The sequence below is a fragment of the Argentina silus genome (assembly GCF_951799395.1).
Source record: "Argentina silus genome assembly, chromosome: Y".
NCBI lineage: Eukaryota > Metazoa > Chordata > Actinopteri > Argentiniformes > Argentinidae > Argentina > Argentina silus.
The window spans coordinates 26,371,728-26,511,416 of record NC_139654.1 but is presented as its reverse complement, the minus strand read 5'-3'; the positions used below and the strand labels follow the sequence as shown (position 1 = coordinate 26,511,416).

Below are 139,689 nucleotides of genomic sequence, written 5' to 3'. Positions count from 1 at the left end.
ACGTTACACAAAAGAAGTATTCTTGCATGGTGATGAATCCAAAATTGTATACTGCACATTTACACGTTGTCTAGAAGTACCATAGGTCTAACACGGAGCTGGCCGTCAGCAAATTAAGTGTCAGATTTATTTTTGTCTGTCTTTTTTTTATTTTTTATTTCTTTTTATTTTAAGACGACAAAAGAAAAAATGTAATCCCCTTGATGGAGATATGATTGTCTGTGGGGCTTTGTTATTGGAATAATGTGTAGCTTTGTGACATCACTTCTGAAGTGTGCATACCATTTCTCTTCCATGTGGAACTAGATAATATATTAATGACAACATTTTGTTTATGCAATCTTTGGACCTTTTGGGGATAAAAAATAAAAAAAAGCTTGTCATGACGAAGCTTCCTACCTGAGTAACAAACCACCACCCTGATTTAGGTAGAATATCCTCTGAAATGAATTCTGCTTTATGTTCAAGGATCAAATTATGACATTTCTCCACTGGCTTCTGAATAGCCTGGCCAGGCTGTGCAACTAGTAGCCGTTTTCGGTAGCATTTAGGCTAAAAGTCTGTGTGGGCTATAGCGTGAGTGATGTTCTCCGCCCTGAAACGCTGCCCCCTATCTGTTTGGCTCGGGACTGGGCTTGAAAACTGCCACTGTCGAGCGCTCAGCCTTTCATTAGCACTTGGCCCTTGGTAGACATCAGAGATTACACATCTTTTCTCAAGCATTTGAAAAGGACCGTTGGTCTCTCCCTCTGTACGATGTATCAATGACGTCGCAAATCTCGTAGATTTCTATCAGACTGAACCCCTTTCCATTGTTTTAAATCCTATGACTGATCAGTTCTCAGCTGGGTTTTATTGTCTATGCTACAAGAATTATGTAAGAGATTTGACACCCAGTTGTCAGTGCTGCCTCATTGGGCTGTGGAATGGCGAGCCTTAGCCCTGGAAGAAGTAGACCAATCCTGAGTGAGTCAGACTGGGATGTGCAAGCCTCTCCTGGAAAAAAAAATGGTTCTGTATCATTAAAAAATTTAATAATAATTGAGGTTTTCTGTAAAAAGTGTGTAAACTAAGCTTGTTACTGAGTGAAGTGCCAAATCCACTGGTGAACTTCATTTAAAGTGATAAAATGCTAGCAGTAGACATGCTAACAGATGATTATGCTCTCTGTAGAAAGGTCTGTCATGATGATGGTGGTGGTGGTGGTTGTTACTGTAAAGGTATCTTCACCCTAAAGCCAGAGCACCTCCCTTGCCACAGACTGCCCATGGCTTTGGTCTTGAGGCTAGGTTGCGTTTGTGCACAGGAGCACTTGAGAAATGAAGAGCTCTCCGAGTGGCACATCTTTATCCTGTTCTGTTCATCTCCTGATGTGGTAAAATAAAGAATAGCAACAAAAAAAAAAAACAATAGAGAAAAAATTGTTCTAACCCAATTCCTCCCAAAAATGGAGACCAACCATTAATTTCCCTTTTGAAAAAAAGAACATCTTGCTTCTTACTCTGGATCAGGCAAGATATATCCAATTAACTTGCACATCCCTGCTTTTCATTAGATCTTTGGTCCTGTCCATCAATCAAAGATGTACAGAAATTGTTTTTAGTTAGCCTTTTCCATTACGATGCAATTCTGTAATGATTGATGATAAAGAATTCCACTGCTTAACCAATCTTTTTAGGTACAGCTTCTTTGCAGAGTTTCCCTCTTCCTCCCTGTGTGTATTGGGTGTAGCTGTGTGCTGCTGAACCTAGTGTGAGCCTCTGTGACCTATTGACAGCACTTCTGCATGTAAACCTGTATCTGAGGTTGAGCTGTCTGATGGGGCTCTTTGGTTAAGGTTAACAGGCTAATGTGTTAGCCACTGAGCACTCAACCGCAGGTCATCCCACTGGGATAGCCCAATTGACACATTGTACTGTTAAAAAAAACGCATCAGTAGGTGGGTGTCCCAGTGTGTATGTAAACTGTATTTGCTTATTGACTTTTCAAAGATACCGGATAAGACAGGTCAGCTGGCATACTGACTACAGACAGCTCTGTGTGTGGTTGTAGAATGACTGGTTTGTTTCACTGTTGCCGTATGAAGTAGGACAGCTCTTAACAAATTAACTGGCTCCTTCCTATTTGTATGTGATGGGATTGCGGCAGACTCGATGTTCCAAAGGGAGAAACCGTCCCTCCCTCTCTATCCTTTAGAGAAAATACCACTTATGCCTCCTCTAGAACCCTGTGTATTAGTCAGGAAGAGACTGGTTGGTACCTCTAAGCTGCTTTCTCTCTGTCCCAGTGAGAGACTTTTGGAGTTTCAGCATTCATTCTGTTGCTCTGTACACCGGCCTTCTGTAGAACAATTCGGACATTCTAGTTTAGCTTTAGCTGAAACAGTGCTGGAAAGGACAATGTGAAAGGAAAATATCCGAGCCAGCCCGGTATGGTTCGGGTCTGTTCTGTTGTGTGTGAAGTCCAAATGTTGTCCAGTTGATGTGAGGTGTAAGCCATTCTAAACCAGGCCTGTGACAGAGATTAGTCTTGACTCTTATTTATTACAGATTTCCCTTTCTAGTCAGTTAAGGAAGGTGGTTTTAAAAAACTGTAATGTATAGTTGTCATTGAATGAATACTTACCACACAGGCATTGGCTTTGGTGTTCCTGTGCCCAGTGAAAGAAATCACTTTTGCCATTTGCAGGTCCCAAGCAACCCCAAACCCCCCCAGCTTCAAGTCCATCTGTCTGCCTTGTGAATAGATTGAGGGCTTCAGACTTCACAGCTCGAACTAGATTTTTTTTTTGGCTTTCATGTTCTCCCTCTTCACTTACAGCAAATTGTTAACAATACACTCACCGGCCACTTTTTTAGGTACACCTGTTCAACTGCTCGGTAATGCAAATATCTAATCAGCCAATCACATGGCAGCAACTCAATGCATTTAGGCATGTAGACATGGTCAAGACGACCTGCTGAAGTTCAAACCGAGCATCAGAATGGGGAATTAAGTGACTTTGAACATGGCATGGTTGTTGGTGCCAGACTGAGTATTTCAGAAACTGCTGATCTACTGGGATTTTCACGCACAACCATCTCTAGGGTTTACAGAGAATGGTCCGAAAAAGAGAAAATATCCAGTGAGTGGCAGTTCTCTGGGCGAAAATGCCTTGTTGATGCCAGAGGTCAAAGGAGAATGGCCAGACTGGTTCAAGATGATAGAAAGGCAACAGTAACTCAAATAACCAATCGTTACAACCAAGGTATGCAGAAGACCATCTCTGAATGCACAACACGTCGAACCTGGAAGCAGATGGGCTACAAAAGGAGGTCCAACCCAGTACTAGCAAGGTGTACCTAATAAAGTGGCCGGTGAGTGTATATCTGGATGTCATTATTGTTTGCAACGTAATTAAAGAAAATCAGAAAATCAGGCAATGTTCCTCTTCATTGGGTGGGTTTCTATGCTTTTTCTGAATTGATAGATTGACATTACTCAGTGTTGTGAATAGAATTATTCATTTTGCTCAAGCATTGCAATTGGACAATGTCAATATGTTCTTGGTGTCTAATAGGGTGATGTTCATTTTTAATTCTACCAGTTTTCGACAGCATTAGTTGGAGCAGCTTTATAGGCAGATGGTGTGCATGGAATTTATGGTGTGCAGGAAATTAAACACGTCTCATATTTAGTCAGTTATTAAGGTAAAGTTGGGTCTATGTTCATTACACAACACATTGTTGATTGGTACATACATTTCTTAGCAGCCAGGATCGAAGAGAGATCATGTAAGAAACAGAAACATTTAGTTCAAATCAACCAGCTGCATGAGAAACTGCAAAAATGTGTTGCTGCCCATTCAGTTGTTGTTGTTATGAACCATGCACCCAATATTGTCGTCAGCTTTTCTTGGCGCTGAGTTGTTACTTTATCCACCATCCCGGAAGAAACGTTAGTAGTGCAACATGATTTCTTACCAACCAACTTGATCGCCATCTAATCAAAACATTTACGATATATAGCCTGTGAACATACAGTGGGGGAAATAATTATTTGATCCCCTGCTGATTTTGTTAGTTTGCCCGATTACAAAGAAATGAGCGGTCTATAATTTTTATGGTACTTTTAGTTTAACAAATAGAGACAGAATATCAACAAAGAAGTCCAGAAAAAACACATTATATACAGTCATGAGAAAAAGTTAGGACACCCCCCAAAATATTAAGTTATTCTCTTAAAAATATGGACATATCAATATGTTATCTTCTTTCTAACAATGTCTATAGATAAAGGGGATGTAATTGAACAAAAAACTATGAAAATGTAACTTTGTAATCATTTATTTAACGAAAAATTAACAATAATGCCAATTCCTACTGAGGAAAAAGTTAGGACACCCTATGCCCTAATAGCTAGTATTGCCCCCCTTGGCTGAAATAACCTCAATTAGACGTTTCTTATAACTGTCTACAGGTCTCTGACATCAATTGGGAGAAAGTTTTTCCCACTCCTCCTTGCAGAATTCTTTCAGCTGTGTGATGTTCGAGGGGTGTCTTGCATGCACAGCCAGTTTCAAATCAATCCACAGCATCTCAATAAAATTAAGATCCGGGCTTTGACTTGACCATTCCAGAACTCTCAATTTATTTTTCTTGAGCCATTCCTTGGTAGATTTACTGGAATGTTTTGGGTCATTGTCATGTTGCATGGTCCACATCTGCTTCAGCTTCAACTTTCGAACAGATGGTCTCACATTTTCCTCAAGCACCCTCTGATACAATACAAAATTCATAGTGGATTCTATGATGGTGAGCTGACCAGGCCCTGCTGCAGAAAAGCAGCCCCAAACCATGACATTTCCACCCCCATGCTTCACAGTTGGTATGAGGTTCTTGTTCTCAAATGCTGTCTTGGTTTTGCGCCAAACATGTCTACTCTTACTGTGCCCAAATAGTTCAACTTTGGATTCATCTGTCCAAAGCACATTGTTCCAGAAGTTCTGGTCTTTCTCTAGGTGTTCTCTGGCAAACTTTAGTCTTGCCCTGATGTTTTTTTTTGACAGCAGGGGTTTCCTCCTTGCACACCTCCCATGTAATGCAAACTTGTTCAGTCTCTTTCTTATGGTGGATGCATGTACTTTGACATCAATTGTGGCAAGAGATACCTGTAGGTCTCGTGATGACATTCTGGGATTGTTGGAGACTTCTTTAAGCATCTTTCGGTCAGCTCTTAGGCTGAACTTGCTTGGGCGGCCTGACCTGGCCATGTTGGTGGTGGTTTTAAATGTTCTCCACTTGTAAATTATTTTCCGGACAGTGGAATGGCCAATTTCGAATAGTTTGGAGATCTTTTTATATCCCTAACCAGACTCATATGCATCTACAATTTTTCTTCTGAAGGCCTCAGAGAGCTCTTTTGATCTCGCCATGGTGATGCAACTCACTTCAACAATCAAGAGCAAACCAAACTAAATATCTGAGGTTTAAATAGGACAGGCTCCTCCAAAATCCTCTGTAACGCTGTTCTAATCATTTGCACCTGATGTGGTGCTCTTTATTATAATTTTAGGCATTTTAAGTGGAACTAAATGTGGGGGTGTCCTAACTTTTTCCTCACAAGAAGATTGCATTTCTATTAATTACATTTTACCAATCATTTTTTAAATAATTTGTTTCAGTTGTATTTGTTTAGTTATATTACCTCAATTTTTCAATATTGTTCAAATGAATATCAAATGTCCATATGTTTGAATATGTTGAAGAAGACAAAGGTTTTCATAGGGTGTCCTAATTTTTTCTCATGACTGTAAAGTTATAAATTCATTTGCATTTGATCGAAGGAAATAAGTATTTGATCCCCAAGCAAAACATGACTTAGTACTTGGTGGAGAAACCCTTGCTGGCAAGCACAGAAGTCAGACGTTTCTTATAGTTGGTCACCAGGTTTGCACACATCTCAGGAGGGATTTTGGTCCACTCCTCTTTACAGATCCTTTCCAAATCCTAAAGATTTCAAGGCTTTTGCTTGGCAAGCTTCAGCTCCCTCCACAAATTTTCGATAGGATTAAGGTCTGGAGACTAGCTAGGTCACTCCATGACCTTAGTGTGCTTCTTCTTGAGCCACTCCTTTGTTGCCTTGGCTGTATGTTTTGGGTCATTGTCATGCTGGAAGACCCATCCACGACCCATCCTCAGTGCTCTGGCTGAGGGAAGGAGGTTCTCGTCCAAGATCTTACGGTACATGGCCCCGTCCATTGGCCCCTCAATGCAGTGAAGTCGTCCTGTACCCTTAGCAGAGAAACAACCCCAAAGCATAATGTTTCCACCTCTGTGTTTGACGGTGGGGATGGTGTTCTTGGGATTGTAGCATTCAGCATTTCTCTCCCTCCAAACACGAAGAGTCGAATTTATGCCAAAGAGTTCAATTTTGGTCTCATCTGACCACATCACCTTCTCCCAAGCCTTCTCTGAATCATTTAAGTGTTCATTGGCAAACTTCAGATGGGCCTGTACATGTGCCTTCTTGAGCAGGGGGACCTTGCGGGCACTGCAGGATTTCAATCCGTTACAGTGTAGTGTGTTACCAATGGTTTTCTTGGTGACTGTGGTCCCAGCTGCCTTGAGATCATTACCGAGCTCCTCCCGGGTTGTTCTGGACTGATCCCTCACCCTTCTCATGATCATCTTTACCCCACGAGGCAAGGTCTTGCATGGAGCTCCAGGCCGAGGGCGATTGATGGTTATTTTGTATTTCTTCCATTTTCTAATAATTGCACCAACAGTTGTCTCCTTCTCACCAAGCTTCTTGCTGATGGTCTTGTAGCCCATTCCAGCCTTGTGCAGGTCTACAACTCTTACCCTGATGTCTTTTGAATGTTCTTTGGTCTTGCCCATGGTGGTGGAGAGGTTGGAATGGAAGAGATTGATTCTATTGACAGGTGTCTTTTATACCCATAACAAGCAGAGATTAGGAGTACTTTTCCTAAAGTGACAGGACTAATCTGTGTGCCTCATGGGCATATAACCGGTCTGTATGAGCCAGAATTCTTGCTGGTTTGTAGGGGATCAAATACTTATTTCCTTCGATCAAATGCAAATTAATTTATAACTTTATATAATGTGTTTTTTCTGGACTTTTTTGTTGATATTCTGTCTCTATTTGTTAAACTAAAAATACCCTAAAAATTATAGACCGCCCATTTCTTTGTAATCGGGCAAAATAACAAAATCAGCAGGGGATCAAATAATTATTTCCCCCACTGTATGTTATAATTCAAGTCAACACAATATCAGCAACAGTCATTCAAGTACTCAAGCAAAAAAAAAAAAAAGTATACTTAAGTGTTATTAAAATCGATTTAATGTGTACTTAATATACCATATTATATATGCTCAAATATATTCATGTTTTTCTATACTTATTGAAAGTATACTTAATTTGTACTGATGTTGAACTTCCATATATTTATTGAGAATCTACTTGAATATATTTCCGCTTAATTGTATTTTAGGTATACTTCCAAAAAGTAAAGTAATTAAATACTGTATACTTATTGAAAGTGTACTTGGAACTATTTCCTCTCATTTGTATTTAAGTGTACTGACAAAAAGTATACTTTGAGATAAATGTCAGATTAATATAATCAAATATACTTTTTGAAAGTCGACTTGAATCTATTTTCCTCTCATTTGTAATTAAGTATATTTCCAAAAAGTATACTTGAATTGAATGTCTTACAGTTAGTTATCAAATATACTCATTAATTTAATTTCCACTCATTTGTATTTCCAAAAAGTACATATGAATTTAATGTTCTGGTATTTTCAATCCAATATACCTCTTGAAAGTATTTTTTTATTGAACATTTATTTAACCAGACAGTTGACCTGGTCAAGGGCAGCTCAGTAAAAAAAAAAAAAAAAAACAGATAGTCCTGCTGAAAAGCATAAACCAGCATGTCACTAGCAAGAACATCTTATGCTGTTTTAAGCTGTTTAAGCTGTCATTAAGCAAAATCTAGAAAGCACATGGTGACATAATTAATTGTATACATTTATTTCACTTCAGAAGAATGTCATGTTCAACTTTACATATATTTTGATCGTCTTGGGCCATGAGTAAACCATGTCAGCAACAGCTTTGAACAAAAACATTTGCAGAATATCCTGATCAATATCCAAAAATCAAGTATGTTTAGAATATAATGTTAATATACTTTTAGTGTATTTTGTGTAATTTACATATTACCCAGCATTCCTATCTCAAATGTAAGTTTTTGTTAACAACAACGCTTACAGTTTGGTTATTTATTGGATTCAATGCTAATTTTGAGATTGGATTATGTATTAACAGTGCTACCCTTCAGTTTTGTATACTTTGATTTCTGCTATCCCTCAATTATGTTTATTAAGTTGCTAACCATAACTGTAAATAATTTGAACCATAATTAGGGCCAAGATAAGGTATGCACGATGTACAATTCAGAAGCCTATGGGCCTCCTTGCTTGGAGGTTCACCTGCTGCAAGACTTACAGAGTTACATGTCATGTTCCCCTCAATGTGTTAATAAAGGTTGAATATGAAAAATAATATTCAAATACTTAATACTGTAAATACCTATGTGTTTTATCTAATTTAAATGTGTCATTGATTCCTATGCAAATCAGAGACCCTATAAAAACAAAGATATTAATTCCAAAATGACATTAACTATTATCCTTGCATTAAGATGGACTCAATTCCCCTTATTGAGTGATTTGTTGATGACATTTTTTCATTTTAGCTAATTTTATGAGTGTCATAGCAAAGGGCCTGAATACTTATGTACATGAGGTATTTCTGTATTTCAATTTTAATAAATTTACTGACATTTCTAAAAACGTGTTTTCGCTTTGTCATTCTGGGGTATTGTGTGTGGATTGATGGCAAATTCATTTTATTTGATCCATTTTAAATTGAGTCTATAACACAACAAAATGTGGAAAAAATTAAGGGGTCTGAATTACTTCCCGAAGACACTGTATTTCAAGTATACTTAATATGTTTAAAACATACATCATTTAAAATGTTAGTATATTAAATACAACTTTAGTACAATTTAAGCTGGGTCATTGTAATATCAATTAATACAATTTAGTATATTTAAACTCAAGTATACTAGAAATATAATAGTTAAGTATACTTTAAGTATATATGTTTTTTCGCTTGGGTAGGCACACACTTGCATATGGCCTCCTTGACTGTTGTCTTTCTTGTGTTCAGCTGCATGTATGTTCGTTCATCTTTCTTGCTAGCCAGCAAGTCAATGAAAGTTTGATTACACTTCACAGTACAGAATCCTAGTTAAATGGTTAACATATTCACAGTAGGGCTTTGTACTGTTCACCTCTTGAGATTGTTTTGCAGTGCGAAGTGCATGATCAAAACACAACTCAAAACAAATACTTAATTTGCATTTCAGTTGTCAAATAAAATAAAACAAATAAATATCAAATAAAATGTTTAGGCTGCAGTAGTATGGTTTACTGCAGTATTAGCAGTACGATTACCATACTAATATAATAGTATACTTCTCGTATACTAGTATAGTTACTATACACACACACACACACACACAGCCCTGCGTAAGTAATGGGACAGTGAATCATTTTTTCTTATTTTAGCTCTCCACTCCAAAAGTTTGCATTTGAAATCAAACAACTACTATGTACCCTAAAATAGGGGGACTATGCATAAAAGGTGTTGTAATTTCTGAATGGTGAAACCAATATTGACACAAATACCATCAAATAAAAGCTGACAATCCTTACTCTATCCGCATTGTAATTGTTTGATTTAAAATCCAAACTTCACAGCTTCACTGTCCCATTACTTACGCAAGTAATGTATATACTGTATAACTATACTATACAGTATAGTGCTTTAATGTTTTTATTTAGATATTCACGACAGATTTTAGATTTTCCTCTTTGAGCCTTTATGGTCTGCCATATTGTCTTCTCTTTTCTCTATGGAAGGGAGTAAGTTAAGATTTTCTTGGGGGAGGGGACGATGAGGATTTGAGGGGATGATCAATACCTCTGCAGCGCAGGTGATTGATGTTTGGCTGTGGCATCATGTGCTTTGAGGGAGGCTGTTTCTGACATACCCTGATGGAAACTGGAAATTGCACCCTATCCCATCATTACAGTACCTAAGCTGCTCATTTGACTCGTCAGCTAAAGGAAGAGGAAAAATCCTGCTGAAATGATGAATGCATCCACTGCAGACAGAATCTCCTCTCTCTGTCTGTCTCTCTCTCTCTCTCTCTCTCTCTCTCCTTCCTTCCTTCCTCTTTCTGGCAGTGCCATATCTCCTCCTGTCCTGATTTGTGATGGGGAGAAGAGAGAGGGAACCTGGGGTGGGGGGACTATAGAGAAGCAGGTGAGCAGAGGAAGCCTAAGCTACTGGACAAGGTCTGCCAGTAATTGGGACACACAGTGATATGAAATATGCAGAGAGAAAGAGGGTTGGAGGGACTGAGGGAGAGAGAGGGGGGAATTTTGCGTGGGGGATGCTCCCTGAGTGGCTTTTCAGATCACATCTCTGCTGTCACCTTCAGAGTGATTTTTTTTTCTCACGAAAATCTGAAATGAGGAACAATTTATGTTATTGTGACTCCAGTCACATCGTATGCTTTTTGTCCCATTTTCCTCTGTCCCGGTTGTGGACAAATAAGATCCTTCCACTCAGTCAGAGTAGACTCAGCCTGGCTTTATAAGCAGGTCCTGTAGTGAAAGACACACCAGGCAGGAGAACTAAGGAGACGGAAGCCTCAGGGGTGTTGTGTTTTTTTTGTTACGTCAAACGCACGGCCATCACTAAACCTGGCACTGAGGTGCAGCTAACCAGGTGCAATGAGGCAGATCTCTTTCTTTGTCTCCTCTCTGTACTTTTTCTCCATCTCACTTTCCTCTTTGTCTTAATCCATCCTTCTCTACCGCTCTGGCATAGTAAATGTATCTCCTCTTATGTCTGTCCATCCTCTCTTGCCCCTCTCTCTCTCTTTCTTTCTCTCTCTATTTCTCTCTTTCGACCATCTCCCTCTTTCCCTCCCTCTTTCTTTGGCAGTGGAGCCTCTCCCTTTGATGAAGGCCCAGACAGCCTCACACTGGCCAGTACTCCACTCCAATTAGGAGGCTATACTCACACTCTCTCCCAATGCTTCGTGTGTGTGTGTGTGTGTGTGTGTGCGTGCGTGTGTGCATGCATGTGTGCGTGCTTAGTTGTTTGTGTGCGTGCTTGTGTAGTTTTTGTGTGTGTGTGTGTGTGTGCGCCTGCGTGCGTGCGTGCACGAGAAGTGATTCTAAACATATTGCTTTGGGTATTTTCTTTTGTGTGTGTGAGAGAGAGTGTGTGTGTGAGAGAACTACAGTTTCCAGCACTGGGATGTGGGTGTTCAGTGAATGTGTGGGCGACTGGGCACACAGACTTCATGTCCCTCTGCAGCAGATGTTGAATACAGAGCAGCATTACCAAGACAGACATACAGACAAACAGGGATTTGACAAACAGGCCCCTTCTCTGCTCTGGAGCTGGCTCAGTAGCACAATGCTAACAGCTCTGACTTTTTGCATAGTTCTGTATTTCTGGTAAACTAATCTGCTGAGCTTGGTATTTGAGCAGCCATGGGAGTAATCTTGGGGAGACAGTCAATCCCAGGAGGAGACAAGTCAGGCAAGTCACTCTCACTGAGCCCTCGTAGAGGAGAAGGATAGATAGAGGGGGAGTGAGAGAGAGGATGATGATGACCGGGAGGGCTAACAGCACAGAACCATGGAGGTTTGTGATTAATGGCGTGCGAATCTCCCACAGTGGCGAGATATGGTATGAACACAGCGGTAGGGAGGATGAGAGAACAATCATGAATCTGGTCTGAAAAAAGAGTGCTTAGCGTCTTCGCCCATTAGAACTGACCCTGGATTTAGCAGCTTTTCGTAATTTCCAGAAGTAGCTTTTCTTTGTTCGAAGTTGTAGGGTTTCTGAGTCTTGATGGTGTGAAGATGCAGAGAACAAACGACAACCACTTCAATCCAATTCAAGATTTCGTAGAAATCGTAGAATCGATGATATCTGGCGTTGCTTAAGATACCCAAACATTCGGCTGGACAGTAGGGTCGTTCTGATTCTTCCAGGTGACAGTTCTTTTGATTAAACTGTGCACAGGCCTGGTATATGTGTGGGTTAGGTACAACTCGTAGCCTTTTGAGTGATGATGCACTACACATGAGGCAATCTCCTTCTGCTACCGACTGGGCTGTAAACTCTACCCATTTGTACCAATCATTTTGCCTAGCCTGCTCCCTTAATGGATTTTCCTTGCCTGCTCTGTCGTCATCTATTTCTGTATTAACCTGTGTTGGCCGTTGTTCAGATTTTTGCTGTATCAGATTCAGCACTTTCTGGTGGTTTTTCTGCATCTAGTAAAGGCACTTTCCCGGGGGACAAACACTCCCCTATTTTTCTTTCTTACAGGGATGTTTTCTGGTCGTAGTATTTCCTGACTAGGGATGATGTGTGTCTGGTTCCCAACATTGTCACACCAATGCTGTCACGCCCTCCACTTCCACCTAGCTTCTTCTAGCATTGTGACTGCCTATGGCCCCTGGTCCGACCATTGATTACTTATGATTACTTGGCCCCTGTTCCAACCATTGATTAATTATCTTATGATGACTGATGGACAGATGATTCACTTACTTAAACAAATGTATTTGTTGTAAGTCGCTTTGGATAAAGGCGTCTGCTAAATGCCATGAATGTAAATGAGTTTCTCCACCAGACCTGTGCCACCCAAGAGGCTCGCTTGGAACAGACTTCAGACCCTGTTGGACATCTCCATGAGTCTGCGGGAGCTGTTGGCTGCGCTCGTCAGTCTCTGCAACCCACCTTCACCTCCGACGCCTTCCTCCGCCGCTAGTCCGGCCCCTATTCCACTCCCGGTTAATCGGGAGCCGTCTGTCCCCGTGCCCGAGCGTTACGCTGGCAAATTGGGGTCCTGTCGGGTATTTTTGGTTCAATGCTCCTTAGTATTCGAACAGCAGGCCCACACCTATTCGTCCGACCGAGCCTGGATCGCCTTTCTGATTGGGTCTGTGACGGTCGCAGCTACACTCCGCCCGGGTCTGTGTTTGTTGTTGTGTGTGTTCTGTGTTTGTTTCCTGAATGTTGTGCAGCAGGCTCCATATGGTCCATGGTCCGAAGGCTCCGCCCACTTCCTGGTTGATCAATCCATTCCACCAATCAGCCCAAGCCACATGGACTATAAAAGCCTACTGAGTCACTGTTCTGGAGCTGTGCTAGCTCACCACCTTGTGTGTATTGTTCGATCTTGTTGAGAGTATTAGTGATTATCCATTTAGGGATACTGGTTGCTGTGTGTGTGTGTGTGATTTTGAGGAGGTTTAGCTTGAGGAACAGGTAACAGTATTTTCACTTTATTATTATTAGTCACTGATTCACACAACTTCACCTTGTCACGTAGTTTATTAATGTTTAGAAACACTAGGGCTAGGGGCGACTGTGGGTTTATGTACTTTTGTTTGAGATTGTTGTTTAGTTAGTGAGGTTTTGGTTTATTGGTGTTTACTTTTATTTTAGCTCAGATAGGAGCAGGGACTCACTCTTTTTGGAGTCCAGTTTTCTGTTGTGATTATTTGTTTCTTTGATTTCCCCTGCGCCCATAGGGAATTTGCCTCCTTTTGTTGTAGTTTTGGGGATCTAAAAGACAGTACAATTTCCCTGTTAATAAATAACTTTAATAATTACCCACACCATCGGGTTTATGTTGCTTCTCTTTTCCCTAACGAGCTAGGGTCGTAACAGGGTCACTTAACAGAAAGGCTCTCGCATGGGCCTCTGCGGTGTGGGACAAGCAATCACCGGTCTGTTTTTCTTACGCCGAATTCACACAGGAGATGCGAAAGGTGTTTGATCATCCCATCCAGGGTAAGGACGCCGTTCAGCGGCTTTTCTCTCTCCGTCAGGAGTTCCGCAGCGTGGCAGACTTGGCCATAGAATTCCAGACTCTCTCCAGGGCGCGTTCCGGAATGCGCTAAGTGACCCCATAAAAGATGAGCGAGTGTCTCGGGAAGAGCCCCAAGACCTCGATCAGCTGATCGCCCTTGCCATCCGTCTGGATAACGGAATCCATGAGCGCCGTAAGGGAGAAGTCCGTCAGATCCCAGCCGGCCATCCCGTTCCCTTCAGGGATGCAACTGGATAGGGCTCGTCTGTCCTCGGAGGAGAGGGCTCGCCGCCTCAGCGACGGGGCATGTCTGTACTGCGGCCAGGGAGGTCACTTGGTGGCCAACTGTCCCATTCGGCCCAGTCGTTCGGGAAAAGGGATGGCTCGTCCATAGTGGGAGAGATATGGACGAGCCGAGCCACCTGTTCCCCACTCTCTCGCCCCCAGGCCACCCTCGAGTGGCGTACCCAGTCCATTCCCCTCCCGGCTTTCATTGACAGTGGGGCTGATGAGAATTTTTTGGATAGAGAGGTCGCGGAACAACTGGGTATTGAGACTTGGACTGTCCTCTTGAGGCCAAGGGTCTTAATGGTATGTCCCCCGCCCTGGTCACCCACAAAACAGTTCCGGTCCCCCTGCGTCTATCAGTAAATCATCAGGAGATGATCAGCCTCCACATATTCGACTGCTCCCATTCTCCGTTGGTGCTCGGGTATCCCTGGTTATGCGAGCACAACCCACAGCTGGATTGGGCCTCGGGCCAGGTGAGTTCATGGAGCGATTTCTGCCACATTGTCTACTCTCGGCCCCTGCTCCTGCTGTGTCTCACCCACTGCTCCTGCCGGAGGTCAGTGATTTATCCCCTGTCCCACAGGAATATCACAACCTCGCGCCGGTGTTTAGTAAGCACCATCGGTGTCCGCCTCACAACATCTATATATACAACATCTCCCGTTCGGAAAGGGAGGCGATGGAGAAATACATTCGGGACTCTCTGCTGGAATCATCCGCCGGTAGGCGCGGGATTTTTCTTTGTGGGGAAGAAAGATGGTTCACTGCGTCCATGTATTGATTTCCGAGGCCTTAACATCACCATAAAAAATAAATACCCTCTACCTCTAATCAGCTCTGCTTTCGCTCCTCTCCATGGTGCCACCATCTTCACGAAGTTGGATTTGCGGAATGCCTACCATCTGGTGCGCATCCGGGAGGGGGACGAGTGGAAGACTGCTTTCAACACCACTTTGAGTATTTGGTCATGCCGTTTGGGTTAACCAACACCCTCGCAGTTTTTCAAGCCCTGGTAAACAACGTTCTCTGTGACCTGCTTAACCGGTTCGTTTTCGTTTACTTAGATGATATTTGGATTTTTTCCCAGTCCCTTGCTGAGCACAAAGAACATGTGCGCCAAGTTCTCCAGTGCCTGCTAGAGAATTAATTATTTGTGAGTTTCACATTCCCAAGGTGTCGTTCCTGGGTTACATCATCGCCCTGGGGAAAGTTCAAATGGACCCGGCTAAAGTGTCCGCCGTGGCGGAGTGGCTAGCCCCTACGAATCTGAAAGACGTTTTCTTGGCTTTTCAAATTTTTATCGGAGATTCATTAGAAACTACATGACACCCGAGGCTGAGGCAGCTCTCACAGAGTTAAAGCTCTGTTTCGTCTCCCCCAGTCCTCATCCAACCTGATCCGGCCCTGCAGTTCGTGGTGGAAACGGATGCTTCGGACACTGGGGTAGGTGCGGACCTTTCTCAGCGGTCCCCTGAGGACAATAAACTTCACCCATGTGCATTCTTTTCCCGCAAACTGTCACCCCCTGAGAAAAACTATGACGTTGGCAACCAGGAGCTGCTCGCCGTAAAGATGGCATTAGAGGAGTGGCGACATTGGCTGGAGGGAGCTGACCAGCCCTTCATTGTTTGGACTGACCACCGGAGCACGGCAAGCGAGGTGGGCATTGTTTTTTGGCCAAATTTACGCTGACTTATCGCACTGGCTCCCGCAACGGCAAACCTGACACCCTGTCCCGGCTATATTTCATGGAGGAGAGGACTACGGAACCGGTCCCATCTTACCACCCATCTGTTTCGTCGCCACCCTCACCTGGGAGATTGAGTCACAGGTCAGGCAAGCCCAGAACCCAGGTAACGGCCCCCCCAATCGCTTGTTTGTTCCTGACGCTGTCCGTTCCCAGGTTCTCCAGTGGGCTCACTCCACCCGCCTCACGTGCCATCCAGGGATTATTTGGATGATGGCATTCCTCCAGCAATGGTTTTGGTGGCCCTCCATGGGTGCGGACGTCCGATCCTTTGAAACTGCTTGTACGATCTGTGCCCGGACAAGACGTCCTCCAGACCCCGTTCTGGTGTCCTCCGTCCCCTACCTGTCCCCAGTCGACCTTGGCCTCACATCACCTTGTATTTGGTCACCGGTCTCCCTCCATCAAATGGTAAAACCACCATTCTCACCATTGTGGATAGATTCTCTAAGGCTGCCCACTTCCTCGCTCTCCCTAAACTTCCCTCCGCCCGAGAGACCACTGACATCATGGTGGATAACGTCTTTCGGCTTCATGACATCCCGGCTGATATCATGTCCGACAGAGGTTCCCAGTTCATCTCCCAGGTCTGGAGGGCGGTTTGCAAGGCGTTGGGCGCTACGGTCAGCCTGTCATCTGGGTACCAACTCCAGATGAATCAGTCAGTCTGAGCGGGCCAACCAGCAGATGGAGTGTGTGATCTCTGCCAACCCGTCCACCTGGACTTCCCAGCTGTCCTGGCTGGAGTACGCCTACAACTCACTGGTCAACTCATCCTCGGGTCTGTCCCCCTTCCTCTTTCTCTTGGCTACCAGCCTCCCTTATTCCCAGCACAAGAGGAGGCGATTGCCCCGTCCATTCAGGCCCATATGCGGCGCTGCAGGAGGACCTGGAGACGGGCTCACACCACCCTGCTCCGCGCATCCACTCGCTCCCAGACGCAGGCCAACCGTCATCGCACCCCAGCTCCTAAATACACCCCAGGCCAGCAGGTATGGCTGTTGGCCAAGGATCTGCCCCTCAGAGTGGAGGCCAGGAAGTTGGCTCCTCGTTTTGTTGGTCCGTATGTTATCGAGTCTCTTGTCAACCCCTGTGCTGTCCGTTTAAAACTCCCTGCCTCCCTTCGTGTTCACCCCACCTTCCATGTGTCACAGATTAAGCCCGTCTAGTCCAGCCCTCTGTCTCCTCCTGCGCCTGCCCCCCCTTCCCCCCGGATGGGCGTGGCTGCCGATAGTTCACGTCATCATCTACACACTTGCGGCTCGTCTCCTCATCAACCTTCTGTGTTTTATACTCTGGTTTTCCGTTCATTCCCTGCCAGTTCATTATAGTGCTTACCATTATACGTCCCAGCAATTCCTTTTGAACTGTTTTTTTGCCTAACCCCTACCAGATTATCTGCTCTTCCTAGGACTGCCTTATCACTCTTCGACCTCCGCCTGAAAACCCTCTTTCGGATGATCTGCCTGTCTCTGGACTGCCTTCTCGTGTACCGACCGCTGCCTGATCTATTCGCCTGCCTCCCCTGCTTTCCTGCCTTGTCTGCTCTGCCTGCCCTGCCCACCTGCGTACCCAGTCACCCCATTACCCTTTCCCTGTTTTGTTCCTTATTAAATATCAATATTATTTTATACCTGTGTCCCAATTCTGTGTGCTGCACTTGGGTTCACTAGTTCTGATACTTGACAAACGTAGGGCACTAAAGTCGATAGTAGGGAAATATCCTTCCTGCTGTGGGTCTGATTGCCTGTGTAATGGCAAAAAATATAATTGTACTATTTTGCTTAAGTCATATATGAAATGTATTGACCTCTCTGTGACCCAATGTACTTTGTTATTTTTAATTATGTGACTGTGGAAGAACCAAAACCGACTGCTCCTTCTCTTTGCATCAAAGATGTTATTCTGACCTTGGAACACTCCTAACTGCAGGCTGAGGTTTGAGATAGTAGCTCACAACGCCTACGCTTCTTTCCCAGCTTCTTTATCAGCAAATAGGTGCAAGATATATTTACCCCAGACCGATGACGTACAAGCATTGGAGTTAAGGACTGTCCTCTCCTCAGCCACAGCATCAGTATCTGAATCCACACTGTTGGTGAAGGAATGCTGATCCGGCCATAAGCAGAATTGTTTAAACTTTGTATATGCATTAAAACTCTCAACTGAGACCAAACATCGTTTATTGTTGTTCACTGAAAGATTTCCATCACACCTGTCACCTGTTTTTGCTCCACTTCCTGAGTCAATTCTAGCGGCAGGGCGTGTTCCACTTGGGACAGCAAATAGATTTTTACTCCTACTATGTATAGCTCTAGTCCCTTCCCCGGGATCCCCCGGGCTCCACTGCCCCTCCCATTCGGCTGAGGGCTGGGTTTCCGGCCCCGGTACAGCCTCTGTACCTGCTTCTTCATTTTCCTGGGCCTCCTGTGCGATCTCACCCGTCCCTTCATCCTCGTCCCTGGTCTGCCTGAGTGCTTGCCTCGGGACCCTGGTGCAGTGGTTCTGGTGGTACCAGGTTAGACTCCATCTGACCTGTATTGCAGTGGGGGTGGCTCGAACTACCTCCTAAGCTCTCCATGGCTCGTTCCACTTCCTCCGGAAGACTCTGATGTACACCTGGTCCCCTGGTGTTATTGGATTGGGCAAGGGTGGCTCTGGCTCGGACTGCTTGTCTTTCTCCTGTGAATATATAGCTTTGTGTATCTTAGTTAATTGTTTCATGTACTGCTTTAGTTCCATCTGGAGTTGTTCCAGTGGGGGTCCTTTGTAAGGTCCTCTTAATGTTGGCGCTGGCATGGGTCGACCCGTAAGCATTTCATGCGGTGTTAAGTGTGTGTTTCTGTTAGCCTGCAAGCTCATTAGAGAATATAGTATTCACCTTCTGTCAAAAGGTGATGACGTCACATGAATTTAATCATCAAAAATAATACTTGAAAATGATAAGTCCCGCCCCTTTGGGGCGGATGTGGTGGGTGTTGATGCTTGCACAATGAGACGTTGGTGAGAGGCCAAGGTGTTCTGCTGTTTGTGAAATTAGATTTAGGAACTTGACAGTTTTATGGGGTGGGTGTTGATGTTTGCACAATGAGACGTTGGTGAGAGGCCAAGGTGTTCTGCTGTTTGTGAAATTAGATTTAGGAACTTGACAGTTTTTTGAGGATGTGGGTCACCCCCATAGGATATAGAAGCGTTAGAATGGTTGGATTAGGGCAGTGTTTTTCAACCTTTTTTGAGCCACGGCACATTTTTTACATTGAAAGAATCTTGCGGCACACCACCAACCAAAAATGTCACTCTGTAGCCTGATACAATAATATCCGTAGACTCATCAAGTTGTAACGCAAATTTCCTACTGATGCGTATCTTTCCCAAAACATGACTTTCGATGTCTGTAGACATGTCATCAATACGCCTGGCAATTGTGTTATCTGAGAGCGGGACTTTAGCTATGTCTTTAACCGCGTCAGGGCCGAGCATCTCGTTGACAGTGGCTTTGAAGGCAGGTAGTATTAATGTCTCTGCCACAGAGTGGGACTTTTTTGATTTAGCTACGAGTTCAGCAACTAGGTAACTAGCTTTGAGGGCTTTCTCATTTACCTTTGTGGTTTTTCCTCATAAAAGTTGCCTGTTTCTCTGTGTTTTCACGCAGGCGAACAAAATAGTCCATCGGCTTGTTTTGAAGCGACGGGTGTTTCGTTTGGAGATGGCGTTTAAGGTTGCTTGGCACCATGGCGCTGTTGGACAGCTTCTCGCCACACACCAAGCATAACGGAGTCGGTGTCGTCTCATCCCCGGTGAAAGTAAATCCGAACGAAAGATAGCTTTCGCTGTATTGCCTCAAGCTCACCATCTTTGCTTTCTTTTTACCACCACTCATACTAGGGCCTTTACCAGGGTCAGAATCTTGTCCAGGGCCCAGTTCGGAGTTTGCGTTTTTCCTTTTTAAAAACTTCTCCATCACTGTCACCACGACCTGTCGCATGCGTCACTAATTCTCTTGTCTCTAAGAAGGAACGAGGCAATTAGCTACCTGCTGCCACCTGGACGAATATTACATTACTCTGCCAGTCACTATATTACAGCACAGACACTCGACAATGGCATATTATTTGCAGATAATAATTAATAAATGTTAATTAAAAAAATGTGAAATTGGATAATTTCTCACGGCACACCCAACGATCTCTCACGGCACACTAGTGTGCCACGGCACAGCGGTTGGGAAACGCTGGATTAGGGGACCTTTTCTCTTTCTAGGAACCCAGGGGCCCTGAACTGTCTGAAGACCAACCAAGGGCCAGCTAAAGTTTGTCACTGATAAGTGCTGTGTGATGTGTTGTGATGACTTCATGCTGCATACATACATCTGTCAAAATTGCATATGAGGCTTAAAATAAAAGCTCAATACAGAGGGTTAAAATGTGCAATTAAAAAAAAAAAAGGCAATTAAAAAATGGTTAGGTTGCTACTCTAGTGGTAGTAATGTGTTCAATAATGAAGAATAAAATGGGAATTGTCCCATTACTTTTGGGTACCCTAAAATAGGGGGACGATGCATAAAAAGTGTTGTAATTTCTGAATGGTGAAACTGTACACAAATACCATCAAATAAAATCTGAGAATCTCTACTTTGGATTTAAAATATTTTTAAAAGAAGAAAAAATGCTTCACTGTCCCATTACTTACGCAAAGCACTTTATTTGAAACTTGGTCAACTTAACTTAATAAACTTCTGTTTGAAGTGGCTATTTAAACAAATTTGGTTTACAAAATTCCCCTGGCTCATAGACTATCAGGGGTAAGGAACCATCTGACTAAAGGTGTACATTGCTGAACTAATCATTTAATGCGGAAACCCAGGCCTCACCTGCTGCACTTTGGTTACCATGTCTTTATAGATGGAATCCATGTTCGAGTGTGTTGTCCTGACCAGCACCTTCACTATTACCTCAGCATGCTGAGTGCTGAAGCCTGTTAATAAGAACAGAGAGTACATCATACAGTATACATTCTCATACTTTATTTGCCTTTACTTTCCTCCTTGCCCTCAAAATAAACAAACAAAAATCTTTAACCACTAAATCCTTTTGAAAAGTTAGTGAATAAACACAATTCTTTAACTTTTGCTCTAGGGCAAAGTGGAGAAGTGTGCCCCTATCTATCTGACGTCCACTCAGAAGTGCTGAGGCAAAGGTCATAGACACTTATGTGCATCTTCATACTCAAAGGGTTGGTTTAACTCACCCAGATTAAGATTGCTGAATGCCATCCTAATGGAGATCATTGATTAAACATGGTTTTAGTCTAGGAGTAGACTTAAAGGATAAATTAGTAGAATTACAGGGGTAGTTTCACTTCCTTGTGTGGCGAAAGTGCTTTCCAGGTGAAAGGTGAGGGAATCATATGTCACTCCACTTCAACCACTGGTAAAGGCAAGTCATCTCATTTTGAGAAGCGCACATCATAGCAAATGCAGTCCAAGATTTTGAATTTGAGCCAAAATTAAACATATTTCCACTCAAACGATTATTTCCTGGCTACAATAAAATCGTTGTAAAACATCATGGATAAGCACAGGACATTGTATTCCAATTTGAAAAGTTCTGGGTCAGAGAAACCAACAGAATGAGTATCAAAAACTTTCACCTGGGTCAGAGAAACCAACAGAATGAGTATCAAAACCTCCTAATGGAAGATGTGTGACGGTACTTTCATTATTTCAAATAACATAAACTTCAAACCGTTTTCTTCAAGAAGTCGAACCACTGCATGAGTATCGAAAAATAGCTTTCTGTTTCCAGACTTTGTTATATCTGTCTTCAAATCATATTGCAGGGCTTTGGTGGAGGTGCTCAGCTCTGAAATAAACATAAAAATGCAACGCTTAGAGATATATACAGATAAAAGAAAACTTCAGATGTCATGTTAAAACATAACATGGAAATAAACCTGGGGTCTCATTTATCAATGCTTTGTAAGCATAAATCTGTGCCTAAACCATGCATGCGTACGATAAACAACATTTATCAAGGTGAACTGTTGCTTGAGATGACCATGCATACGCACAATGCCAAGTGGTAGAATGAGGGAATTGCTTGTCAAACACAAACAAGGAGCAAGTGAAGTAACAAAGACTGTGTTTCAAATATGGGTGTTTTTATGTTTTTGTCTATGTATTTGTATGCAACTTGGGTGATGCAGAGTTGAGTTGCAGTTGCAGCTAATGGACTGCGCAATGCGGTTGAGGTCCGCCGAAAGTCCATTGATTTCAATGGGATGGGGTGCGCACCATTGCCCCTCAGCAGCTGCATTTTGGACTTTTAGATGCAGCCAGTGAATGACGAAGGGCAGTGCACCCCAAACCAAGGGACCGCCGTAAAAGCTATTGGCTAAAAAGACAATTCCCAATGCAATTCCAATGGCAGCGTCTGTATTGTTCCTGGCCAAATTAGCTTGATTCCAGCGTGACTTTGGTGTTCTCCAATTACTTAAAATATACAAATTCATGCATTGGCTGTCATATTTTCTTTTATACCCCAGATCGGACGAACCATGCTAGGCATCCAGAAGTGCCACAACAATTTAACACTAACACTACAGTACATAAAATCACATTCTGTGTGCAGTATAGGCCAGTACATCCATTATTCTTTAGTATATTTTCAATAATAGTTGTAACATGTAGTTATAGTGCAAAATCACGAACACCACATGACAATATAGGAGCCCAATAAAAATGTAATGATGATTTATTGATTTTAATGATTACTAGGCCTATGATGCGTAATAAATAGTTCATTTTGACAATAAATACACTGATTACACTAAATTATGAGACTCTTATGTTAGAAATTCTGAATTTGCAAAGGGCATCATTTGATGGTAATCCATTACTTGTAATAACTAACCATGTCCAACTATATAATAGTGCTGAAATATTTATGACTGTACTATATAATTTGAATCATTATTATAAAATTACTGCAATTGCTACACAGTTTGTTATTGATCTACCACATGAATTCGCGCCCCAAAAAATGTGTATAAAGCTTTGATAATGTGTGCGCCTAGTTTGAACTGATCAGGTGTGTGTCAAAATGCTGTCTTGTTGTGAAAGTATGACATTGGAATGCATTTTTATGGGACAAACTAAGCAACATAGCCTATTGAACTATGGCCTTGATACTTATAATTTCAAATTATTATAGCCATCAGAATTGGTGAGCCCATGCGAATTGTAGCCTCAGTTTCCTGTTCTTAGCTGACAGGAGTGGCACCCGGTGTGGTCTTCTGCTGCTGTAGCCCATCTGCTTCAAAGTTCGACGTGTTCAGAGATGGTCTTCTGCATACCTTGGTTGTAACGAGTGGTTATTTGAGTTACTGTTGCCTTTTTATCATCTCCAACCAGTCTGGCCATTCTCCTCTGACCTCTGGCATCAATAAGGCATTTTCGCCCAGAGAACTGCTGCTCACTGGATATTTTCTCTTTTTCGGACCATTCTCTGTAAACCCTAGAGATGGTTGTGCGTGAAAATCCCAGTAGATCAGCAGTTTCTGAAATACTCAGACCAGCCCGTCTGGCACCAACAACCATGCCACGTTCAAAGTCACTTAAATCACCTTTCTTCCCCATTCTGATGCTCAGTTTGAACTTCAGCAGGTCGTCTTGACCATGTTTACATGCCTAAATGCATTGAGTTGCTGCCATGTGATTGGCTGATTAGATATTTGCGTTAACAAGCAGTTGAACAGGTGTACCTAATAAAGTGGCCGGTGAGTGTACATGCCCAAACCTAACAAGCCCTGCACCATGTTTCACAGATGAGGTGGTATGCTGTAAATCTTGGGCAGATCCTTTTTTCTCCAAACTTTCCTCTTCCAATCACTCTGGTACATGATAGTATTCATCTTATCTGTCCACGAGACCTTTTTCCAGACCTCTGCAGGCTTTTTAGGTACTTTTTAGCAAACTGTAACCTGACCATCCTTTTTGAGGATAACTAGTGGTTTGCACCTTGCAGTGAAGTGTCTGTAGTTTGGCTGGTGACGTATTCTGCAGATGGTAGTCTCTGACACATTCACGCCTACCTCCCAGAGAGTGTTCCTGATTTGTGGAACAGTTGTTTTTTTGTTTTTGTTTTTTTGGGTTGTGCGTGAAAATCCCAGTAGATCAGCAGTTTCTGAAATACTCAGACCAGCCCGTCTGGCACCAACAACCATGCCACGTTCAAAGTCACTTAAATCACCTTTCTTCCCCATTCTGATGCTCGGTTTGAACATCAGCAGGTCGTCTTGACCATGTCTACATGCCTAAATGCATTGAGTTGCTGTGTGTGTGTGTGTGTGTGTGTGTGTGTGTGTGTGTCTGTCCATGTGCTTCAGTCAGCAGTCGTTATTCGATCATCTAGGCCTAACAGAGACCAGGGCCACATTTGACAACATAACCTGCATCAGAGGGGTCCCCCTGGAGAGTGAGATGATGAGATGGCACCCATCAGGTCAAGAAAGGCCGGGACATAAATATGCCCAATGGCTATGATGGTAAATTTCTATCGCAAATAAAGAGAGAACATAACAAGTAAGACAGGACAAAGAGGCCAAGAGTGAGTTATGGGAAATTGAGAAAAACTATTATCAACATTCCACATAGGACAGGACAAAGAGGCCAAAAGTGAGTTATGAAAAGGTAGGGTCACATGTGCAAGTCCTACGAATAACGCTGTGTTGTGTTGAGGAAGTGTATCAACATAGGGCTGAATATGGAGGCAGAAGTGTGTAATATCGCTGTGTTGTGTTGAGGAAGTGTATAATACCGATGTGTTGTGTGTGGAAGTGTAGCAACAGAGGGCTGAATAGGGAGACAGAAATCCTGTATAAAACTGCTTGTCTGGTGTTGAGGAAGATAATTAGAACCGAGGATAAGTAATGGGGACAAATGTCTAATTTAACAGAAAGACAGCAGACATTACATACGGAAGAACAAATGGTAACATTTTTAGATCAAGTGTCAACGTGCATTATTATTTATAAAATAGGAAATTTTACGATCACCCTAAAAACAATTGCTGCAAAAGGACAGTGTACAGTGTACCGATAAATAAGAGCTCCAGAAATACCCGGCTAATTCACTCACTGGGTAGAGATACGGTTGGGGCAAGAGTTAATTTGGCAAGAAAGCTAAATAAAGGGAAGGATATTTAAAGAATATGAGAAGGGGATAAGACGGCAAGTAGTATTACCGCGCCCCGCAGAATATTTTAAAAAGGTACGCAAAGCAACACAGCTGAGAGAAGTACACTCCCTACAGTTTTTAGATCAAATAATAAACTGGTTACTAGAGAGTACGTGGGAAATAGATTTTAAGCAAAAAAGAGAACAAACAGAGGAAATAAAACTGTGTGTGATAGACAAAAGAGAGCAGCACATGAGGTTGTTGTCCCATTCAATAAACATAGAAACACAGTGCCGAATTCAACTGTGGGGAATATTAATTGATGTAAACATAAAGGAAATTAAGAGTGAGTTGGTGACAGCGGAAGGATATCCACAGCCATCTTTCCCATATATGTATGTCCCTCACTTTAATATAAAACCACAGCCCAAATTAATGATAGTTGTCACAAGCACAGGGATTAAAGGAAGAAGAGCACCGTCAACACCTTGCCCTATCATAGTGGTAACCACTATGGGGTTAGGTAAATGGATGATATAGAAACACAAGGAATAAGAACACACTTTTGGCTAGAAAGAACATATAGAGATAAGGAAGGGGAGGAGTGTCTCCAAGATCAGGAACTAATAGAGCAAAAACTGTGGGGAATAACAAGGTGGATAAACCTAGCAGAAATACAATAAAGGTTCCCAGAAATACCCTGGATAAGAATACTTAAAGCTGTGTGGAAAGTGAAACAATTGGATCAAATACTCCAACAACTCTGTGATTGGTGTGGAGCAACCTCAAGCTTCCCTATACACCAATTGCTTGGGATAGAGGAGGGCTTTGTGGCCATACTTCCAGGGGGTCAGATTGAAGACCCTAAATTGACCATTTGGGTAACGCCAAGGAGAGTAAGGTGCTGTTTGTGAAATTAGATTTAGGAACTTGACAGTTTTTTGAGGATGTGGTCACCCCCATAGGATATAGAAGCGTTAGAATGGTTGGATTAGGGGACCTTTTCTCTTTCTAGGAACCCAGGGGCCCTGAACTGTCTGAAGACCAACCAAGGGCCAGCAAAAGTTTGTCACTGATAAGTGCTGTGTGATGTGTTGTGATGACTTCATGCTGCATACATACATCTATGTCAAAATTGCATATGAGGCTTAAAATAAAAGCTCAATACAGAGGGTTAAAATGTGCAATTAAAAAAAAAAAGGCAATTAAAAAATGGTTAGGTTGCTACTCTAGTGGTAGTAATGTGTTCAATAATGAAGAATAAAATGGGAATTGTCCCATTACTTTTGGGTACCCTAAAATAGGGGGACGATGCATAAAAAGTGTTGTAATTTCTGAATGGTGAAACTGTACACAAATACCATCAAATAAAATCTGAGAATCTCTACTTTGGATTTAAAATATTTTTAAAAGAAGAAAAAATGCTTCACTGTCCCATTACTTACGCAAAGCACTTTATTTGAAACTTGGTCAACTTAACTTAATAAACTTCTGTTTGAAGTGGCTATTTAAACAAATTTGGTTTACAAAATTCCCCTGGCTCATAGACTATCAGGGGTAAGGAACCATCTGACTAAAGGTGTACATTGCTGAACTAATCATTTAATGCGGAAACCCAGGCCTCACCTGCTGCACTTTGGTTACCATGTCTTTATAGATGGAATCCATGTTCGAGTGTGTTGTCCTGACCAGCACCTTCACTATTACCTCAGCATGCTGAGTGCTGAAGCCTGTTAATAAGAACAGAGAGTACATCATACAGTATACATTCTCATACTTTATTTGCCTTTACTTTCCTCCTTGCCCTCAAAATAAACAAACAAAAATCTTTAACCACTAAATCCTTTTGAAAAGTTAGTGAATAAACACAATTCTTTAACTTTTGCTCTAGGGCAAAGTGGAGAAGTGTGCCCCTATCTATCTGACGTCCACTCAGAAGTGCTGAGGCAAAGGTCATAGACACTTATGTGCATCTTCATACTCAAAGGGTTGGTTTAACTCACCCAGATTAAGATTGCTGAATGCCATCCTAATGGAGATCATTGATTAAACATGGTTTTAGTCTAGGAGTAGACTTAAAGGATAAATTAGTAGAATTACAGGGGTAGTTTCACTTCCTTGTGTGGCGAAAGTGCTTTCCAGGTGAAAGGTGAGGGAATCATATGTCACTCCACTTCAACCACTGGTAAAGGCAAGTCATCTCATTTTGAGAAGCGCACATCATAGCAAATGCAGTCCAAGATTTTGAATTTGAGCCAAAATTAAACATATTTCCACTCAAACGATTATTTCCTGGCTACAATAAAATCGTTGTAAAACATCATGGATAAGCACAGGACATTGTATTCCAATTTGAAAAGTTCTGGGTCAGAGAAACCAACAGAATGAGTATCAAAAACTTTCACCTGGGTCAGAGAAACCAACAGAATGAGTATCAAAACCTCCTAATGGAAGATGTGTGACGGTACTTTCATTATTTCAAATAACATAAACTTCAAACCGTTTTCTTCAAGAAGTCGAACCACTGCATGAGTATCGAAAAATAGCTTTCTGTTTCCAGACTTTGTTATATCTGTCTTCAAATCATATTGCAGGGCTTTGGTGGAGGTGCTCAGCTCTGAAATAAACATAAAAATGCAACGCTTAGAGATATATACAGATAAAAGAAAACTTCAGATGTCATGTTAAAACATAACATGGAAATAAACCTGGGGTCTCATTTATCAATGCTTTGTAAGCATAAATCTGTGCCTAAACCATGCATGCGTACGATAAACAACATTTATCAAGGTGAACTGTTGCTTGAGATGACCATGCATACGCACAATGCCAAGTGGTAGAATGAGGGAATTGCTTGTCAAACACAAACAAGGAGCAAGTGAAGTAACAAAGACTGTGTTTCAAATATGGGTGTTTTTATGTTTTTGTCTATGTATTTGTATGCAACTTGGGTGATGCAGAGTTGAGTTGCAGTTGCAGCTAATGGACTGCGCAATGCGGTTGAGGTCCGCCGAAAGTCCATTGATTTCAATGGGATGGGGTGCGCACCATTGCCCCTCAGCAGCTGCATTTTGGACTTTTAGATGCAGCCAGTGAATGACGAAGGGCAGTGCACCCCAAACCAAGGGACCGCCGTAAAAGCTATTGGCTAAAAAGACAATTCCCAATGCAATTCCAATGGCAGCGTCTGTATTGTTCCTGGCCAAATTAGCTTGATTCCAGCGTGACTTTGGTGTTCTCCAATTACTTAAAATATACAAATTCATGCATTGGCTGTCATATTTTCTTTTATACCCCAGATCGGACGAACCATGCTAGGCATCCAGAAGTGCCACAACAATTTAACACTAACACTACAGTACATAAAATCACATTCTGTGTGCAGTATAGGCCAGTACATCCATTATTCTTTAGTATATTTTCAATAATAGTTGTAACATGTAGTTATAGTGCAAAATCACGAACACCACATGACAATATAGGAGCCCAATAAAAATGTAATGATGATTTATTGATTTTAATGATTACTAGGCCTATGATGCGTAATAAATAGTTCATTTTGACAATAAATACACTGATTACACTAAATTATGAGACTCTTATGTTAGAAATTCTGAATTTGCAAAGGGCATCATTTGATGGTAATCCATTACTTGTAATAACTAACCATGTCCAACTATATAATAGTGCTGAAATATTTATGACTGTACTATATAATTTGAATCATTATTATAAAATTACTGCAATTGCTACACAGTTTGTTATTGATCTACCACATGAATTCGCGCCCCAAAAAATGTGTATAAAGCTTTGATAATGTGTGCGCCTAGTTTGAACTGATCAGGTGTGTGTCAAAATGCTGTCTTGTTGTGAAAGTATGACATTGGAATGCATTTTTATGGGACAAACTAAGCAACATAGCCTATTGAACTATGGCCTTGATACTTATAATTTCAAATTATTATAGCCATCAGAATTGGTGAGCCCATGCGAATTGTAGCCTCAGTTTCCTGTTCTTAGCTGACAGGAGTGGCACCCGGTGTGGTCTTCTGCTGCTGTAGCCCATCTGCTTCAAAGTTCGACGTGTTCAGAGATGGTCTTCTGCATACCTTGGTTGTAACGAGTGGTTATTTGAGTTACTGTTGCCTTTTTATCATCTCCAACCAGTCTGGCCATTCTCCTCTGACCTCTGGCATCAATAAGGCATTTTCGCCCAGAGAACTGCTGCTCACTGGATATTTTCTCTTTTTCGGACCATTCTCTGTAAACCCTAGAGATGGTTGTGCGTGAAAATCCCAGTAGATCAGCAGTTTCTGAAATACTCAGACCAGCCCGTCTGGCACCAACAACCATGCCACGTTCAAAGTCACTTAAATCACCTTTCTTCCCCATTCTGATGCTCAGTTTGAACTTCAGCAGGTCGTCTTGACCATGTTTACATGCCTAAATGCATTGAGTTGCTGCCATGTGATTGGCTGATTAGATATTTGCGTTAACAAGCAGTTGAACAGGTGTACCTAATAAAGTGGCCGGTGAGTGTACATGCCCAAACCTAACAAGCCCTGCACCATGTTTCACAGATGAGGTGGTATGCTGTAAATCTTGGGCAGATCCTTTTTTCTCCAAACTTTCCTCTTCCAATCACTCTGGTACATGATAGTATTCATCTTATCTGTCCACGAGACCTTTTTCCAGACCTCTGCAGGCTTTTTAGGTACTTTTTAGCAAACTGTAACCTGACCATCCTTTTTGAGGATAACTAGTGGTTTGCACCTTGCAGTGAAGTGTCTGTAGTTTGGCTGGTGACGTATTCTGCAGATGGTAGTCTCTGACACATTCACGCCTACCTCCCAGAGAGTGTTCCTGATTTGTGGAACAGTTGTTTTTTTGTTTTTGTTTTTTTGGGTTGTGCGTGAAAATCCCAGTAGATCAGCAGTTTCTGAAATACTCAGACCAGCCCGTCTGGCACCAACAACCATGCCACGTTCAAAGTCACTTAAATCACCTTTCTTCCCCATTCTGATGCTCGGTTTGAACATCAGCAGGTCGTCTTGACCATGTCTACATGCCTAAATGCATTGAGTTGCTGTGTGTGTGTGTGTGTGTGTGTGTGTGTGTGTGTGTGTGTGTGTCTGTCCATGTGCTTCAGTCAGCAGTCGTTATTCGATCATCTAGGCCTAACAGAGACCAGGGCCACATTTGACAACATAACCTGCATCAGAGGGGTCCCCCTGGAGAGTGAGATGATGAGATGGCACCCATCAGGTCAAGAAAGGCCGGGACATAAATATGCCCAATGGCTATGATGGTAAATTTCTATCGCAAATAAAGAGAGAACATAACAAGTAAGACAGGACAAAGAGGCCAAGAGTGAGTTATGGGAAATTGAGAAAAACTATTATCAACATTCCACATAGGACAGGACAAAGAGGCCAAAAGTGAGTTATGAAAACCAATTATAAATGTTCCATAAGAAAACAGGTTGATGTACAGAGGGAGTAAAATCAAGAGATACCCAGATGTTGATTTCTGGAGGAAGTTGTATCAAGAGGTACCTTGAAGTTGGTGCATGAAAGGAGCAGAGCCAAGAGGAACCAGGTACCCAGAGGATAAGAGCAGGAACAGTAATAAGGAGTACGGGCCCCAGTCTGTCAGGATTGGTAATAGGACTTCAGCCAGCATTATTACAAATGTTGGCACTCCACAGGGATGCGTCCTCAGCCCCATCCTCTACACCCTGTTCACCCACGACTGTGTCCCCTCCCACAAGGACAACATCATCCTAAAGTTTGCGGACGACACCGCAGTGATAGGATGCATCACTGGCGGGGACGAAGCGGCTTACAGGAGGGAAGTGGCCAGTCTGGTAGCATGGTGTGAGGACAACAACCTCACCCTCAATACGGACAAGACCAAGGAGATGATAGTGGACATGAGGAAGAAGAGGGGACCTCATCGGCCACTGTACATCCGGGAACTCGAAGTAGAGAGGGTGAGCAGCTTCAGATACCTGGGCGTCCACATCAGCGAGGACCTCACCTGGACACTTAACACCACACAGCTGGTTAAGAAGGCCCAACAGCGGCTGTACTTTCTGAGGAGGCTGAGGAAGTTTGGCATGTTCAGTTTGCACATGCATAATTGCACTGTTTTATTATTATTATTGTTGCTTTTTTATTATCACATGCTGCCTTAAATTTTGTTATCTTGTACATTTTGTTTAGTATATATTGTATATTTTTTAGTATTGTACATTTTACATTGGTTGGCATTCTGCGGACAGCAAAGCAAGAATTTCATTGTACTGAAACGTGTTTTCTACTGTGCATATGATAATAAACACTTTGAATCTTGAATCTTGAATCAATTATAAACATTCCATATAAGACAGGACAAAGAGGCCAAAAGTGAGTTATGAAAAGGTAGGGTCACATGTGCAAGTCCTACGAATAACGCTGTGTTGTGTTGAGGAAGTGTATCAACATAGGGCTGAATATGGAGGCAGAAGTGTGTAATATCGCTGTGTTGTGTTGAGGAAGTGTATAATACCGATGTGTTGTGTGTGGAAGTGTAGCAACAGAGGGCTGAATAGGGAGACAGAAATCCTGTATAAAACTGCTTGTCTGGTGTTGAGGAAGATAATTAGAACCGAGGATAAGTAATGGGGACAAATGTCTAATTTAACAGAAAGACAGCAGACATTACATACGGAAGAACAAATGGTAACATTTTTAGATCAAGTGTCAACGTGCATTATTATTTATAAAATAGGAAATTTTACGATCACCCTAAAAACAATTGCTGCAAAAGGACAGTGTACAGTGTACCGATAAATAAGAGCTCCAGAAATACCCGGCTAATTCACTCACTGGGTAGAGATACGGTTGGGGCAAGAGTTAATTTGGCAAGAAAGCTAAATAAAGGGAAGGATATTTAAAGAATATGAGAAGGGGATAAGACGGCAAGTAGTATTACCGCGCCCCGCAGAATATTTTAAAAAGGTACGCAAAGCAACACAGCTGAGAGAAGTACACTCCCTACAGTTTTTAGATCAAATAATAAACTGGTTACTAGAGAGTACGTGGGAAATAGATTTTAAGCAAAAAAGAGAACAAACAGAGGAAATAAAACTGTGTGTGATAGACAAAAGAGAGCAGCACATGAGGTTGTTGTCCCATTCAATAAACATAGAAACACAGTGCCGAATTCAACTGTGGGGAATATTAATTGATGTAAACATAAAGGAAATTAAGAGTGAGTTGGTGACAGCGGAAGGATATCCACAGCCATCTTTCCCATATATGTATGTCCCTCACTTTAATATAAAACCACAGCCCAAATTAATGATAGTTGTCACAAGCACAGGGATTAAAGGAAGAAGAGCACCGTCAACACCTTGCCCTATCATAGTGGTAACCACTATGGGGTTAGGTAAATGGATGATATAGAAACACAAGGAATAAGAACACACTTTTGGCTAGAAAGAACATATAGAGATAAGGAAGGGGAGGAGTGTCTCCAAGATCAGGAACTAATAGAGCAAAAACTGTGGGGAATAACAAGGTGGATAAACCTAGCAGAAATACAATAAAGGTTCCCAGAAATACCCTGGATAAGAATACTTAAAGCTGTGTGGAAAGTGAAACAATTGGATCAAATACTCCAACAACTCTGTGATTGGTGTGGAGCAACCTCAAGCTTCCCTATACACCAATTGCTTGGGATAGAGGAGGGCTTTGTGGCCATACTTCCAGGGGGTCAGATTGAAGACCCTAAATTGACCATTTGGGTAACGCCAAGGAGAGTAAGGTGCTGTTTGTGAAATTAGATTTAGGAACTTGACAGTTTTTTGAGGATGTGGTCACCCCCATAGGATATAGAAGCGTTAGAATGGTTGGATTAGGGGACCTTTTCTCTTTCTAGGAACCCAGGGGCCCTGAACTGTCTGAAGACCAACCAAGGGCCAGCAAAAGTTTGTCACTGATAAGTGCTGTGTGATGTGTTGTGATGACTTCATGCTGCATACATACATCTATGTCAAAATTGCATATGAGGCTTAAAATAAAAGCTCAATACAGAGGGTTAAAATGTGCAATTAAAAAAAAAAAGGCAATTAAAAAATGGTTAGGTTGCTACTCTAGTGGTAGTAATGTGTTCAATAATGAAGAATAAAATGGGAATTGTCCCATTACTTTTGGGTACCCTAAAATAGGGGGACGATGCATAAAAAGTGTTGTAATTTCTGAATGGTGAAACTGTACACAAATACCATCAAATAAAATCTGAGAATCTCTACTTTGGATTTAAAATATTTTTAAAAGAAGAAAAAATGCTTCACTGTCCCATTACTTACGCAAAGCACTTTATTTGAAACTTGGTCAACTTAACTTAATAAACTTCTGTTTGAAGTGGCTATTTAAACAAATTTGGTTTACAAAATTCCCCTGGCTCATAGACTATCAGGGGTAAGGAACCATCTGACTAAAGGTGTACATTGCTGAACTAATCATTTAATGCGGAAACCCAGGCCTCACCTGCTGCACTTTGGTTACCATGTCTTTATAGATGGAATCCATGTTCGAGTGTGTTGTCCTGACCAGCACCTTCACTATTACCTCAGCATGCTGAGTGCTGAAGCCTGTTAATAAGAACAGAGAGTACATCATACAGTATACATTCTCATACTTTATTTGCCTTTACTTTCCTCCTTGCCCTCAAAATAAACAAACAAAAATCTTTAACCACTAAATCCTTTTGAAAAGTTAGTGAATAAACACAATTCTTTAACTTTTGCTCTAGGGCAAAGTGGAGAAGTGTGCCCCTATCTATCTGACGTCCACTCAGAAGTGCTGAGGCAAAGGTCATAGACACTTATGTGCATCTTCATACTCAAAGGGTTGGTTTAACTCACCCAGATTAAGATTGCTGAATGCCATCAGAGAATATAGTATTCACCTTCTGTCAAAAGGTGATGACGTCACATGAATTTAATCATCAAAAATAATACTTGAAAATTATAAGTCCCGCCCCTTTGGGGTGATGGGGTTTGTGTTGATGATTGTGCAATGAGATGTAGGTGAGAGGTCTCTTATAACACCCGCCCGTTTGGGGTGATGTGGTGGGTGTTGATGGTTGTGCAATGAGATGTAGGTGAGAGGTCATGGGGTTCTGCTGTTTGTGAAATTAGAAATTAACCAGGGGCCCTGAGAGCTGGTCACAACGGATCAAAGACTTGACCAGCTGCATCAGAACTGAACTGATTGAACCCCAAGCAAGGGCTAGTGATGACTGTGTCGTGATGACTTCATGCCGCATACATACATCTATGTCAAAATTGCATATGAGGCTTAAAATAAAAGCTCAATACTGAGGGTTAAAATGTGAAATTAAAAAAAGGCCATTAAAAAATGGTTAGGCTGCTACTCTAGTGGTAGTAATGTGTTCAATAATGAAGGGTTAGGGTTAATAAAATGGGGAATTAAAAAATGGTTAAATTTTTAAAAATGACATGTCGCGGGTGTGTCACTGATAAGATCACGTGTTTCCCGGGCAAAAGGTGTATATATATGAGCCTGTGTGAGATCTGTAGTAGTTGTCACTATATGACAGTGTCTAAAATGTCATCTACAAGTATGATGTGGGAATTGGAAGACGGTCGTGTAGTGCGTGTAGAGTTTGCATCTGGAGGTGCATTCCCCTATGTGGACATATACACTTTCGAAAAAGAATCTGAGAATCTTCTGAGAATCTATTCATCAGAATTCGAAAGATTGAAGGGTCACATCCTGGAATTCATCCGCTACATGCATTCTGTGCACGACAAGCAAAATGCGACCCTGGAGGGTATGAAACCCTCTATCCAGATGAACGTGGATCCCAGAGTACCGAGCCGTTCCCTGCAGGAAGCTTTTCTTGTTGACTGTTCAAGATCTCACATATGGCTTTGGTGCGATTCCAGACAGAGGCAGAGTCTTCTGAAAGACCAAAGACGGTGATGGAGAAAGAGCGCTACTGGCCGATTAAACTGGCATTGAAAGTGGTAGACTTCTCAAGGTTGACAAATCTCTTGAAAGCTATCACCGAGTTTTTCAATCAGGAAAGTCAGAGACTGAGACTCATCCAGCTGGCAAAACATCTGAACACGTGCTCTGGTAAACGGATCTCAGGCCCGTCCAGGCGTTTAACCCCTAGATCTCTGTCTGACTCTGAGCCATCCAGACGTAATCTTTTTCCAGAAGACATGCTTGAAACAGACGGTGTTGAATCATAGTAAATCATGCTAGACACCTCTACTACCAATGGCTACTAGACACGTCTACTAGACATGCCTACTAGACACGTCTACTAGACACACCCCCCTTCAATCTATATAAGAAGTTTGGAAAAACAAGTTTGTGCGACATTACTTCAACATGGCTGATTTTTTCACAGTCAACGATTTGCCTTCATCAAGTGAAGACGAAGGCTACTCTGCCGCTGCGGAATGTAAACCCCTAGAATCTCAGGACGAAGAGGAGACTATTAGCCTTGTCACCTACTCTCCTGACTCGCCCGTCAGCGACGTGTCAAATACTCCGTACTGGCCTCTTGAATTCCCCGGCAAAAGATATAGGCCATATACCGACAAGCCCACATCGGACAAAGCACCCTGTCTGTACACCCCTGGGTGTCAGGCTTCAGATTTTGCTGCCCCCGTGGCTGAAGATCGCTCTGTCCTCAACGCCTATCCTACACCTCCGACTTCGCCTCGCCTGCAAGTAGCGGGATCCCCTGTGGTTCAGAACGAACCCTGTGCGGAAGCTTGCATCACTGCTCAGGGGATACCCCTGAACCCTCCCTTGTATGAGCCGATGGTTGTTGTGGTTAAAGAAATTCTAGAGAACCGGCTTCAATCTCAGCGTCAGGGTGGTGATGTTTTTCTGGACACGGTGAAGGCCAGCGTTGCCATTGTGTTAACATTGGTGATAGAGGATCAGATAAAAAACGAATGTTATGGCTGTAAAACCGGTCATCCAAGCCAACGTCAGCATGCTTGTCTGTACCCTCTAGAGCGTGATTACTTTTACAGCAACTTTGAGGCGCTGATGACCGCCTAACTTGCTAGGACTATTGATACATGATGCTCATGGGCTTGCCCATGTAGCGAGGGGGGAAGTGAGAAGGAAAATGACAAAAGAATACGGATTTTGGGCACCATATCTACTAGAACAAATTGACCATGTCATAGGTAGATGCACAATCTGTTGGTCTGTCTGCTCCCTGGGTTGGACGTATGGATCTTTGACTTTTAGTTGATAAACCACAAACTGCGGATCCCAATGCCAATTCCCTTTCTTGAAGCCCTGAGGAATCGGGTCACTCCTGTTTTTAATGGTACTGTCCCTGCAGGTGCCTCCACTAAACATGGGGAGCGTCTCAAACACCATTTTGTGAAAGAGCAGAGCGATGGGCTTGTACTCTAGCTGGTTCTTCAGAAGGTAGCTGTAGTAGTACACATAGCGTCGCTGGCTTGGGATTGTGACTCCCTTCTTGTCTCTTGTCTGCACTTCCCCGTAGAAGTCGAGTGCTTCCTGTGCCTCCAAGAACTTCCCTCGGTGGAGGAGATAGGCGCAGATCATGACGCCGGTGCGGCCCTTCCCTGCCTTGCAGTGGATGGCTGCCACATGATGGTCATCCTCGCTTAGCCACTGGTCCAGGTCTTCACAGAATGGCTTGATTAGCTCCAGCTGAGGCGGGTTGTGGTCTTCAAAGGGGTACTGTGCAACTCTGCAGTTAAACTTTGCGGTGTCGTAATGTCGCTTGGCGCAAAGATTATATATCTTGTAATGATTTTTGTGTTTTGAGTCCAGAAACCGTACTACATCGTCTATATTGTTTCTGTAGACACCCTCAAGTCTTTCTGCAGGAAAGCCCATAGCAATTATATTCGGATAAATATAGGTCAAGTCAAACCCATCTTCCTGGTATCTCCTTTTGTTTTGGCTGACAATTTCCTTTATTATTGCAGCCATATCTGTGACAGGAGTCCTTAAGGTATTGAGTTTAAGAGAGAGTATTGTTGCCTTTGTACGAAACGCTGCCAATATGTTTCTCCCTCGCAATCCCGCTGGTGTCACCACTAGCTAATGCTAGTTAGCCGGAGAGCTGTCGTTGACAGCTAGCTAGTAAAGTAGCTAGCTAGAATGGCTGCTCCTGCTGCTGGGTCATAAAGGAGGGCCTTACTCTGTTCCACCACAGGCCCGGCTTCACAGATCCCGCGATTTGACACAAAATCCTCCAGACGAATAGATACAGAATTATCCAGCTCTCTTTGTGGTTGTCTGGGATCTCAGGGTCAGACGACTGGGTGATGGAGGCCATGATAGGTGTATAATCTATTAGCGCTAGGAATGTAGCAATCGAAAATAGTTGTATTGGTCAATAGCTCAAAAGTATAGTCTAATATGCAAGTAGGACTATACAGCCTTGATGGCATGTGCTCCTCAAGCTTGTGTCTCGTGATAAGTTGACCTTGCGTCTCAACTTTATTGGAGTGTATAGTGTCTTGTGGCTAGATACAGGTAAATGATGCTCCAAAATCAACCATCATTTCTAATGAATGACCATTAACTTTTACCCAAACTGTTGGATCTTCTTCCGGCTTAGACACTACCAGCTGACACCCCCCTTTCAGATTCTCTGGGCACCCCTAAAACCCCTGCTCCGGGCCCCTGTTCGGGTATAGCCTTATTTGGTTAAGGCTATGAACATCACCATAGTATAGGTTGAAAATGTTTAGAGTAACGCGCCTAGGGATTCCATGCTCAATGCCCAAATCTGGAAGATAAAGCATGCTGTTCTGTATATAAGACTGAACGGCTAGACTAGGAAGAGGGGACATCATTGACTGTATAGGAACCCCCACATCTGGCCGTGGATTGTAACGATGAAGTTATGATTAATTAAAGACGATTAAACTGACTCATCCGGACCTCTGCAGCTTCCTTTCTTCATCTAAGTTTATTAACTACAGATACATCGTAGAATACATTGTAGAATACATTTTTCAAATACAATAAAACACCATTAGGATACATTGTAGAATACATTTTTTCAAATAATGTTCCTACAGAACTATAGAAAACACCCAGTAATATTGTGAACACAGTCCATTGTGAACCTAGGTAATAACAGGTGATAACAGGTAATAACAACTCAGTAATCAAACGGCAGTGTTCTACCTGAGGGGAGAAGGCGTCTCTTATCAAAAACAACTGAAAAGTTGATCACTTGTTGTTTATTAGTGAGCGAAAAAGCTTTGATGTCACGTTTAATTCTATTGTAACGGGCAGGGATCTCGCGTCGCGTGTTAGGATCTATAATATAGTCTTCTAACGGAAGTTGATGAACCACCAAAAATTGGCTAATCTTCCTTCGAAAAATGTATTTGATATAAATACAGGTGGATCACAAGTTGTCTTTCATTCAACAATGATAGCTTTTTGGTGAAGAGTTTCGGTGCTATTTTCGCCTTGACCGAAGTTTTGCTCTCCTACTCTGCAAGATCTAGCCTACTACATCTCATTTTATTCTAGATGTAGCCAAATCATCAAAGTAGATAGATAGATAGGTACTTTATTGATCCCTGAAGGGAAATTAAGGCGTTACAGCAGCTCACATCACAAACAACAACAACATTTTAAAAAAAGTATAGAAGTTAGGTAATGTGAGAAACTCGAGTACTGCATTCAAAGTTTACTCGAATGGTAATTATTTGAGAAATGAATTAACACTTTGATCCAAAGCATATCGATCTCCAGAGAACGGTTGCAGTATACTTATAGAATGCCATACATTCAGTCACGATGTGTATAGTGATTATGCACTTGCATAATCCGAAGTAAATTACCATCCCATACAAAACATGGTCCAAATATCACCGATTTTAAAGAGCCAAATAAACCTTAATATCGTCCATCACTAGCCACAGTTATCTCATGGCTGCGTCCCTCAGTACTACCAAGTCTTGATTAACATTTCACTGCGATTGTCAACAGATATGTATTTAGTTGACGACATGACGTTCTGCACGTACCTAATTAAAAGCGTATTTCCACCAAATGGATGTAGAACAAATAATAATTAACCTGGACACATGAAGACTGGCAAACTCTGGAGTCATTCGAGAGAAACGATGCTGCTAACTTCGGTGTTCTCAACGATGTGTAGGCTAATGTACAGTAAATATGCCTATGCCAAAGCCTCTTTAAAGAAAGCCGGTTCACTAAATAAGGAGACAAAATGCTGTTTTTTCAGACAGGTCGCCTATGGGAGGGCAGGACAAAAACTCCACTCACACCCAAAATGATAGCACATTTTCTTTCGGTTTTTAGATCGCTGAAGTTTGTAGAAACATTTATTGTGCAAATGTGATCCTTAAAGGTAGTTGTAATGGCTTAAAAATAGACTTTACTTGACTTTGGCCTAGCCTCCCACTCTAGATTTACACCTGCGTTACTAGGGAAACGGCGCGAGATAGACGCGATCCTAGTCATGCAAATATATATATACAGTCTCTGCCTATGCCTACAATTTGAAATGAAATTATAATAATTTGAAATTATAAGTATCAAGGCCATAGTTCAATAGGCTATGTTGCTTAGTTTGTCCCATAAAAATGCATTCCAATGTCATACTTTCACAACAAGACAGCATTTTGACACACACCTGATCAGTTCAAACTAGGCGCACACATTATCAAAGCTTTATACACATTTTTTGGGGCGCGAATTCATGTGGTAGATCAATAACAAACTGTGTAGCAATTGCAGTAATTTTATAATAATGATTCAAATTATATAGTACAGTCATAAATATTTCAGCACTATTATATAGTTGGACATGGTTAGTTATTACAAGTAATGGATTACCATCAAATGATGCCCTTTGCAAATTCAGAATTTCTAACATAAGAGTCTCATAATTTAGTGTAATCAGTGTATTTATTGTCAAAATGAACTATTTATTACGCATCATAGGCCTAGTAATCATTAAAATCAATAAATCATCATTACATTTTTATTGGGCTCCTATATTGTCATGTGGTGTTCGTGATTTTGCACTATAACTACATGTTACAACTATTATTGAAAATATACTAAAGAATAATGGATGTACTGGCCTATACTGCACACAGAATGTGATTTTATGTACTGTAGTGTTAGTGTTAAATTGTTGTGGCACTTCTGGATGCCTAGCATGGTTCGTCCGATCTGGGGTATAAAAGAAAATATGACAGCCAATGCATGAATTTGTATATTTTAAGTAATTGGAGAACACCAAAGTCACGCTGGAATCAAGCTAATTTGGCCAGGAACAATACAGACGCTGCCATTGGAATTGCATTGGGAATTGTTTTTTTAGCCAATAGCTTTTACGGCGGTCCCTTGGTTTGGGGTGCACTGCCCTTCGTCATTCACTGGCTGCATCTAAAAGTCCAAAATGCAGCTGCTGAGGGGCAATGGTGCGCACCCCATCCCATTGAAATCAATGGACTTTCGGCGGACCTCAACCGCATTGCGCAGTCCATTAGCTGCAACTGCAACTCAACTCTGCATCACCCAAGTTGCATACAAATACATAGACAAAAACATAAAAACACCCATATTTGAAACACAGTCTTTGTTACTTCACTTGCTCCTTGTTTGTGTTTGACAAGCAATTCCCTCATTCTACCACTTGGCATTGTGCGTATGCATGGTCATCTCAAGCAACAGTTCACCTTGATAAATGTTGTTTATCGTACGCATGCATGGTTTAGGCACAGATTTATGCTTACAAAGCATTGATAAATGAGACCCCAGGTTTATTTCCATGTTATGTTTTAACATGACATCTGAAGTTTTCTTTTATCTGTATATATCTCTAAGCGTTGCATTTTTATGTTTATTTCAGAGCTGAGCACCTCCACCAAAGCCCTGCAATATGATTTGAAGACAGATATAACAAAGTCTGGAAACAGAAAGCTATTTTTCGATACTCATGCAGTGGTTCGACTTCTTGAAGAAAACGGTTTGAAGTTTATGTTATTTGAAATAATGAAAGTACCGTCACACATCTTCCATTAGGAGGTTTTGATACTCATTCTGTTGGTTTCTCTGACCCAGGTGAAAGTTTTTGATACTCATTCTGTTGGTTTCTCTGACCCAGAACTTTTCAAATTGGAATACAATGTCCTGTGCTTATCCATGATGTTTTACAACGATTTTATTGTAGCCAGGAAATAATCGTTTGAGTGGAAATATGTTTAATTTTGGCTCAAATTCAAAATCTTGGACTGCATTTGCTATGATGTGCGCTTCTCAAAATGAGATGACTTGCCTTTACCAGTGGTTGAAGTGGAGTGACATATGATTCCCTCACCTTTCACCTGGAAAGCACTTTCGCCACACAAGGAAGTGAAACTACCCCTGTAATTCTACTAATTTATCCTTTAAGTCTACTCCTAGACTAAAACCATGTTTAATCAATGATCTCCATTAGGATGGCATTCAGCAATCTTAATCTGGGTGAGTTAAACCAACCCTTTGAGTATGAAGATGCACATAAGTGTCTATGACCTTTGCCTCAGCACTTCTGAGTGGACGTCAGATAGATAGGGGCACACTTCTCCACTTTGCCCTAGAGCAAAAGTTAAAGAATTGTGTTTATTCACTAACTTTTCAAAAGGATTTAGTGGTTAAAGATTTTTGTTTGTTTATTTTGAGGGCAAGGAGGAAAGTAAAGGCAAATAAAGTATGAGAATGTATACTGTATGATGTACTCTCTGTTCTTATTAACAGGCTTCAGCACTCAGCATGCTGAGGTAATAGTGAAGGTGCTGGTCAGGACAACACACTCGAACATGGATTCCATCTATAAAGACATGGTAACCAAAGTGCAGCAGGTGAGGCCTGGGTTTCCGCATTAAATGATTAGTTCAGCAATGTACACCTTTAGTCAGATGGTTCCTTACCCCTGATAGTCTATGAGCCAGGGGAATTTTGTAAACCAAATTTGTTTAAATAGCCACTTCAAACAGAAGTTTATTAAGTTAAGTTGACCAAGTTTCAAATAAAGTGCTTTGCGTAAGTAATGGGACAGTGAAGCATTTTTTCTTCTTTTAAAAATATTTTAAATCCAAAGTAGAGATTCTCAGATTTTATTTGATGGTATTTGTGTACAGTTTCACCATTCAGAAATTACAACACTTTTTATGCATCGTCCCCCTATTTTAGGGTACCCAAAAGTAATGGGACAATTCCCATTTTATTCTTCATTATTGAACACATTACTACCACTAGAGTAGCAACCTAACCATTTTTTAATTGCCTTTTTTTTTTTAATTGCACATTTTAACCCTCTGTATTGAGCTTTTATTTTAAGCCTCATATGCAATTTTGACATAGATGTATGTATGCAGCATGAAGTCATCACAACACATCACACAGCACTTATCAGTGACAAACTTTTGCTGGCCCTTGGTTGGTCTTCAGACAGTTCAGGGCCCCTGGGTTCCTAGAAAGAGAAAAGGTCCCCTAATCCAACCATTCTAACGCTTCTATATCCTATGGGGGTGACCACATCCTCAAAAAACTGTCAAGTTCCTAAATCTAATTTCACAAACAGCACCTTACTCTCCTTGGCGTTACCCAAATGGTCAATTTAGGGTCTTCAATCTGACCCCCTGGAAGTATGGCCACAAAGCCCTCCTCTATCCCAAGCAATTGGTGTATAGGGAAGCTTGAGGTTGCTCCACACCAATCACAGAGTTGTTGGAGTATTTGATCCAATTGTTTCACTTTCCACACAGCTTTAAGTATTCTTATCCAGGGTATTTCTGGGAACCTTTATTGTATTTCTGCTAGGTTTATCCACCTTGTTATTCCCCACAGTTTTTGCTCTATTAGTTCCTGATCTTGGAGACACTCCTCCCCTTCCTTATCTCTATATGTTCTTTCTAGCCAAAAGTGTGTTCTTATTCCTTGTGTTTCTATATCATCCATTTACCTAACCCCATAGTGGTTACCACTATGATAGGGCAAGGTGTTGACGGTGCTCTTCTTCCTTTAATCCCTGTGCTTGTGACAACTATCATTAATTTGGGCTGTGGTTTTATATTAAAGTGAGGGACATACATATATGGGAAAGATGGCTGTGGATATCCTTCCGCTGTCACCAACTCACTCTTAATTTCCTTTATGTTTACATCAATTAATATTCCCCACAGTTGAATTCGGCACTGTGTTTCTATGTTTATTGAATGGGACAACAACCTCATGTGCTGCTCTCTTTTGTCTATCACACACAGTTTTATTTCCTCTGTTTGTTCTCTTTTTTGCTTAAAATCTATTTCCCACGTACTCTCTAGTAACCAGTTTATTATTTGATCTAAAAACTGTAGGGAGTGTACTTCTCTCAGCTGTGTTGCTTTGCGTACCTTTTTAAAATATTCTGCGGGGCGCGGTAATACTACTTGCCGTCTTATCCCCTTCTCATATTCTTTAAATATCCTTCCCTTTATTTAGCTTTCTTGCCAAATTAACTCTTGCCCCAACCGTATCTCTACCCAGTGAGTGAATTAGCCGGGTATTTCTGGAGCTCTTATTTATCGGTACACTGTACACTGTCCTTTTGCAGCAATTGTTTTTAGGGTGATCGTAAAATTTCCTATTTTATAAATAATAATGCACGTTGACACTTGATCTAAAAATGTTACCATTTGTTCTTCCGTATGTAATGTCTGCTGTCTTTCTGTTAAATTAGACATTTGTCCCCATTACTTATCCTCGGTTCTAATTATCTTCCTCAACACCAGACAAGCAGTTTTATACAGGATTTCTGTCTCCCTATTCAGCCCTCTGTTGCTACACTTCCACACACAACACATCGGTATTATACACTTCCTCAACACAACACAGCGATATTACACACTTCTGCCTCCATATTCAGCCCTATGTTGATACACTTCCTCAACACAACACAGCGTTATTCGTAGGACTTGCACATGTGACCCTACCTTTTCATAACTCACTTTTGGCCTCTTTGTCCTGTCTTATATGGAATGTTTATAATTGATTCAAGATTCAAGATTCAAAGTGTTTATTATCATATGCACAGTAGAAAACACGTTTCAGTACAATGAAATTCTTGCTTTGCTGTCTGCAGAATGCCAACCAATGTAAAATGTACAATACTAAAAAATATACAATATATACTAAACAAAATGTACAAGATAACAAAATTTAAGGCAGCATGTGATAATAAAAAAGCAACAATAATAATAATAAAACTGTGCAATTATGCATGTGCAAACTGAACATGCCAAACTTCCTCAGCCTCCTCAGAAAGTACAGCCGCTGTTGGGCCTTCTTAACCAGCTGTGTGGTGTTAAGTGTCCAGGTGAGGTCCTCGCTGATGTGGACGCCCAGGTATCTGAAGCTGCTCACCCTCTCTACTTCGAGTTCCCGGATGTACAGTGGCCGATGAGGTCCCCTCTTCTTCCTCATGTCCACTATCATCTCCTTGGTCTTGTCCGTATTGAGGGTGAGGTTGTTGTCCTCACACCATGCTACCAGACTGGCCACTTCCCTCCTGTAAGCCGCTTCGTCCCCGCCAGTGATGCATCCTATCACTGCGGTGTCGTCCGCAAACTTTAGGATGATGTTGTCCTTGTGGGAGGGGACACAGTCGTGGGTGAACAGGGTGTAGAGGATGGGGCTGAGGACGCATCCCTGTGGAGTGCCAACATTTGTAATAATGCTGGCTGAAGTCCTATTACCAATCCTGACAGACTGGGGCCCGTACTCCTTATTACTGTTCCTGCTCTTATCCTCTGGGTACCTGGTTCCTCTTGGCTCTGCTCCTTTCATGCACCAACTTCAAGGTACCTCTTGATACAACTTCCTCCAGAAATCAACATCTGGGTATCTCTTGATTTTACTCCCTCTGTACATCAACCTGTTTTCTTATGGAACATTTATAATTGGTTTTCATAACTCACTTTTGGCCTCTTTGTCCTGTCCTATGTGGAATGTTGATAATAGTTTTTCTCAATTTCCCATAACTCACTCTTGGCCTCTTTGTCCTGTCTTACTTGTTATGTTCTCTCTTTATTTGCGATAGAAATTTACCATCATAGCCATTGGGCATATTTATGTCCCGGCCTTTCTTGACCTGATGGGTGCCATCTCATCATCTCACTCTCCAGGGGGACCCCTCTGATGCAGGTTATGTTGTCAAATGTGGCCCTGGTCTCTGTTAGGCCTAGATGATCGAATAACGACTGCTGACTGAAGCACATGGACAGACACACACACACACACACACACACACACACACACACACACACACAGCAACTCAATGCATTTAGGCATGTAGACATGGTCAAGACGACCTGCTGATGTTCAAACCGAGCATCAGAATGGGGAAGAAAGGTGATTTAAGTGACTTTGAACGTGGCATGGTTGTTGGTGCCAGACGGGCTGGTCTGAGTATTTCAGAAACTGCTGATCTACTGGGATTTTCACGCACAACCCAAAAAAACAAAAACAAAAAAACAACTGTTCCACAAATCAGGAACACTCTCTGGGAGGTAGGCGTGAATGTGTCAGAGACTACCATCTGCAGAATACGTCACCAGCCAAACTACAGACACTTCACTGCAAGGTGCAAACCACTAGTTATCCTCAAAAAGGATGGTCAGGTTACAGTTTGCTAAAAAGTACCTAAAAAGCCTGCAGAGGTCTGGAAAAAGGTCTCGTGGACAGATAAGATGAATACTATCATGTACCAGAGTGATTGGAAGAGGAAAGTTTGGAGAAAAAAGGATCTGCCCAAGATTTACAGCATACCACCTCATCTGTGAAACATGGTGCAGGGCTTGTTAGGTTTGGGCATGTACACTCACCGGCCACTTTATTAGGTACACCTGTTCAACTGCTTGTTAACGCAAATATCTAATCAGCCAATCACATGGCAGCAACTCAATGCATTTAGGCATGTAAACATGGTCAAGACGACCTGCTGAAGTTCAAACTGAGCATCAGAATGGGGAAGAAAGGTGATTTAAGTGACTTTGAACGTGGCATGGTTGTTGGTGCCAGACGGGCTGGTCTGAGTATTTCAGAAACTGCTGATCTACTGGGATTTTCACGCACAACCATCTCTAGGGTTTACAGAGAATGGTCCGAAAAAGAGAAAATATCCAGTGAGCAGCAGTTCTCTGGGCGAAAATGCCTTATTGATGCCAGAGGTCAGAGGAGAATGGCCAGACTGGTTGGAGATGATAAAAAGGCAACAGTAACTCAAATAACCACTCGTTACAACCAAGGTATGCAGAAGACCATCTCTGAACACGTCGAACTTTGAAGCAGATGGGCTACAGCAGCAGAAGACCACACCGGGTGCCACTCCTGTCAGCTAAGAACAGGAAACTGAGGCTACAATTCGCATGGGCTCACCAATTCTGATGGCTACTTCCAGCAGGATAACGCGCCATGTCACAAAGCTCAAATCATCTCAAACTGGTTTCTTGAACATGACAATGAGTTCACTGTACTCCAATGGCCTCCACAGTCACCAGATCTCAATCCAATAGAGCACCTTTGGGATGTGGTGGAACGGGAGATTCGTATCATGGATGTGCAGCCGACAAATCTGCAGCAACTGCGTGATGCTGTCATGTCAATATGGACCAAAATCTCTGAGGAATGTTTCCAGCACCTTGTTGAATCTATGCCATAAAGAATTAAGGCAGTTCTGAAGGCAAAAGGGGGTTCAACCCGGTACTAGCAAGGTATACCTAATAAAGTGGCCGGTGAGTGTATATATAAAAAAAACTAAAAAACATATATATATATATACAGTGGCTTCGGAAAGTATTCGGACCCCTTCACTTTTTCCACATTTTGTTGTGTTATAGACTCAATTTAAAATGGATTTAAAAAAAATGTTTTCCTGCAATCCACACACAATACCCTATAATGACAAAGCGATAACACGTTTTTAGAAATGTCTGCAAATGTATTAAATTTAAATACGGAAATACCTCATTTACAATAAGTTGAATTGAGTCCATCTTGTAAGCACAATAGTTCATGTGATTTTGGTATTAATAGCTTTGTTTTTATAGGGTCTCCGATTTAGGAATCAATAACACACTGTGTGAACAGATTGTCATTGCAAACTGAGCAGAGACGTTCGGGTGGAACCAATGACGGCACAGAGAGCGGAGAATACGGTTATGCCCGAAGGCGTCTTTAATAATAATAATAGGGAAAAGGGAAGGGGGAAGAGTGGATAATCCAGAGAGAATAGTCGAGGGTCGGTCCAGGGTTCGGCAGGCGGGCGGGTAGTCAGACAGGCAGGGGTCGGGCAGGCAGACGGGTAGTCAGACAGGCAGGGGTCGAGCAGGCAGACGGGTAATCAGACAGGCAGGGGTCGAGCAGGCAGACAGGTAATCAGACAGGCAGGGTTCGAGCAGGCAGACGGGTAATCAGACAGGCAGGGGTTGGGCAGGCGGGGAGGTCTGTGGAAGGGTCAAGGCGGAATCCAAGGGGGTCGGGACTGCAGGAGGAAACACAGGAGACAAGGGGTAAGGCAACGGCGAGGAGACGAAAACACTGGAGGGCTGAAGCGTAGCGATGAGAATACTCTAGGGTTACCGTATGGTCACAGTACGTTCTGGCACTGGAGTGGAGTTCAGGCTGGGTCTATGTAGGGTGCTGATTGGGGATCGGGTCCAGGTGCGCTGTAGACTGGGAGGAAGACGATCCAGTGATGACCGCCGCGGCCTCGAGGTGGTGCTAGAGGGTTGGTTAGGAGGGGGAATCGTAACATGGAGAGGAACAAAACTGCTCAGGAATGCTACCCTGAGGCCTGGGGAGACTTACAAAAAACGACAAGGTTTAATGGCTGGCCAAGTGGCCAAAAAGAATCCCTTAATGGAAAATAATCTCTCACATCCATAATTGTGTTTGCAACAATGAATTCAAGTGATACAGCAAAGAAAGTGGCTGGAAATGTGTTTATTTGGTTTTCCTACAAAGCATTAAGTTTAGTGCAAATCCAGCACATGCTATACAATTTCCGCACCATTCCTCGTGTGAAGAATAGTGGGAGCTGCATCATGTTATGGGTATGTTTGTCAACAGCAGGGACTGGGGAGTTTGTCAGAATCAAGAGAAAACTATTAAATTTGCTGAGTTGGTAGTGACAGCCTAATCTGTGGAGGAAAAACCCTCCAAACTTGAGTTATTTTAGTTAGTCACAATCTAGCATACTACATATTCTGTCATCAAGAAACCAAAGTTAATTCAGAGCTCATTTTATTTTGCCAAGTTGACAGTTGACAGAAACTTTTCAATCCACTGAAATCATATGCACAGAGAGAGATACTCTACACACGACACAGGGCAGAGAAAAATTCAAAGATCTCCTCTGTAGGCAGCCTTTTTATTCCCCAAATCACCTCTTTGTTCCCAACTTTTCACCTCTCAATCTTTCATCCAGATGTAACTTTTCACCTCTCCATATACAAGTCACCTTCCACCCCTACATATGCTCAGGAATGTGTTACTGCAACAACAGTAGCCAGAAAAAGTCAACATAAGTCAAAAGTTCACTATACATATGGAAGTATAAAGGTCAAATGATCAAGTATCCAATATATCATTATTAATTGAAAGTATGAATATAGCATTAATAATCAGTTCAATTATCACAATCTTCCACACCACACAGTGCGTAATTGATTCCTATGGAAACCAGAGACCCAAAAAAAACAAAGGTTTATCTATAGTGTAAGTAATGGGACAGTGAAGCATTTGCTCTTCTTTCGGCTCTGCACACCAAACGGTTGGATTTTAACAAACAATTACTACAAGGTTAAAGTAGAGATTCTCAGTATTTATTTGATGGCATTGTGTACATATTGGTTTCATCATTCAGAAATTACACCACTTTTTATGCATCGTCCCCCTATTTCAGGTTACCGAAAAGTAATGGGACAGATTTATCAAATGTCCAAGTTAATCACTCATCTTTCGTATTTGCATGCAATAACTGCCTGAAGTCTGCGACCCATTGACCCCACCAGACGTTGGGTATATTCTCTTGTGATGCTCTGTCAGGCCTGTACTGCAGCCATCTTCAGTTGTTGTTTGTTTTGAGGTCTTTTTGCCTAAAATCTTATCATCAGGAAATGAAATGCATGTTCAATTGGATTTAAATCTGAAGATCGACTTGACCAGTCAAGACCTTTCCACTTTTTGTCCCTGAAAAACTCCATAGTTGCTTTGGCAGTATGTTTTGGGTCATTGTTTTTCTGTATAATGTAGCGCCATCCAATTAATTTGGAGGTATTTGCTTGCACTTGAGCAGACAATATGTTTCTGTACACTTCAGAATACATTCTTCTGCTGCCATCTGCAGTTACAATAATCAATTAAGACAAGTTAGCAAGTTCTAGTGGCAGACATACACTCACGGGCCACTTTATTAGGTATACCTTGCTAGTACCGGTTTGAACCCCCTTTTGCCTTCAGAACTGCTTTAATTCTTTGTGGCATAGATTCAACAAGGTGCTGGAAACATTCCTCAGAGATTTTGGTCCATATTGACATGACAGCATCACACAGTTGCTGCAGATATGCTGCACATCCATGATACGAATCTCCCGCTGCACATCCATGATACGAATCTCCCGTTCCACCACATCCCAAAGGTGCTCTATTGGATTGAGATCTGGTGACTGTGGAGGCCATTGGAGTACAGTGAACTCATTGTCATGTTCAAGAAACCAGTTTGAGATGATTTGAGCTTTGTGACATGGCACGTTATCCTGCTGGAAGTAGCCATCAGAATTAGTGAGCCCATGCGAATTGTAGCCTCAGTTTCCTGTTCTTAGCTGACAGGAGTGGCACCCGGTGTGGTCTTCTGCTGCTGTAGCCCATCTGCTTCAAAGTTCGACGTGTTGTGCGTTCAGAGATGGTCTTCTGCATACCTTGGTTGTAACGAGTGGTTATTTGAGTTACTGTTGCCTTTCTATCATCTCAAACCAGTCTGGCCATTCTCCTCTGACCTCTGGCATCAATAAGGCATTTTCGCCCAGAGAACTGCTGCTCACTGGATATTTTCTCTTTTTCGGACCATTCTCTGTAAACCCTAGAGATGGTTGTGCGTGAAAATCCCAGTAGATCAGCAGTTTCTGAAATACTCAGACCAGCCCGTCTGGCACCAACAACCATGCCACGTTCAAAGTCACTTAAATCACCTTTCTTCCCCATTCTGATGCTCGGTTTGAACTTCAGCAGGTCATCTTGACCATGTCTACATGCCTAAATGCATTGAGTTGCTGCCATGTGATTGGCTGATTAGATATTTGCGTTAACAAGCAGTTGAACAGGTGTACCTAATAAAGTGGCCGGTGACTGTACATGCCCAAACCTAACAAGCCCTGCACCATGTTTCACAGATGAGGTGGTATGCTGTAAATCTTGGGCAGATCCTTTTTTCTCCAAACTTTCCTCTTCCAATCACTCTGGTACATGATAGTATTCATCTTATCTGTCCACAAGACCTTTTTCCAGACCTCTGCAGGCTTTTTAGGTACTTTTTAGCAAACTGTAACCTGACCATTCTTTTTGAGGATAACTAGTGGTTTGCACCTTGCAGTGAAGTGTCTGTAGTTTGGCTGGTGACGTATTCTGCAGATGGTAGTCTCTGACACATTCACGCCTACCTCCCAGAGAGTGTTCCTCATTTGTGGAACAGTTGTTTGGGTTTTTTTCTTAATTATGGTGAGCATTCTTCGGTCATCCACTGTGGATGTCTTCCTTGGCCTACCAGCCCGTTTGCGATTGCTGACCTCACCAGTGCTTATTTTTTCTTCTTTTTAATGACGTTCCAAACTGTTGATTTTGGCAAGTCTAAGGTTTTGTCTATGTTCCTGATATCTTTTTTCTTCAGATTTTTCAGCCTAATCATGACTTCCTTGACTTTCATTGACACTTCTTTGGTCCAATAGCAAACTTCAAAGGTGAATGCAAAGCCTAGAATCAATACTCAGACATTGACAGCTCTCTTATGCCTGCACAAATTATGTGACGGAACACACCTGATTTACCAGAAACACCTCTGTAACCCTCTGTCCTTCAGTCTTCTGGCTCTACTGAGTCGTAGGGTAGGTTCCAATTCCCATACTAGCATACCACATAGTATAAGGCCATGTTTTGGCCATGCATTCTAAAGGCTGTTTTATGCTTTTTAATATGTGTCAATCGACATATTGTCGCTCGACAAAAACAAAGTGTCGCTCGCCTTGTCATAGACGATTTATGACAGCGTTCAGGAGTGAAGACGAAAAAAAGTGTTGACTAGACACCATATCTGTCGATCGACAGTTGTCTGCAGTGTCGATTGACAAGGCATTAATGAACCTTAAATGGTACAGTTCTAGTGTGGACATTGAAAGCAGTGAGGCGCTGTCCTGTGTGTGACCTGTCTGTGTATCTGTCTGCCTGGTGTCCCAGTGGTCAAGGTGCCCCAAAAGACGTTGCTGATGGACACACTGAAGGAGGAGACGGCCATTTTGCATGTGCAACCCACCCTTCTTTGCTAACCAGCTAGAGGCTAAGGTAAACCTCTCTACACCTCTCCTCCTTTCATCCCTTCTTCCCTCTGCACCTCTCCTCCTCAACCTGAACACAGAATAGACTGGCAAGCTCTCATCCATGACAACAGTAATGACAAATCTGTTTTTATTTACCCCTCCCTCCCCCGACACCCCTCTCTCTTTCTTCCTCTCTCTCTCCCTCTCCCCAGGGGGTGAACTCGAGGAACTCGTCTCCCCCCAGCTTGGCCAACACAAACACAATACACACGCTCTCACACACATTTGAATAGTAAAGCATTACATCAAAGAACCCAAAATATAACAAAGGTCATTCAGATAGTCATGGATACAAGTAGCACCGTCTTCGCAACACAGCTAAGCTCCCCACAACAGCTGACACAGAACAATATCTTGCAAGCTGTTTTCTTTGGGAGGCCTGCAATTTGCAGGCCACATACTGTCAGGTAATGCAGATGTCCAAGGCTGCCAAATATCAGTATTACCAGCTGACAACAAAACTGTTAAAATACCAGCCCCTCGTCACACTTTTTAGTGGCCTTGGCTTCAGGAGAAAAAGCTTCCTCCATGTAAAGATGGAATGAGTGGCCTACTTCTAATACGTTCACCTCTCCTTGGCTTTCATCAACAACATTGTCAGGTGTATTTGGCACATTAGAAAATACCTTGTCATCATTCTCACTAAACTAACTTTCCATAACACGGGAATGCTTGTAAATTGTCAACAATGTCCAGAGCAGGAAGTTTCCCCTGCAACCTCAGGCCAGTCCAGTGTTGCATTAGCTGCTTCTGTCTTACACTGAGAAGAGTTGTCCTTGATGATGTATGCTGCAGCTCCTGGGATGTTCCGTCATGGGTGACCGTCGCCTCCACAACAACACAGGGGTCTGTGACCACTGCATCAGATGAAGACACTGGTTCCATTTGTGGGTTAATGTGTGTCCATTTAAGCTCCAACCAGTTGCATAGGTTGTTGAGATCCGGCCAGTCTGACCAGACTTCAAAGCCCACAGCACATGTGTCCAGTTTCCCATTGGTCTTCTTCTTGAAGCCTAAAAAGTTGTATTTAAACGTGGGACCTTCTGTCTCTTCATGTCCAGGAGAAGGGAAGCTCTGGCTAGCTCCTGCACTGCTGCGTCGTCACTGTTAAGCATATTCAGGAGATGAGTTATTCTTGTCGTAAGTTGTAGAAATCCACCTTTTCACTCGAAATAAAGAAGAGACTGACACCAGTGTCTCATCAATTGGGATAAATCAAATGAATAATTTATGATCATTCATTCAATACTCAATCAATGTTCTAGTAAGAATCAAATACAATATTAATAATCAACAGAAAGAAAAAAAAACTTGCAAGGACAGAGCAACAATATAGCCCAGGTAAAAATAGAATAGTTGTTTACTGGAAGCCACAGCTCCCAAAGACTCTCTGATGAAAACTTGAACATTCATTTGTTATATACTGAAAAGACCTTCTAAAACATGTGCATGGAGAGGACAGATAACTAATTCACAAAACTTAGTCCACCCCGGGGCCATCGTTGTCTAAATTCCCCATCGATCTTATGTTCTCAAAACATGCCTTCCGACACACAAGGCTCTACTTAATAACACATTACGCAACCAGTATCAGTCGTCCCTGAGCATCCCCTGAGAGACATAACTGTGATATACGTTTAAACCTTCTGTTACATACATTTTAAGACATAGTTGGGCACAACAAAGTTTAAGAAATAGTATGAATGAAAGTTCAATAAGAGGTCAAGACAGACATCTATTCACAGGACCAATTCCTGTGATTCAGATTCCTTCATAGTGTATATCCATTTGACATTTGAGACCCCCAAGCCCCCCTCTTTCAGGCTGTGTTTTGTTGTACATTTCTCTCAGAACATTCTGTGGAATATGCACATTGGCAAACAAATGCTGGACCTTTGCTAGGGCCACTTCTCTTACAGCCTCTAGCTTCATGACTACAGGCAGAGGGGACAAGTCAATCATCTCAAGCCTAGTTGTATAATCATGAGCGAGCCCTTTCACTTGTTCCCCCCACTCACTGGCAACATTAAACTTGTGTCCAAGGTACAAATATGTTTAATGACGGGAGTACACTCTAATGGGTTTGTTCATTATTGTAAATGTGGGGAGTTGATCAGATTTGGATCTGTACCAACGGTTGCCTCCGCGACGTCATATACAATACTGCACATTTTGTTTATTTTACTTCCAGTCCTGACCATTTCAGAAATGTATCTGTGCATGAGAGCATGTCTTTGAACATAACATGCTCCTTTCTGGAGGAGATCTGGACATCAACATACCCCTGCACTGGGTTTGGAGACCTGGGCTAGGGCACACTGGCATAGTCATTTCAGCCACTGATTGAGGGCTAAAATGAAGTTAACAGCACTCCATGGGCAGCCTGTTTTTATTCCCACCCTGAGTGGGATAGCTAACCCGAACTCACCACACACCACACAGTAGGGCACCGCACCTCGAGGGGCTATGTTGACAGAGTTGGAGTGCAACAGAACAGACAGAGTCGGCGGTACAGTAAATAATAAAGGAGTTTATTGTCGTCGACCTCGACAGGGGGAATGGGGAGAAACATAACTTAAGTTCTTCCCGGATCGGTGTATCTCACTGGCTCTGGCCCAGTCTCGTGGGCTGTAGAAAATACAAAAAGGTAGAGGTCAGTCTCGCTCCCCCCTTAGGGTGTCTCACCCGCCCTCGTCTCGTGGGTCGCCGCTTCTCCGGGTTCCGTCCGCCCTTGACTGGTTGGGGAAGGTGGACGTCGTGGTATCTGGGTCCTCCCAGGGGTTCCGTCTCTCATGGATGGTCGTCTGGTAGGGGGAGAGCTTCCGTGGTCTGGCAATCCTGGACGGCATGGGTGGCTCTCACTTCCTGCGTTTGCTCCTGGCTAATAAACCCCTGGGAGCTTGTCAGTCTCTTGCGCCTCAGGTGTGCATTTTCCCAGCTGCTTGAGGGCAGTGTTGTCCCAGGTGCTGATTACCGCCCTGTGACCAGCACTGTCCGGGGTCAGAAACCGGCCAGGATGGAGCTGAGCATGTATCGTCCCTCAATGACCCTGCCCTGCTCCACCCCAGCCTGTGATGACCCCCCACCATGATGGAGCTGGTGCCTCTCCAACTGAGTGGCGTCACGGTAGGCGGCAGAGGAAATAAGCAGGGTTCCCATGCGTCCTGGAAAACCTGGAAAATTAAAGACTAGCTTGGAAAACCCATGGAAAATTAGATAGAGGAGGAGAGGTGTAGAGGGAAGAAGGGATGAGATTTGTAGAGAGGAGGAGAGGTGTAGAGGGGAGAAGGGATGAGAGGAGAAGAGGTGTAGAGGGGAGAAGGGATGCAAGGAGGAGAGGTGTTGAGGGAAGAAGGGATGAGAGGAGGACAGGTATAGATGGAAGAAGGGATGAGAGGAGGAGAGGTGTAGAGAGGAGGAGAGGTGTAGATGGAAGAAGGGATGAGAGGAATAGAGGTATAGATGGAAGAAGGGAGGAGAGGAGGAGAGGTGTAGATGGAAGAAGGGATGAGAGGACCACTGATGGAGGAGAGCGGGATGCAGGGATGGAGCTGTCACCTGGAGTTTGCTTAAAGAATTGGCACACATTACAGAGTAATCACCCCCGGCAATATCCGGACACCCGCGGGGAGTGCGTGTGTGTGTGTGTGTCGGGGGCACGGATCCCCACTCTACACCCCCCACCTCCCCTCTCTATGTCCCTTCACCTCCCCCATAACCAGGGCTGTCACAAGTCACTGTCACATCCCATTGGGATGAGACCCGGATGTGGAGAGGGAGGGAGAGGTGTGTACCACCGATGATTGTCACCCACAGGAGAGTGTGTGTGTGTGTGTGTGGGGGGGGGGGACATGCAGCGTTCGGCCTGTAGAGGGAGCTACAGGACTGTGGCCAGGGTTATGTCGGCGAGGCTCCGTTGCACACCTGTTGCAAATGAAGCGTCGTTGACTAGATGCTTAAGATGTGTGTGCCTCTACTTTTTCAGTAGGTGGGCTGGGAACAGCGGAGAAGGAGGAAGAACGACGACTGTAAAGTCGCCAAACGTTCAAAAGGCTGAAAAGCCAGAGACTCAATGAGTAAAGAGAACTGTCATAATAAACGGGACATTCCCTCACCAAAACGCTGCGTCTGCCTCTGTGTGACAACGAACCTTGCTACATTGGCGCCCAACTTAGGACCGGAGGCATGGAGACGCTAGCTGCGGCGATTTCAAGGATGGCGCTGATACTGGAACAGCAGGCCATCCTACAGCAGAACCAGCAGACCGCGGTGGGAGAGATGACAGCGGCGAGGGCTGAGGACCGTGCCCTCCTCCGGGACCTCGCCGGGGCCATTTCTCCAGAAAATGGGGGACCTGGACAACCCGGAGGCGTTCCTGGCGGTGTTTGAGGGGACGGCGAGGATCTCGGGGTGGCCGGACGGAGAGTGGGCATACCATCTGCTGCCCCTCCTGTCAGGGGAGGCGCAGCTCGCGGCCCACAGCCTACCGCCCAGCGAGACTACCCGTCCCTGGCCCGGGCAATTCGAGACCGCCTGGGCCTCACACCAGAGGAACACCGTCGCCGGTTCCGGGCCCTGACGATGGAGGAGGGGAGCCGGCCCTTCGCCTACGCCCAGCGGCTGCGGGACAGCGCGTGGCGGTGGCTGGACCCAAGTCACAGCTCGGCGGAGGAGGTCAGGGACCGGGTAGTATTGGAACAATTTCTCACGGGGCTCCCGGCCCGAACCGCCGCCTGGGTCCAGTACCATCGACCGCAGGATCTCGCGGCCACCGTAGGACTAGCAGAGGACCATCTCTCCCTCCCACCGCGGGATCTACGACGACCAACCCCGGCCCTGCGCCAGGGGGCGGGGGGCCGGCGCCCGGGAGGAGCCGAGGGACCGGAAGGGGAAAGGCCGGCGCCCGCCCCGAGGACGAGATGGCAGGGGCGCACACATCCGGAGCCAGCCCTGGCCCCACAGGCAGCACCCCGAGCGACAGGGGGGGTGTGTTGGCAATGCGGGCAGCCGGGCCATGTGCAGGCCGAGTGCCTGGTGATGGAGGTGGGGCAGGTCGTCCGCATCGGCGACATACCGGGCCCTCCCCCCGGACCAGGAGCGGCGTATCGTGTTCCGGTAAGGATACAGCATGATACGCACCAGGCGTTCTGGGATTCGGGCTGCATGCAGTCCATGATCCAGGAGCGCCTGGTTCGACCAGGGGCATTGTTGAAGGCGTCGAGGGTGTTGGTGAAGTGTGTGCATGGGGACATTCACGAATATCCGGTGATCGCTATCGAAATTCATTATGAGGGGAAAAAACATAGTGTACAGGCGGCGGTTAGCCCGCGCCTCACGTATCCCCTGATTCTAGGTGTAGATTGGGAGGGGTTTCCTCAAGCGGTAAAGAGGGCTACCGGGGTGCGTGCACGACAGAGAGGGGGGTGTGAGGCGTGTAATGTGCTCTGTGCTGAGGCGGCGCCTGTGCTGAGGCGGAGATTTCCCCGCCGAACTATCTGCTGCTAGGCGACTTCCCCCTCGAGCAGTCTCGTGACGAGACCCTAAGATCGGCCTATGACCAAGTGATAGCAATTGATGGTACTTTGGTATGGCCAGACACAGTGCGCGACCACCCCTATTTTGCGATTATCAGCGACAGGTTATACAGAGTAAGTCGTGACTCACATAGTCAGGAGGAGGTAACCCAGTTCCCCGTAGCCGCCGGGAAATGGTCTTCCAGGCGGCTCATTTCAACCCCATGGCGGGCCATTTAGGGTATGTTAAGACACTAAACCGTATAATGGCTCGATTTTATTGGCCGGGAATTCGGGCAGAGGTGCGTAGGTGGTGCGCTTCTTGTCGCGAATGTCAGTTGGTAAATCCCCCGGCCATTCCACGGGCCCCCTTGCGGCCCTTACCATTGGTCGAGAACCCATTCGACCGCATTGCGATGGATATTATCGGGCCATTTGATCAGTGTACACAGGGATATCGATTTGTGTTGGTCTTGATAGATTACGCAACCCGATACCCCGAGGCAATACCGCTGCGCAATATCTCTGCCAGGAGTGTAGCGCAGGCATTGTTTCAAGTAATCTCCCGCGTGGGAATCCCGAAAGAGATTCTCACCGATCAGGGCACTAATTTTATGTCACGCACCCTCAACGAACTGTATGGCTTGTTGAACATCAAGGCGGTTCGAACCAGTGTCTACCACCCGGCCACTGATGGCCTTTGTGAGAGGTTCAATCGGACCTTGAAGTCAATGATCCGGAAGTTTGTACACGAGGATAGTCGGAATTGGCATAAATGGCTAGATCCCCTGTTGTTTGCGGTACGGGAAGTCCCCCAAGCTTCCACCGGGTTTTCCCCGTTTGAATTACTCTACGGGCGTAAGCCCCGGGGTGTCCTAGACCTTCTTAAAGAAAATTGGGAGGAAGTGAGATTCAATATGTCCTGGACTTGCGCACAAAGCTCCACGCCCTAGGGGTCATCTCACTCGAGCATTTGCTGCAAGCTCAGGAGCGTCAAAAGCGCCTATACAACAGGGGAACTACCCTACGAGAAATTGCACCGGGAGACAAGGTGCTCGTACTGTTACCCACCTCCAGCACGAAATTACTCGCGAAGTGGCAAGGGCCGTTTGTGGTCACACGTCGCATGGGGGACGTGGATTATGAGGTAGTACGCTCAGACCGGGGGGATAGCTTGCAGGTGTATCACGTAAATCCCCTAAAAAAATTGAACGACGTGGTCACTGTTGCTCTGGCTACAATAATTCCAGAGAGAGAGGAGTTCGGTCCGGAAGTCCCAAAATCAAAATTTAGCACTCCGGTCGGTATTGATAACCATCTCTCTGCTAGCCAGGCCACGGACGTTGCAGATTTGCAAGCTAAATTCGCCGACGTGTTCTCTCCCCTGCCCGGTCGCACTACGCTTATCGACCACCATATAGAAACGCAGCCGGGTTTAACGGTGCGCACGCGTCCCTATAGGTTGCCGGTACACAAACGAGACATTGTGTGCAGGGAATTGGAAGCCATGCTGGAGCTGGGTGTGGTCGAGGAGTCCCGCAGTGACTGGTGTAGCCCCATCGTGGTTGTCAAAAAGCCGGATGGGGCTATACGGTTTTGTGTGGATTATGACGGGTTAATGCGGTCTCCAAGTTCGATGCTTATCTGATGCCCCGGGTTGACGAGCTCTTGGACCGGCTTGGCACGGCCAAATATTTCACGACATTGGATTGCACGAAGGGATACTGGCAGATTCCACTCTCGCCGGTATCCCGGGAGAAAACTGCATTCTCCACTCCGCTCGGGCTATTCCAGTTCACGGTGCTCCCTTTCGGATTGTTCGGAGCCCCAGCCACTTTTCAGCGCCTCATGGACCGCATTCTGCGGCCGCACTCTGCCTATGCTGCGGCCTACCTGGATGACATTGTCATTCACAGTGACACCTGGGCGCGGCATGTGCAGAGTGTGGCTGCTGTTCTGCCGTCCCTGAGGCAGGCGGGGCTGACGGCCAACCCGAAGAAGTGCGTGATAGGGCGGAGGGAGATCCGGTATCTGGGGTACCACTTGGGTCGGGGGGAGGTGCGGCCGCAGATTGAAAAGACTGCGGCCATCGCCGCCTCTCCGCGGCCCAAGACGAAGAAGGAGGTGAGGGCCTTCCTGGGGCTGGCTGGCTATTACCTATTCGTGCCGGGATTTTCAGAGCTGGCCAGTCCCTTGACGGACCTCACCCGGAAGGGTGCCCCAGATCCGGTCCAATGGTCAGGCCAGTGCCAGGGGTCGTTCGAGGCCCTTAAGGGAGCTCTTTGTGGAGAAACGGTCCTGTATGCGCCTGATTTTAACCTCCCTTTCTCCCTACAGACGGACGCGTCGGATAGAGGCTTGGGAGCAGCGGGTGGAGGGGGCTGACCGGCCGGTGCTGTACCTGAGCCGCAAGCTATCAGAGAGGGAGGGCCGGTACAGCACGGTGGAGAAGGAGTGCCTGGCCATCAAGTGGGCGGTCGGCGCCCTCCGCTACTACCTGCTGGGTCGCGCTTTCACCCTCTACTCCGACCATGCTCCCCTCCAGTGGCTCCACCGCATGAAGGATGTGAACGCGAGGATCACCCGGTGGTATCTCGCGTTGCAGCCCTTCAACTTTTCGGTCGTGTACAGACCGGGGGGGCAGATGGTCGTGGCAGACTTCCTCTCCCGTGCAGGTTGTCGGCCGCGGTGGGGGTATGTGGGGGGACATGCAGCGTTCGGCCTGTAGAGGGAGCTACAGGACCGTGGCCAGGGTTATGTCGGCGAGGCTCCGTTGCACACCTGTTGCAAATGAAGCCTTGTTGACTAGATGCTTAAGATGTGTGTCCCTCTGCTTTTTCAGTAGGTGGGCTGGGAACGGCGGAGAAGGAGGAAGAACGACGACTGTAAAGTCGCCAAACCTTCAAAAGGCTGAAAAGCCAGAGAGCCCAGCTGGGGCTCAACACCTCCCTCTGCAACTGGCTGCTGGACTTCCTCAGTGAGAGACCACAAGCAGTACGAGTCGGCAACAACACCTCGAGCAGCATCACACTCAGCACAGGGGCCCCTCAAGGCTGTGTGCTCAGTCCCCTGCTCTTCACCCTGCTGACTCACGACTGCACACCAACCTACAGCACCAATCACATGGTGAAGTTTGCGGACGACACAACTCTGGTGGGTCTCATCTCCAAGAACGACGAGACCCACTACAGGAAGGAGGTCAACCTTCTGACCACGTGGTGCAGAGACAACAACCTCCTGCTGAATGTCAGCAAAACCAAGGAGATTGTAGTCGACTTCCGGAGAGGCCACACCGAACACCCACCACTGACCATCGATGGTGCTGCTGTGGAGAGAGTGAGCAGCACCAAATTCCTGGGGGTGCACATCAGCGAGGACCTCTCCTGGACCACCAACACTGCATCACTGGCGAAGACAGCCCAGCGGCGCCTCTACTTCCTCCGCAAGCTGAAGCGAGCGAAAGCTCCTACACCAATCCTGACAACATTCTAATTGGTGCCCCACTCCCTTCCCTGCAAGACACCTACTCCACCCGCCTCACCCGAAAAGCTACCTCGATTGTGAGCGACGCAAGCCACCCCGCACACAGACTGTTCAGCCTCCTTTCTTCTGGAAGAAGGTATAGGAGCCTCCGTGCCCACACCACCAGACTCATGACAAGCTTCATACCCCAAGCTGTTAGGAAGCTAAATTCTCTCCCCTCACCCCCTCCAGCCACATCCTCCAGGCTGCCAGGAAGCTGAAACCCCCCCCCCAACCCTTCAGCCCCCCCCCCCCCCCCCCCGCCCCCTAAAAACACTACTCTGGACAATCTACCGATCTATTGCACTATTAGTATTACCAGCATTTGCTATTTACTGTATTAACTGTCTTTACTGACTGTTCTTTTTGCACTGTTTAAATTATTTTATTGTCTGTCATTGAATGTTTCACTTTTAGTATGTCTTGTCTTATCTGTTGTGCCTGTGCACTTTATCTGTCTCACCGTGGGAGAGTGAGAAACGTCCTCTCGATTCCTTTGTATGTCTTGACATGTGAAGAATTGACAATAAAGCCACTTTGACTTTGAAAAGACTCAATGAGTAAAGAGAACTGTCATAATAAACGGGACATTCCCTCACCAAAACGCTGCGTCTGCCTCTGTGTGACAACGAACCTTGCTACAGTGTGTGCGTGTGTGTGCGTGCGTTGGTGTGTGTGAATATGTTTCAGTGGAAAGCTGAGCGGCCTCCTCTGGAGCCTCAGGGCCAAAACTCAGAGGCTCTCCAACAGCTACTTCCCCCCAGGCCATCAGGCTCATGAACAAGCCTATCCCAAACCCATGACTTTACCCCCAGCACACCCACAGAATGGACTCTACTAGCACACAGTCACTTTAACAACACCTCTACACCAACGGCACAGTGCAATAATAATTACATTCCACTGAACCACTTTACTTTTTTACTCTACTATTTATACTGCAATTGTTTCATGTCTATTGTCTTGTGTCCCCAACAATCGTCACTGTCCAACCATCTCACTTATATTGTACTATGTCACTTATTGTCTTGTCTCACTTATCTTGCACTATGTCACTTATTGTCTTGTCCTACCTCATTGCACTACTGCATATTTGTATTATTTGTATTATTTGTATTGTATGCTGCATTGTCAAGGAACCAAACCCAAGAATTTTACTCCCCGCACTCGTGTATGAGACGTAACAAATAAACTTGGAACTTGAAACTTCTGCATGACAAAGTGGGGAACATCTGTGTGTATTAGAGCTATTTAATATTTCATAGTGCCTTGAGTGTCTTCACTGAGGTGAAAGAGCCGGACAGGCGTAAGCAGATTCCTGTCTATATTGCTTTCACCCATCCTACTGTATATTCTCAGGTCAGTGCAGATGAATGGAAGGAGATGAGCAGAGGAAGCCACTATAGGCTATTGAGAGGCAGTGTAGGACTCTTAGGCCTTGTTGAAACAGAGAGAGGGAGGTTGCTAACAGGCATTGTGTTAAGGGCGTGGCTCTAACTAGACTGGCTTTTTGAGGTGGTGTTTGTTGAAGAGATACAGATGCCTAGATGTACATGCCTTTATCTTATGACAGGTGTCCTCATTCTAGCACGACCCACGTCACCTGAACTTCAGTGTGAATGGACTTGCGCTATCTTTCCAATCGTGTACATGTACATGCTACATTTAAAGGAATATCTGTACCATGTTGTGTGTAGGGGAGGCTGGTGGAGGAAATCCGAGGACGGGCTCAATGTAATGCATGGAATGAGGAATGTGTGTTAGATGCGTGTTATGCGTTAATTTCTCATTCACTTTCATGCATTACAATGAGCCCACCCTCCGATTTCTACCTCCACCAGCCTCCCCTGGTTGTGTGTGTTAAGTGAGGTATGGCAAGGTCGTTCGTTTCCCCTTCTCTCTTGGGAGAGATGGCTTAAAAGATCCAGTATGATCCATGATCAATCGGTAGCCATCAAGAAATTAGATCACATGATGAAGAACGTTCAGTGAAGAGTGTTGTATTAGTCCAAACAAAGCGTTTTCTAAAATCTGGTGTCTGGTAGGACACTGGCCTTTACGTGCCAATTTCATGTTTGGTTTGTTTACAACGATATGCACATGTTTGGCGCTATTAGAAAACGTATCATATGCACATTTTCACAGTAGGTCCAAGTTGTTCAGTTTTCCTCCCAGATTGAGGTGGACAATAGGAGGATGAGGACCTCTCATCCATCATGGACAATCCCTCCCATCCCCTACATGACACTGTGGCAGAGCAGAGAAGCTCCTTTAGCAACAGATTACTACAACCACGTTGCACTAAGGAGCACTATAGGAGATATTTTCTGCTTGCCACAATAAAACTGTACAACTCCTCCTCCGGCTGGCTCGATCGGGGTGATCAGAGTCAGGCTGGGGGATGTTAAATCATACTGGACTGTTCTTACGTATATAATGTTTCAGATGTCTATTTTATTTTATTATTCTATTGTCACTTTATTTTGTTGTAGTTGTTTGTGATGTGAGCTGCTGTAACGCCTTAATTTTCCCTCGGGGATCAATAAAATAATCTATCTATCTATCTATCTACAGTCATGAGAAAAAGTTAGGACACCCCCCAAAATATTAAGTTATTCTCTTAAAAATATGGACATATCAATATGTTATCTTCTTTCTAACAATGTCTATAGATAAAGGGGATGTAATTGAACAAAAAACTATGAAAATGTAACTTTGTAATCATTTATTTAACGAAAAATTAACAATAATGCCAATTCCTACTGAGGAAAAAGTTAGGACACCCTATGCCCTAATAGCTAGTATTGCCCCCCTTGGCTGAAATAACCTCAATTAGACGTTTCTTATAACTGTCTACAGGTCTCTGACATCAATTGGGAGAAAGTTTTTCCCACTCCTCCTTGCAGAATTCTTTCAGCTGTGTGATGTTCGAGGGGTGTCTTGCATGCACAGCCAGTTTCAAATCAATCCACAGCATCTCAATAAGATTAAGATCCGGGCTTTGACTTGACCATTCCAGAACTCTCAATTTATTTTTCTTGAGTCATTCCTTGGTAGATTTACTGGAATGTTTTGGGTCATTGTCATGTTGCATGGTCCACATCTGCTTCAGCTTCAACTTTCGAACAGATGGTCTCACATTTTCCTCAAGCACCCTCTGATACAATACAAAATTCATAGTGGATTCTATGATGGTGAGCTGACCAGGCCCTGCTGCAGAAAAGCAGCCCCAAACCATGACATTTCCACCCCCATGCTTCACAGTTGGTATGAGGTTCTTGTTCTCAAATGCTGTCTTGGTTTTGCGCCAAACATGTCTACTCTTACTGTGCCCAAATAGTTCAACTTTGGATTCATCTGTCCAAAGCACATTGTTCCAGAAGTTCTGGTCTTTCTCTAGGTGTTCTCTGGCAAACTTTAGTCTTGCCCTGATGTTTTTTTTTGACAGCAGGGGTTTCCTCCTTGCACACCTCCCATGTAATGCAAACTTGTTCAGTCTCTTTCTTATGGTGGATGCATGTACTTTGACATCAATTGTGGCAAGAGATACCTGTAGGTCTCGTGATGACATTATGGGATTGTTGGAGACTTCTTTAAGCATCTTTCGGTCAGCTCTTATGCTGAACTTGCTTGGGCGGCCTGACCTGGCCATGTTGGTGGTGGTTTTAAATGTTCTCCACTTGTAAATTATTTTCCGGACAGTGGAATGGCCAATTTCGAATAGTTTGGAGATCTTTTTATATCCCTTCCCAGACTCATATGCATCTACAATTTTTCTTCTGAAGGCCTCAGAGAGCTCTTTTGATCTCGCCATGGTGATGCAACTCACTTCAACAATCAAGAGCAAACCAAACTAAATATCTGAGGCTTAAATAGGACAGGCTCCTCCAAAATCCTCTGTAACGATGTTCTAATCATTTGCACCTGATGTGGTGCTCTTTATTATAATTTTAGGCATTTTAAGTGGAACTAAATGTGGGGGTGTCCTAACTTTTTCCTCACAAGAAGATTGCATTTCTATTAATTACATTTTACCAATCATTTTTTAAATAATTTGTTTCAGTTGTATTTGTTTAGTTATATTACCTCAATTTTTCAATATTGTTCAAATGAATATCAAATGTCCATATGTTTGAATATGTTGAAGAAGACAAAGGTTTTCATAGGGTGTCCTAATTTTTTCTCATGACTGTATCTCCCTGCTATGATTGTCTCCAGCCTTATCATCCCTGGCTGGGCGTCTATGGGCTGTGTATTGATTCAAGGGAGATTCATCTCTTTATTGAAGAGGAGAGGTATTGATCGGGTCTCCTGCACTGGGGCGACTTCACAGCATCTTTTTCTCTGCGGACCATTCCCCATCAAAACTACAAAACCAGTCAGTCAGACCCTGTTTCCCACAGAGTCGTGGAGTGGGCTAGAGGGAGATATACAGTGGCTTCAGAAAGTATTCAGACCCCTTCACTTTTTCAAAATGTTGTTGTGTTATAGACTCAATTTAAAATGGATTAAAAAAAAGTTTTTGCCATCAATCCACACACAATACCCCATAATGACAAAACGAAAACAAATTTTTAGAAGTTTTTGCAAATTTATTAAAATTGAAAAACAGAAATACCTAATTGACATAAGTATTCAGACCCTTTGCTATGACACTCTTAAAATTTGCTCATATGCAAAAATCTCTTCAACAAGTCACTTAACAAGTTGAATTGAGTCCATCTCAATGCAAGGATAATAGTTCATGTGATTTCGGAATGAATATCTTTAGTTTTTTTGTAAATTTTAATAAATGTGTTTTTCGCTTTGTCATAATGGTATTGTGTGTGGATTGATGGCCACACAAAATAAAATATTCCATTTTAAATTGAGTCTATAACACAACAAAATGTGAAGGGGGTGAAAGAAGTGAAGGGGTCTGAATACTTTTTGAAGTCAATGTATCTGGACTCATTTGATCTCTTTTTGGGAGTTCATGCCCAGGCCACAGGCAGTAGTGATGCGTGGTTTGACTTATAACCTGCGGTCTCCACAGTTATCCACGGGGCGGGCGGGTTTAGGGTCATGAAATATTGTGTGGATGAAGGGTGGGTTGAATAAAGATATGAATTAAGAAAACAACGCATTAAAAAAATCCATAAATGTATAATTATTGTGCAATTCTAAAGGCTACATTGAGGTTTTACTTGTGATTATTTTTATCTAGCATTAGTGCGTGCCTAAGCCTTAGGGCCTAACTGTACACGCGCCAAATACACGCCAATCCCATTTTCTATATTTGCGGGTTAGGGTCGGGTGCAGTCCACAGATCTGATAAGTAACCTGCCACCTTTGAAGGAGGAGCTGGGAAAACAAGAGGTGAGTGCACACAGAGAAGGACAGCGACTCACACACACACACACACACACACACACACACACACACACACATGACATGATATGATATGATATGATATGATATGATATGATATGATATGATATGATATGATAATACACAGCCACACATGCACAAGTCACACAGTCAGATACCATACAAAGCCTAGACATGCCCCATGCCCAATGGGCAAGGTAGAGAGAGCATACCTCCCTCCATCTCTTAGGAGGGGGTCTGCATAGTGGAGCGAGGACCGGATATCCCTTGATCCATAATAGATCAACCATCTCTAATACGCTGGCTAAGCAGGCTAGTGTTAGCTTAGTTAGTGCATGACTAACTAACATGCTGAGCCCTCCAGCCCTGTGCCACTGACAGTCACTTGATTCAGACGGAACGGGACTGATGCAGTGCGCATGACTGGCACCAGACTGGCATCAGAACCAGGGGCATTACCCCCTCCCTGTCAATCACCTGGGGTCCTCCAGGAACCTCAGTCAGCTAGCCCACAATGCCCTGCTCCTTCAGAGGTGTCAAAGGGCACTCACTGCTCATCAGTGTGAGTGCAGCCTTGGCCTCCATCCAGGAGAGAGGGTGTTACTGTGTGTGTGTGTGTGTGTGTGTGTGTGTGTGTGTATGTGTGCGTGTGTGCGTGCGTGCGTGCGTGTGTGTGTGTAATAGGAGGGAGTCTAATTAATATGGTAATGCTGTTTGCTCATCCTCCCTCACTATCTCTGTTTTCCCTATCGTCCCTCTCTCCCCTCTCTCCCTCCCCTTTCACGTTGCTTGTTTAATTTGGTGAGTGTTTACGGATCAACCTCAGGCACTGGTAAAAGGGTGTGTCTCTTTCTCTCTCTCTGATCCTGTGCTCCTGACTTCTGACCTTTTCGATCCCCCCGAAATCCTCCTTTTATTGACTCTGAAGCTCTGAGTCAAAGAAATTAGTTGCTTAGAGGTTCTTCTTCACAGGCGTTCCAGGAAGTGCCCGTCTGTTGGAACCCTGGAGCCTAAGCTCAATTGTTAGGAACACGACTCCTCGCGTCCTCTCCTCCGTCCTCCACTCGTGTCCTACTAAAAATGCATTGGAGGAGAGTCTGTAGTCATTAAGGCCTGTGATCCTCTGCTTTTTGGGAACGGGGATGATGGTGGATGTTTTGAAGCTGGAGACAGCTGGTCTGTACAGTGCTTCAGTGTGGAGGGGGAGACAGCGTCTGGTCCAGCTGCCTTGCGGGGGTTCTATTTCTTTAACAGTTTGTTGACGTCTCTCTCCTGGATGGAGAGAGGTGTGATGCGGGGGAGGGGGCTGTCTGGGTCCGATGTGTAGGGTTGGGGGGTAGTGTCTCTGTCCAGGTGTGGAGGGGGGATGGGTGTGTGGGTCAGAGTCAGGACTGGTCCATTGTCTGTCGAATCTACAGTCGTCATTCAGGTCATTTGCAAGTCTGAGGTCATCCATAGAGTGGGGGGATTTGGTTTTGCAGTCTGTGATCTCCCGAAGGCCTTTCCAGACTGACGATGAGTCGTTGGCTGAAAATTGTTGTGCCAGCTTCTTTGAGTACTGTCATCTGGCCTCCTTAATCTCATTGCCAAACGTGTACTTAGCCAGTCTAAACCTTTCCTTGTTTCCACTTCTGAAAGCCCTCTCCTTCTCCAAACGAAGCTGTTTGAGTCTTGCTGTGAACCAGGGCTTGTCATTGTTGTAACTCTCTGGTGCGTGTTGGAATACATCTGTCCTCACAGAAGCTGATGTATGACATCACAGACTCTGTGTATTGGTCCAGGCTGTTGGAAGCAGTCTTAAAAATGTCCCAGTCTGTGTTATCCAGACAGTCATGCAGTTCCTCCACTGCTTCTCTGCTGCTCCAATGTCTAGGTTCCTCCCCTTACATATGCCCCTTTGAGGACAACTCGAGTAGAGAGGACACAAGGAAGTCGTGTTCCTAACAATTGAGAAAAGGGCTTGGGTTTAAAACCCTCTGTGTGTATCTGCATGAGGTGGTTATGGGGAAGGTATCAAGTGGATACTCTCTCAGTGCCCGTACCTCCATCCTTCATTCCCCTGTCCTTCATGCTGAGTGGAGGAGGCTGTTCTCACCAGAGCTCTGTATGGCACTGTATGTGTGAATGTGTCCTTTTAAACATGTTGGATGTCTGGGTCTTCTCACCTCATGGTGAGGATAGCACTGCTGCAGGAACGCCAGCCACTATAGACACATGGGGCGTTGTTTACGTTTGTTTGTATTGTCTGTGTGCAGGTTGTTTGTGTTGTCTGTGTGCAGGCTATTTATTTATTTATTTATGAAAAAAAGGCAAATTGTGTCGTCTGTGTTTGTTTGTTGTGTCTAATTGTCTTTGTGTCTGTTGTCATTCCCAGGTGGCCAAAGTGACCCACATTTTTTTTTTTTTGCCAGGGGTGGACCATGCGCTGGGCCCTGGCCTGGAGTTCTATGACGACGTGACTGTTCCGGTAAGCTTGTACAGGCAGGTTGGGTGGTCCTCCTGAACCAATGAACACTAGTATTGGCCCAGTGTGCTGTACAACTGGGCAGAGGAGGACTAGGGAGAGGAGTACGGAGACGCAAACATCTCTGTGTTTTTCTGTCTGTCTGTCAGTCTCTCTCTCTCTCTCTCTCTCTCTCTCATTCATGGTCGTCTGGGGGTATGTTTGATCTACACCTACCTGTACTGCTGAATGTTCCTCAATACACTTCCATAATAATCCCTGTCCCTCTCTCTCATCCCTCTCTCCACCCCTCATCCCTCTCTTCCACCCCTTGCATTCCCCTCTCCACCCCTCTCTCCACCCCTCTCATCCCTCTCCATCCCTCTCCCCATCCCTCTCATCTCCCTCTCCACCCCTCTCATCCCTCTCTCCACCCCTCTTATCCCTCTCTCCACACCTCTCATCCCTCTCTCCAGCCTGCTCCAGGGCACACTTAACCCGCCCTCTGGGGACATGGTTGTGTCTCCCGAATTTGCTGTATCCAGGCAACAGTTGCCATCATGCTCTTGGGGCAGTGATGGGGTGAAAGACAGAGAGAGAAAGAGAAGGCAGAGTGAGAGAGAGAGGGATGAAAGAGCCTCATGGAGAGGGCAATAACTAAAGCTAGAAATAATATAAAGAGAGTGATAGTGGAAAAACAAGTGCCAGAAAGAGACAGAGAGGGCTAGGGGGTGGAATAGAAGTATGGTAATTCTTCTAGTCTCAGTTGCCTTTTACCACCAAGCCAGTTGAGCAGAAAGATTGGCCTACATTTCTACTGCCTGGATGTCTATATACAGTGCCCTGTGTAATTAATGGGACAGTGAAGCATTTTCTCTTCTTTTGGCTCTATACTACACGTTTGGATTTTAAATCAAACAATTACTATGGGTTTCAAGTGGTGATTCTCAGCTTTTATGTGATGGTATTTTTTGTGATGGTAAATTACAAGATTTTTTATGCATAGTCCCCCAATTTTAGGGTACCCAAAAGTAATGGGACAATTTGCTTGACAGGTGTTCTGGTAAGTCAGGTGTGCCTATTTGGGCAGGCATAAGAGAGCTGTCAATGTCTAGTGTTGATTCTAGGCTGTGCACTTGCCTTTGGAGTTTGTTATTGGTGTCTGTCAACATGAGGACCAAAGAGGTGTGTCAATGAAAGTCAAGGAAGCCATTATTAGGCTGAAAAATCTGAACAAAAAACTCAAAATCAACAGTATGGATTTCTTTTTTTAAAAAGCACTGGTGAGCTCAGCAATGACAAACAGGCTGGTAGGCCAAGGCAGACTTCTACAGTGGATGACCGAAGAATGCTCACCATAATTAAGAAAACCCCCAAAACAACTGTCCCACACATCAGGAACACTCTCTCTTCTTCCACGGGCAGGTTGGCTTCTGGTCCTCTTTGTTTTGTTTTGTTTGTCATACAACATCCCACAACACACATTCCATTCATCCATATGCTACACACACTACTGATTATACAGATTTCACCTTACATTCTTATTGTTTATCCTTTAAGTTAATAAATATATTACTTTAACCCTTGATCATGTGTGGACTCCCCTTTTTGTTGTGACCACCAGGCTTGGTTGTAACAAAGTGGGGGCTCGTCAAAAAGTGAGTTTTGGCTGTGTTGGTTTATGATTAAGTAAGTTAGTTTTGGTAAAATTAATTTTGCTAAGTGTTTTTTCAGCTGGTTGTTAGGCTGATTAGAGTTGGATTGATTTGTGAAATTATTTAATTTGGTTGGGAGTATTACACATGATTGGTTTTTATTTGCCTGGAGTTTTGGTTTGGATTGCCAAACATGCAGGAGTTTGCTGTCCCCAGTGGTTGTTGTCTGTCTAGCTAAGTGTTTGTGTTGGTGCATTGATTTGGTAGGGACAGGCTTTAGTTAGTTTACTGTTAGGTATAGTGGCTGCTCTCATTAGGAGAGCAGTCAGTTTGTTTTGTTTTCTTAGTGTGGCAGGTAGAAGTTCAGTTTGGCAGAAACTGCCTAGGGAGCACTTCCTTGGGGTTCTGACTCTGATGGAGCTAGTACATAAGTACCCTGCTGTCACGAGGCTGTCCAACCAGCAGATGGCGACAGAGAGCACTTCCAGGAGGACCAAGAGGAAGTAACTAGGAGATGCCCTTATTTGGTCCTTCCTGCCCTAGGGACTCACCTGCTACTAATGACAGGAGTGATTGTGTTTTGTGTTTATGTTTCTCACCTGTGTTTTACTCTTTAGACCTTATTAGTTGTAGTATATTAAGACCTCTGTTAGCAGTGCCTCCTTGTCGAGTAATGAACGTTCATGCCTAGGACTGTTTTGCTGCCTATTGTAAAGATCCCTACGTTTTCGAGTAAAAGCCTTGGACCTCCCTACTGCCTCTGACTCTGCATTTTTGGGGTTTTGCCTGGTTACCATCAGCCTTGGCTAAAGGTGTATAGAGCCACTGGTGGTCAACTCTCAATCCACCGTGACACCCTGCCAGTACCTGCACGAAGACTAGGGTCCAGTTCACTTTAGTTCCATTAGGTTTCATTTGTGTTTTGGTTGTCTTTTACTGAATCAATGTACTTTCACTGTTAGTTTAGATATGATCATTTTGTATTTTGTTTAATTACTATATGTTAGTAGTTGATAGTATTTAAAATATTGGTGATGGCTGCTAATTTAGACAACTTTATTCAGGCCCCTTCTGAACAGCTTTTGGATTGTTGCACCAAAGACCAGTTGGTTCAAATTGCAGATCAAAATAGGGTTGAGTGTAGTCCTTCTCTATTGAATGGGTGCTTCAAGGCCATGTTGAAGGTTAAGCTAATTGACGGGTGTTTTAATTGTAAAGGACCCTCAGTTTGTTACTCCAATTGTATCCCCGGGAGCAAGGGAGATTTGTGCTTTCATTACACCCTCTGGACTGTGTTCATATACAGTAATGCCTTTTGGTTTACGTAATGCACTGGCAACTTTTCAACGCCTGATGAAACGCGTTGTTTCTGGTCTGGAGGGTTGTGCTATGTATTTGGATGACGTAGTCATTCATAGTGACACCTGGGCTCAGCATGTTGACGCATCCAAGCACTGTTTGAGAGGTTGGCATGGGCGCACCTGACAGTTAATCTGGCCAAATGTGACTTCACTAAGGCAACAGTGACATACCTGGGCATAAGTGGTTGATCAGGGTGTGGTTTGGCCGGTGCATGCTAAGGTTGAAGCTGTCAGGCAGTGTCCGCCTCCCATGAATAAAAAGGCGCTGATGCGCTTTCTGGGTATGGTTGGCTACTATCGCAGCTTCTGCAAGAACATTTCCTCGGTGGTGGCCTCACTGACTGACCTGCTTAAAGCACAAGTGAAGTATGTGTGGTCGGACAGATGTCAAGACCCTGTTGTGCTCCAGTGCTCGCTGCTCCTCGTTTGGAGGAGCCTTTCAAGCTTCAAGCAGATGCAAGCAATGTTGGCGCAGGCACTGTCCTGTTGCAGGCTGATTTGGCAGAACAGGCGGTGGATAGGCCTATCGCTTACTTTTCTAATCAGTACCAACTTCTTTACTCTTTAGTGGAGAAAGAAGCACTAGCTCTAATTTGGGCTCTCCATAATTTTGATGTGTATGTTGGCTCGAGTGGTACTAAGTTGTATTTACTGACCACAACCCTTTAACGTTCCTGCGGTCCTTGCAGAATCCCAACCAGAGGTTGATGAGGTGGGCACTGTTCTTACAGCCATATGACTGAGACATACATCATATTAAGGGTAAAGAAGCCTTGTCTTGTGCACCAATGCCAGTATTCTCTGTATCAGTCTCTGTAATTAGCTATTTAGAATACACACCTGTAACATTATTGCAGAGGACATTGAGCACTTCACCTAATCAGATGTATTTGTTAGGGCTTGTGGTCAATCATGTCACTGAGAACCAGTAATGCCCAGACCCATAAAAAGCCATTCCTGACCAGCGAGGTGGAATGATGAATACAAAGGGGCCTAATTGTATATCTGCTGAGACCCACTCACTGCTGGAGAGTGTAAGGTGTCATTATGTCTCCATGGTTAGTAGTTTTAATACAGAGGGTGGTGGAGCAGCAACATCCAAAGTGAAGAATGAGATATGGATGATAACAGATGTGAATGCCACAGGGTCCGGACAGAAGAGAACAGTGGAGCAAGTGAGATTGAGGTGGAAGAATTTGAAACAAAAGGCCACCAGAGACCACAGCCAGGTGAAAAATCCAGACAGACAACACCCCCTATAAGGGGTGAATATACAAGTGTGGTGCTTGACATCATTGGTGGTCAGAATTCACAATTGTTAAATGGAATAGCAAATGTTCCACAGGAAGGGGAGTCCCAGGTGTGTGGAGTTAGTGTGCCTGTTGTGGCACACAGCAGTCAAGAAGAGATTGTACTTTTTCTCACCAATGTGGAACCAGAATCTGGACCCTCAAGAGCCACCACACTGCAAGAGCCACCTCTTAAGAAAAAGTTAAAGCACACCAGATATCCAGAGAAGAGGGATTCGGGTGCCTATGAGACACTGTTGAACCGTTTAACAGAGAGAGGCAGAGATGCAAATCCGTCGGGCAAAAGAACTAATATAACTGAGCCTGCTTCAGCAAACTGAAACCAGACTTCGGATTCAGCTCCTCAAAGCACACCTTGCTAATGCTGCTGTTGCTTGGCAAAATATAATTCATCCTTATATCCTTCTAAATTGCTTTTCTGTCTGTCTTGTTGTTTTTCATATCCACTTGGTGGAGATAGGTAGGATTAAAGCACTGATATTTAGGATCTGGTAATCTTGAAAAGTCTGAATTCGGATCAGGTTGATCCTATCTGCAATTGCTTTGAAATACCGGGACAAAATTTGTTGTCTGATCCTGGATCACAACATATAGGATTTCTAAATCTGATCAAGGAAATGAAAAGTTTTGAACTCCTGGTCCCTGATAAGATTTTAGGCAAAAAGACCTCAGTACAAATAACAACTGAAGATGGCTGCAGTACAGGCCTGGCAGAGCATCACCAGAGAAGATACCCAGTGTCTGGTGGGATCAATGGGTTGCAGACTTCAGGCAGTTATTGCAAGGATTGTCCACCAAATACTCAACATGAGTGCTTGTAACAATGTTCGATGGTCAGAGGCAGACGCAGTGTGTGGGTGAGGGAATAACCCGTTTATTAAGACAGTTCTTGTAATTTCACAACTCGTAATATATCGCTCTGACTTTCCAGTCGTCCTTCTCTGCTCCGCCGTTCCCAGCCCACCTACTGAAAAAGCAGAGGCACACACATCTTAACCACTAGCCAACAAGGCTTCATTTGCAACAGGTGTGCAACGAAGCCTCGCCGACACAACCCTGGCCACGGTCCTGTAGCTCCCTCTACAGGCCGAACGCTGCATGTCCCCCCACATACCCCCACCGCCCGACACAGGCCGGGGACACGACGGCCAACAATCTACTCCCCCCCCCTGCACGGGAGAGGAAGTCTGCCACGACCATCTGCGCCCCCGGTCTGTGCACGACTGAAAAGTTGAAGGGCTGCAACGCGAGATACCACCGGGTGATCCTCGCGTTCACATCCTTCATGCGGTGGAGCCACTGGAGGGGAGCATGGTCGGAGTAGAGGGTGAAAGCGCGACCCAGCAGGTAGTAGCGGAGGGCGCCGACCGCCCACTTGATGGCCAGGCACTCCTTCTCCACCGTGCTGTACCGGCCCTCCCTCTTCGAAAGCTTGCGGCTCAGGTACAGTACTGGCCGGTCAGCCCCCTCCACGCGCTGGGTCAGCACTGCTCCCAGCCCTCTATCCGACGCGTCCGTCTGTAGGGAGAAAGGGAGGTTAAAATCAGGCGCATACAGGACCGTTTCTCCACAAAGAGCTCCCTTAAGGGCCTCGAACGACCCCTGGCACTGGCCCGACCATTGGACCGGATCCGGGGCACCCTTCCGGGTGAGGTCCGTCAAGGGACTGGCCAGCTCTGAAAACCCCGGCACGAACTGCCGGTAATAGCCAGCCAGCCCCAGGAAGGCCCTCACCTCCTTCCTCGTCTTGGGCCGAGGAGAGGCGGCGATGGCCGCAGTCTTTTCAATCTGCGGCCGCACCTCCCCCCGACCCAAGTGGTACCCCAGATACCGGATCTCCCTCCGCCCGATCACGCACTTTTTCGGGTTGGCCGTCAGCCCCGCCTGCCTCAGGGACCGCAGAACAGCAGCCACACTCTGCACATGCCGCGCCCAGGTGTCACTGTGAATGACAATGTCATCCAGGTAGGCCGCAGCATAGGCAGAGTGCGGCCGCAGAATACGGTCCATGAGGCGCTGAAAAGTGGCTGGGGCTCCGAACAACCCGAAAGGGAGCACTGTGAACTGGAATAGCCCGAGCGGAGTGGAGAATGCAGTTTTCTCCCGGGATACCGGCGAGAGTGGAATCTGCCAGTATCCCTTCGTGCAATCCAATGTCGTGAAATACTTGGTCGTACCAAGCCGGTCCAAGAGCTCGTCAACCCGGGGCATCGGATAAGCATCGAACTTGGAGACCGCATTAACCCGTCTATAATCCACACAGAACAGTATAGCCCCATCTGGCTTGTTGACAAGCACGATGGGGCTACACCAGTCACTGCGGGACTCCTCGACCACCCCCAGCTCCAGCATGGCTTCCAACTCCCTGCACACAATGTCTCGTTTGTGCACCGGCAACCTATAGGGACGCGTGCGCACCGTTAAACCCGGCTGCGTTTCTATATGGTGGTCGATGAGCGTGGTCCGACTGGGCAGGGGAGAGAACACGTCGGCGAACTTAGCTTGCAAATCTGCAATGTCCGTGGCCTGGCTAGCAGAGAGATGGTTATCGATACCGACCGGAGTGCTAACTTTCGATTTTGGGACTTCCGGACCGAACTCCTCTCTCTCTGGAATTATTGTAGCCAGAGCAACAGTGACCACGTCGTTCAATTTTTTTAGGAGATTTACGTGGTACACCTGCAAGCTATCCCCCCGGTCCGAGCGTACTACCTCATAATCCACGTCCCCCATGCGACGTGTGACCACAAACGGCCCTTGCCACTTCGCGAGTAATTTCGTGCTGGAGGTGGATAACAGTACGAGCACCTTGTCTCCCGGTGTAAATTCTCCTAGGGTAGTTCCCCTGTCGTATAGGCGCTTTTGACGCTACTGGGCTTGCAGCAAATGCTCGCGTGAGATAACCCCTAGGGCGTGGAGCTTTGTGCGCAAGTCCAGGACGTATTGAATCTCATTCTTACTGTCGCTAGACCCTTCCTCCCAATTTTCTTTAAAAAGGTCTAGGACACCCCGGGGCTTACGCCCGTAGAGTAACTCAAATGGGGAAAACCCGGTGGAAGCTTGGGGGACTTCCCGTACCGCAAACAACAGGGGATCTAGCCATTTATGCCAATTCCGACTATCCTCGTGTACAAACTTCCGGATCATTGACTTCAAGGTCCGATTGAACCTCTCACGAAGGCCATCAGTGGCCGGGTGGTAGACACTGGTTCGAACGGCCTTGATGTTCAACAAGCCATACAGTTCTTTGAGGGTGCGTGACATAAAATTAGTGCCCTGATCGGTGAGAATCTCTTTCGGGATTCCCACGCGGGAGATTACTTGAAACAATGCCTGTGCCACACTCCTGGCAGAGATATTGCGCAGCGGTATTGCCTCGGGGTATCGGGTTGCGTAATCTATCAAGACCAACACAAATCGATATCCCTGTGTACACCGATCAAATGGCCCGATAATATCCATCGCAATGCGGTCGAATGGGTTCTCGACCAATGGTAAGGGCCGCAAGGGGGCCCGTGGAATGGCTGGGGGATTTACCAACTGACATTCGCGACAAGAATCGCACCACCTACGCACCTCTGCCCGAATTCCCGGCCAATAAAATCGAGCCATTATACGGTTCAGTGTTTTATCATACCCTAAATGGCCCGCCATGGGGTTGAAATGAGCCGCCTGGAAGACCATTTCGCGGCGGCTGCGGGGAACCAACAACTGGGTTACTTCCTCCTGACTATGTGAGTCACGACTTACTCTATATAACCTGTCGCTGATAATCGCAAAATAGGGGTGGGCGCGCACTGTGTCTGGCCGTACCAAAGTACCATTAATTGCTATCACTTGGTCATAGGCCGATCTTAGGGTCTCGTCACGAGACTGCTCGAGGGGGAAGTCGCCTAGCAGCGGATAGTTCGGCGGGGAAACCTCGGGGTGAGACCCCCCCGCCGGCTCCGGCTCCCCGGCAGTGTCGCGAGGCGCCGCCTCAGCACAGAGCACATTACACGCCTCACACCTCCCTCGCTGTCGTGCACGCACCCCGGTAGCCCTCTTTACCGCTTGAGGAAACCCCTCCCAATCTACACCTAGAATCAGGGGATGCGTGAGGCGTGGGCTAACCGCCGCCTGTACACTATGTTTTTTTCCCTCATAATACATTTCGATAGCGACCACAGGATATTCGTGAACGTCCCCATGCACACACTTCACCAACACCCTCGACGCCTTCAACAATGCCCCCGGTCGAACCAGGCGCTCCTGGATCATGGACTGCATGCAGCCCGAATCCAAGAACGCCTGGTGCGTATCATGCTGTATCCTTACCGGAACACGATACGCCGCTCCTGGTCCGGGGGGAGGGCCCGGTATGTCGCCGATGCGGACGACCTGCCCCACCTCCATCACCGGGCACTCATCCTGCACATGGCCCGGCCGTCCGCATCGCCAACACACCCCCCCTGTCGCTCGGGGTGCTACCTGTGGGGCCAGGGCTGGCTCCGGATGGGTGCGCCCCTGCCATCTCGTCCTCGGGGCGGGCGCCGGCCTTTCCCCTTCCGGTCCCTCGGCTCCTCCTGGGTGCCGGCCCCCCGCCCCCTGGCGCGGGGCCGGGGTTGGTCGTCGCGGCTCCCGCGGTGGGAGGGAAAGATGGTCCTCCACTAGTCCCACGGCGGTCTCGAGATCCTGGGGGCGGTGGTACTGGACCCAGGAGGCGGTTCGGCCCGGGAGCCCCGTGAGGAATTGTTCCAGAACTACCTGGTCCCCGACCTCCTCCGCCGAGCTGTTCCTTGGGTCCAGCCACCGCCACGCGCTGTCCCGCAGCCGCTGGGCGTAGGCGAAGGGCCGGCTCCCCTCCTCCATAGTCAGGGCCCGGAACCGGCGACGGTGCTCCTCCGGTGTGAGGCCCAGGCGGTCCCGAATTGCCCGGGCCAGGGACGGGTAGTCCCGTTGGGCGGCCGCTGGTAGGCTGTGGGCTGCGAGCTGCGCCTCCCCTGACAGGAGGGGCAGCAGATGGTAGGCCCACTCTCCGTCCGGCCACCCCGAGATCCTCGCCGTCCCCTCAAACACCGCGAGGAACGCCTCCGGGTCGTCCAGGTCCCCCATTTTCTGTAGATGGATCTTGGGGGGACCTTGTGCCGATCCGGTCTCCGGCGCCGGCTTGATGGCCCTGGTGAGGTCCTGGAGGAGGGCACGGTCCTCAGCCCTCGCCGCTGTCATCTCTCCCACCGTGGCCTGCTGGCTCTGTTGCAGGATGGTCTGCTGCTCTAGGATCAGCGATATCCTTGATATCGCCGCTGCTAGCGTCTCCATGCCTCTGGCCCCACGTTGGGCGCCAATGTAACAATGTTCGATGGTCAGAGGCAGACGCAGTGTGTGGGTGAGGGAATAACCCGTTTATTAAGACAGTTCTTGTAATTTCACAACTCGTAATATATCGCTCTGACTTTCCAGTCGTCCTTCTCTGCTCCGCCGTTCCCAGCCCACCTACTGAAAAAGCAGAGGCACACACATCTTAAGCACTAGCCAACGAGGCTTCATTTGCAACAGGTGTGCAACGAAGCCTCGCCGACACAACCCTGGCCACGGTCCTGTAGCTCCCTCTACAGGCCGAACGCTGCATGTCCCCCCACAGTGCTTAATTTGGACATTTGATGAATCTGTCCCATTACTTTTGGGTACCATGAAATAGTATATACTGAAATGTATGCACTCACTGCAATGTAAGTCACTTTGGATAAAAGTGTCAGCTAAATGGCATATATAAATAGGGGGACAATGCAGAAAAAGTGGTATAATTTCTGAATGGTGAAACCAATATGTGTACAAATGCCATCAAATAAAAGATGAGAATTTCTACTTTACTTTTTGATTTCAAATCCAAACAACTAAAAAATGCTTCACTATCCCATTACTTACACAGGGCACTGTATAACACACTTTTCTATCACGGCTGTGGTCAATTCAAATGTGTATTCACTCAATCCAAAATTGATATTAATTAATATTAAAAGTGAATTGAAACATAGTCCATATTGTATCCATGAGGATTCATTCAATTTATTAATTTCTATTGATTTAATGATTCATTTGACCCCAACCCTGTTTTTTCTATGCTACAATTCATGAATTGAACATGACTATCTTTCATTCAAGCCTTTTGAATCCAGCCATGCAAATGACATTGTCAACCCACAGGAAAATGGGGAAGATATGGAGAAGAGACTGTTCTTCAAGCAGTCTGAAGGTCATAGTCCAGTTCTTCATTGTGCTGTGCTGTCTAGGTCAGCTGGCCATGCTGTCTGCTCGGTAATGTCATTCAGTACCAGGGGAGGCTGGTGGAGGTAGGACGGGCTCATTGTATTGCATTGAACGGAATGAGGAACAGTATCAAACATGTGTGTTTGATACCATTCCTCATTCCATGCATTACCCTCCTATTTCTACCTCCACCAGCCTCCACTGTTCAGTACCAATATCACTGTGTTTTTTCAATGGGCTGTATAGAGCAGTGAATGCTGGTTGACCTACAGCACCCTTGCTTGTATACGGAAGAGGCTTGTGGAGTAGGGATTGTGTGTGATCATGATTCGATAAGGAGGGCTTCCACCATAGCAGTGTGACGCTGACACTGAGTGGCTGCTCTCCATTTACATTTTAAACATTTAGCAGATGCCTTTATCCAAAGCGACTTACAACAACTACATTTGTCTCAAGTAAGTGAATCATCTTTACATCAGTCATCATAACAAAAACATGGAGGATGACAGTCAAGATGTAGCCAGAACGCTGCCACTCGTCGCTCGGTGTTCTATCTCCCCAAATTCTCCCATGTCACGCCCCTCCTCCGCACCCTCCACTGGCTCCCGGTAGCAGCTCGCATCAAATTCAAGACCCTGGTGCTTGCCTACCGGGCAGCAAAGGGAACAGCCCCTCCCTACTTGCAAGCAATGGTTAGCCCCCAAACCCCTGCAAGATCACTCCGCTCGTCCACCTCGGCTGCCCGCCTGGCACCGCCGCCTCTACGTGGATGCAGTGGCCGCGCTACTCGGTCACGGTTTTTCACTGTCCTGGCGCCCTGCTGGTGGAATGAGCTTCCCACTACTGTCAGGACTGCAGAGTCACTTCCGATCTTCCGCCGTAGATTGAAAACCCATCTCTTCAAGCTACATCTTAACAGTCCCTCCTAAAGACCGCTTCACGCTCACTACCCCCCCTATACTAACCCTAACCCCTACCCCGAGACCTCTTCTCCCCTGCTACCCCCCTGTACAAGTTCTCTCCTGCTAATAAAATATATTTAAAAAAATTTAAAAATAATTGCCTACTGGCATTACGACTGCCGATGGCCCCTGGTGTGAGCATTGATTACTTTGTCTTATGATGACTGTTGGATAGATGATTCACTTACTTAAACAAATGTATTGTTGTAAGTCGCTTTGGATAAAGGCATTTGCTAAATGCCGTAAATGTAAATGAGATGGGTCTTCAGTCTACGGTGGAAGATAGGTAATGAAGTCAGCAGCAGTGCCAATGTCAATGCAGGGGTGTGGGACTGGATAATCAAATGGTTTGGGCCAGGGGTGTTCTAGGGGAGTGGACCAATTTTCGCCTTTCTGTCTCTGGTGGCAGAATTTGAATTGTGCGTGCATGCAGAAACACAACAGCTAATGTCCGACACTGCAAGTCCATTTCGGGAGGGTTATATTATTATGAGGGAGGATGTTCGCTTCGAACTGAATTTCGCCTTGGTGGCAGATTTCAGACAGACTTATGCACAACTCCTTTAATGTCTCAAAACCAGTAGAAATCAGAGGATGGGCCCGTCCTCTGATTTCTACCTCCACCAGCCTCCCAGCATGTTTGTGTGTGCATTTTACTAATCGATCGTGCCACTGTGTGTTAGTTGAACCTCTGTGTCTGCTTGTGTGTTGTTCTTGTCTTTGTGAATTCCTGAGGCAGCCTCAGATATGTTTGGAATGTGTGGTATGCATGTTAAATGGTGTGTGTGTGTGTGTGTGTGTGTTGTGATGGCCCAGCCGGTAAGCAGTGCCCCACAGAGACACCTGGTGGCCACCGGGGCAGGCAAAGGCAGCCAGGGGGTGTAGTGGTGGATGGGAGGTACTATCCCAATTCTATGTCCTGGAGACTCCGCCCCAATCAGATGACTCAGCTCACCGCTCACAGGTGTGCTGAGTTAGCTCGGCAATCCTGAGGCCTTTTAAACTCCCCAGGACAAGCTGAAGACAGACTGGCTGGAGGAACGAGTCGAGACCAGACACCCGCTAAGCCAGTCTCATAAGCGAAACGTGAGAGAAAGCCAGGAAGACGGAGAGGAACCCCGAACCAACCGGAGGAAGACGAAGCCGAGCTGGGGCGAAGAGGTCAGTGAAAGGGACCCGATATCCGACTAACTTTGGCCTGTCTCTCTCTCTCTCTTACAACAGGAAGAACCCGGCGGAGCGCCGTAACGCCAACCGCCAACCCGGTGAAGATTTGAGTTGCCTTTCGCCTACCCCTTTTCCCCGCACCTTATAAATAAAACCCTACGTTGATTTCACCGCAACCCCTGTTTCCGTCTGTTTCTATTCTCATTGGTTGACCCACTGTTACGCCTATCGACCAGGCTCCCACTGTGTGTGTGTGTGTGTGCGTGCGCGCGCGGCATCCATGCGAGAGGTCCCCAGTTCAAACCCTGCCAGTTACAATACAGTAGGGCGGATCTCTCCTGGGGGTGTTTAAAGATGGGTGATTTTAGCAGAAGTGATTTGGAATCATGCTGTTATGGTGAGGTAGCCCTTCCTGCGACCTCTAAGCCCAGATGTCCTCTTGGTATTATGGTTCACGTCTGCGGTCCCCGGTTCAAACCCCACCAGTTACGTGTGTGTGTGTGTGTTAAACAGTCGGGAGCACATGCTTGTCCTTACACTACAGGGTATTGTATGTCAGGCTTAAATAATGCAGTTAAGTTACTTACAGTATTTATGTCTATGTAGATACACATACAGTGGAGGCTGGTGGAGGTTATATACAGTGCATAAGTAATGGGACAGTGAAACATTTTTTCATTTTTTCTACCCTCCAAAAGTTTGGATTTGAAATCAAACAATTTCTATAAGGTTAAAGTACACATTCTCTACTTTTTATTTATTTGATGGTAGTTGTGTACATATTGGTTTCACCATTCAGAAATTACACCACTTTTTATGCATAGTCCCCCTTTTTCAGGGTACCCAAAAGTAATGGGACAGATGTATCAAATGTCCAAATTAAGCTTGTTTAGTTGGTTGACAATCCTTTGCATGCAATAACTGCCTGAAGTCTGCGACCCATTGACCCCACCAGACACTGGGTATCTTCTCTGGTGATGCTTTGCCAGGCCTGTACTGCAGCCATGTTCAGTTGTTGTTTGTTTCAAGGTCTTTTTGCCTATAATCTTATCAGGAAATGAAATGCATGTTCAATTGGATTTAAATCTGAAGATTGACTTGTCCAGTCAAGACCTTTCCACTTTTTGTCCCTGAAAAACTCCCTAGTTGCTATAGCAGTATGTTTTGGGTCATTGTCTTACTGTATGATGAAGCGCCATCCAGTGGATTTGGAAGCATTTACTTGCACTCGAGCAGACAAGATGTTTCTGCCGTCAGCAGTTACAATCATCAATTAAGACAAACCTAACCTGCACCATGTTTCACAGATGAGGTGGTATGTTGTAAATCTTGGGCAGATCCTTTTTTCTCCAAACTTTCCTCTTGCAATCACTCTGGTACATGATAAGATAAATATTATCTGTCTACAAGACCTTTTTTGAGACCTCTGCAGGCTTTTTAGGTACTTTTTAGCAAACTGTAACTTGACCATCCTTTTTGAGGATAACTAATGGTTTGTACCTTGCAGTGAAGCGTCTGAAGTTTGGCTGGTGAAGTATTCTGTCGATGGTAGTCTCTGACACATTCACGCCTACCTCCTGAAGAATGTTAATGATCTGTGGGACAGTTTTTTTTTGGGGGGGGGTTCTTAATTATGGTGAGCATTCTTCGGTCATCCACTGTGGATGTCTTCCTTGCCTACCACCTGAAAAAAAAGCCCTGGTGAGCTCAGCAATTGCAAACGGGCTGTGAGCTCACCAGGGCTTTTTTTTTCTTCTTTTTAATGATGTAACAAACTGTTGATTTTTGTGTTTCTGATTGATTTTTCTGATATTTCAGCCTCAAAATGGCTTCCTTGACTTTCATTGAATTGTCTTTGGTCCTCATGTTGACAGACACCAATAGCAAACCCCAAAGGCAAATGCAAAGCCTAGAATCAATACTACACATTGACAGCTCTTATGCCTGCACAAATGATGTGATGGAACACACCTGACTAACCAGAAACACCTGTCAGGCCAATTTTTCAATACTTTTGGTGCCCTGAAATAGGGGGACTATGAATAAAAAGGTTTGTAATTTCTACCAATCTGAAAAAAGAAAACATTGAATTAAAGATGAGAATCTGTACTTTAACCTCAATTGTTTGATTTGAAATCCAAACTGTTGGAGGATAGAGCTAAAAGAAGACAAAATGCTTCCTCTTGCCAATACTGATGGAGGGCACTATATATGCCATACACCACACTGACCCATAAAATGTATCATGCTTCATGCACACTCTCACACATTCGCTCACTCACTCACGTGTTTTGTGTTGACTGCAGGTGCTTCACAAACGTGTCCCGTGTGGAAGGAATGAGCAGAGCCTGTTCCTGACTGCCGTGGAGAACACCTGGATCCATGGATTCACGACAGAAATGCAGTGACCAGGGCCGTCACCTCCAAGAGCTCCCCAGAGCGCCCTCTGGCACAGGGGGCAACCCTGCCACTGCTGCCGCCACCACTTCCAAGATCTCACAAACCCAGCAAGCCTCCTCTTCACAAAGCACTGACAGCCAGGATGACAAGGAAGAAGCCACAGCAACACAGGCCATGGGTCCAACGGTACCGATTCACAACCCCAGAGGGCCAGAGCTCAGGAGGATGTCCAAAGGCTGGGAGAGGAAGCCTGTAGTGTCCCACAAGAAGACAATGCTGAGGATGTCAACATGGAGTCTCCCACTGCTGCAGCACCCCCAAGCCAGATCCAGGCAGCACTGCCTACAGAACAGAAAGTCCAAACCGTCCCACAGGAAGTACCTGCCAAGCCAGAGGAAGTCAAAGCCACTACACAGGATGTAGCACCTGCGGGGTGGCCCCTGAGCCCCAGCACCTTGCAGTACTACCTGTTCAAGAGCCTGGTGAACGTGAAGGTGGAGGAGAAGGACGTTGCCGTGGAGATGCACTGGGTGGAGGTGCGGAGCAAGGACCTGATGAACCAGCTGTGCACCTATCTGAAGAACACACTCTTTAGGATTGTGCCCAACTCTACTGTAACATGCCGATAATCCTGTATCTCCTAGCAGTGTTTCAACCAGGTAGAACCTTACCTAGGCTGACTGTGTCGTCCCTCAGTGTTCATTTAGGTGGATGTGCTGAGAAACTGCACTCACTCAATAGCTGGCTGGTTGGTTCAGAGTACTCGTCTCAATGTTTTTGTAAAGGTTAATACTGAGGCGGAGGTGATCTTTCATTTGTTTACATTTGTTGAAATTACATTTCTAATAAATGTATGTTTTAGTTAACTTGTTCCATGACAATTCCTATCTAATTCCTGTTTTTACAATTCAATTCACTTAAGTCGGAGCATCGTCTTGGTAATTAGGTGTAGAAAACAAAGCTGTCTGTGAATAATCAAGGTTTTATTCAGTAGGCATAAAGCAGGCTACCTGAGTTTGTCCAGTAAAAAACAGTATTTTTTTTAATGTTTTAAAACGTTTTCTGCACACAACCTCTGTACCTAGAAATACAGTCTCTGAAACCAGCCACAAGAGGGCAGTCAATAGCTGCACCACATCTGCTTGAGCACAATACACTCATCCAACACTTTATTAGGAACACTATACTCATTCTGGGTAGGGCCTCCCTTTGCTCTCAAAACAGTCTCAATTCTTCATGGCATTTATTCCACAAGATGTTGGAAACATTCCTTTGAGATTCTGGTCCATCATGACATGATTGCATCACGCAATTCCTGCCGATTTTTCAGGTGCACTTTCAAGCTGTGAATGTCTCATTCTACCACATCCCAAAGGTGTTCTATTGGATTCAGATCCAGTGACTGAAGGCCACTGAAGAACACTGAACTCATTGTCATGTTCATGAAACCAGTTTGAGATGACTTTTGCTTTATCACATGGTGCATTATCATGCTGGAAGTAGTAAATTGTGGCCATGAAGGGATGCACATGGTCAGCAACAATACTCAAATAGGCTGTGGCATTCAAGCGATGATTGATTGGTATTAACGGGCCCAAAGTGTGCCAAGAAAACATTCCCCACACCATTACACCACCTCCACCATGAGAAGGTGTACAGGTGTTCTTAATAAAGTGCTCAGTGAGTGTATACTGTGCAACCCTTTCAGCACCTCTTTATTTGGGAGAAACACTCTTCATATTGTTGAGTGGCCACTCTCTAGTAGTATCACACTTAGAAATTGGTACCACCAACCAAACTAAACGGTCTGCCTGCCTGCCTGCCTTCCTTCCTTTGAGGGTAAAGTAGAGATTCTCAGCCTTTATTTGATGGTATTTGTGTACATATTGGTTTCACCATTCAGAAATTACAACACTTTTTATGCATAGTCCCCCTATTTTAGGGTACCCAAAAGTAATGGGACAGATGTATCAAATGTCCAAATTAAGCACTCGTTTAGTATTTGGTTGACAATCCTTTGCATGCAATAACTGCCTGAAGTCTGCGACCTATTGACCCCACCAGACACTGGGTATCTTCTCTGGTGATGCTTTGCCAGGCCTGGACAGGTGTTTCTGGTAAGGCCTGGCAGGTGTTGGACAGGTGTTTCTGGTAAGTCAGGTATGTTCCGTCACATCATTTGTGCAGGCATAAGAGAGCTGTCAATGTGTAGTATTGATTCTAGGCTTTGTATTTGCCTTTGGAGTTTGCTATTGAGGACCAAAGAGGTGTCAATGAAAGTCAAGGAAGACATTATTAAGCTGAAAAATCAGGAAACCCCCCCCAGAAACGTAGCCAAAACCTTAGGCTTGCCAAAATCAACAGTTTGGAACATCATTAAAAAGGAACAAAAGCACTGGTGAGCTCAGCAATCGTAAACGGCTGGTAGGCCAAGGAAGACTTCTACAGTGACCGAAGAATGCTCACCATAATTAAGAAAAACCCCAAAGCAACTGTCCCACAGATCAGGAACACTCTCCAGGAGGTAGTCGTGAATGTGTCAGACACTACAGACACTTCACTGCAAGGTGCAAACCACTAGTTATCCTCAAAAAGCACAGTTTGCTAAAAAGTACCTAAAAAGCCTGACATCAAGTTGGTGCAAACAGTAGCCCCGCAATCCGAGTTGCTATTAGAACTTCAGCTCAAATGTCCAAATTAGTTGCTATTAGAACGTTTCTGGGGGGGGTTTCCTGATTTTTCAGCTTAATAATGTCTTCCTTGACTTTCATTGACACCTCCAGCTCACTCACACTGAGCACAGGGTCCCCCCAGGGCTGTGTCCTTAGTCCCCTCCTCTACTCCCTGTACACCCACGACTGTGTGGCTAAGTCCAGCGAAAACTCCATCATCAAGTTTGCGGACGACACGGTCGTGGTGGGGCTGATCTCAGATAACAATGAGAAAGGCTACCTGGACGAGGTGGCGGACCTGTCACTCTGGTGTCAGGAGAACAGTCTCATCCTAAATGTCTCCAAGACAAAAGAGCTGATTGTGGACTTCGGGAGAGCACAAAAACTAAGGGCCTACACACCGCTAGACATCGGAGGGACTGCTGTGGACAGGGTGAGCAGTTTTAAATACCTGGGAGTCCACATCTCAGAAGACCTGACCTGGACTACCCACATCAGTTCTCTGGTGGGAAAGGCAAGGCAGCGCCTGTTCCATCTCAGGCAGCTGAGGAAATTCAGAGTCTCCCGGAGGATCCTTCAGTCCTTCTACTCTGGAGCTGTGGAGAGCATCCTGGCTGGCAACATCACCGTCTGGTACGGTAACAGCACGGCCCAGGACAGGCGAGCTCTGCAAAGGGTGGTACGCCTGGCAGAAAAGACCATGGGAGCTCCAACCCCCCCTCTCCATGTCCTGTACACCAGGAGGTGTAGGACCAGAGCCTACAGGATTATGAAGGACCCTCACCACCCGAAACATGGACTGTTCCAGCCGCTGCGGTCAGGAAAACGCCTCCGCTGTCATGCAGCAAGAACAGAGAGGCTAAGGCTGAGTTTCTTCCCCCACGCCATCAGAATCGTCAATGATGACCCCACCAGTGCCCCCCTCAAGTCACTCACACATGCACTGTCATCTTAACACATATGCACACACATAATCATCCATCTGCTATTTATATTGCTTACTTATATGCTTACTGGTTATACTGTTCATATTGTTTATACTGTTTATACTGTCCATACTGTATATTTTTTAGTACTTCTATTTTTATTTTATTGTATTTTAAAACTATTGTATTGTTGCACTACTCTGTGGCACTGTCACTTTTGCATTTCACTGTATACTTGTATGCACGTGACAAATAAAGAATCTTGAATCTTGAATCTTGAACTTGAGGAGTGACTTTACCGTCTCCACTCGGTTACATGAGAAGGGCATGGCTTTATGGTTTCAAACTTGGTGTCACAATCACAGGATGACACAAGCATGTGCAAGAGGACAGGCTCATTGTAATGAATGGAATGAGGAATGATATGAAACATGCATCCCAACCGTACAATACATCAGGTAATGTAAGTGGGTAACTCACATATGGCAAGTGTATAGCACAATTACATAAATGTTAACATGTCAAGAACTCATCATGCCAGTCTGCATAGATGGTGCACTGTAAATGGGCACATGCTGGATAATCTGTTCATCAAATAATTACTTTATTGTTTCAACATGAAACAATTTGAATGTAGCATGTGTGCATTTGTGGTTATGCATTTAACAGTAGTTTTCGCTGTGCACATCCTCTATTTTAACAAGTTTAGCTAGCTGATTATAAATCACTTAGAGCAAGGGAAACTTAATTGAGTGGTGTGTAAAGGTTGTACAGTAACATATTTTGCAGTATCTGCGGTTTGTATGTATGTCCTGTAGTTCTGGGCCAGACTGTAGGTTTCAAACATAGGCTTTGTATAATGTGCAATATGACATGAGAGAGTCCAAAATGCATATCAATAGAAATATAATTTAATTACATTTCTGTGTAGATCAAACCAATTTACACACTATGCTGTATATGGTGATATTTGTACAATCAGACAATTTCAGAATACGCTATACTAAGTGTTACTGGTTTTGGTGAATGTCTGTAGATGTTACTTAGTTAATTACAACAAAAATGTAAATATTGAAACCTATCTGGGATGTAAATCAACGCAACTGTTGAGGTGGAAGATATTAATTGTTTATGCAAATATTTAGCCCATACGCGTGAAAGCGCCATGTCTACATTGTTGTTCTGCACGGTGATTGGCTTGTAGGTCATGATATGTTAATAAGATGCAAATTTACAGCAGTGGATGGTTAGAGCCAATGAATCGCGGTTGAGAGAAACAGTAACTTCACAGTGTGTCTACGACTTTGTTAGTATCCATGTGAAACTTGATAGTATCTATAAGCACACTGAAATGGTGGAATTGTAACGACCACATGCATTTTAAAAATACTAATCCACAACGTTGATGTGACGTTCCAATTCCAAAACACCACTACGTATTTTCCATGAGCCACTGAAGAGTATGGGAGGTAGTATGGGCGGTCGCAAAGGATATGTTTTGGGCCCAGATTGTTTCCTACTACTCTGAGCGCCATCTTATTGCAACTCCTCTACGTATATACGTAGTTTCTAGGAGGGGTATCCGATTTCCCTGTTCTTCCGTTTTGCAGTGCAAAACCGTGTTCCCCTTTCTTCATTTTTATTCTTAAAACTTGATTCTCAAATACGAGCAAAAAATGAGCATCGAGACACTTTTAGAGGCGGCCAAGTTTTTGGAATTGCAAGCCCAGCAACAACAGAAAGCACGTGGTAAGTGGGGGTTACAACAAATTGTAGGGTGTCAAAATGTATTGCATGTTGGCATTTGAAAGTTTAGAATGTATCCCTCTACAATGTGTGTTGGATACAATTTTAAGATCACTACAACGATCCTCTGAATGCAATATATGCCTTTATAATGTGATTTAATCGTTATTTATTTCATACATTGAACACGATATAGTTCGTCCTACAGATCGTGCATATAGATTAACTGCCTTTGTTTGCTTTGGGGTTGTTTACATTTACATTTATGGCATTTAGCAGACGCCTTTATCCAAAGCGACTTACAACAACTATTCAGACTATTTGAGCTTCCTTGTCGTGTGCATTTTTGAGGCTATTGAGTTTGTCGTGAGCAATTTAGATTTTACTAAAAATGACAAATGTGCGTCTTTCCATTTTACTTGTATTAATCCCAAGAATTATGTGATTTCACTCGCCGTGGCAGGCAATGGTATGTACTAGCCATGATATTTGCTGCATTACAGCCGCAAAGAAGCGCCCGTTATCAAATCTTGTTGCAATCGCATGTAAGCTACTTGCAACAATGTTTCAACTGTGATCACCTGGTAAAGCGTTACGTTTACACTTAGCCAACGGTCGCCTTTAACGTTACATGGTAACCTTGATTCATTACGACATCCTCATATTCCCCCAAAACAAACAGTCTGCATTAGGGCGCTGGCAACGGGAGTGTCAACCCCAATATAATGGTGACCTAACATAGCAGGGCTTAGCTCTCATTTCATAAGATGGAGTGTCGTGGTATGAGTGCTTACATGTTTTGGCGTCACTTATCTCAGTTTTGAAAATATCCACGTACTTCCCATCATCGAAGAATTTCTCCGGCCCCACGAAATATCCAAAGGGCTGCTTTAATATCCATACAGATTAACTGTACAAACATTATAACACGAAATCACAGTGGAAAACTCCAAACATGGCACTCCGGATTGTATTTGCATTTCCACATCTACTTTTACTCTTATGTCGTTTAGCCAATCACCCTCTGGTTTACCTGCACACTATGCGGAGTGCCATGTTTGGAGTTTTCCACCATGGCGTCGGGTAATGACGGATATGAAGTTAATCAGATGATTGAGAGTACGTTGATATTTTCAAACCTAGGATAAGTGATGCCGAAACAGGATAGGGCTCATGTTGAAATAAGTCGCAAGCTCCTGCAAGCCAATACCATGACACTCCATCTCATGAAATACAGGTCTTCTGCACAGAAAGACACTATTTGTTCTGATGGGCCAATCAGGGAGGGCCATAGGGCTCTCTACAGTCAAGTAGGCATATCGGAGGAACCATTCCACTGAGAGACAAGTGGTATTTTCTGTGTTAAAACCCACTAGAGGGCTCTGCCAGTATGCAAATCATGCCTGTGCGACCTCCACAGCCTGAGATGCAGCAAATTGTCATGCTTGGATGGCTGTTGTGATGTATTGTAAGATGGATTGGTGAAAAATTATTATTGCAAAAAGTGTTATTGCTCACTTGAGATTCTGCAATAATCTGATTTTCATTGAACATGTCAAATGATTCATAACTTATATGATTGATATAACACATGCTATTTTCTCAACTTTCATAAAAACACATGAAACCTATATAACAAAATCCCCCTAATTGTCCTGAAAAGGAAAATGTATTACACTTGATAGCTCATGTTTGTTGAATTGTTATAAAAGATGAATTTATGAAATGGATGGGGGGGAATTCTGCAAACTTAAGATGGTTTTAATTAACTCATAGCGATATAATGTTTCTCAGTTGATTCTGCGCGTTTCAGCAGTATGCTATATGGACAAAGCACGCTCACAAAGCAAAGAGTGCAGTTTGTGTAATTAATTTTCCGCTCTGATTCAACGTGAACACGCGGTGCCAATCATAAATGTTTACATGCCATGTGCAATGACGAGAATAATAATGGGAGCAGGCAGGTGTTGCTAGAATGAAGGACATTAAACTGTCCTGTTGACATGCTTTTTTCATGTTATTCTGTTATATATAAGACTCAAAACTGTTAATCTGTAAACAAATTATATTTTCACTGTTTTACTGCCTGTATCCAACGAGTAATCTGTAGTTGCCTACTGTCTGTATTTGACTGTTCTTCTTCGCCCCTGTCTGTCATACCATGTATCATAGTTGGCTACAAATGAATAACTTTCATATGGATGTCATATCATCACTGTAGCCTTGGACAGTTGTTGATATGTGTGACATTCATGATCTGTAGGCTACACATTTTGATTCAGTTCCTGTGTGCTTGCTTGAGCTCTGCTAACAACAAGCTCAAATCGTTTCCCAATTAACAAACAAAAGACAATTTATCTAGCCACGAGACCAGTGTTTTAGAGATAAAATTTGCATGCTGAGTACAATCTAGTGAAGTTCATAATTTCAACAAATTCTGTTTGACATTCAATTATTGATTTTACTGTAACCAAAATATTGCATATTTTAGAGAACTTATCAATTCCATTTTACATCACAAAAATAATAAAATGGTTGTGTTATTTTATGCATTTCAAATTTTTTTCAGGCTACCCAGCTTCGAAGTGTGGGCTTGAGGAGTAGCCTAACCAGTGTGATATCTAGGCTACCAGAGCGCATATCGGTATATTAAAGAGTTAGCTAGGATAGAGGGACTTCAGTAAATACTCAGACAACTGCAGCGTAACTTGGCAACATGCGTAGGATAACAGATCACAGAACCATGACGAACATCTCTGCTGTGTTAAGTGAGGCAATCAGGATGTTCTGTAATTTAGCGTGAACCTATTAACCACTGGCCCACTGTAGCCTTCATGTCTTGCGCCTATCGCTGTGAAAACATTTAATGAATTATTTGTTTGTAACTAAGAAATCTCATGGCCTTTGGGATTTACTTGAAAGTCAGGTCGCGTGACGTGATTTCCCAGATTTCTGGTGAGTGACATCATCTTCTATCGAGAAACAGTGCAGTCTGGACAGGTCTGGTCTGCCTGACTGCCCCCAGCAGTTTGGAGTAACGAAGGGCACACTCCATTTTGGCTATAACAATGGTTTGCTTGACTATTGAACAATACCCCAAATTCCATGACAGTCACAGCCCAAAGCAGGGGTATCATTACCTCTGGTCCAGGGCGTAGAATGCTATTGCCCTGAGACCAATACAAAACGTTGGTGGCCTCTTGTTTATCGGGCAATACTTTAGTGACTATCTTCAATATATGTTCTTTACTCACCAAAGTACTGATGTTGATAGACTGCTGACAACCTGTACTTCATCTGCTCAAGTTTCTTATTTCTCCAAAATACAAAATAAAATAAAATCCAAGCACTTTGTTTACCGTCTCCAGTTTTTCCGAGTTGAGAATATGGCATGAGTCACATGGTCAGTGCACTGGACTGTCCTGCACTGACCATGTGACTCACCACAGCTCAAAAACTGTTAGTGCTGTTTTATTTCCTACCGTATACAGTGCCTATAGAAAGTCATCATACCCTGTGAAATCTTTACCTTTTGTCACATTAAACCCTGGAAATTAAAATAAATCAAATCTAACTTTTTTGAGCTGTATGTACACATTATAACCCTCATCAAAGTGAAAATAAAAATTGTAAAAATTCTGGACAATTATTAAAAATTAATTAGTGAAATACCTGGTTTGGTTAAGTGATCAGCCCCTTAGAGTATACCATTATAAACTTGCTCAGGTGCAACCAATCAACTTCCAGATCAAACACCAGGCTAATTGCCCCCCACCTGACATCAATTGTAGTGGTTTTGATTACTTCAGAATAAAACCAGCTGTTTCTTGAGGATTCCACTACGAGAAGTGCATGGTTCTGCAAAGAATTCACCATGGTTGGAAAAGTACTTTCAAAAGGCCTCCGGGATAAAGTTGTAGGAAGGCACAAGTTAGGTGAAGGCTACAAAAAGATTTCGAAGGCTTTAGCTATCCCTCTGAGTACCGTTCAGAGCATCATTAAGAAGTGGAAGGCGTATGGCACCACCAACACCTTGCCTAGATCAGGCCGTCCGTCCAAACTGGATGACCGAGCCAGGAGGACATTGATCAGAGAAGCTACCAAGAGGCCAAAGGCAACTTTGAAGGACTTACAAGTCTTTATGGCTGGGACTGGTCTGTCTGTGCATGTGACAACAATCTCACAAGCTTTACACAAAGCTGGCCTGTATGGCAGGGTAGCAAGAAAGAAGTCTTTTCTGAAAAAGTGCCACACTCAGTCTCGTTTGTGGTATGCAAAAACACACCTGGAAGATTCTGTTGCCATGTGGAAAAAGGTTTTATGGTCAGACGAGACTAAGATTGAACTTTTTGGACTGAACTCCAAGCGCTATGTTTGGCGAAAACCAAACACAGCACACCACCCAAAACACACCATACCTACTGTGAAGCATGGTGGTGGCAACATTATGTTGTGGGGATGTTTCTCTTCAGCGGGGACTGGGTAATTGGTCAGGATTGAAGGGAAAATGGATGCTGCCAAGTACACCCAAATTCTTGAGGACAACCTGCATCCCTCTGAATTCCCTCTGAATTTGACTGAACTCGAACAATTTTGCAAGGAAGAATGGGCAAATATTCTCCAATCTAGGTGTGCAAAGCTAGTAGAGACATATCCAAACAGATTGATGGCTGTAATTGCAGCAAAAGGTGGCTCTACAAAGTATTAAATCAGGGGACTGATGACTTTTCCAACCCTGTTATTCTTGTTTTTCATTTTTTCATTAGTTTGATGTTGTATGGCTAAATTTCTTTTTTTTTTTAATGGGTTTTGATTTCAGGCTGTAGGACAAATATAGTAACTATTTCAAGGGGGTATGATGACTTTCTATAGGCACTGTATGTATTGGAAAGAGGGAGCATTTTGTCTTCTTTTAAATCTATACTCCAACAGTTTGGATTTGAAATCAAACAATTACTATGAGGTTAAAGTAGAGTTTCTCAAACTTAATTACAATGTTTTCTTTTTTCAGATTGGTTTCACCATTTATAAATCACAACCCTTTTTATACATAGTCCCCCTATTTCAGGGCACCAAAAGTATTGGAAAATTGGCTTGACAGGTGTTTCTGGTTAGTTAAGTGTGTTCCGTCACATAATTTGTGCAGGCATAAGAGACCTGTTAATGTCCAGTATTGATTCTAGGCTTTAGATTTGCCTTTGGAGTCTGCTATTGGTGTCTGTCAACCTGAGGACCAAAGAGATGTCAAGGAAGCCATTATGAGGCTAAAATATCAGAAAAATCTATCAGAAACATAGCCAAAACCTTAGACTTAGCAAAATCAATCAACAGTTTGTAACAGTTGTACAGTTTGTAACAAAGAAAGCACTGGTGATCTCAGCAATCGCAAACAGGCTGAGAGGCCAAGGAAGAGTGGATGACCGAAGGATGCTCACCATAATTAAGAAAAAGAAAAACAACAACCGTCCCACAGATCAGGAACACTCTCCAGGAGATAGACGTGAATGTGTCAGAGACTACCATCCACAGAATGTCACCAGCTGAACTACAGGGGCTTTTCTGCAAGGTGCAAACCACTAGTTATCCTCAAAAAGGATTGTCCGGTTACAGTTTGCTAAAAAGCCTGCAGAGGTCTGGAAAACGGTCTTGTGGACAGATAAGACAAATACTATCATGTACCAGAGTGATTGCAAGAGGAAAATTTGGAGAAAAAAGGATCTGCCCAAGATTTACAGCATATCACTTCATCTGTGAAACATGGTGGAGGATGTTACTGCTGACAGCAGCAGCAGAATGTATTCTGAAGTCTACAGAAACATTGTCTGAGTACAAGCAAATGCCTCCAAATTCATTGGATGGTGCTTCATCATACACTGCAGGGTGTTAGATACAGTTGTGGTCAGAAGTTTACATACACTTGTAAAGAACATGTATGTCATGGCAGTCTTGAGTTTCCAATCATTTCTACAACTCTTATTTTTCTGTGATGGATTGATTGCAACACATACTTCTTTGTCACAAAAAACATTCATGAAGTTTGGTTCTTTTATGAATTTATTATGGGTCTTCTGAAAATGTGACAATCTGCTGGGTCAAAAATATACATACAGCAATGCTAATATTTGGTTAAATGTCCCTTGGCCATTTTCACCTCAATTAGACGCTTTTGGTAGCCATCCACAAGCTTCTGGCAAGCTTCTGGTTGAATCTTTGACCACTCCTCTTGACAGAATCGGTGCAGTTCAACTAAATTCGTTGGCTTTCTGACATGGACTTGTTTCTTCAGCACACTCCACATGTTCTCGATGGGGTTTAAGTCAGGACTTTGAAGGCCATTCTAAGACCTTAATTCTTTTTTTCTCCAAACTTTCCTCTTGCAATCACTCTGATACATGATAATATTCATCTTATCTGTCCACAAGACCTTTTTCGAGACCTCTGCAGGCTTTTTAGGTACTTTTTAGCAAAGGATAACTAGTTAATTCTATTGAGGATAACTAGTGGTTTGCACCTTGCAGTGAAGTATCTGTAGTTTGGCTGGTGACGTATTCTGCAGATGGTAGTCTCTGACACATTCACGCCTACCTCCCAGAGAGTGTTCCTGATCTGTGGGACAGTTGTTTTGGGGTTTTTCTTAAGTTTGGGAGCATCCTTCGGTAGATGGATTCCTACTGTAGATGTCTTCCTACCAGCCCGTTTGTGATTGCTCAGCTCACCACTGCTTGCTTTCTTCTTTAATGATGTTACTGTTGATTTCGATAAGTCTAAGGTTTTGTGTTTCTGTTTCTCTTATATGTCAGCCTCATAATGGCTTCCTTGACTTTCATTGACGGTTTTTTTGGTTCTCATGTTGGCAGACAACAATAGCATTTTATCACTCTGTCTTTCAACAACTTAGATTAAATAGCTGTGTTTGCGGTTAAGACATTGATTTTAGAATAATAGATTTTGCCTACTGGTTATTATGAAATGCATATAGAACTATTGTCTTTGAAACATATTGTGGCCATCGGTGAAGTCAGACACAAATCAGCTTTCACAGTCTCTTTATTGCCAAGCCAACTGAGAGACAAAGAGTTACTTAGCATGAAACACTGGGGTCATCAAACCGAACAGCAATGTCACCCATGGTTTCAGTATTTAACAACATAACATAAGTCTGAACACAATGCATGCTGGGAAACAGGAAGGCACAATGCTAACTGTGTAACCCTGTTGCTACACTGCCCCCCACCAGCATGTCGCTATAAGTCCCTATAGCGACAGGGAAGCCGTTCCCACCGCCTACAAACTCGTGGGGTCGCAGGTCCCTCTTCCCCACTGTCCGTTTGGTTGGGATGGTTTATGGGTGTTGGTGGAACCGTGCCGGATGAACTGGATTGGTCTGCAGGTCCGTCGGCCAAGAGGCGGTAAGGTGCCAAGCGGTCCCGATGCAAAACCACCACCCACCCCTGCACACACAGCTTCACCCGGTACACGTCATCCGAAAGCTGCTCCAACACCTCACAGGGCCCCACCCACTGGCTGGTAAGTTTGGGTGAAACTCCCCTCTTTTTCGAGTTGGGTTGTAGACCCACACCTTCTCTTCAGCAGCAAAGGAGAGGCCCTGACAATGAGTGTCATACGCCCGCTTTTGCCTTGCCCCCGCCTGGCGCTGCGACACGAAATCGTGTGCCTCAGCCAGATGTTGTTGGATGTCCCGCAGGCACTCAAATCCGGGTATCTTGGGAAGATCAGTGCCAGGGGGTGTGCCAAAGGCTAAGTCTGCCCACAGGACCAGGGGTAGGTGACGGTCCCAGTCTCGCTGGTGTCATGAGGTGACGATAGCGAGTTGCGTTGCGGGTGTCCAATCGAACCTCTCCACCAGTCCGTCGTCCTCGTGTTCCTCACCCCCATGTGTTGGCACACCTCAGCAAACACCTGCGCCTCGAAGCTGGCGTCAGTGTCCACGATAAAACGGCGCCCAGGATAAGGAAGAATGAGTGTGGTGGTCAGGGCGGCGCAGAGCTGGGCAAAGGCGGCTGCACAGTTGTCTTCCCAGTTGAACTCTCGCCCCTTGTGGGTGAGACGGTGTAGGGGGCTGGCGATGGAGGTGAAGTCGCGGACAAAACATCGGTAGTAGGAGGCGAGCCCTAGGAAGCTGCGGACCTCGTTGACGTTTTGGGGGACTGGCCATTTCTTGACCGCCTCCACCATGGCAGGATCGGTGGCCATGCCCTCTGCTCCCACCACATGGCCCAAGAACTTGGTCTCGCGCTGAAGGAGGTTGCATTTCTTGGTGTGTAGGCGCACGCCTGCCCCTCAAATGGCTTGGAAGACCTGGCGGAGGTTCTCCAGGGCCAGCTTGAAGTCAGTGGTATGGACCAGAAGGTCGTCAAGGTAAGCCACGCACCGGTTTGGGGGAATGTGAGCCAGCACCCTGCCAGTAGCCGCTCCGTAGGTCAAGTGAGCTGAACCACTGTGACCCTGCGATTTGGTCCAGGGCCAAGGGTAGGAGTCCTTGCGGGTCACGTCATTCAGTCGACAACAGTCCACACACAACCTCCAGTTGCCATCCTTCTTTTTGACCATCTATCACTCCTGCCGCAGCCATCTCCAGTATCATCTGCTCTGCAGCTTCACGCTTGGCAAGCGCTAACCGGTAGGGTCGCAGTCTAATGGGCGGGGCTGTGCCAGTGTCAATTGTGTGCTGCACCAGGTTGGTCTGGGTGCACTCCTCATCGCGTGCAGCGAACATGTCTGTGAACTGTTGGAGCAGGTCTCTCAGCTGTTGGCTCTGAGAGTCCAGCCCTTCACTGCTCCGCTGATATTGATCCCGGACAGCGGTGACTGTGTCTGATGAGGATGTCTGTGGAATGGTAGCCTTGACGGAGGTCTCCGTCGTTGTAGGTGGGCCAGGCAGTGCCGTTGTCACCGGGTGGTGGTGACAGTGGCGGCATGACTGGTGGAGACATCCCATACGTCCCACCTTCCTCCCTTGACGGCACTGGAGTTCCTCGACACATTGACCAGAGCCCCCCAGCGAGTCAGCAGGTCCAGCCCGATGATGCAAGGGTCTTGGATGTCGGCCAACCAAAACTTGTGAGTGGTTGCGGTGTTCCCTGCCTCCACCGGCAGCAGTCGCTTCCCCAACATGCCGGCTAGTTCCCCAGTCACAGTTCTGATTTTCCAGGCGGTGGGTGTCCACCCTGTCTCTGGCAGCACCCCTGGACGCACAATGGAGATGGTGGACCCCGTGTCCACGAGGGCCCAGCAGGGGCGTCCCTTGATGGAGCGAAGGAGGTAGAGGCCATGTGCGCGGCCCACTCTGCCAATCTGGTGAAAGTTCTCAATGGGGGATATGGTCCGTTGTCTCCCCATGGTGCCACCCCGCTGTAGTTTCCCAGCTGCGGAGCGCTATGGCGTTGTGGTGCAGGGGCGTGGCAGTTACGGGCTACGTGCCCCGCTTCTCCGCAGGCGTAGCATGGGTCGTTGAACTGGCGCGTCCGGGGCCCGAAAGGGTGGTCACTGTGGGCCTGGTTGAGCTGGTGACAGGTGAGCCTGGCAGATTACCCTTCCTTCAACGCCTCCCTCGTCCTCGTTGATGTTGGCCTGACACACCCAGGGGCTTAGTTGAATAGGGCCATTACAGCCTCCACCCTTTCTGCCTCTTCCAGCACAGTACTGAAGGTCGTCGGTGCTGTGATGCGGAGGTGCTCATTCAGCCTCTCTGGTGTGAGCCCCTGGATGAAGGCACTTAGGGCTAACTCTTCATGAGCTGCAGGATCAACAGTGGGGTAGCCACAATGTGTATAGAAGCGCACATCTGCTGCATAGATTCCCAGTGTCTCGCCCTCAGCTGGTCTCGCATGCTGTCAGTGGAGACCCGTCGACCAAAGTGCCATTCTAACACAGCGGCCAGTGTCTGGTAGTCTTGTTGTTCGGTTGGCGCCAGGTCGAGCAACACCTGAAGCGCGTTCCCTTCAAGCGCCAGGGCAATGTGGGCAACAGTGTCTCGGGTGCTCCAATGGTTGCACATTGCCGCCAGTCTTACTTGAGCTAGGTATGGCTCTAGGGCCGTGATGCCAGCGTACCGTGGGAGCTTAAAGGTGGTCCTTGGTGACGACAGCATCGGCAGGGGGCACTGGTGTTGTAGTGGAGATGGGATGGCGGTGGCCGATGTATTGGCGGCAGCCAGCGATGAAGTCACGGTGGGCGGCGACCTCTCGGCGGCATCTGCTTCGGCGCTCACTGGGCCATGGAGCCAGCCGGCAGGAAGGCACAATGCTAACTGTGTAGCCCCGTCGCTACAATATCTTTACCATTCAATACATCACACATCAGTTGCTCTGCCTGAATAGCAGGCCTACCACTTTGATTAGTGTTAATATTTCGAATGCTTGCACACGGTCTACTTACGAATTCTATTCAAATGTATTTAATACAGTACGTTTACAAAGTACAATTGTCCACAATTGTAGACATGAAGACATGATATGTTCTAAACTGAGGTTTATTCAAGGACAGTCCAGGTAGTAAAACTGAGAATATACAGTGGGGGAAATAATTATTTGATCCCCTGCTGATTTTGTTAGTTTGCCCGATTACAAAGAAATGAGCGGTCTATAATTGTTATGGTACTTTTATTTTAACAAATAGAGACAGAATATCAACAAAAACAGTCCAGAAAAACATATTATATAAAGTTATAAATTAATTTGCATTTGATCGAACAAAATAAGTATTTGATCCCCAAGCAAAACATGACTTAGTACTTGGTGGAGAAACCCTTGTTGGCAAGCACAGAAGTCAGACGTTTCTTGTAGTTGGTCACCAGGTTTGCACACATCTCAGGAGGGATTTTGGTCCACTCCTCTTTACAGATCCTCTCCAAATCCTGAAGGTTTCAAGGCTTTTGCTTGGCAACTCGAAGCTTCAGCTCCCTCCACACATTTTCTATAGGATTAAGGTCTGGAGACTAGCTAGGCCACTCCATGACCTTAGTGTGCTACTTCTTGAGCCACTCCTTTGTTTCCTTGGCCGTATGTTTTGGGTCATTGTCATGCTGGAAAGACCCATCCACGACCCATCCTCAGTGCTCTGGCTGAGGGAAGGAGGTTCTCGTCCAAGATCTTACGGTACATGGCCCCGTCCATTGGCCCCTCAATGCAGTGAAGTCGTCCTGTACCCTTAGCAGAGAAACAACCCCAAAGCATAATGTTTCCACCTCCGTGTTTGACGGTGGGGATGGTGTTCTTGGGATTGTAGCATTCAGCATTTCTCTCCCTCCAAACACGACGAGTCGAATTTATGCCAAAGAGTTCAATTTTGGTCTCATCTGACCACATCACCTTCTCCCAAGCCTTCTCTGAATCATTTAGGTGTTCATTGGCAAACTTCAGATGGGCCTGTACATGTGCCTTCTTGAGCAGGGGGACCTTGCGGGCACTGCAGGATTTCAATCCGTTACGGTGTAGTGTGTTACCAATGGTTTTCTTGGTGACTGTGGTCCCAGCTGCCTTGAGATCATTACCAAGCTCCTCCCGTGTAGTTCTAGGCTGATCCCTCACCCTTCTCATGATCATCCTTACCCCACGAGGCGAGATCTTGCATGGAGCTCCAGGCCGAGGGCGATTGATGGTTATTTTGTATTTCTTCCATTTTCTAATAATTGCACCAACAGTTGTCTCCTTCTTACCAAGCTTCTTGCTGATGGTCTTGTAGCCCATTCCAGCCTTGTGCAGGTCTACAACTCTTACCCTGATGTCCTTTGAATGTTCTTTGGTCTTGCCCATGGTGGTGGAGAGGTTGGAATGGAAGAGATTGATTCTATTGACGGGTGTCTTTTATACCCATAACAAGCAGAGATTAGGAGTACTTTCTTAAAGTGACAGGACTAATCTGTGTGCCTCATGGGCATATAACCGGTCTGTATGAGCCAGAATTCTTGCTGGTTTGTAGGGGATCAAATACTTATTTCCTTCGATCAAATGCAAATGAATTTATAACTTTATATAATGTGTTTTTTCTGGACTTCTTTGTTGATATTCTGTCTCTATTTGTTAAAATAAAAGTACCATAACAATTATAGACCGCTCATTTCTTTGTAATCGGGCAAACTAACAAAATCAGCAGGGGATCAAATAATTATTTCCCCCACTGTATTTAGTTTTAGTCTCGTCATTGCACATGGCATGTAAAGACTTGTGATTGATCCATGAAAGCTCTCATGCTTCTCAATGGGTAACACAACCTGTTAACACCTACACTGTGTTGGGTGAACGTGACAACGCTATCCTGGCTTTCTTCCCTCCTCTCATGTGTTTTACTTGTAGTACATTGATTAGGAGTGACCAGTCACCCACAAAATGGAGATGATAATGATGTCAGCAGCTGGTGTCTTGCTGATTGGCCCTCCTAAGTAGTATAAATACACCTATACAATCCATCACTTTCTAATTAGAAAAGATGTGAGATTGATACTTCCTTCCTTATTGATCACATGGCACTATCGCTACCACTTCAAGCCAAAAAGTGATGGATTGTATAGGTGATGAAATAATAATTAACTTCATTTTTATAGCACCTTTTTAAAATGGGTTTACTGTTTTCTACTTATATTTTTTTTTCTGTTTTATCTGCACATTTGTAAAGCACTTTGGAACACAACACATTAAAAAGAGTAAGGGCAGCATCAATTAAAGGCCAGTCTATAAAAATTTGTTTTAACAACATATTTAAAAGAAAATACCTAATATCCTCAGACAGGTCATTCCAGAGTCTAGGTGCCCTAATGGCATAAGCACGGTCATCTTATGTCTTCAGTTAAGGCACCGGAACAGCCAGAAGGGCCCTGCCTGAGGATCTTGAGTCTTGTAGGGGATTAAGTTGTGATATACAGTACGTGTTCCGTTTGTCTGTGTGTAACCTAGTCTCCTCTCCCTATCTCCACAGAGGAACATGAGCTGAGGGATAAACTGCGCCTCGAACAGCTGTCTGAACACTGGTACGCTGATGTCACCTACACCTCTCCCATACAGATGAACCATGTCAACAGAGCGGAAGAGCCCTATTCAGAGCGCCGCCCCGCCCCTGTACCACCCTCGCTGCCCCCACCCTCTATGCCCATCACTGTGACCCCAATCCCTGTAGTGACCCCCAACTCCAACCATACAGGTCTGCCCTTGGCTCCTGCCACGGCCTTGTCAACCCCTCACCTTGCTTCCCCCAGAAGAGACCCCCATTCCCCACAGGACCAGTGCACCTCCCTGCCTCTTTCTCCTCAGGTGAAGCCCGACCACTCTCCTTCGGCTGCATCTGGCAACCACAAGCAGCAGCATCATAGTAATCATCATCCGCAGCTGGTCTCTCAATCTGGCAACCCTAAACTGCAGCAGCAGCCCCCTCATCTGGTCCACTCGTACCCAGGTTCCATCGTTGCGCCCCCCCAGCATGCCGTACTCCCCCAGCCCAGGCCCCCTCCCCCCCAGGCCCCTCCTATGCAGACCAGCCCCATCAGCCGAGGCAGTCCCCCTGATGATGGACGCATCCTGTACAACAAGAAGCGGCCCGGAGGGTAAGTCTCGTTTGTATAGGTCGTATGTCATGGGGAGATGGGATGGTTGGATTTTGTATTGACAGCGGAAGTACATGTAGTTACATTAAGTTGCATTTTCATTGTTATTTGGACATGTTTGTAGTGATCTGGTCTCAGTAGTGCTGTGATTATGAACCTCTGTCGGGTGGTAAGGCATCAAAGAGTAGCAGGTTGTCACTAACAGTCACTGCATTGGACGCGTTCAGTAACAGCAAAGGTCCTGATTGGACAATTTTTGCAGTGAACTATTCAGCTGCCTGTGCACATATTTCCCGAAGTACCAGAGATGATGGAGTACATTCTGTTGGTTGATTTTTATTCTGTGAGTCTCGTCCTCCTGCCTCACTGGACACCAAACTTTTAATGTGCTCCGATCTGTGCTTTCACAGGGCAGGGACAAGAGAAGTACATAACAAGCTTGAGAAAAACAGGTGGGTGCATCTCTCTCCCAAGGTCGCCTTTTTAAACAGAGGTTTGAGCTTTTTTGCACAGGGCAGTTTTAAAGGTTAGATTAGCTAACACATTTGCTCCCATCTTTTGTTGTTGGTTTTTTTTTTTCTTCTTTTTTTTCTTCCTGAACAGCAGAGTTGTTTTCTCTGTCTGTACAATTATTGTTTCACCCCATAGAGAGATGTGGTTCTAACTATCACTGTTCTTCAGGTATTGCTTTAGTCAAACATATTTCTTCTTCCTCATGGCTTATTATGAACATCAAAAGTACTGTAGGGTTAAGCTCACAACAGGACTAAACAGAGGAGATGTTGCCTTACCCCTGCCAGCTTCGTTATAGACTGACATCCAAAAATGTCCCAAATATTCTCAAGCCTGAGAAGTTTAAATCTTTGAAGTCACATTTGGTCCTGCCTCTTTTTCTCTTACTCAAATTGCTTCTCTTCTCTGTGCCTTCCATCCAAACCCCCTCCCCCACCCTTAGACGAGCTCATCTGAAGGATTGCTTTGAAACGCTTAAGAAGACCATCCCCAACGTAGACGAGAAGAAGACCTCCAACCTGAGTCTGCTGAGGAGTGCCCTCCGATACATCCAGGTACGCTGCTGCAACCGATAACTAGGCTAACCAGAGCAGGGGGGTTACATAATCACTGTTGATGATTTCTTTGGTCAAGGAAGGTCCGTTTTAAGATTTTCCTCCAAAACTTAAAGTGCTATTTTGTTTTGCAGAAGCAGTAGAGAATCGTACTTTTACAAGGTGGGAGTTGGTTGCGTGGTGTCAGTGTTGTCAGCAGACTGTGGAGTGATGTAGTGATGTTGCTATACTGATGGTCTGTAGCGCTACATCTGGTTGTGTGAACCCCACACTTGGAACAATTTCCTTGTGTAAGAACATTGTGGATTGCTTTTCACACAGTTGTCACGTGTAGCGTAAGTTGGCAAAAGATTTTTTAACTGGTCATTATCCAGCTGAAACATACACTCACAGAGCACTTTATTAGGAACACTATACTAATACTGAAACACGCAGGCGCCGGCGTGAGCAGGCTGTCCATCCAGTAGCTCTCGTTGTTTTGTCTTTGTTAAGTCTTTTAACTACTTTTCCGTTTGCAATTTTTATATTTTATTTACATGCAACGCGTGGACATGTTGTATCCTATGGATACGGATACTTTTCCGCAAGAAAGCAGCAGCACAACGCGGACTTACTCGAGGAATCTGCTACTCGAGCTCAGATCAAAGGGAACTACCGACAGTACTTACGTTAACAGCATTCCGAAGGAGATTCGACGGCCTTATCGAGGCTGCAGAGCTGGGGCTAAAGTTAAGGAGAGGGCCCTAGCGAAGCGGTGGAAGTATAAACCGTCGATCCCTTCGTGTGTGATGGGTAACGTTAATTCACTTTCCAATAAAACGGACGAGCTGGCAGCTTTGGTGAGGAACGTTAAACTGTACAGGGAATGCAGCGTGATGATTCTCACGGAGACATGGCTGAACAACAACACACCAGATGCTAACATTGAGCTCCCTGGTTTCTCGCATGTGAGAGCGGACAGAGACCCGAGTTTAAGTGGCAAAAACAAAGGTGGCGGGCTCGTACTCTACATCAATAACAGATGGTGTAACCCTGGACATATTACGGTGAAGGACATTATCTGCTGCCCTGATGTTGAAGTACTAGCGGTGAGTTTACGTCCCTATTATCTGCCCCGAGAATTTACGAACGCCATCGTCATCGCTGTGTACATACAACCCCGAGCTATGGCTGAAACCGCGTGTGACGTCATCCACTCTACCATCGCGAAACTCCAAGCTCAGTACCCCGATGCTTACATCGCCATATCAGGGGACTTTAATCATGTCACATTGGATTCAACACTGCCCGCCTTTCACCAGTATGTCAACTGCCCCACACGACAGAGCAGAACAATTGACCTTCTGTATGCAAACATTAAGGATGCCTACACCGCCACATCACTACCACCACTGGGGAAATCAGATCACAATCTGGTCTCCCTACAACCACTGTACACTCCATGTGTTCGGAGAGAACCAATCAGAACACGCACCTTCAAGAAGAAGTCCCCCGAGACGGATGAGGCCATGAGGGACTGCTTGGACATAACAGACTGGAATATTTTCCAACAATCATATGGTGATGACATTGATGGGCTCGCACACTGCTACTCCGACTACCTGAACTTCTGTGAAGACATTGTTGTTCCCACAAAAACTGTGCGCTGCTTTCCAAACAACAAGCCTTGGATTACCAGCGATGTCAAGGCCCTCCTCAATAAGAAAAAGAGGGCGTTCAAAGAGGGGGACCTAGCAAAGCTGAAGCACGCACAAGGGGAACTCAAAGTCAAGCTGAAAGAGGCAAGGGAGTTATACAGAAGGAAGGTAGAGAGGAAGTTGCAGCAGAACAACGTGCGAGAGGTGTGGGATGGGATGAAGATGATGACGGGCATGAGGAAGAGCAGTAGCTGTGTTGAAGGAGGTCGAGACCGGGCCAATGAACTGAACCAGTTCTACAACAGGTTCAACCACCCAGCTGCGGTGGCCTACCCCACCCCCTCTCCAGGAGCTGTCTCTGTCGGCGTGCAGGGCCATTCTACACCTCTCCCCCATCTCACACAGCCCCCCATCTCCCAACACCCCCCATCATCAAAGGCGTCACCGACCTCAATCACCAGCCATCAGCCACTGTCTACTGGAGCGCCCAGGGACAAAGAGCCACCCCACCACCCACCCCCCCCTCCCTCCCAGCCCCTCCCCCCTACAATCACGGCAGACCAGGTGCGATCGGGACTAAAGCGACTTAACCCCAGGAAGGCAGCGGGTCCAGACAAAGTGTGTCCCAGACTGCTCAAGACCTGCGCTGCCGAACTGGGAGAGCCACTGAGGTACTTATTTGACCTGAGTCTACGTCTTGGTAGGGCCCCAACACTGTGGAAGACATCATGTCTTATCCCTGTCCCAAAAAAGCCACACGCAAAAGAACTCAATGACTTCAGGCCTGTCGCACTCACCTCACACATTATGAAAACAATGGAGAGACTGCTTCTACATACACTCAGACCCCAGGTTAGCCATGCACTGGATCCACTACAGGAGAAGGTTGGAGTAGACGATGCCATCACATATCTACTGCACAGGACGCATTCTCACCTGGACAAAGGGAAAAGCGCTGTGAGAATCATGTTCTTTGATTTTTCCAGTGCTTTCAACACCATCCAACCCCTCAGATTGGGAGACAAGCTCCTGCAGATGGGTGTGGACGCCCACCTGGTATCCTGGATCACTGACTACCTGACAGGGCGGCCACAGTTTGTCAGACTGAAGGACTGCCTCTCGGACACTGTAGTATGCAACACCGGAGCACCACAGGGAACTGTGCTCTCTCCTGTCCTGTTCACCCTGTACACGTCTGACTTCTGCTACAACAAAGAGTCATGCCACATGCAGACGTTTTCGGACGATACGGCAATTGTGGGGTGTATCAGAGATGGGCAGGAGGGGGAGTACAGGAGCCTGGTGGAGGACTTTGTGCAATGGTGCAAACTCAACCACCTACAACTCAACACTACAAAGACCAAGGAGATGGTGGTGGATTTCCGTAGGTCTAAGCCCACTCTGCTACCAGTCTCCATTGAGGGAGTCAATGTGGAAATGGTCAGCACATATAAGTATCTGGGGGTCCACCTGGACAATAAACTGGACTGGTCAGCCAACACTGATGCGATTTACAAGAAGGGACAGAGCCGGCTGTACTTCCTGAGGAGGCTGCGGTCCTTCAATGTCTGCAGCAAACTCCTAGGGATGTTTTACCAGTCTGTGGTCGCCAGCGTTCTCTTCTATGCAGTGGTGTGCTGGGGAGGAAGCACTAAGAAGAGGGATGCCGGGCGACTGGACAGGCTGGTAAGGAAAGCTGGCTCTGTTGTGGGAGCTGAACTGGAGAGCATCACTTCAGTACTGGAAAAAAGAACTCTGAGCAAACTGCTCACCATCATGGACAATGAAGGTCACCCACTGTACCACACCATCATCCAGCAGAAGAGCTTGATCAGCTGGAGGTTACGAGCACTGACAAGCAAAACTGACAGACTTACTAAATCATTTGTCCCCAGAGCCATACAACTCTACAATAAGTCAATCAAGGGCAAAGAGATGGACTTCTCTGCATAACCTCCACCCTCTGTATCATATCACTATCATGTATCATGTCACTGTTTCACCTCATTATCTACAATGTTTACTAGCTATGCTAGGTCTCATACACAGCTCCTACCTCCCTCCACCAGCCTGGACTAAATGCACTTTAAAATAGTCCATATTTATGTAGCCCGTATTTAGTTTTTAGTATTTAATGCTATAATCGCACTGTCTGCCTTACCTTTTCACACCTCACCTAACTGCAAAGACATTTACAACTGCACCTCGCCTGTATAAAATGCTGCTAATGTTGTATGTTGTATGTGTATGTTATGTGTGATACCCCTATGTCTGTATGCTACTTGGAACCTGAATTTCCCCCTGGGATAAATAAAGTTTCTATCTATCTATCTATCTATCTACTGGGTAGGGCCTCCCTTTGTTCTCAAAACAGCCTCAATTCTTCGTGGTATTGATTCCACAACATGTTCGAAACATTCCTTTGAGATTGTGGTCCATCATGACATGATTGCATCACGCAATTCCTGCAGATTTTTCAGGTGCACTTTCAAGCTGTGAATCTCCCGTTCTACTACATCCCGAAGGTGTTCTATTGGATTCAGATCCGGTGACTGGGAAGGCCACTGAAGAACACTGAACTCATTGTCATGTTCATGAAACCAGTTTGAGACGACTTTTGCTTTGACATGGTGCATTATCATGCTGGAAGTAGCCATTAGAAGATGGGTAAATTGTGGCCATGAAGGGATGCACATGGTCAGCAACAATACTCAAATAGGCTGTGGCATTCAAGCGATGATTGATTGGTATTAACGGGCCCAAAGTGTGCCAAGAAAACATTCCCCCACACCATTACACCACCTCCACCATGAGAAGGTGTACAGGTGTTCCGAATAAAGTGTTGGGTGAGTGTATTTCTCTGCAGAGCCATGATTGTTTTGGCTGATATTGAGGTAGAGAGATGCACAGGAGACAACGGACACTAGAAAGCTAGTCATGTGTTATGGTGCTCTGGTAAGGTTCCTGAGGAGCGACGCCCACATCGGTCAGGTTAGTCAGGGTGAGGGAAGGTTCTAGCGGAAAGACAAACTGATTTGATGGGCTCTAGGGTATGGGTGGATCAGTTAATATTTAGAAGGAATACCCCCCACATACGTTTACCTCGACAAGAATAACATTGCACGCAAGTCAACATATGTGTTGGAGTATTCTTTCTAAATTTCAATACATCTATAGGGTTTTATATTCCCAGCACTGCGTGAACCTCCAACCCACGAGCACACTGGTGTTTAACTCTTACCTAATGAAGCATGTTTGAGGTCCTTTGATGTGACGTGTAGATGTGTAGCTAAAAGTGAATGTCTCATGATTTTGACATGGCCAGGTCATGGGTAGAAGGCCAATAGTGTTAGCAGAGAGCAGCTGTACAAAGGGCCACCCCTGACCTAAATTAACTCTAGTGTGCTTCCATTGAGTTCCTGTTGCTGTGTGTGTCACACAGGTTCAGAAAGAGACATTTCCTCAATGTTCCACCCCACAGTGGTATTGAGGATTTGATGATCCTACGAGGGGAAGCTAGGACAGTGTGGGTGCAGAACTCATGTCACCCAATCCCCCTCCCTCACTACCCCCTCCCTCTGTGTGATTAAGCCAAGCTGTGTCACTTTGTTGTGCTTGACTGGCAGACTGACCCACGCCACTACCCCCCCACCCCAACAGCTAAACTGGATTTAGGGTGTATTTAAAGCATATGTACCAAAAAAATAAAAAAACTTGCCATTTTCACTCAAATGCAGACCAACGTGGCCCCAACGTTCTTCGGTTACTTAGATGAGAGAGATAAACTGATTTAGTGAGGAGAAAGGTCAGGCTAGATTATCGGACTTTCACTCCAGGGTAGTTCTTGAATCCAAGTGTAAGTATTATTTTGTAAGAATGTACAGTGGGGGAAATAATTATTTGATCCCCTGCTGATTTTGTTAGTTTGCCCGATTACAAAGAAATGAGCGGTCTATAATTTTTATGGTACTTTTATTTTAACAAATAGAGACAGAATATCAACAAAGAAGTCCAGAAAAAACACATTATATAAAGTTATAAATTCATTTGCATTTGATCGAAGGAAATAAGTATTTGATCCCCTACAAACCAGCAAGAATTCTGGCTCATACAGACCGGTTATATGCCCATGAGGCACACAGATTAGTCCTGTCACTTTAAGAAAGTACTCCTAATCTCTGCTTGTTATGGGTATAAAAGACACCCGTCAATAGAATCAATCTCTTCCATTCCAACCTCTCCACCACCATGGGCAAGACCAAAGAACATTCAAAGGACATCAGGGTAAGAGTTGTAGACCTGCACAAGGCTGGAATGGGCTACAAGACCATCAGCAAGAAGCTTGGTAAGAAGGAGACAACTGTTGGTGCAATTATTAGAAAATGGAAGAAATACAAAATAACCATCAATCGCCCTCGGCCTGGAGCTCCATGCAAGATCTCGCCTCGTGGGGTAAGGATGATCATGAGAAGGGTGAGGGATCAGCCCAGAACTACACGGGAGGAGCTTGGTAATGATCTCAAGGCAGCTGGGACCACAGTTACCAAGAAAACCATTGGTAACACACTACACCGTAACAGATTGAAATCCTGCAGTGCCCGCAAGGTCCCCCTGCTCAAGAAGGCACATGTACAGGCCCATCTGAAGTTTGCCAATGAACACTTAAATGATTCAGAGAAGGCTTGGGAGAAGGTGATGTGGTCAGATGAGACCAAAATTTAACTCTTTGGCATAAATTCGACTCTTCGTGTTTGGAGGGAGAGAAATGCTGAATGCTACAATCCCAAGAACACCATCCCCACCGTCAAACACGGAGGTGGAAACATTATGCTTTGGGGTTGTTTCTCTGCTAAGGGTACAGGACGACTTCACTGCATTGAGGGGCCAATGGACGGGGCCATGTACCGTAAGATCTTGGACAAGAACCTCCTTCCCTCAGCCAGAGCACTGAGGATGGGTCGTGGATGGGTCTTCCAGCATGACAATGACCCAAAACATACAGCCAAGGCAACAAAGGAGTGGCTCAAGAAGAAGCACACTAAGGTCATGGAGTGGCCTAGCTAGTCTCCAGACCTTAATCCTATAGAAAATGTGTGGAGGGAGCTGAAGCTTCGAGTTGCCAAGCAAAAGCCTTGAAACCTTCAGGATTTGGAGAGGATCTGTAAAGAGGAGTGGACCAAAATCCCCCCTGAGATGTGTGCAAACCTGGTGACCAACTATAAGAAACGTCTGACTTCTGTGCTTGCCAGCAAGGGTTTCTCCACCAAGTACTAAGTCATGTTTTGCTTGGGGATCAAATACTTATTTCCTTCCATCAAATGCAAGTGAATTTATAACTTTATATAATGTGTTTTTTCTGGACTTCTTTGTTGATATGCTGTCTCTATTTGTTAAAATAAAAGTACCATAAAAATTATAGACCGCTCATTTCTTTGTAATCGGGCAAACTAACAAAATCAGCAGGGGATCAAATAATTATTTCCCCCACTGTATTTGTGTGGGATGAGACGAGGAGGTAAAAGCACAGCATGTGCTCTGCTGTCTGTCGTCCAGACATGGGTGGTTTCAGGCGCACGTGGTCCCGGCTGAATCTCCTCTCCCTGCATGCCGGAGATTATTATTTTATTTTATTCATTGCCTAGTATCTCTGATGTCTATCTGTGAGTGAAGTTAGCAGCTGAATGATCACTGATATGTTTCAAAACTGTGCTTGCATGCAGTCTTGTATCCATCTGTTGGGTACATGGCAGTGGCTGTCCTATGTAGTAGCTTCAGATTGTTTTACTATGACTTCCTACACTGTGATTTTCTCCTTTTCACATGGAATTGGTTTACCTCTTCACTGACCTATTGCTGCTGGTGATATAATGCTTTATAAAATGGCTGTGTGTGTGAGAGGCTGTGTACACTCACCTGTGTTCATGCTGCCTACCGCTGTCCTCATGGCTGCTAGTGCTCTTAAGTAAACCCTGGTGTACTGGGCCTAACGTCACATGAGGCTCTTCACTTTCTCCTCTTGATTCTCAGTCCTCATTTCCCCCGCCTTTGTGAATGAAAGGTTATCCATTGTCAGAGCTAGGCCTTACTGAAGTGAGGCAACCAGGTGGTGTATGGCAACCCAGTGAACTCGTACCAAGCCATCGTAGTAATAAAATGTAGAGGTTGATCCTCCTGTGAGGTTAAGATGTACTCCGTCTGCAAGTGGTTTAACAGTGGTAGGAATTAACAATACAGTGCATTCGGAAAGTATTCAGACCCCTTCACTTTTTCCACATTGTGTTATGTTACAGCCTTATTCTAAAATGGATTAAATTGCATTTTTTCCCCCCCATCAATCTACACACAATACCCAACAATTACATTATCTTCTCTGCAGATCCTCTCAAGCTCTGTCAGGCTGGATGGGGAGCATCGGTGCACAGCCATTTTCAGGTCTCTCCAGAGACGTTTGTTCGGGTTCAAGTCCGGGCTTTGGCTGGGCCACTCAAGGACATTCAGAGACTTGTCCTGAAGCCACTCCTGCGTTGTCTTGGCTGTGTGTGTAGGGTCTTGTCCTGTTGAAAGAAGAACCTTCGCCCAGAGCGCTCTGGAGCAGGTTTTCATCAAGGATCTCTCTGTACTTTGCTCCGTTCATCTTTCCCTTGATTCTGACTAGTCTCCCAGGCCCTGCCGCTGAAAAACATCCCCACAGCATGATGCTGCCACCACCATGCTTCACCGTAGGGATGGTATTGGCTAGGTGATGAGCGGTGCCTGGTTTCCTCCAGACGTGACACTTAGCATTCAGGCCAAAGAGTTCAATCTTGGATTCATCAGACCGGAGAATCTTGTTTCTCATGGTCTGAGAGTCCTTTAAGTGTGGCTTCCGTCTGGCCACTCTACCAGAAAGGCCTGATTGGTGGAGTGCTGCAGAGATGGTTGTCCTTCTGGAAGGTTCTCCCATCTCCACAGAGGAACTCTGGAGCTCTGTCAGAGTGACCATTAGGTTCTTGGTCACCTCCCTGACGATGGCCCTTCTCCCCCTATTGCTCAGTTTGGTCGGGCGGCCACCTCTAGGAAGAGTCTTGGTGGTTCCAAACTTCTTCCATTTAAGAATGATGGAGGCTACTGTGTTCTTGGGGACCTTCAATACTGCAGAAATGTTTTTGTACCCTTCCCCAGATCTGTGCCTCGATACAATCCTGTCTCAGAGGTCTACGGACAATTCCTTCGACCTCATGGCCTGGTTTTTGCTCTGACATGCACTGTCAACTGTGGGACCTTATATAGACAGGTGTGTGCCGTTCCAAATCATGTCCGATCAATTGAATTTAACACAGGTGGACTCCAATCAAGTCGTAGAAACATCTTAAGGATGATCAATGGAAACAGGATGCACCTGAGCTCAATTTCGAGTGTCATAGCAAAGGGTCTGAATACTTCTGTAAAGGTGATGTGATATATATTTTTTTTTATAAATTAGCAACAATTTCTAAACCTGTTTTCGCTTTGTCATTATGGGGTATTGTGTGTATTTTTTAATCCATTTTAGAATAAGGCTGTAACATAACAATGTGGAAAAAGTCAAGGGGTCTGAATACTTTCCGAATGCATTGTAGCTGGTGATTAGTGCGATTGAGTAACGGTACTACTGAAGGCTAACAGAAAGTGGTCAGTTTCGGGAACCTTGAAAAGGAGGGGGTGCCCTTTGGAACATCCTTTGAGGATGTTGCTTCAGACCCTCTTGTAGAGGCAATCTAAGTCAGACTGAGGCCTCTGATATCGCTCCCAGAGATGCTCCTCTCCAGTGTTTTGAGGCCAAGCACAGCATTTTAATGTTTTCCTGTCAAATTTGAGCTTTTTCTTGAAGGGGATGAACTATTAATACATTGTTGTCCTCTCCTGTTGTCCTTATGTGTTCACAAATCAAGACAGTTCTCTGAAACCCCGTCACTTAATAACCTTGTCAAATTATGAAGCATTTTTTCTGCAGGTCTGCAAGATGTACCCTCCCTCCCACTGTGCCACAGCTGGCATTTTACAGATTGTCGAAAGGGGGCTTTCACAGTTGCACACAGTTTTCTTCTCCCCAGACGGTAATTGGTACTCCAACCTGTGCAGGGATGGAAGGAGTAAAAGGCAGGATTCGGTTTATGTCTACCATTTTTTGTTCAAGGCACTTGCTGCAAAGATCAGTGCCTAATAACATTGCCAAAGATGTTGATGTGATGTCCCAGTGACCCACACAACTAAGACACCAAGGTCTGGGACACAAGGTCTGCACAACCAATGACACAACAAGAACTCAAAATTAAGCCAGCTAAGGCTAGTGGAAGGTCAACACGCACAGAGACGACTCATTAAAATAGAGGCATTTGGTTTTCCTCTAAAAGTTGTCCTTTTTATTGTTGAAACCGGGAGCCACATGAAGTGTCTATTACAACCCCAGGGCAGGCACAGCGACTAGACAAGGGTTTACGGTTACTATGTGGCACAAATGGACGTCACAAGACCTTTGTCCTCCAGCTTGATTAGCTCTGCGGAGTAGCATGTCTGCAACGTGGCTGCTGCTAGCGCAGGCTGTTTCACTGCTGCAGAAGTGAGTCAGTGAGTACAACCTGCTCCTCCCCCGGTCCCTCCCTCCAGCTCTGTTCTCTTCCTCTCTGCGCGGCCATGTGCTCAGCACTTGCATTGCATGTAGCGGTGCCTGAGCCTTGTTTACCTTACATGGCAAAAGCCAGTCCTGTTCCAAGACGTGTCCCTTTTCATTGCTTTGACGTTGCTGCTGTGCTGTTTTTGTGAGGGGCCTGAGGAAGAGAGATCAATTTGTGTGATAGCTACAACGGAGCTGGTTCCATGCATTCTCTTGTGTGTGTGTGTGTGTGTGTGTCTCCCATCTGCTCTCCGGCTGTTGACCCAGCGCATGGTGCTAATCTCTCCTCAGCTGTGGATGTTTATTCCCTGGCCTTGGTATGGAGTTGTGCGGAGAGGTTTGTTATGGTTCCCTGATCTATAGTAAAGGACAGCTTGCAGGACAATTTAGCAATCTCTCCCTCTGTCTGTCTCTCTCTCTCTCTCTCTCCTTGTCTGTCTCTCCTCTCTCTGTCTGTCTCTCTCTCTCTCTCCTTGTGTCTGTCTCTCTCTCTCTCCTTGTCTGTCTCTCCTCTCTCTCGATCTGTCTGTCTCTCTGTCTGTCTGTTTCAGTCCCTGTCTGTCTGTCTGTCTCTGTCTCTCTCGCTCTCTCTCTGTCGGACAGAGAAACAGAGAGAGCGAGAGAGACAGAGACAGACAGAGCAAGACAGACGGACAGAGAAACAGTCTGTCTCGCTCTCTCTTTCTGTCGGTTTCTCTGTCTCTCCTCTCTGTCTGTCTCTCTGTCCGTCTCTCTCCTCTCTCTCTGTCCGTCTCTCCTCTCTCTCTGTCTGTCTGATTATCTGTCTGTGTGACTGTCTCTCTCTCTCTTTCTGTCTCTCTGTGTTTCTCTGTCTGTCTCTCTCTCTGTTTGTTTTTTCTCTGTCTCTATCTCTGTCTGTGTGACTCTGTCTCTCTCTCTTTGTCTGTCTCTCTCTGTCTGTGTCTGAAACAGACAGACAGACACAGAGAGACAGACAGAGACCGACAAAGAGAGAGAGCGAGACAGACGGACAGCTCTCTCTGTCTGTGTCTGTCTGACTCTCTCTCTGTCTCTCTATCTCTCTGTCTGTTTCTCTGGCTCTCTTCTCTGGCTCTGTTTCTGTCTCTCTCCCTGTGTCTGTCTGTCTGTTTGTCTGTCTCTCTCTCTTCTCTGTCTCTCTCTCTCTCTCTCTGTCTGTCTGTCTCTCGCTCTCCCTGTGTTTGTCTCTCTCTCTCTTTCTCTCTCTCTCTTCTCTGTGTCTGTCTGTCTCTCTCTGTCACTGTCTCTGGCTGTCTGTCTGTGTGTCTCTCTGTCTCTCTCCTTCTGTCTGTATCTCTCTCTGGCTCTGTTTCTGTCTCTCTCTCTGTCTCTTTATCTGTTTCTCTCTCGCTCTCTCTCTCTCTCTCTGTCTGTCTGTCTCTCGCTCTCCCTGTGTTTGTCTCTCTCTCTCTTTCTCTCTCTCTCTTCTGTGTCTGTCTGTCTCTCTCTGTCACTGTCTCTGGCTGTCTGTCTGTGTGTCTCTCTGTCTCTCTCCTTCTGTCTGTATCTCTCTCTGGCTCTGTTTCTGTCTCTCTCTCTGTCTCTTTATCTGTTTCTCTCTCGCTCTCTCTCTCTCTCTCTTTCTGTCTGTGTCGCTCTCTCTCTGGCATCTGGTGTTATGAATGGCACCTGGTCATGCACACACCCCTTACTGGGTTTGCGGAGTAAGATTTTTTTTTTTTTTTTTTTTTTTTCATTGATCCATCTTCATCCCCCCTGTGTGTGTGTAGACGTTGAAACGAAAGGAGAAGGAGTACGAGCATGAGATGGAGAGACTGGCCTGGCAGAAGATTGCCACGCAGCAGCGACTGGCGGAACTTAAGAACGAGCTCAGCCAATGGATGGACGTGATGGAGATCGACCGCATGCTCAGACAGACGGTACAACCAGAAGAGGACCAAGCTTCGACCTCGACCGCCTCAGGTACACAACTACAGAGTATAGATGTATACACACAGCTTGAGTACACCTACATTGTATACAAGTATACACATATTGTCTCAAGTACACCTACATTGTAGGTACCAAAGTATCCATGGTATAGGTGTATACAAAGTTTAGATGTTTCCACATACTGCCTCAGGTAGACTAATCTTTCAAGGTTTTATATTAAAATCAATACATTTAAAAAAACAACAACCGCGTCACAGTAAATTTTTACCCGTCAATATTTTTGTCACGTTTACCTATCAGGGCTCGGGGCACCCAAAAATCCCCGGATGAGAGATTTTGGCAACCAAACTCAACAGAACCCCATGCCTACATACACTCAGAGCACTTTTTTAGGAACACTATACTAATACTGGGTAGGGGCCTCCCTTTGCTCTCGAAACAGCCTAAATTCTTCTTGGCATTGATTCCACAAGATGTTGGAAACATTCCTTTGAAATTCTGGTCCATCATGACATGATTGCAGATTTTTCAGGTGCACTTTCAAGCTGTGAATCTCCCATTCTACCACATCCCAAAGTTGTTCTATTGGATTCAGATCCGGTGACTGGGAAGGCCACTGAAGAACACTGATTGAACTCATTGTCATGTTCATGAAACCAGTTTGAGATGACTTTTGCTTTATGACATGGTACATTATCATGCTGGAAGTAGCCATTAGGAGATGGGTAAATTGTGGCCATGAAGGGATGCACATGGTCAGCAACAATACTCAAATAGGCTGTGGCATTCAAGCGATGATTGATTGGTATTAACGGGCCCAAAGTGTGCCAAGAAAACATTCCCCACACCATTACACCACCTCCACCATGAGAAGGTGTACAGGTGTTCCTAATAAAGTTCTTAGTGAGTGTAGTAGAAGTATGCACATGCTCAGCTATGTTCTGATGAGTCAGGAAATTATATGTTTCTGGAACCTTGATTACATAATGTTAATGTAATAACTTTAATGTCAATTCTGTTTCCTCTGCATTGCAGAAGGTGAAGACGTCATCAAGGACGACATGGACGTTGACAATGTGCCGGTGATGCCCACCGCCTTACCCACAGTGCCTCAAGCCATGCAGCCTGAGCTGCGCAAGACTGTGACCTCGATCACCACCATCACCCCCACAACCACCTCCTTCCTCACCCAGCACATCGCCATCCAGCAGAAGGCCCCCTTGCCCCATCCCCATCCACTGACTCTTGCAGCCCTCTCTGTCCCTACACCCAGCAGCATCACCACCACTTCTCTCCAGGCCCTGCTCCCTGCCCATACACACACAGTGACCGCCCCCAGCCTCCAGTCCACGGTCATCGCCCACGCCTCAGCCTCCCACACCTCCGTCATACAGGCTGTCAACCACGTCATCCAGGCTGGTGCTTCCAAACACATCGCCCACCTGGCTTCCACCTCCTCCAACGCCATGCACCTGGCTCCCGGCCACCACCACCAGCCCATCAGCCACATCACCGTGCACCCAGTGGCCCATCTGGGCCAGCACCTACCCACCATCTACCCCCAGCCTGTGGCTGTTACTCAGCCCACCATGATGGGCCACATCACCCAGACACTCACCCACGTGAACGCCACAGTGCACAGCCAGCAGGCAACCACCATGGGCAAGCAGCAGCAGCAGGTGGCGGCGATGGGTGCCCAGGTGGTTACCCACCACCCGCAGCTGGTCGGGCAGACGGTGCTCAACCCTGTGACTATGGTAACCATGCCCTTGTTCCCCGTCAGCACCCTGAAGCTAGCCTGATTGAAAGGGGCCACAGACGGGGCCAGACACAAAGCAGACAGAACTCCTGGAGACGCCCAGCCGCCCCCCAGCAATTGACAGACTGCATTACTTACTTGATTAACTCTAAACATTCCAAAAAATCCCCCCCCCCAAAAAAAAAGATGGACGAGAGAGACTTTTTACTCTGGTTTTCAGAATATCATTTTGGTTAATTGTCTGATCAGCATGTGTATGGACACATTCATGTATGGATTTTTGTATTTGAAGATTTGACTGTTGCCTGTTTTCGCATGTAGATCAGTGATTTCTATTAAATGGAGATTTTTATTAAAACAGTTTTTTTTTGGGGGGGGGACCCAATGTAAAGAACTGTTTACCACAGGAGGCAAATTCATAAACCTCCTTCCACATTGATATATATAAAGTTGTGTGTTTTCCCTATGGAGAAAGTTTAAGTTGTATATTGCCTGTAAATCTTGGGCTGCATTTAGATCCTATTGTCCATTATGTTGAAATATAAATGAGGAAAAAACATTAAATGAATAAATGTGAAAAAATGCTTAAGATACTTAATGCATCTTATTACATTTACAAAGACATCTGCCTTTTGTTGTTATTTCTGGCAAAAATCTACAAGGGGTAGTGAACAAGCACGTTGAGGTTAAGGATAGAGAATTGGCCTGCAGCCTAATGGCCACACCAGTCCATGCTATCCGTTAATTAAGGCCAATGGTTTCTCTATGGGAGTCATCTGCTGACGGAAAACGGAGATGACAAGGGTCTGTTCGAGTTCAACTTGTCACAGTCGTTTAAAATAAGGTTTCATTGTTTCAAAAGTAATGCCCAAATTCCATGGAACAAGTCAGATGGTAATTTCATACATAGACGTTTTTATCAGTTTTCTGGTAATTTGGTCTGGCTGAGGCCAGATTCTCTACCCTTCTCTAAGTGTCCCATTCTCTTTAAATCCACAAGGGATAGTTAGGTACAGAAATAAAGACATACAATGATGAGCTGTTCTTTTTTATTATTGTATTAAATTCACTCTATCCTTCTTTCTCTTTCTCAATGACTTTATGAAGTTATTTATTACAAATATATAACGACAAGCTTCTTATAAAATTACCAGAGGGGATGTGTGTGTCAGGGAACCGTAGAGGCTTTGTGACGGTCAACTGTCAAGGCAGAAAGGCATGGGACAAAAATCTAAATAACCCCTGCATCAGAGACCAGAAAGTCTGGTCTCTGATGCGTCTCCAACAGTGAGGGGATTACTGACGAGGATGACAATGTTTCTGGACTAGAGTGAGTTCTAAGGGAGCCCACCCCAGGGGTTGAAAAGAAGAGGGGGTTAATGGGCTGGGTTCTGAGTTTGCATCTGTTCCTGAATCTTCGTCAACATCTTCTGCATCCGCTGCAGCTGAGGGGAGAGCAGAAAGAGCTGTCTTCTGAAATGTAGCTGGACATAAACATATGTTATTAATGAATGAGCTGGTATACGTAATTGCATATTGCCAACAATACAATCAGTGGTGTTTTTTCATTCACGCCCGGCCCCACTAGCAGATGGCACTGTTGCGAGAATTAAGCATCATCCTGTCTGTAATTGTATCTTCATATCCTACTGTTAGCAATTTAAATCTTTGGTTTATGAAACATTCACGGCTGTGCTTTAGTTTATTTTCCTTGTGTATGGAATCTCTGAAATGCGTGAAATTTGCTGTTTTTCGCAGCTGACTGGCTGGCTCAGTGCTACTGTTAAACTCCAGGCATTTGGTCTTTCTCTGGATGCAGCACCTTTTTGAACCACTAGGGACCGTGGGGCTGGTGGAGCTCGGTCCCTTGAGCTTGCAACGGAGAGGCATACTTTGAGCATGCACACAACCATTTTCCCCACTCAGCATTTCATTGACAGAGAGGGGCCAGGCTGTTCTGGCCCCACCACCACATATGGTAGTGGGGCTATGCTCAAAGTATGCCTTGCAGTTTCAACCCCGAGTGGTTTCAGAGGAAACCATGGCTAACAGCTGCTGTATCCAAGATGGCAAGAAAAGTCTTTTTTGTTATCCGTGCCTTCTTTTTGGTGGAGAGAGCATTTGGTCCAAATCGGAATTCAAGGACTTAAAGTGTTTATCGGAAAGGCTTTCCAAACATGAGGACACTTGGGGAACACCAACGTTGTTGTTCAGCTTGACAGCGCATAGTGTCGTGGAATTCTAAGTTAAAATACTTAAAGCACACCATGTTTATACAATTTCCAATCTTTTTCAAATTTAGGTTCCATCCCTCATATGCAAATCATTTACACTTCCTGGCTGTTCGCCACCAATATTATTCACCCAGTTCCTATACCTCGTCACGGTTTGGTTTCCCCTCCCATTTCTAAAGATAGTTATCGGGTTGTTACAATATTGGTGGTGAGCCCATCGTAATTATCAAAAAAAATATTACATCACCCCCGGTACTGATTAGTATTGTTCCTGTTCTTATCCTTCTAGGTACTTGGTACCCCCTGGCTCTGCTCCTTTAATGCACCAACTTCTAGGTACTTCTTGCTACCACTCCCTCCATAAATCATTACTCCTTCTATCCATCAACCTGTTTTCTTATGAAATATTTATAATTGATTTTCATAACTCACTTTTGGCCTCTTTGTCCTGTCCTATGTGGAATGTTTATAATTGTTTTTCTCAATTTCCCATACCTCACTCTTGGCCTCTTTGTCCTATCTTACTTGTTATGTTCTCTCTTTATTTGCTGTAGAAATTTACAATATAATTCCCCCCTTTGGGACTTAATAGTAAACCATGCACAAGTGATTAAAAGTGATTAAACTCCAACTCCTGGGGACACGTCCCTTTTACAGGCAGGGGCGAAAAACCTGGACTCTTATCCAATATCAATCTGCCAGAAAAATTCCACTGCATCTCTCATACCATCCAGCCAACCTTGAGCAGCCACTTTACAAGTCTGTAACTGAGCACCCGTCCCCATGAGCAACAACTTCCTTTATACTTAAATGGTTACACAATTGTTCATAAAAAGTAAAATACTGCAAAATAAACCAACCTGTAATGAGGCCTATACTTATCCATAATAAGGGATCATCTGTTGTGTCCCTGAATCTATGACCTTCCCATTATTGCCACTTTCAATATAGACATTATGTCCATACAAACAATAGTTACAAATGTGATGTGATGCATTAGCCACTTTCTTGTACCAGCATCTTGCCCACCAGTTGCGGTGGTTATGTATTCACACAATCATAATATTCCTCTATACACTGAACTTTAAGAGCCATAGGTATTCTTTTTTCCCAAATGTTACATTCACCATTCCACATTGAAACAACACTCAGTTTTCCTGAACATGTGTAAGACTCATGCCGTCCTCTAAAGTTCTTTGGGTTTAGTGAGTTGTGAAAGTAGGCTGAAGCACGGCTAGAGTAATTTGTCCAACATTGCAGAACAACCTGCCTCTGCAGTTTATAATCCGTCCGGCCCACGCTGAGGCTACCTAGTGTTGGTAGTTTTATTTCTTCAATGTCCTCAATCCTTGTAAGGGCAAAAGTGTCACAAAAGCCAATTCCTGGGTTATATCCCAGAGGTCCATTAATGTCCTATTTGATACCATAAAACACATCACTGTCCGGTGAGTCGCAAATATTTGGGGGACATAGTCATGATATGGCCAGCCGGCAATGTTTATTCCAGGGGTTTTCTTTTTTAACGAATGGAGCAGTGGTACTCCCGAGTAGGTGTCCCAAACAGGTTTTTAACTCATCTTTCATGGTCCAAGAACTGTCGAAGCTCGAGAGTCATTGCTGGGAATCTAGACAATCCTGTCGTCGTCTGAGGGGGCAAAAGACTGACTGCCTTCCTCCTCCCAGACAGGGACAGGGTATAGGTCTGGTTGTCCTCCAAGTCTGTTGACTGCAATCATTAATCCCATTTTTGCCAACATTGCTCCCCACTTTCCTAGGCTGTTTAATTTCCCAAAGTCTGTGCCTGCATTTTCTTTCACTTGCTGTCTCAAGTTTTTTAGTTTAGTCATTGCTCTGGTAAAACTTCCTGCAGGATCAGTATTATTAGGAATGAATGTACAGCACTGGTCCCCAAACATTTTGCACACACCACGTTGAGCAGCCATCAGAAAATTGAGCACCTGTCTGTTCTGCCATGTCATTCTACTTGTCTTTCTGACCTGCTCTCCTAGGGCTGATAAGGCGTCATCTGTGTAATTGATGAACCTCTATTGATTGTAATAGATGGCGTTTATCCAATCCACATTTTTATTGATCGTGGGACAGAGGAAAATTTATTCAAATCCTGCCAGTACCTGGCCTCTTGCCTTGTACTCGTCGGGTACCCCTCTAGGTACACCTATGGTATCTATATAGACTGCGGGGTCTGACTGATATGCCCTTTTTCTTCTGCTTCCTTGTTTAGCCTCACCCTGATCTGGTCTGATTTCTTGCTGATCTGCCCATAGATTGGTGTCGTTCCCCATCAAAATAGTTACAGACTGGAAAAATTTTACCCGAGCACATATTCCTGACCAGCGTAATGTCGCCCTTAGCCTTCCTCCTCCACATATCCAATAGTAATCTGCCACTGCCTCATTCTGGCATAGAGATATAGATTGATTAGGGATATTCCCCCTGGAGCCCCAGGAGCCCCTAATGCTATTACCAGTGGTCCAGAGCAGTTCCTTTGCCTATCTTGCTTCAGCTTGCGCCCCCTGTTAGGGACCCTCTCCACTGTCTTGACGATTTCAAGGGCCTGCAATACCTCATTTTTGTATCTCCCTTTTGCCTGGTTATACGGTGCTTCTGGCAGAGGTTGCTCCATATTCCCTGGTACAATACGCCACGTGACGTGACAGTTCCCTTTAAATTTCCCCAGGTTTTTGGTGCCATTTGTTGTGTTGAATGATCTGTTGAAGCATTCAAACTCTTGCTTCCATTCTATTGAATAGTGTCCCGGAATCTCCCTCTTTTTCCCATCTATCCTCACATCTATCTTTCTGCATTGGTCTCTAAAAGTCTGATCGTAGAATCGATGATATCTGGCGTTGCTTAAGATACCCAAACATTCGGCTGGACAATAGGGTCGTTCTGATTCTTCCAGGTGACAGTTCTTTTGATTAAACTGTGCACAGGCCTGGTATATGTGTGGGTTAGGTACAACTCGTAGCCTTTTGAGTGGTGATGCACTACACATGAGGCAATCTCCTTCTGCTACCGACTGGGCTGTAAACTCTACCCATTTGTACCAATAATTTTGCCTAGCCTGCTCCCATAATGGATTTTCCTTGCCTGCTCTGTGGTCATCTATTTCTGATTTTTGCTGCATCAAATTCAGCACTTCTACTCTTTCTGGTGGTTTTTCTGCATCTAGTAAAGGCACTTTCCCGGGGGACAAACACTCTCCTATTTTTCTTTCTTACAGGGATGTTTTCTGGTCGTAGTATTTCCTGACTAGCGATGATCTGTGTCTGGTTCCCAACATTGTCACACCAATGCTGTCACGCCCTCCACTTCCACCTAGCTTCTTCTAGCATTGTGACTGCCTATGGCCCCTGGTCCGACCATTGAATACTTATGATTACTTGGCCGCTGTTCCAACCATTGATTAATTATCTTATGATGACTGATAGACAGATGATTCACTTACTTAAACAAATGTATTTGTTGTAAGTCGCTTTGGATAAAGGCGTCTGCTAAATGCCATGAATGTAAATATCATGAAAATGAGTTTCTCCACCAGACCTGTGCCACCCAAGAGGCTCGCTTGGAGAGACAAGAACAGGCCCTGTTGGACATCTCCATGAGTCTGCGGGAGCTGTCGGCTGCGCTCGTCAGTCTCTGCAACACACCTTCACCTCCGACGCCTTCCTCCGCCGCTAGTCCGGCCCCTATTCCACTCCCGGTTAATCGGGAGCCGTCTGTCCCCGTGCCCGAGCGTTACGCTGGCAAATTGGGGTCCTGTTGGGTATTTTTGGTTCAATGGTCCTTAGTATTCAAACAGCAGGCCCACACCTATTCGTCCGACCGAGCCTGGATAGCCTTTTTGATTGGGTCACTTAACAGAAAGGCTCTCGCATGGGTCTCCGCGGTGTGGGACAAGCAATCACCGGTCTGTTTTTTTTACGCCGAATTCACACAGGAGATGCGAAAGGTGTTTGATCATCCCATCCAGGGTAAGGACGCCGTTCAGCGGCTTTTCTCTCTCCGTCAGGAGTTCCGCAGCGTGGCAGACTTGGCCATAGAATTCCGGTGACCCCATAAAAGATGAGCGAATGTCTCAGGAAGAGCCCCAAGACCTCGATCAGCTGATCGCCCTTGCCATCCGTCTGGATAACGGAGTCCATGAGCGCCGTAAGGGAGAAGTCCGTCAGTTCCCAGCCGGCCATCCCGTTCCCTTCGGGGATGCAACTGGATAGGTCTCGTCTGTCCTCGGAGGAGAGGGCTCGCCGCCTCAGCGACGGGGCATGTCTGTATTGCGGCCAGGGCGGTCACTTGGTGGCCAACTGTCCCATTCGGCCCAGTCGTTCGGGAAAAGGGATGGCTCGTCCATAGTGGGAGAGATATGGATGAGCCGAGCCACCTGTTCCCCACTCTCTCGCCCCCAGATCAAGGCCACCCTCGAGTGGCGTACCAGTCCATTCCCCTCTCGGCTCTCATTGACAGTGGGGCTGATGAGAATTTTTTGGATAGAGAGGTCACGGAACAACTGGGTATTGAGACTTGGACTGTCCTCTTGAGGCCAAGGGTCTAAATGGTATGTCCCCCGCCCTGGTCACCCACAAAACAGTTCCGGTCCCCCTGCGTCTATCAGGAAATCATCAGGAGATGATCAGCCTCCACATATTCGACTGCTCCCATTCTCCGTTGGTGCTCTGGTATCCCTGGTTATGCGAGCACAACCCACAGCTGGATTGGGCCTCGGGCCAGGTGAGTTCATGGAGCGATTTCTGCCACATTGTCTACTCTCGGCCCCTGCTCCTGCTGTGTCTCACCCACTGCTCCTGCCGGAGGTCAGTGATTTATCCCCTGTCCCACAGGAATATCACAACCTCGCGCCGGTGTTTAGTAAGCACCATCGGTGTCCGCCTCACCATCCCTCCTGCCCGGCGCCTCCCTCCCCAGTGGTCGGTGATACAACATCTCCCGTTCGGAAAGGGAGGCGATGGAGAAATACATTCGGGACTCTCTGCTGGAATCATCCGCCCCTCTTCATCATTTTTCTTTGTGCTTAATGGCGGCGCGTGTACACGCAGCGACCACTCGCGCTCCAGAGAATGCGGTGTTTTGTTTGTTTAATAAGTGTTTGCCCGAAAGTTTGTCGTGTTCGTCTCGTCTGTCTGCGTCAGAATATAAGTACAGTCGACAGGCTCTGCTAGACATCTGCGAGAGCAAGATTTACAACGTTTTGGACACCACAACAGAGACACTCAAAGAGCTCGGATTACTTCGCCGGCCTGCGACTACTCGACTCGACCCGACTCAACTCGACTCGACTGCCACCACTCCCCCGGAAAGGAGAGGTCGGAAGCGGTGCGCGAGGAAGCAGAAGAGGGGCAAGCGCGGAGGTATCCGGGCTAGGCTAGCGGCTAGTCCAACTCGCCCAGCCATACCATCCATCATCCTGGCTAATGTACGATCCTTGGACAACAAAATGGACCACATACGACTGCTGAGGTCAGCGAATCGGACAGTGAGTAACTGCTGTGTACTTGTTTTCACCGAAACATGGCTTAACGACAACATCCCCGACTCCGCTGTACAACTTGAGCAGCTAACATGCTATCGAGCGGACAGAGCCCTCATCAACGGAGGTAAACAGTGTGGCGGCGGGGTTTGTGTTTACATTCGTGATGCGTGGTGCCGGGACGCTGTGGTAGTATGCAAACACTGTTCACCACTGGCGGAGTTTATGATCATAAAGTGCCGTCCTTTCTATCTGCCGAGGGAGTTTACTGCGGTCTTGCTAGCCGCAGTATACATCCCTCCAACCTCCAGCAACAGTGACAGGAATGCGGCACTTTGTGAACTGTATCAGGCCATCAGTGAACAACAGACAGCACACCCAGATGGATTTACCATCCTCGCTGGAGATTTTAATCATGCTGATCTTAAGACTGTCCTACCAAAACTCCATCAGCATGTCAATTTCCCAACAAGAGGGGAAAACACCTTGGACTTGGTCTACACCTCACACAAAGGAGCATACAAGGCCTCCCCCCTCCCCCACATCGGACTTTCTGATCACATCACTGTTATGCTAATGCCAGCATATAGACCCAGAGTGAAAGTCGGAAAACCGGTCCGGAAAGACATAACTGTGTGGCCGGAGGGGTCCAGGTCTGCTCTCAAGGACTGTCTTGCAACAACAGACTGGGGCATGTTCAAGCAAGCAGCCACACATAACAACCATACAGACAATGAGGAGCTTACAGACACTGTCCTCTCTTACATCCGTAAGTGCTCTGATGATGTGACCCACACAAAGACCATCATCACTCGGGCTAACCAGAAGCCATGGCTGACAGGGGCTGTCCATCGGCTGCTGAGGGCCAGAGACAAAGCCTTCAGAGCCGGGGATGAAAATGGCCTGAGAACAGCGAGAGCCAGCCTGTCCCGTGGCATCAGGAAAGCAAAACGGGACTACACCAACAAGATTACCTGCCACTTCAAGGACAGCAGAGACACGTGGAGCCTGTGGCAGGGCATTCAGACCATAACGGACTACAAGCCCGCGCCACAGACCTGCGACAACAACATTTCTCTGCTCAACAACCTCAACAGCTTCTTTGCACGGTTTGAAGCAACAAACAACACAAGCCCACAGAAAACTCCACCCCCCCCACACGATCAGGTTCTGTGCCTGTCTGCTGCCAGTGTGAAGAGGGCACTCTCTACCATCAACCCCCGCAAAGCAACAGGCCCAGACAACATTCCAGGCCGTGTGCTGAGGGACTGCGCAGAGGAGCTAAAGGATGTCTTCACGGACATCTTTAACACTTCTTTGATTCAAGCTGCTGTTCCATCACATTTCAAGACCTCCATCATCATACCTGTGCCAAAGAAATCCGTTCCATCCTGCTTCAACGACTATCGCCCTGTAGCACTGACCCCCATCATCATGAAGTGCTTTGAACGGCTAGTCATGTCCCACATCAAGTCCATCCTCCCCCCCACCTTGGACCCCTTTCAGTTTGCATACCGAGCAAAACGTTCCACAGAGGACGCAATCTGCTCTGCTCTCCACCCAGCCCTCACCCACCTGAAAAAAGCAGACTCATATGTGAGAATGCTTTTCATAGACTTCAGTTCAGCATTTAACACCATAATCCCACAACAACTGATCTGTAAACTGGACCAGCTGGGGCTCAACACCTCCCTCTGCAACTGGCTGCTGGACTTCCTCAGTGAGAGACCACAAGCAGTACGAGTCGGCAACAACACCTCGAGCAGCATCACACTCAGCACAGGGGCCCCCCAAGGCTGTGTGCTCAGTCCCCTGCTCTTCACCCTGCTGACTCACGACTGCACACCAACCTACAGCACCAATCACATGGTGAAGTTTGCGGACGACACAACTCTGGTGGGTCTCATCTCCAAGAACGACGAGACCCACTACAGGAAGGAGGTCAACCTTCTGACCACGTGGTGCAGAGACAACAACCTCCTGCTGAATGTCAGCAAAACCAAGGAGACTGTAGTCGACTTCCGGAGAGGCCACACCGAACACCCACCACTGACCATCGATGGTGCTGCTGTGGAGAGAGTGAGCAGCACCAAATTCCTGGGGGTGCACATCAGCGAGGACCTCTCCTGGACCACCAACACTGCATCACTGGCGAAGACAGCCCAGCGGCGCCTCTACTTCCTCCGCAAGCTGAAGCGAGCGAAAGCTCCCACACCAATCCTGACAACATTCTACCGGGGCACCATTGAAAGCATCCTGTTCAGCTGCATCACTGTGTGGGGCGGTAGCTGCACCGAACACAGCAGGAAAGCACTGCAACGCATAGTGAACACAGCTGGTAAGATCATTGGTGCCCCACTCCCTTCCCTGCAAGACACCTACTCCACCCGCCTCACCCGAAAAGCTACCTCGATTGTGAGCGACGCAAGCCACCCCGCACACAGACTGTTCAGCCTCCTTCCTCCACCAGACTCATGACAAGCTTCATACCCCAAGCTGTTAGGAAGCTAAATTCTCTCCCCTCACCCCCCCCAGCCACATCCTCCAGGCTGCCAGGAAGCTGAAACCCCCCCCCCCAACCCTTCAGCCCCCCCCCCCCCCCCCTAAAAACACTACTCTGGACAATCTACCGATCTATTGCACTATTAGTATTACCAGCATTTGCTATTTACTGTATTAACTGTCTTTACTGACTGTTCTTTTTGCACTGTTTAAATTATTTTATTGTCTGTCATTGAATGTTTCACTTTTAGTATGTCTTGTCTTATCTGTTGTGCCTGTGCACTTTATCTGTCTCACCGTGGGAGAGTGAGAAACGTCCTCTCGATTCCTTTGTATGTCTTGACATGTGAAGAATTGACAATAAAGCCACTTTGACTTTGACTTGTGGGGAAGAAAGATGGTTAACTGCGTCCATGTATTGATTTCCGAGGCCTTAACAACATCACCATAAAAAATAAATACCCTCTACCTCTAATCAGCTCTGCTTTCGCTCCTCTCCATGGTGCCACCATCTTCACGAAGTTGGATTTGCGGAATGCCTACCATCTGGTGCGCATCCGGGAGGGGGACGAGTGGAAGACTGCTTTCAACACCACTTTGAGTATTTGGTCATGCCGTTTGGGTTAACCAACGCCCTCGCAGTTTTTCAAGCCCTGGTAAACAACGTTCTCTGTGACCTGCTCAACCGGTTCGTTTTCGTTTACTTAGATGATATTTAGATTTTTTCCCAGTCCCTCGCTGAGCACAAGGAACATGTGCGCCAAGTTCTCCAGCGCCTGCTAGAGAATAAATTATTTGTGAAGCCGGAGAAGTGTGAGTTTCACATTCCCAAGGTGTCGTTCCTGGGTTACATCATCGCCCTGGGGAAAGTTCAAATGGACACGGACGTCCGATCCTTTGTAACTGCTTGTACGATCTGTGCCCGGAACAAGACGTCCTCCAGACCCCGTTCTGGCGTCCTCCGTCCCCAACCTGTCCCCAGTCGACCTTGGCCTCACATCACCTTGGATTTTGTCACCGGTCTCCCTCCATCAAACAGTAAAACCACCATTCTCACCATTGTGGATAGATTCTCTAAGGCTGCCCACTTCCTCGCTCTCCCTAAACTTCCCTCCGCCCGAGAGACCACTGACATCATGGTGGATAACGTCTTTCGGCTTCATGACATCCTGGCTGATATCATGTCCGACAGAGGTCCCCAGTTCATCTCCCAGTTCTGGAGGGCGTTTTGCAAGGCGTTGGGCGCTACGGTCAGCCTGTCATCTGGGTACCAACTCCAGATGAATCAGTCAGTCTGAGCGGGCCAACCAGCAGATGGAGTGTGTGATCTCTGCCAACCCGTCCACCTGGAGTTCCCAGCTGTCCTGGCTGGAGTACGCCTACAACTCACTGGTCAACTCATCCTCGGGTCTGTCCCCCTTCCTCTTTCTCTTGGCTACCAGCCTCCCTTATTCCCAGCACAAGAGGAGGAGATTGCCCCGTCCATCCAGGCCCATATGCGGCGCTGCAGGAGGACCTGGAGACGGGCTCACACCACCCTGCTCCACGCATCCACTCGCTCCCAGACGCAGGCCAACCGTCATCGCACCCCAGCTCCTAAATACACCCCAGGCCAGCAGGTATGGCTGTTGGCCAAGGATCTGCCCCTCAGAGTGGAGGCCAGGAAGTTGGCTCCCCGTTTTGTTGGTCCGTGTGTTATTGAGTCTCTTGTCAACCCCTGTGCTGTCCGTTTAAAACTCCCTGCCTCCCTTCGTGTTCACCCCACCTTCCATGTGTCACAGATTAAGCCCATCTAGTCCAGCCCTCTGTCTCCTCCTGCGCCTGCCCCCCCTTCCCCCCGGATGGGCGTGGCTGCCGATAGTTCACGTCATCATCTACACACCTGCGGCTCGTCTCCTCATCACCCTTCTGTGTTTTATACTCTGGTTTTCCGTTCATTCCCTGCCAGTTCATTATAGTGCTTACCATTATACGTCCCAGCAATTCCTTTTGAACTGTTTTTTTGCCTAACCCCTACCAGATTATCTGCTCTTCCTAGGACTGCCTTATCGCGCTCCGACCTCCGCCTGAAAACCCTCTTTCGGATGATCTGCCTATCTCTGGACTGCCTTCTTGTGTACCGACCGCTGCCTGAGCTATTCGCCTGCCTCCCCTGTCTGCCCTGCTTTCCTGCCCTGTCTGCTCTGCCTGCCCTGCCCACCTGCGTCACCCCATTACCCTTTCCCTGTTTTGTTCCTTATTAAATATCAATATTATTTTATACCTGTGTCCCGATTCTGTGTGCTGGACTTGGGTTCACTAGTTCTGATACTTGACAAACGTAGGGCACTAAAGTCGATAGTAGGGAAGTATCCTTCCTGCTGTGGGTCTGATTGCCTGTCACCTGTGTTTGCTCCACTTCCTGAGTCAATTCTAGCGGCAGGGCCTGTTCCACTTGGGACAGCAAATAGATTTGTACTCCTACTATGTATACCACTAGTCTTTTCCCCGGGATCCCCCGGGCTCGACTGCCCCTCCCATTCGGCTGAGGGCTGGGTTTCCGGCCCCGGTACAGCCTCTGTACCTGCTTCTTCATTTTCCTGGGCCTCCTGTGCGATCTCACCCGTCCCTTCATCCTCGTCCCTGGTCTGCCTGAGTGCTTGCCTCGGGACCCTGGTGCAGTGGCTCTGGTGGTACCAGGTTAGACTCCATCTGACCTGTATTGCAGTGGGGGTGGCTCGAACTACCTCCTATGGCTCGTTCCACTTCCTCCGGAAGACTCTGATGTACACCTGGTCCCCTGGTGTTATTGGATTGGGCAAGGGTGGCTCTGGCTCCGACTGCTTGTCTTTCTCCAGTGAATATATAGCTTTGTGTATCTTAGTTAATTGTTTCATGTACTGCTTTAGTTCCATCTGGAGTTGTTCAAGTGGGGGTCCTTCGTTAGGTCCTCTTAATGTTGGCGCTGGCATGGGTCAACCCGTAAGTATTTCATGCGGTGTTAAGTGTGTGTTTCTGTTAGCCTGCAAGCTCATTAATGCAAGTGGCAGGCCATCCACCCAGTTAAGCCTTGTGCTGGCACATATCTTGTTCAGCTTTGTTTTGAGGGTCCCATTAATTCTTTCTACCATCCCTTGTGATTGCGGATGGTAGACACAGCCCAGTCTTTGTTTTATTCTTAACTGTTGTGTGACTTGTTTCACAGTTTTCTGAATAAATGCTGCACCGTTATCTGAGCTAATCTCATTAGGTATTCCAAATCTAGGTATTACTTCTCTTGTTAGGAATTTGACCACTGACCAATGTAATCATTGCCTTTCCGGTGTGCCTGGCATTTAATGATGGCTAATCGCTTTCGTTCCATCATGACCAACATTAATTCTTTGATTTGTTCAATATGTTGTATGGGTGATCCATCACTTTTCAAAAACCCTCTCTGTTTCCATACTGCTCCAAACAGATGACGCATACGCTGAGTCAGTTAAAATATTCCCTGATTTGCCTTTTCCCAATCTGCAGGCTTCCGTCAGTGCTTTTAATTCTGCCAGTTGGGCAGAGCATGGTTGTTGACAACTGTCTATCTTTTCTTCTTGGAATGACTGCCCTATTTGTTTTACTATGCCGTACCCTGCATGATTCCCTAGGTGATCCTTATAACATGAACCATCTACAAAATATATCTCTTCTGCGTCCAGTAAGGGTGTTGATTCTAAGTCTGGTCTTAACCTGGTGAATGTTAGCGAGTGTGCTATACAATCATGTTCTTCCCCTTCGTCTGCCAATGGTATTAGTTCAGCCGGATTGACTGTGCTACATCTTTTGATAGTTAGATTGTGCGAGTATGTTAATAATGACAAATATGACAGGTTCCTAGCCTGCGTCAAAACAAACCATCCCTGCTAACAGTTCCACTGTCTTGTGATGTGTGTATATTGTTATTGGATAGCCCATTGTGACTGACGAGGCCTTCTCATAAGCATAGTGCATGACTGCCACTCCCTGAAAGCATGGCGGGTACCCTTGAGCCACACTGTCTAATTTGGTGCTATAGTAGGCTAGGGCTTGTTTTTTCCTACCACTGCATGTGTCCTGTGCTAGCACTGCCGAGCCATACCCATTTCTTCTATTTGCCACATATAACAGGAATGGCTGTTATTGCATCTTTTGTCCACGTCAAAGGGGCTCTTAAGTTCTGCTGACCGGCTGTTTTCACCAGCTCCCTCAGGGCTGCTGTTTTTATCGCATAGTCCTCTATCCAGTCTCCACTGAATCCTGTCATTCCAAGAAATGTCATCATTTGGCCCACAGTTACTGGTTTTGGTGCTTTGCTTATTCCCTCTAATTGTCCTGGTGATATTGCCTTTGACCCATGTGCTTCCCAGATATTCGACCTGGGGGAAGCAATACTGCAGTTTTGTTTTTGACACCTTGTGTCCCCCTACTGCCAATTTTTGGATAACTTTTATGGAGTCCTCATGACACTGTTCCAATGTGGGTGAGCAGATTAGCAAGTCATCCACATGTTGGATTACAGTGCTGTTTAGCTCTTCTAGATCAGCTTTTAACACCTGGTTGAATACATGAGGCGAATGTTTGAACCCTTGAGGCATTCTAGTATAAGTGTATTGTTTTCCTCTGTCGGTAAATGCAAACAGGTACCTACTTTCTTCTGCCAATGGTACACTGAAAAAGGCTGAGCATAAATCTATCATCTATCTATCTGTATAGTATTTGGCTGTTGGAGGGACATTTGTCAACAGTGTGTGAGGATTTGGTACTTCTGCTGGCCAATCCTGTACCACATCATTTACTGCTCTTAGGTCATGTACTGTACCTGAACCATACCTGAAGTTTGACCGGTATGGCTACCTCCTGTGGTATTCCAATCATAGGCGTGGCACATAGTATTTTTATGAATTCTTTATCTGCAGAATGTTTTATCAGGGGGTTGATTGTTTCTTTCCAATCACTTTTTGATGCCGTTTTCATCATTGGTCCCAAGTCTCTTGCTCTATACCCTTTGTTTACCATTAATGACACATGAGGAGCGGCGTCAGGTACATTATACCACTTCTGCATGAATCCTGATTCATCCACTTGCATAGCTGCTCCCTGTTTTCCCACTATGATGTGTTGAACCATTATTGGGACATCCAGATTTTTTGTTCTTGCCAAATTTGTTCCCAATTCGGTTTTCGTGCATCAGGCAATTGGGCTTCGATAAACTTTCCCCATTTTAACCAAGTTCGCTCTCTCACTGTTTATTTTCCCCAACCATAAACGTTTGCGCTCCCATTCATCAGTGACCTTGTCCTCCCATTCATTTATATCTTGATTGCTGTCCTTTCTACATATACACCTTCTGGGGAGCACCATATTTTTATCCCCAGTGTGCATAATGCATCCCTCCCTAGGAGATTCACCGGTGTTTGGTCAGAGATCAGTATGGGCAGGGTTGAGGCTCTGTCTCCTATTTTCAGACATACTGGAGTTGTCATTGGAATTAGCTGCACTTGTCCCGGGAATCCTACTGTTTTAACACATTTTCCTGACATGGGGAGGTGAGAGGCATATTTTGGACCTACACAAGTGTATGTAGCTCCAGTGTCCATCATCATGGGTATGTCTCTATTATCTATTTGAACCTGCAGCATTGGTTGTTGACCAGCTTCTGTGGTTAACACTGGAAACTGACCCTCCCTTTTTGGATTCTCTAGGCACCCCAAGTAACCGTAATTTGGTCCCCTATAAGGATTGGCTGTTCCTTGCGAAGGCTGCTGCTGGTGCTGACTATAACCCTGTTGTCTATTCTCCCTTGGCTGCCATGGATTCGTTGTACACTGCCTTCGGGTGTGTCCTGGTTGTTGGCATCCCCAGCACACGCTGGGTGGGCCTTGTGGGCCTTTCTTTTGGAACCCTCCTTGGGATTTTTGTTTGCCTCTCCATGGCTGAGACTGCTGGGGCTGCTGGGCATACACATTGATTACAGGTACGGAGGATTGCTCTTGTCCCTGAGGCCTCGGCACTGGAGGTGGTTCTGGCCATGTGTGGAACTGGTTTCCCGGTTTCAACAGACATTACCCCTTGTGTTTTCTTTTTGTTTCGTTCTGTGAGGTCCCCCAACTGGAGCTGTGTTAGTTTTCTCTGGATCTCCTTTTCCTGTTCTTTTTGTTTCAGTTCATCCTTTCGGTATTTTTCCACCGCATGGACTACATAATCACAGAACTCTTTGTGTGTCTTTGACGTGAGTCCCACCACATCTTCTAACCGGCTTCTTACTTGAGGGGACATGGCTTCCACCTCTGCAGTTCTGAACAGAGTTGTCATCAGAGGGTCTCCCTCTGGGTCTGCTTCAGTTTTTGTGATTGTGCAGGTATGCGGCAGGGATCTCGGTTTCTCCCAGTGGGTCTCCCTTCAAGGTCTTAGGATCCAGCTTTTGGGGATATTCTCCTCTCAGAGTTGCCCGCATCGGGGGCCGGTGTCGATCAAATCCCACCCCATCTTGTGTGGCATTGTCCTTTGCCGGTCCCAGTCCACAGGCCTGGAGGATGTACTCCATCTTTGTCACTCTCAATACCTTAGCCAGCAGGGCCTTGAGGTCTCCTACCACCAGCAGCTTCCCCATTGTCTCTTCCTCAAAGATTCTTATCCATTTTCCTGCTCCCTCATGTATGTCAGGTAACCTGCTGATTATTCCTTGCATGTCTTGAGTTCCCCAGGGCACAGTGTCCTTTTGATCCTTTTAACAGGATGGGGCACTGGAGCCTTTCTGGTGGACATAACATTCCTCTCTCTCTTAATACTTGTGTTCTTCTCCTTCTTCATATCCTGTCTCTCCACTACCCTGGACACTATGGTTATTACTTTGTTCGCTCCTGTATCATGGTGATTCCTGTTTGTATATTTCTTCTGCCTCTTTCTTCGCTCGCATCTCCTGCCCACTCTGTTTCCCTTCACCAAACTCTGAGTCATCAACTTCGCTTGTTGACCAGTTGATCTCTTCCTCATATCTGGGTGTGCTGTGTGGCTGCCTCCCTTCTCTGCATTCTCTTTGTTTTTTCATTCGTTCTAGCTCCTTGTCTACTGCTTCCTGCAACAGTCTGTTATCCTTTCTTCGTTCTGACTCTGACTCCCATGTGCCTTTCTCTACCTGTTTTAGGGCTTCTTGAATCCCTGCATAGCAGTCAAGCTCTATGGGTTTCTCTGCTTCACTTTTTATCTGACGTTTCTTCTCTTCCTCCTTTTTCTCTGGTCCTACCTCGACTTCTCCATCCAGGTGGACTGTTCCTGTTATTACAGGAAATTCCCTGTGACTGTAGGGTGGAGGCATTGACTTTTCCTCCTTTTTACTTCCCTCTGTATCCTTCTTCAATCTTCTTCTTATTTCATTAGCATGTTCATTAGCACGTCCCTTCCTGTCCCATTTTGTGGGGAGGTTCCTAGTTCGTTTTCCCCATTTTTCTCTTCTATGTCTTTATTCAAAAGGGGGTACTTGCTTGCCAGTATGGTAAATTTAAAGACAATATTAGCCTTAGCAATCCCACACCTAGTGAAGAGATCACAGGACAACAGATGGTCCTGGAACATTTGGAGAATGCAGTCAGAAGGGGTGAGATCAGATAGTGGGGGTTAACTAGAGGGTAGGAATACAATAAAGTACAATGGTTCAAAGCTGCAGAAACAGGATAGAGTGATCTAAAGACAGGATAGATGAGTAATAAACACAGTTGTAAACAGCCAGGACAAAAAGGCTTTAGAAAACAGCCGAGGTCAATTGATCTCTCAGTAGACTGACCGACGCCAAGCCGAGTATCTCCCTGGATGACGAAATGTAGTTCTTGAATGTCATTGGTGTATGTAGACAGGAATTAGAAGTTTGTTGAATGGAGGGCGTTGACCTGTGTGACGTTTATAAAAAGACAGGTAACGGAAGTGGAAAGTGTTCAACTTTGCAAACCTGACACGGCTTCGTTCTCTGTGAATAAAGTCTCTGAATGAATCAACAGCTCTGGTTAACGGTATGTTATTTCAAAATACCATTATTTAAATTCTACGACACCAGTAGGCCCACTGGAGTTGTCATGGTGGTCTCTTTCTCCATTTTCTCTTTTATCTGTGTTTTTTCCCTTTTCTCTCCGTCTAAAACTGCTCCTGCTATGGCAGTTTCCCTTCCGTTTGTGTGGATTATGACACTTATTTTTCCCACTGTGGTCGCTGCTTTGTTTTTTCTTCCTCCCCAATCATTCTCTAATCTTTCATCCTCTGTATGACCCTCTTTGTTTTTTATTATATCCTGCCACTTTCCTGTTTCCCACCTTACTCGCCTTGGCGTTACCCAAATGGTCAATTTAGGGTCTTCAATCTGACCCCCTGGAAGTATGGCCACAAAGCCCTCCTCTATCCCAAGCAATTGGTGTATAGGGAAGCTTGAGGTTGCTCCACACCAATCACAGAGTTGTTGGAGTATTTGATCCAATTGTTTCACTTTCCACACAGCTTTAAGTATTCTTATCCAGGGTATTTCTGGGAACCTTTATTGTATTTCTGCTAGGTTTATCCACCTTGTTATTCCCCACAGTTTTTGCTCTATTAGTTCCTGATCTTGGAGACACTCCTCCCCTTCCTTATCTCTATATGTTCTTTCTAGCCAAAAGTGTGTTCTTATTCCTTGTGTTTCTATATCATCCATTTACCTAACCCACCTCCGAGTGTTTGTGGTTACCACTATGATAGGGCAAGGTGTTGACGGTGCTCTTCTTCCTTTAATCCCTGTGCTTGTGACAACTATCATTAATTTGGGCTGTGGTTTTATATTAAAGTGAGGGACATACATATATGGGAAAGATGGCTGTGGATATCCTTCCGCTGTCACCAACTCACTCTTAATTTCCTTTATGTTTACATCAATTAATATTCCCCACAGTTGAATTCGGCACTGTGTTTCTATGTTTATTGAATGGGACAACAACCTCATGTGCTGCTCTCTTTTGTCTATCACACACAGTTTTATTTCCTCTGTTTGTTCTCTTTTTTGCTTAAAATCTATTTCCCACGTACTCTCTAGTAACCAGTTTATTATTTGATCTAAAAACTGTAGGGAGTGTACTTCTCTCAGCTGTGTTGCTTTGCGTACCTTTTTAAAATATTCTGCGGGGCGCGGTAATACTACTTGCCGTCTTATCCCCTTCTCATATTCTTTAAATATCCTTCCCTTTATTTAGCTTTCTTGCCAAATTAACTCTTGCCCCAACCGTATCTCTACCCAGTGAGTGAATTAGCCGGGTATTTCTGGAGCTGTTATTTATTTCCATGCAATGGCCTTAAACATTTTTTTTAATATTTATATTGTGTTGTATGTGCTGTGAGAAAGTAACCTTTTAACTTTGTAGAATCCTATGTCTAAGACCAGATTGATTTATTTCACATTTTAAGGTCACTTATCATGGGAGACAAAAAGCCATGATATTTGACTTTGAGCCAGGGGTTAGTGGTGACAAATGCAATTTGTTTTGGATGGTGAGGACCACAACGGAATCCAATATACACAGATAAATGGTCTTCTACAGAGCCAATAACAAGGTTCTACATACACACACACACACACACGCTCTCATACACACACACACACACGCACGCTCTCATACACACTGTGGGAGCCTGGTCGATAGGCGCAACCAATGAGAATAAGAACAGGCAGAAACGGGGGTTGCGGTGAAATCAACTTAGGGTTTTTATTTACAAGGTGCGGGAAAAAGGGAGAGGCGAAAGGCAACTCAAATCTTCACCGGGTTGGCGGTTGGCGTTACGGCGCTCTGCCTGGTTTTTCCTGTGATGAGAGAGAGAGACAGGCCAAAGTTAGTCGGATATCGGGTCCCTGCCACTGACCTCTTCGCCCCAGCTCGGCTTCGTCTTCCTCCGGTTGGTTGGGGGTTCCTCTCCGGCTTCCAGGCTTTCTCTCACGTTTCAGTATGAGACTGGCTTAGCGGGTATCTGGTCTCGACTCGTTCCTCCAGCCAGTCTGTCTTCAGCTTGTCCTGGGGAGTATAAAAGGCCTCAGGATCGCAGAGCTAACTCAGCACACCTGTGAGCGGTAAGCTGAGTCATCTGATTGGGGCGGAGTCTCCAGGCCATAGAACTGGGATAGTACCTCCCATCCACCACTACACCCCCTGGCCACCAGGTGTCTCTGTGGGGCACTGCTCACCGGCTGGGCCATCACAACACACACACACACACACGCACGCTCTCATACACACACACACGCTCTCATACACACACACACTCTCATACATACACACACACACACACGGTCTCATAAACACACACACACACACAGTTGTTAGGATAGCTCTAGCGCCAGGGGGCGGGGGGCCGGCGCCCGGAAGGAGGACGAGGACGAGATGGCAGGGGCAGACACGTCGAGAACCAGCCCTGGCCCCACAAGAAGCACCCCGAGCGGCAGGGGGGGTGTGTTGGCAATGCGGGCGGCCGGGCCACGTCCAGGCGGATTGCCCAGTGATGGAGGTGGGGCAGGTCGTCCGCATCGGCAACATACCGGGCCCTCCCCCCGGACCAGGAGAGGCGTATTGTGTTCCGGTAAGGATACAACACGATACACACCAGGCGTTCTTGGATTCAGGCTGCATGCAGTCCATGATCCAGGAGCGCCTGGTTCAACCGGGGGCATTGTGAAAGGCATCGAGGGTGTTGGTGAAGTGTGTGCATGGGGACATTCACGAATATCCTGTGGTCGCTATCGAAATTCATTATGAGGGAAAAAAGCATAGTGTACACGCATCCCCTTGTTCTGGGTGTAGATTGGGAGGGGTTTCCTCAAGCGGTAAAGTGGGCTACCGGGGTGCGTGCACGACAGAGAGGGAGGTGTGAGGCGTGTAATGTGCTCTGTGCTGAGGCGGCGCCTCGCGACACTGCCGAGGAGCGGGAGCCGGCGGGGGGGTCTCAACCCGAGATTTCCCCGCCGAACTATCCACTTCTAGGTGACTTCCCCCTCGAGCAGTCTCGTGACGAGACCCTACGATCGGCCTATGACCAAGTGATAGCGATTGATGGTACTTTGGTACGGCCAGACACAGTGCGCGCCCACCCCTATTTTGCGATCATCAGTGACAGGTTATACCGAGTAAGTCATGACTCACAGGAGGAAGTAACCGAGTTGTTGGTTCCCCGTAGCCGCCAGAGAATATAGTATTCACCTTCTGTCAAAAGGTGATGACGTCACATGAATTTAATCATCAAAAATAATACTTGAAAATTATAAGTCCCGCCCCTTTGGGGCGGATGTGGTGGGTGTTGATGCTTGCACAATGAGACGTGGGTGAGAGGCCAAGGTGTTCTGCTGTTTGTGAAATTAGATTTAGGAACTTGACAGTTTTATGGGGTGGGTGTTGATGTTTGCACAATGAGACGTTGGTGAGAGGCCAAGGTGTTCTGCTGTTTGTGAAATTAGATTTAGACAGCTTTTTGAGGATGTGGTCACCCCCATAGGATATAGAACCATTAGAATGGATTAGGGGACCTTTTCTCTTTCTAGGAACCCAGGGGCCCTGAACTGTCTGAAGACCAACCAAGGGCCAGCTAAAGTTTGTCACTGATAAGTGCTGTGTGATGTGTTGTGATGACTTCATGCCACATACATACATCTATGTCAAAATTGCATATGAGGCTTAAAATAAAAGCTCAATACTGAGGGTTAAAATGTGCAATTAAAAAAAAAAGG

General features: G+C 45.5%; 1 protein-coding gene and 1 pseudogene across 2 annotated transcripts; one reads left to right on the top strand and one right to left on the bottom strand.

Annotated features, from left to right (window-relative positions):
- Positions 1-36,424: 36,424 nt before the first annotated feature.
- On the bottom strand, positions 36,425-37,214 carry LOC310824042 (phosphatidylinositol 3,4,5-trisphosphate 3-phosphatase and dual-specificity protein phosphatase PTEN-like; annotated as a pseudogene). Its single transcript has one exon. The product of its transcript is annotated as a phosphatidylinositol 3,4,5-trisphosphate 3-phosphatase and dual-specificity protein phosphatase PTEN-like (transcript).
- Positions 37,215-89,059: 51,845 nt separating this feature from the next.
- Positions 89,060-118,351, top strand: LOC310823846 (max-binding protein MNT-like). The gene is made up of 5 exons (XM_083696717.1): positions 89,060-89,191; positions 102,122-102,743; positions 103,699-103,810; positions 115,810-116,002; positions 117,008-118,351. The coding sequence occupies exons 1-5, from the start codon at positions 89,119-89,121 to the stop codon at positions 117,772-117,774; spliced, it is 1,767 nt and encodes a 588-aa protein (XP_083552843.1). The 5' UTR covers positions 89,060-89,118; the 3' UTR covers positions 117,775-118,351.
- Positions 118,352-139,689: the final 21,338 nt, after the last annotated feature.

What these genes read in the sequence shown, in the direction of transcription:
- LOC310823846 (XM_083696717.1), top strand. Translation starts at nt 89,119, where the DNA reads ATGAGCATCGAGACACTTTTAGAGGCGGCCAAGTTTTTGGAATTGCAA. An exon ending in AACAAGAAGCGGCCCGGAGG is followed by an intron (nt 102,744 to 103,698) that starts GTAAGTCTCGTT and finishes CCCCACCCTTAG; the next exon opens with ACGAGCTCATCTGAAGGATT. An exon ending in GTGCCCTCCGATACATCCAG is followed by an intron (nt 103,811 to 115,809) that starts GTACGCTGCTGC and finishes GTGTGTGTGTAG; the next exon opens with ACGTTGAAACGAAAGGAGAA.